At 43.0% G+C, this 144,179-nt stretch overlaps 2 protein-coding genes, 1 long non-coding RNA gene and 2 pseudogenes across 7 annotated transcripts; 2 read left to right on the top strand and 3 right to left on the bottom strand.

The window, feature by feature from the left end:
- Positions 1 to 8,577: 8,577 nt before the first annotated feature.
- Positions 8,578 to 8,694, bottom strand: LOC136647068 (5S ribosomal RNA; annotated as a pseudogene).
- Positions 8,695 to 12,059: 3,365 nt separating this feature from the next.
- Positions 12,060 to 69,220, bottom strand: CAB39 (calcium binding protein 39). Its single transcript, XM_066622142.1, has 9 exons — positions 68,928 to 69,220; positions 42,809 to 42,967; positions 28,274 to 28,438; positions 24,262 to 24,380; positions 22,318 to 22,486; positions 21,112 to 21,171; positions 20,451 to 20,516; positions 17,803 to 17,946; positions 12,060 to 14,650 (listed from the first exon to the last, which is right to left on the bottom strand). Exons 2-9 carry the CDS (start codon positions 42,920 to 42,922, stop codon positions 14,462 to 14,464), a joined length of 1,026 nt encoding a protein of 341 aa, XP_066478239.1. The 5' UTR covers positions 42,923 to 42,967; positions 68,928 to 69,220; the 3' UTR covers positions 12,060 to 14,461.
- LOC136645748 (uncharacterized) lies at positions 68,910 to 76,647 on the top strand. 5 transcript variants are annotated; one of them, XR_010794158.1, is made up of 4 exons: positions 68,910 to 69,032; positions 72,412 to 72,504; positions 73,851 to 73,950; positions 76,313 to 76,647. It is a non-coding gene; the product is annotated as an uncharacterized lncRNA (long non-coding RNA). The 5 variants fall into 5 exon arrangements; XR_010794157.1 differs by lacking the exon at positions 68,910 to 69,032 and adding an exon at positions 69,134 to 69,372; XR_010794159.1 differs by lacking the exon at positions 68,910 to 69,032 and adding an exon at positions 69,134 to 69,343.
- Positions 76,648 to 105,803: 29,156 nt separating this feature from the next.
- Positions 105,804 to 110,225, top strand: LOC136646037 (transcription cofactor HES-6-like). The gene is made up of 4 exons (XM_066622586.1): positions 105,804 to 105,866; positions 106,957 to 107,052; positions 107,188 to 107,266; positions 109,813 to 110,225. Exons 1-4 carry the CDS (start codon positions 105,804 to 105,806, stop codon positions 110,223 to 110,225), a joined length of 651 nt encoding a protein of 216 aa, XP_066478683.1.
- Positions 110,226 to 118,756: 8,531 nt separating this feature from the next.
- On the bottom strand, positions 118,757 to 118,875 carry LOC136646549 (5S ribosomal RNA; annotated as a pseudogene).
- Positions 118,876 to 144,179: the final 25,304 nt, after the last annotated feature.

Raw genomic sequence — 144,179 nt, forward strand, 5'->3', positions numbered from 1 at the left:
GACGGCAGAGGATCAGAGAGGAAAGGCTGCTGTAGCCAATATGATATAATATTTTTCTGGCAGGTCACAAGTGCACTAATGTAACGTTTGTTTTTATAAATGAAAACTATTTCCTATACATGCTCTTCTTGATTCTGCTTTATAGAATTTGATGCACTAAATCTCTTGCTAAATGCAAGCATTTATGTTGCAGAAGGAGCCCCTGTTATGACATCCTTGGCAAGTTCCTTTTAAAAAGCCAAATGACCTATTTGAATTTATCAGTTGACCTACATCAAGAGGAGTGAGGGAAACATGTAACAAGCAGGCCAGGGCACTTCAGCATTTTGATGCCATGGTGTCATTCTAAACCGTAATTTCAGCAGCTTTCTGAAGCCACAGGATTTTAATAGCCAAGGTCAGCGTGTTCTGCTCGGCTTTTGACTGCCTTTTAATGACCATAACTGAATTTTAAATAGCAAATGCAATTAAAATCTGTCATTTTGTTAGGTGAAACATTCAATAACAAAGGCATCAGGCAAGTTGTACTTGGTGCAAGGACATCATGCTCAGCTCTTTCTCAGCACTTGCAGCTACATCCATTGTTTGGGGTCCTTCCTTCCTACAAGGAAATGAAGTCAAACAAGAATTACTATAGCTAAAAATTATCATCACACTTCCAGAATCTAAAATATTTCTTCAGTTATTTAATATAATAGTTCTTTCTTGGCCTTCAAATAAATTTACTGTGTTTTATGGCGATTGTTCTAAAATTGGACTGGAGAGCCATTGTGTCCAACTGTTTCTGGTTTCCCAAGGCCACTAACATCATAGCCATATTATCCAACTGGAATCTGGACATGATTTACATTAGGTTGTGTTGTTTGCGTTAAACTTTTCAATGGGATAATACCAGGACCACCCCAATTTTATTATTAACAACAAAGGAATGATGGATTGAGCTATGCTTCATGCAATGGTGATTAGCTTTGCCGGAGGGGGAAGGAATAACCATGTTACAGCAGAGACCACCAAGCTGTCCCCACTACATGTGATTAGTGATGTGGGCACACATTTCTTGCTTCGCTTCACAGCAGAATGTTCCATTATTCGTATTAACATAAGAACATAAGAAGAGCCCTGCTGGATCAGGCCATAGGCCCATCTAGTCCAGCTTCCAGTATCTCAGAGTGGCCCACCAAATACTTCAGGGAACACACTAGAGACCTGCATCCTGGTGCCTATGTGGGGAAGGGTCTTCCAAATAGCCATCTCACACATAATTTAATATTATTTCAGTGCAGTATTACTGCCCCTGAACTACTCCCACCCACATGAACATGGAAAGTGGAACAGTGAGGGAAGAGGGGAAACAGGCGATGTGTGCTCAGTCTCCTAAGTGTGTATAACTGGGACCAGTTCAGATGTATTGTCTAAATAGGTCCATGGCATTCAGAATTTCCCTTTCCTTCCTGCCCCCCACCCTTAAAAATGATCAGCAGTACTAGTAGGCAGAAGAAACAGTTTGAAATTAGAAATGTTTCACAAAATAGAAGGGGAAAGCTGTAGGAGATGGGGGTTAATAGGTACTTTCTTTGCCTCATTCTGAGAAGCTACACAAGCACTTCTACAGGAATGGCACCAGGGCCTAGGAGAGGGGGGTAAAGGGGATAATTTGTACCCAGGCGGAGGGTCAAAAAGGGGGTCCAGGAGCCAAAGGAGGGGGCCCAGAAATTTCTTGGGATCTTACATTTTCCAGTCTGCACAAGACTTTTGCCTGCACAGGATGTTGGGGATACTACCACAAGTATGCAGCTGCAGCTATTGACAACCCATATATGCTAGACCAGGGGTCTCCAAACTTTTTGGCCAGAGAGCCACATCAAACATCTGGTGTGGTGTGGAGGGTCAGAAAAAAATTTAAATATAAAATTTAAATAAATAAGAGATGGAACTTAGATGAATGAATAAATGAATTCACTCAGCCTCTCTGGCCCTCAGAACACCCTCCAGCTGCAATCAGAGCACAGCTCTGGTCATGTACAGTTGAGTGTGTCACAGGCTTTCAGGGAACAAGAGGCTAGTTGAGGGCCGGATAGAGGCTTGTCGGGGGCCACATCTGGCCCCTGGGCCGGAGTTTGGAGACCCCTGTGCTAGACCAAGGAATGCATGCATGTCAAATCTGGGAGGAAACTGGCCTGCTAGAGTACCTCTTTGGTTTGTGCATCTGCTTGCCATGAAGGAGTGTAGGAGTTCAGCGACACAGCTGCAGAGCTACAGCTGCTGCAGAAGCAATTTTTGGTACACACAGGACACTTTCCATTCTAGTGTGAGTCTAAATATGACGATGCTAATTTTCTGCATGATTTTCTAGATTTAAAAGATTTTAGAGAGACTTAGGAATGTGTTTGGTTTTCTGTATTACTGTATCTAGCTGCCAATGCCACAAGGGTGGGTAGACCTGGGCTCCAGAGACTTTTCCAGCTCTCTCCACCCTCCCTCCCACCTGTTTTGCCCCTCTCTGCCCCCTCACTGTTTCACCTGCTAAAATTCTTCTCGGAGGCCCTGAATGGCACAATGGGACCTTCAGGATGCTGCTGCTGCCTCCCTACCCAGACCCTGACCGCCCCCCCTGGTTGGGTGACTCTCCTCCACCTGGGCCCGGAGGGAGGGATGCAAGACCTCCCCTCTCTCCCCCAGTCCCCCACCCCCCAAATGGAACAAAGCAGTAGCACAGTGGAAAAACAACGCATAAAATCAGATTGCAGTGGAGTACGATGCCTTCCAAAATAAGATCATAACCATTTAATTATCTGATGACAATAAGAAAAGGAGACCTTGAACCGCCCCCCCTCCCAAAGGAGTTCCACTGATAGCATTTTTAGGATGCTGAGAGCGGGGGCAAAGGAGCATCTCCCCTCCTGTGTGCCTACGATGAAGGGCTGAACCGAGGCGCTGGGCAGTGCAGAAATGGGACTCTCCCATGCAAATGCTAGTAAACTGGTAAAAACACTAAACTGGTAAACTAGTAAAGACAGCAAGGGCTGTCTGAGTAAGCTGGCATGTTCCTGGGGTGTACTTGATGTATGTTGCATCAGCTGTGAAATGGGGAGGCATGCAAAATCCACATGCACTGTGGTTTTGGAATTACTTGCCTCTTTGAAACATGGCCCAGACCTTACCTGATTGTTGCTTGTGAATGTTTTTGAAAGGAACCGGTGCTGAAAAACACAGCCATTCCATTCCAGCAGGTGTGGCTGCAGCACAGCTTAAACCAGTGCCTCAACCCAAGCGCTCCAGGAGGTAGCTTCTTAAGTTAATGTAAGATCCAGTTCCCATTTCAAAGCCAGACATGTGAGGCAGGAGATTTGAGATTGGATGTTATGGTGCCCTTTTCCTGGAAGTAGATTGAAGAGCAGCCCAATTTGGATTTCAGCCATAGTGCAGGGAAGGGTTTAGCCCGTGCTGATTTTCCCAAAGCAAGTCCCTTCTCCATGTTATTATTTGTGAAGTCAAAAACATATGTTGCCCTCCACAATGGCTGTTCTGAAACAGAGAAACTGACCCAGAGGAGAAGTTTACCGCCCCCCCCCTTTCCCCCAACTCACAAGAGTCCAAATAGGGCTGTGACTTCAGGGCACATTTGAGAAAAATATTGGGAGATCCCGTCACCGATTTTCTGTGCCACATGAAGTTGGCTCTTATATGATCCTGCTTCTTTGTAAAAGACAGTTTGGTTAAACACTATTTCATACCTGTAAGTTCTTTATTTAGATATGCAGAGTTCGGGCTGATGCTTGTGATACTATTTATTCAAGTGTACCTCATTTTTCAGTTGCCAGGTCCTACACATAGGTAGGAGCACTGTTTGAAATGCTGGTGGCAAGGTCACATTACTTGACTGAGCTTGCCACTGAAGTGAAATTGTCACAAACTTTTGCTCTCAGTGGAGACCCAGAGAGAAGTTCTTCACCTGTAGTGGTATATATCCCAAAAACTTGCAGGTTAGTTGAACCTCAGAAGCAGTGCTGTAGCTGAGGCAGCTGTTGCTTGGGGGGGGGGCGATCACAAAAAATTTGGCACCCCCCACACAATGAAATCAAAATTAACATATCATTAATTCAACTATATTATTAAGAAGCAGTAATACATTATCAATCCCTTGCTATGAAATTCAGCATGCTCTAACCTCATAATTTAGACAATTGAGGTGGGTCCCAGCTCTTAACAGGTTTGAAGACTACTACTGTAGAGTTAATTTCCACCAGTGTAAAAAAGGAATGTGTGTGTATATATTTGTATACACAAACAATGGTGGGAACTCTGCTAAAAGCAAAATGAACTTATAGTCACAGTTCTTTTATCATACAAGCATAAACTTACTCTTTTATTTGCAAGCTGTTTTCTCATCATAAAAATGCAAAGGAAGAATATATGATGGTTAGGATTGTGTACTTGGAAGGAAATATATTCAACTCTGAACACAAACGGCAGGTGCAAACAAACTATGCAGTGCAAGCAATGACAAAGCTAATGATAGTGTAGCCTGGTACCAAGCTCAAAATGATGCTCCAGAAGTAATGTCACAACCAGAAGTGACAACACATCTGGGCTTTTTAAAAAGTGAAAGTTGGGGGAAAACCTGACTCCTCTCCCTCAGCAGCTTGCCACCCATTTGCTCTGCTACCTCCTCCCAGCCAGTGGCACATCTAAGGCATCTATCTGCTACCTGGGGTCAAAGAAGATTTTTTAGTTTCCCCCCACCACAAAACCAAATTTACTGCAGACGCTCGCCTTTAAGTCGATCCCACAGACAAGTCGAGGGCAGGTTTTGAACCAACAATCATGGAATTTTCTATGACCCTCGGATAAGTCGGGGTTAAACTTAGGGAGGTGTCTGACTATAGTTTTGTCTGATTTTACTCGAGGCCAGATCCTGAAAAATAACCCACCACTAATTGTTACCTAACAACTGTAGTCTCTAATTTATTAAAAACATAGTAAAAGATCATAAGATACATTTTTATGCTTTTTAAATTCTGGTCTTCATCACCTTTTTGTAAGCACTATCAGAATAAATGCACTGTAAACATACCAGTAAAACAGTGGTTCCCAACCTGGTATTCATGTACTCCCAGGGACACTCAACAGGACCTTTAGGGATACTTGAAGAAGACTGGAATAATGGTAGAAAAAGGCAGGTCATGCTCCAGAATGCCTTGCAAGACAGGAATACCTTGCAAGGAACAGCAAGGCAGGAAGGAAGTAGGTACTTGGCTGTGAAAGCCCCACCAATAGCTAGTTTTTGGTCATCAATTCATCTGTGAACCAGTGATTGAAAACCAGCACAGTAAAAAAGCTGAAACATAATATGGAAAGTGATCAATCACCCAGAATTTCTCAGCACACTTCTGGTGCAAAACAGTGCAAAGGCAGAGTCTTCTGTTCTTCAAACAGATAAAAAGAGAAAACACTGTGATAAATACATGAAGTCTGTATAACAGTGCAAAGGCAGAGTCTTCTGTTCTTCAAACAGATAAAAAGAGAAAACACTGTGATAAATACATGAAGTCTGGTTTTCATAGAGAGGACATGAGGGCTTGTATTATTAATTACAAACGTTTTGCATAAAGGGTACAATTTAAGGAAATGGGCTGCAAAGGGATATGCAAGTGAAAAGGTTGGGAACCACTGCAGGAAAACTATGAATCAAATCCACCTTTAAGGTGTCTGGTGTGTTAAGCCAGAAACTCTATGAACAACATACAACCCATAACACATAACCGGGAGTGTGCAATTCAATTCACAGCAGAGAGATGCAGCTGCATATATTTGCAACTCTTTTTACTCAGAAGTAGACCCACTGCTTTCCATGGGTGTTATCCTTAAGTAAAGGTGCATTGAATTGTAGCCTGCTTCAGATGGAAAGGAGGATTCCCATCCTGGTGCTTCAAAAAAACAGACCTGCTTTGCAAGCATTTGCAAGCATTTGCAAAGCAGGACCAGGCTGCAGCAGGAGAATAAAAGGTTAACAAATTGCTTCTAAGGAGCTGTGCCTGCCTATCTGCTGCTTGAGAAACTTGGTGCCTGTCTGCCACTTGAGAAAGGAAACTGTTCAGAGTTGAAAGGCTTTGCCCTCTGATTGACCCGGAGATAAGGCGAAGTGAGAATTGGAGCTTGATTACTTGGCTAAAATTTCACTAGGCAAGTATCTACGGTAATTAATAAAAAGTATGGTTGGTATCTAACCAATAACCCCTTATTGGTTAGAGACACTGTGCTGGGGTGAAGAGGAACAGTTAGTCTCCCTCTCGCTAATTATAAGAGGACCACTTGAAAAAGCACTTCTTTACCCAGTTAGCAGGGCTAACTGTATTATGATATATAGAAATGAGAGCCAAATCATATTAACACCTTATTGGTTCCATGCTATAATATAACATCTCATTGGCTCTCAGAACAATGTTTCATAGGTCAGTTTTGAGTCAAGGAAATCCACTATTTATTCCATAAGGCAGTTTTTTTTCATTTTCTGCTTAATTGGCAATAACTTTTGATATAATACATATATTCCAATGTGATTTAATGCATTGCATCCCGCATTAGATTACCTTTCCAATGATATATAACATGCTAGTATTATTCGTACATACCAAGGTTTTCACAATTATGGCTACTAGTGTCAATCTCAGGTTGTTGCCCACCTAAAGCTTGTTGCCTGGAGCAATTGCTACCCCCTGCACCCCATTAAGCTACAACGCTGAGTAGAAGCAACAATTTTAAATGTTGCCATACTCCTATCAATACTGTATGATAGGACTGCATGGCATCTTTTTCAGTGGTTGTTGCAGATGTTTCTTCTGCATCTCTTTTTATATTGAGTCCTTTGGGGACAGGGAACAATTTATTGGATTGCTTTGTAAACATTTTTTTGCTTGAAAAGTTGTACAGGAATATTCTTAATATGGAGCCCTTGGTCAGACAAGTGAACAATTCAAATCTCCTTTTCATTACCTCTGAAAGTTAGCCAAGTATAGAGAGTAGCAGTTTTATGGGCCAGAGGAGCTAGACATATTGCATCAGATTCTTGGATATATTTTACTCAGTTGTTTCTGGTTTTCATAACTTCTGTCAGTCAACAACTGGGTCCCAGTTCTTCAGCTACACAAAGCTGGTTCACTGTTGAGCTTAAAAAATTCAATGAACTGCTCTAAAGACTTAGAAGTTGAGCTCAAGAAATTTGAAAGAGCCGCACTGATTAGTGATGTAAATAATTGGTGAAATTCAGGGAGCCATAAGGGAAGCAATGATGCACTTACATAGCAAAAAGGAGTAAAGGCCAAAGACACATGCTTGACAGACGAATGCACGCAAAGCATTGCACTCAAGTAGATCCAGACACTCACATCTGCATTTGTTTGGATTACGGTACCCACAACTAGGCAATCAGCTAGAGGCAGCAATAATTTATGTGACCATAGCAGATGAATAAAGTATTAGCATGATCAAGGAAATTGGGGCCATACAGTATATGGGATCACCCAGATCATGCATTACCCAAGTGTGCCTATCTCCAATGGGGTCAATTGCAAGCAGATAAGAACGTAAGAACAGCCCCACTGGATCAGGCCACAGGCCCATCTAGTCCAGCTTCCTGTATCTCACCAAATGCAGCCCACCAAATGCCCCAGGGAGCACACCAGATAACAAGAGACCTACATCCTGGTGCCCTCCCTTGCATCTGGCATTCTGACATAGCCCATTTCTAAAATCAGGAGGTTGCACATAGACATCATGGCTTGTAACCCATAATGGATTTTTCCTCCAGAAAACTTGTCCAATCCCCTTTTAAAGGCATCCAGGCCAGATGCCATCACCACATCCTGCGGCAAGGAGTTCCACAGACCGGGAACAGATGCAAGTATCTGGTATGAAACAGCTGCTACATGGAAGTACTTACATTCATCCTTTTCTCTTTGAATGTGTCAGAAGCAACACACTTTACCAAGTTAAAAGAAACAGATGTTGTTATAAGTATGTGAGCAGAAATCTGTGCACACCAAAACACCCTTTTGCACCACTGCAGAGCTGGTAAATTTTCAAGGAAATAACTTGATTCCCTTTTGACCAAATGGGCACATTTATTTACTATGTCAATACTTCTTCCCTGCTATGTTATCTCACAATCATCACTACCATCTATTGAGAGTATAAATTGATGATTTTATATATGTGTAAAGGGATGTTGGTTTTAATTTTGTGTATTTTGTTGTGTTGTTTTGTGACTAGCTGGTCGGATGACCGTTAATAAAGTATCTATCTATCTACCATCTACCCCCCCCCCCAACTCTAGCTCTAAAGGATCTTGTTATTGTACGAACAATGACACCTGCTGTATGAATTGAAAGCATGGACATCAAAAAGTCAGGCTCCTTTCTAACTTAGGTGGTCTTAATGGTATTTTGAATATAAGCAGCTCTTCAGAATTTAATGGTAACTTTATCTCATAATGAAGATGTTATTTGTTTTAAGGATCCTCTTGCTCCATAGAATATGGCTAATGGTTGGCAACCTTCAGTCTCGAAAGACTATGGTATAAGCCTACAGCACCCGGTATTCCCAGGCGGTCTCCCATCCAAGTACTAACCAGGCTTGACCTTGCTTAGCTTCCAAGATCAGACGAGATTGGGCATGTGCAGGGTAACAGTTGCTGCCCCATAGAATATAATAGCTTGGGTTTATATCTAAGATAATTTAATCATAATTTACATCTCTGTACAAAAGAGCAGCTCAGCTTCTTAACACTTGTATAGATTTATCTAGATTTGCAGTTGAGCTCCAAAGGACACCCAACTTTTCTGCCAGTCACACGTTTTCCTTGGATACTGCTGAAGAGTTAGCAATGGTAAAAAAGACTACTAGATCAAGAATCCAGCAGACAATAGCGTCTAACCATGAGATTTCCAAGTGCAGTTTTTATTTCTGCAAATATGAAGATGTGGCACTCTTTTGCAGCACAATCCTATGTAAGAAGTAAGGCCCATTGTGTGGAGTGAAACATTCCCAGGAAAGTGTGTATAGGATTGTAGCTTAAGATATGTAAAATTGCGTATTCTACGATTTGAATAATGCCCCCCAAACACAAATCAAATTTGGAAGAGAGATAGCATAGATGATTTCAAAATATCTTTGCCTAAAATGCCAGCGAAAAGCGGATGCTTTTCTTAGTTTTTACATTCTAAACATTTTTTAAACATTTTAAAAATAGCACATCTTTGTGCGTGCCCCACTGCATAGTGGAAATCCCATGAAAACGAAAACAAAGCATTCTTGTGTGTCTGTGTAGCTATCCTAGATCAAAGGTAGTTCCATGAATGTAAGCATAGCCACTTGGGATGTAGCACAGTATCTGAGTTGTGATACTTTATGGACACATCCACACTAAGGATTTAAAATGGTTTATGCCATACTGTTTCCAGGGACCTATAGTTGAGTGACTAGAGTTAAGATGCTGAACAAAATTCTCAATGCTCCCACTGAAGCACAATTCCCAGGATTTTTTAGGGGAAGCCATGACAATTTAACACATATAATGCCACAGTATGTTTGTAGTGCTGTCTGTCCTAAAAGTTTTCATCATTTCCTCTTCCAAGCTTACCTGACGGTTTCTATTTGTAGAATCAGTATTCAACATATGACAGTAAAGAAATAAGAACATAAGAACAGCCCCACTGGATCAGGCCATCGGCCCATCTAGTCCAGCTTCCCGTATCTCACAGCGGCCCACCAAATGCCCCAGGGAGCACACCAGATAACAAGAGACCTCATCCTGGTGCCCTCCCTTGCATCTGGCATTCTGACATAACCCATTTCTAAAATCAGGAGGTTGCGCATACACATCATGGCTTGTACCCCATAATGGATTTTTCCTCCAGAAACTTGTCCAATCCCCTTTTAAAGGCGTCCAGGCTAGATGCCATCACCACATCCTGTGGCAAGGAGTTCCACAGACCAACCACACGCTGAGTAAAGAAATATTTTCTTTTGTCTGTCCTAACCCGCCCAACACTCAATTTTAGTGGATGTCCCCTGGTTCTGGTGTTATGTGAGAGTGTAAAGAGCATCTCCCTATCCACTCTGTCCATCCCCTGCATAATTTTGTATGTCTCAATCACGTCCCCCCTCAGGCATCTCTTTTCTAGGCTGAAGAGGCCCAAACGCCGTAGCCTTTCCTCATAAGGAAGGTGCCCCAGCCCCGTAATCATCTTAGTCGCTCTCTTTTGCACCTTTTCCATTTCCACTATGTCTTTTTTGAGATGCGGCGACCAGAACTGGACACAATAATCCAGGTGTGGCCTTACCATCGATTTGTACAACGGCATTATAATATTAGCCATTTTGTTCTCAATACCCTTCCTAATGATCCCAAGCATAGAATTGGCCTTCTTCACTGCTGCCGCACAATGGGTCAACACTTTCATCGACCTGTCCACCACTACCCCCAGATCTCTCTCCTGATCTGTCACAGACAGCTCAGAACCCATCAGCCTATATCTAAAGTTTTGATTTTTTGACCCAATGTGCATGACTTTACACTTACTGACAATGAAGCGCATCTGCCATTTTGCTGCCTATTCAGCCAGTCTGGAGAGATCCTTCTGGAGCTCCTCACAATCACTTCTGGTCTTCACCACTCAGAAAAGTTTGGTGTCGTCCGCAAACTTAGCCACTTCACTGCTCACCCCTGTCTCCAGGTCATTTATGAAGAGGTTGAAAAGCACCGGTCCCAGGACAGATCCTTGGGGTACACCGCTTTTCACCTCTCTCCATTGTGAAAATTGCCCATTGACACCCACTCTCTGCTTCCTGGCCTCCAACCAGTTCTCAATCCATGAGAGGACCTGTCCTCTAATTCCCTGACTGTGGAGTTTTTTCAGTAGCCTTTGGTGAGGGACCGTGTCAAACGCCTTCTGAAAGTCCAGATATATAATGTCCACGGGTTCTCCCGCATCCACATGCCTGTTGACCTTTTCAAAGAATTCTATAAGGTTCGTGAGGCAAGACTTACCCTTACAGAAGCCATGCTGATTCTCCCTCAGCAAGGCCTGTTCGTCTGTGTGTTTTGAGATCCTATCTTTGATGAGGCATTCCACCATCTTACCCGGTATAGATGTTAGGCTGACCGGCCTATAGTTTCCCGGGTCCCCCCTCTTTCCCTTTTTAAAGATAGGCGTGACATTTGCTATCCTCCAATTGTCTGGCACCGTGGCCATTTTGAGGGACAAGGTGCATACCTTAGTCAAGAGATCTGCAACTTCATTCTTCAATTCCTTAATAACTCTTGGGTGGATGCCATCAGGGCCCGGTGACTTATTGATCTTTAATTTATCAATGAGGTCTGAAACATCTTCTCTTTTAACCTCTATCTGACTTAACTCCTCAGTTAGGAGGGGCCGTTCGGGCAGCGGTATCTGCCCGAGGTCTTCTGCCGAGAAGACAGATGCAAAGAACTCATTTAATTTCTCTGCCATCTCTAAGTCTCCTTTTATCTCCCCTTTCCCTCCCTCTCCATCCAGAGGGCCAACCGCTTCTCTGGCGGGTTTCCTGCTTCTAACATATTTGAAGAAGCTTTTATTATTCCCCTTAATGTTGCTGGCCATGCGTTCCTCATAGACTCGCTTGGCCTCCCATATCACCTTCTTACATTTCTTTTGCCACAATTTATGTTCCTTTTTATTCTCCTCATTAGGGCAAGACTTCCATTTACGGAAGGAAGCTTCCTTGCCCTTCACAGCCTCTCTAACTTGGCTCGTTAGCCATGCGGGCACCCTCCTGGATTTAGTGGAACCCTTCTTTCTTTGTGGTGTACACCTCTGCTGGGCCTCTATTACTGTTGTTATACAAATACAAATACAACATTTATCTATGAGGAGGCAAGAACAGTTTCCCCCCCATCAATCTTTTAAACACAGGGTCAAAGTTTTATGGTTCACAAGAAATGCAGGATGCATACTTAAGAGAAACACTCAGATTCAGGTGAACCTCTTTTTTTCCCCCAATACATATTATAAAACACACAATTGTGTTTCTTCAAAATTTTATTTCAATTTAAATTATGGGGCCAGCCAGATCTTCTAAGAAATGCATTCATCTGAAGAATGAAATGCTTTCATGGAAGTAGAGTTACAATTGTATACATTTAAAAAAAAGAAAAAGAACTCACATTAAATAACTTTTAGTAATATCTTTAAGCCTTCACGCAGATAAGAAACCACTTCCAGTACAATAGTTTTTAATATGAATAGCACATCAAATGGTCTTAAATACAACTTCTTTTGAATGCTAACACTCCAAGGTTTAATGTTTAAAAAAAGTTAAAGCCACTTTCTCCCATGCCAAATAGTAGAGAACAAAACCAATATCCAATTCATCTTTTAACTTCTTTATATATACACATACATAACTTTTTGCATTTCTACATTTTTTTTTCTAAAGTGGAAGCCTTATGCATAATGGAGAATAACTTGCCAAGTAATATTTTCCTCCTCTCAACTACAATAAACCAAAATATAAAAAGGACAGTTAGTACTGAACTATTATACCATCTCGTGGCCAGTTTTGCCTGTCTATATATAAATGATTTAATAGAGGCTTATGATTACTTTTTTCTTTTTTCAGTAGACATTATGAATCACTTTGCAAAGGACAGATTATGATTTCTAAAGGAAGCATGACAAAGTTGAGACATTCAAGATTGCCAGAATCCTATTTGCTGGAGCTATTTTCTCACTTCCTTCATGAAGGCTTTAAAAATTAGCTAACATGTCAATCCAGAAATTAGTTCAATCAATTGTGAAATAATTTAATCAGAAAGAGGCTAGAAAGCAATAAATAATTTTATAGCATTCTCAGTCAGGTTCAATCATGCAGAATTTGAACTTTCATACTGCTAATCCCAAAAGTTGGCTGGTTGTGATCTTAGCACTACTATTAAGATGAATAGATACCATTTTGATAACATAGTTTAGATATATTTAGCAGATTTTTTTTTTGTTATGATCACAGTAACAAAAAGTGTGGTGCAAAACCAGTCTTTTAAAAAAATAAATACTGACAGTTTGCAGCATTAAGGAACAAGACATTGACACTAGAACAGTAATGAAATTATGGTTGTTAGATTAAAGGGGAGTAAGTTATTTACTTTCACAACTAACATACTGAGTTAACTATATGAAAGGAATAGAGATTTTCTCTAGATACCCACAAGAAAAACAAATTGGTATTAATTTAGCATAATCTTTATAATTTGCAACTGGCTGAATACACCACTAATATAAATGGATAAGGCCAACATTGAAGAATACAGTTTAGTGGGTTCCAGCACTATATTTTAGTCTACCCTAATTGATGGCACCCCATTAGATCAGTGAATACAGAAAAAGTTAGGTTCTCTTCCTTTTAATGCTGCAGTATTTAAGAAATGTGAAATCAGCATTTCTATATGATCCAAAGTATTCATTACATGAGCTTTCACTTTGCAAAACTCAGTATCAGATAAAAGTTACAGACTAATACATTAACATTCCTCTGCTGTACAAATTAAATCATTTTTAAAAGAAATGAGCAGCCTAGGAGTTATATACAAAAGAAACCAACAAGCATGGTTGAAATGAAATGCAAAGTGTCACTGCTAAGCTCTACTGTCTGAAACACCTTCAAAGGTAAAATTAACAAAAACCCTTAGAACATTTTTCCAAGTCTACAACTCAATTCTCAGAAGAAAAAAAAATCACTCTCTCTTTCTCTCTCTCAAAAAACAAAACAAAACAAAAAACACACCCTATAAAGCAGTGGAAGGCATATTTACATTTTCCTTATGAACTCTTGAGATTTCACTCTGCAGAAGTTGCTATGTTTCAGTATCAGTTTTATTTGCAAGACAACTGTTCATCCCAGTAAGCTCACATCTTAGATACATTTCCCCTTTGATTACAAATAAAGCACTGCACATTTTTATTTTTAAATCAAGGCATACAATCTCATACTATGGTGCCAAGTATGCACAGATCACATTGTGCTCGCATCTCATACAAGGTTAAGTGCAAACAGACGGATTGAATCAGATTTGCAAGCATGCGCCCCATCACTTAAAACTACTCTAATACCTTCTCTCCTATCCCACACTATCTTCTCTATGTTTGCTTTCGTGAACCAATCATCTCCCCCCCCCCCCCCGGACTTCTAAAAACAAGCAGTGTGCTTGAATTCAGACACAAAATACCAAGAAAGTCCACATTGTGCAAGAAAGCAGCAGCTAGGTTTGTCAACTTGGACTAAAAAAAGAAAAAGAGAAAAACAAACACTGTTCACTGAACAGCAGATTAGCAGTAATGTTCCTCATGAATTGATAAGAGTGCCTGATGCTGAATATCTAACAGCAAATGCTGAATTTGGATTTAATATTTTAGGGGTTTATAGGAGATTAAGCTTCTTGCTGTGCTGGTCTTTTCAAATCCCTGATCTGTTTAACTAAATAGGTCTTCTCATCATTAAATTGTTCATCCTCGGTCCTGTCATTCTGAAACTTGCTGAGGAACTCAATAAGTTTGGTCTGGTTCTTTAGGAGGATATCTAATATAGGCTGTGTCTTGTTAGGGTTGGCTACAAACACCTGCAACAAAAGACAATGATCAGTACAGAAAATAGATGGGTTAACGTACAGGAAAAGAATAACCAAGACCACAACATAGATTTTCACTTAATGTAAGGCTAAGCTTACGCTAAGCAGGGAAAGCCCACAAACAAATATATGCTTAATTACTAACCTAGTGAGTAGGGCCAAAAATCACTTTGTAATGGAGCATTCCTTTACTGGAATTTAATCATTTAATTTATTAATGAAATAAGTGTTCACCAAGGGTGTAATTTTCAAATCATTTAGTTAAGCGTTTCTCAAACTGTGGGTTGAGATGCACTACGTGGGTCGCAAGCCAATTTCAGGTGGGACGCATAGCACCTAGTTCAGCTACCACTGAAAATACAGAGCTGAAAATACAGGATACAGAGCTTCTGGGCAGAGCAGGCTGCCAGTGGGAGAGGGTCCTGGTGCTCTGCCCTGAATAGGTGGGAAGATGGGTTGCTGGAAAGGAGGCAGGGCTGTGTGGCTGGAGAAGCATCTGAGTCTGCATTCTGCTTTGACTTCTGAGCTGCAATGTTGGAATTCTGAGCTACACAAAATAACAGCATGTGCGTGCTGTGTAAAGGGACCTTTGTCTGACTGCAGCCTAGGCTTGAAGCCTAAATTTACGATGTCACTTCCAGCCATGACATCCAGGTTAATGACATCACTTCCAGTGGGTCCAGATAGATTGTCATTCTAAAAAGTGGGTCCTGGTGCTAAAAGGTTTGAGAATCACAAATTTAGTTCTTTCTTAGTTAGGAAGTGGGTTGCAATGGTTATTTTGACTGTCTCCGCATGTTGGGGAGCAGTAGTGGACCTAGAGGGCGGCAAGTGGGGCAAATGACCCGAGTGGCGACCCTCTGAGGGCGCCTCCACCAGCCTTGCCCCCCACCATGTTTGTCTTTAAAAAAAAAAAAAAGGAAGCCAGCAGTTCTGTCAACTTCTTTCGCTTTTAAAAATCCTTTTTAAAAAATCCTCCCCCCAATGGAGGAGGGGGTGGACCAGAATTGCTGCCAGTGTGCTGCCTCTCTAGGCCACCCTCTCCTCCTATAACGGGGGGGGGGCCTGGCAACAGCGTGCCGGGAGCAGTGCCGCTTTGAGAGCTGCTCCCCTCCCCTTCAAGGGGGAAGACAAGGGCAGCACTCAGAGCAGCGAGAGGACCACGCTGAGAGCAGCTGTGCTCCTGCAGCTGCTCTCAGCACAGTTTCCAGCCACATTCTTCCCCTTTAAGGAAAGGGGAGGGGAGGGTGCGCCCTTCAGAGTGGCGCAGAAGCAGTGTGCGCCTTCTCTGATTTCAGAGGAGACGGGTGCCACTTTGCAGGCACCAACGAAGCTTTCCATGCAGCTTGCAAGCAGCGCGAAGGGCTCCACTGGAGCGTTTTGGGGCTGCTAGAAGCAGCGCCCAGGAGGAGAGTGCTGCATGCCACTTGGAAGCAGTGCTTACCTATCATGGGCATCTTTTCAGTGGCCCCAAAAAGCTTTGATGGAGCCCGTCATGGCATGGACTTGGCTCCATCATGGAAGGCTCCATCGGGGCCTGGGCTGCCTCCTCCGTTCCCCTTTCTTTCCAAAGGGGGAATGGAGGAGGCAGCTGCACAGAATTGTGGTTATGATGACATCAATGCAATTACTTCCAGGTCAGGGGTGGGGGCGGAGGCAAAGGCAGAGGTGGCCCCAGGCGCAAAAAGTCTGGGTCTGCCTCTGTTGGGTTGCCCTGCAGAGGCTGGTGCCGGGCTCTCTGTACCCCCAGAGCCTGCTGGGGGCGCTGGTAGGTTTAAGCTAGCCCCTGCACCCCTTGACAGCAATGCAGTTCCGATGATCGTGTCATTGCCTCCCCCCAAGAACTTTCAGCAGGGCTCAAACTCCTTGAGAGTTTGAGAACCGCTGATCTTAAGAGTTTTATTTAATCTCTTCTAACTGGGCTCTCTTATAGCTGTGAGGGGGGGAAGAGTACTTTTCTATTCATCCGAGCGTAGTGACTTTTCCAATGACTATTGCTGGAGCCTCCTTTGTGTTTCTTCTTAGACTGTGAGCCTTTTAGGGAAATGGAGTTTTATTTCTTTGCTATGTAAACCACTTATAATCATTTTTGAAAAACTGGTATATAAATATCATAATTTTCCATTTATAATAGAGTTGCTTTGTACAACAGGATCCTTTAACCCAGGGGTGTCAAACATAAGGCCTGGGGGCCGGATACGGCCCATGGAAGCTTTTTATCTGGCCCTCAGGCTCTCATCTGCTGAGCAATACTGAGGTGTTACTTCTGAAAGGGCAGTCCATATGAAAATTGGGCTCTCCCATATCTTGAAATATGATCAAGATTTGCATATTTGCTCTTCTGTCATTTGCAGCTAATGAGTTCCTAAGTGAGAAAAAGTGTTTATTTTTTATGACCTGTTTAATGACATCATTTCCTGCCTAATGACATCACTTCCGGCCCTCAGCAGGCATCATGAATGCTATTCAGCCTTCAAAATGAGTTTGACACCCCTGCTCTAACCCTTCCGCACCCCCCCAACCCTGTTATCCAATCTTATTTTAGTAATACTGTAGTACTAACCCCAATGTAGTATTAGGTTAGCAAAACCCTTTAGAGCAGTGATTTTCAACCTTTTTCATCTCATGGCACACCGACAAGGCACTAAAATGGTCAAGGCACACCAGCAGGTTTTTGACAATTGACAAGGCACACCATGCTGTCAGTGGGGGCTCACATCTCCCATTGGCCCTATTAACAAATGACCTTCCCCCAAATTCCTGTGGCACACCTGTGGACCACTTGCGGCACACCAGTGTGCCACAGCACAGTGGTTGAAAATGGTTGCTTTAGAGGATCCTGGTATCTGTGAGGGATCCATTCCAGGACATCCCACAGATAACAAATACTGCAGATAATGAAATATGTGGCTGGAGGGCCTCAAAACACACCCAGAAGTCACTGGCATGAAACAGAAGGGACTTCTGGGTAACTTCCGGTCATGTCCAGGAGATCCTCTGAGGCCCACCAGCCACAGGCTTGGCATCTGCAGATACAGAAATCTGTGGATGCCGAGCCTGTGGCTAAGGAGGGCCCACTGTATTTTTTTAAATGGATGCCCTTGGGATCTGTTTGAGAGCAAGTTTTTAAAAAGCTACTTTACCTTAAAGACATGAAAGGCTTCAAACTGAATGTTGCGACTCTTGTCTCGTAGAAGGTTCATCATTAGTTTGAGATTTTCAGGTTTACTGATGTATTTTGTCATAATTGTGAAGTTATGCCTATCCAATAGCAATTCACCAAGCAGCTAAGGAGACAAAACACAATTAGAGAGGGATTTTTTTGGCTGACAGTGTGTAACAAGTTAAGGGATGGGGCAAGAGTTGCATTCAAAACATTGTTCTTGGTCCACAGCAACTTTTACAATATTCAGAAAGTATTGTCTCTCTGGCATCTAAACCAATACAGGGGGACCCCAAATCCATATCCACTAATTTACTTATCCGAGAATGCAGGAGGGCTGCCAGTGCCCCCTATACCCACTGGAGGTAGGGAAGCTGCACTCCCCTTACCTCTGGAGGCCATGCTCATCCACACATGGCCTCTGTAGGGCTCAGAATGGCTGTTAGAGCAAAAAGAAAGTCACTTCCAGGTTTGTTTTTTTGCAAAACCAGAAGTGACATTTTTATGCCTTTGAAAGGCCAGGGAAGCTCTCTGGAGTTTCCTCAGCCCTCGCAATGCCTTTTAAAGGCATAAAAACGCCATTACTGGTTTTGCCAAAAAAACCAGAAGTGACTTTTTTTTGCTGTTGCAGCCATTCTGAGGCCTGCAGGGTCTGCAGATAGACACACATGGCCTGTGGTGTTCAGAAGAGCCTCTGGAGGGGGCATCCCCAGTAACTGCAGGGGGTTCTGGAGCACACTTGCATACTTAACAAACTATCTTATTTGGACAATTTTCAGGAATTGGGGGGCCTAACCCAATCTTTATGGGGCAAGTGGCTTGAGTAAATAAATAAATATTGTGCCCTTCCCATCAGACTTTGGAGGAAAGAGGCAGGTAGTCAAAGCCCTTTTGAGGCCTCCTGTACTTACTATGTCAGGGACAAAAGGAGCCAATTGAACTAGCATGCTCAGCTGTACAGGCTCAGCCACTCTAAGGCTTAGGATAATAATAATATAATATACAGTATTTATATACCGCCTTTCTTGGTCTTTATTCAAGACTTTATTCAAGGCGGTTTACACAGGCAGGCTTATTAAATCCACGCAGGGATTTTTACAAATTGAAAGAAGGTTCTCTCTTTCAAGAACCACCACATTCAAGATGTTACACTCCGATCTGGTTTAACATTCTGGCCTCCATCCTCCCACGCTCCGAGCAGATGGAACAGCTCAGCTGCAGCTTGCCAGCTGCTTCAAGGTTGCACGGTGCCGCTGGCCTCGAACTGGCGACCTTGTGGATGTTAATCTTCAGGCAAATGGAGGCTCTACCCTCTAGACCAGACCTCCTGCCTTAGGATATGGTTGCTAAGGTGTTCTTCATTGTTTTTATTATTTGTCATTATATGATTATTGAAAATTTAAGGTTTCGGTTGCAAGCCACTCTCGTTTCTTATTTATACATAAAAATAATTTTCTGCCTTTTTCAGTAACGTACACTTTTGCTTTAAATACAGGTATAACCTAATTATCAGCAGATTTTTTCAACTGCCCTTTACCTCAACGCGGATGAGGTGGGCCTTTTAAAATTAAAAGAAGAATTGTAACAAGGCAGGCAGGCAATCAATCTCTCCCTCTCTGGGGCTTAGGACAGCTTAGTTTCAGTTTGTTCTAATCCCCTGGAAAGGGAAAGAGAGAGACTGATTGATTGCCTGCCTGCTGCATTACAATGGTAAGCAAGGCTATTTTAAAGCCACTGCCTAAGGGAGGTGTTTGTTTGTTTTTAAACTGATTTTATTTAACACAATTTTTTGCATCTGTGGGGGTTCCAAGAACAGGACGCTCGCAAATGCTGAGACACAACCTGTACAAGCCAAAACGCTGAGTGACATGCACAGCAACGTAACAGCCCTGCTGAATCAGATCAAAGTCCTATCTAGTTCAGCTTCCTGTATCTCTCAGTGGTCCACCAGATGCCTCAGATGATGATGCCTCAGGGAATGATACTTGCATACTTGCATCTTGTTGCCACTCCCTTGCATCTGGCATTCAGAGATAGCCTACTTTTCATGGCTTGTAATCTACTTATGGACTTTTAGTGGACGTCTCCTGGTTCTAGTGCTGTGCAAGAGGCAAAAGAACATCCTTCTATCCATCCTATGCATAATTTTATATGTCTCAGTCACAATCCTGTGGAAGTCTCTTCCACGGTCATAAAGTTCTCCCTTCAACAGTCAATCCAGAATAGGATTGGGCTGTCAGATATTTAAGGCACTCCTGAAACATTTCACCAAATTGTACAATAATCAATAATGGTAGAAACTTGCAAAGACTTGTTTTGGAACTTGCACCAATAAGGCTGCAATCCTAACCACCCTTTCCTGAGAGTAAGCTCCATTGAACAAAATAGGACTTACTTCTTAGTAGGCCTGGTTAGGATTGTGTCCTGTGTTAACTAGGATTTGACATATTGATTTCCTTGAGTATGAAATCCCAGAAGATACTCTTCAAAATTTTACAGACAGGTTGGGAGGAAAACTAGAACAAGCAACTAGCTCAAGCCTACTGACCATCAATTAAAAAAAAACACAATTCTTCAGAAATTGCACTAAGGTTAGGCCAAAACAAGCAAGAAGATAAGATCTCTTACCTTAAGTGACTGTCGTTTTGTCACATAGTTTTCTGAATGGAGTAGCTTCTCATATTCACTGAAGAACTGAATGAGGAAAGGAAAGAAAAATCAGGACCGTTCCAAATATCATAAGCACTGTGACCCAAACTAGATGCACAAACAAAACAAAGAATCCAAATGAGACAACATTTCAAACGCTTTGCTTTTAAAATGTGGCAACCACTTCTGTGGCACACTGGAGGGATCCCTAAACAGGCATTCTACAACTGGATGAAGGAAATCTTTGGGCAATTAAAGGTCAGAAAATAGAGGCAGGTTTAAATTTGTTATTACCAGAGATGGCCAGTAGATGGAGCAAAACTGTCACACATGCCATGATTAGCTACAAACATAACCAAGAATGGAAAAACACAACAAGGAAGTGCTCCTTTTGGCTGAAAGACATCTAAATGTCTGGTTCTCAGCATTTGTAATATTGTGCAAGTGCAACAATTAGTTGTCAAATACTGAAAAAAATTTGAACAGAACTTGCATTACCGTAATGAATAAAAGGATTTATAGCAATTAAAACAAAAGTATCAAGATTTTAAAAGTAGGCTGTGGGTTCATTAGCTTTCTCTGTCAGCAACAGTTCCTTAGTAACTATCAGAAGAATAATCATGGAACTAAAATTACATACCCTATCATAATGCTGTTCCAAGAACTCTGCACTCAACAATTTGTGCCTTGTAAGTAAATCCTGAAAAGAGATAATACATTTGTTATTTTAAATATATTCCCCTTCGTAACCCATAGCTTTGGGGTGGATTAAGCAGCTCCCTCATTGCCATAGCTAATATCTGTCATACCCCTCTCTAGTTCTCTTACAATATTCCATCAACAAAGGTCAGTATTCAAAAGTTAACTCTTGTCAGGCAGACAGCTTTTGATTATACTCTTGGAAAGATCAAAAACTTTTCCAGACACTTCCCCTTCCCAATTCACTTCATCATACCCAAGATCTCTCCTATCAACATTTTCATTTTATTTTAGGAAAAAACAAAACACACGCTGCTGATCAAATTGTTGTACAGAACAGCAGGTGAATTCAACTTTTAAATATACATTCTGCATGTTTTTGAAAAGCTTTAATCTACTTTTTTAACAGCATTCTAATATTCTATGAAAATTGATGCCAGAATTTATAAATTAACTCCAAGTGGAGCAAATAGTACTCTCAGGATCTCCCCTACACACACACACACACACACAAATATGGTCAATGTGGACTGACATATTCAGCTATAGTTCATTCCTACTCTACCCCAAGTGTTAAGGGTGAGTTACATTTGATCTGAGACCCTGATGAGAAAAGCCAACTTCAAGGCCACCATCCTGGTTCAATCCTGACCTCTACTTCCAAACCAGGGCAAAGCCAAAAGGGGAAGCTGGATTTTATACATTCTCACTCTTCTGGCACAACTGAAAAACACTCAAGCCTTTCAAATTTTTTTTTTAATGATAGCATTGAAAGATGTTAGAAATGTTTGCCTATTCAAGAAGTGTTACCCTCATTCTGAATTGGCTTCATTTGCCTTCAGCAAAAGGATCAGAGTCATAACATGATTCTTGATTAGTCATGCGAGTGATCTCAGGATGGATAATGCAGTAACAAGGAGAAAAAAAAACTACGACTCTCTGATAGGAGAAACAACAACAAAAAATAGGATTGTTTTCACAGTTTGGGTGGAGGGGAAGCAACATTTCCACTGTCCAAAAATACCGCAGCTGTGAAAAAGAGGATGAGAGGATCCGACTCGTTCAAATCTGTATGTACTTTGATACATTTCTTCTTTGTAGTTTTTCTGAAATTCATGGAGAAGGCATAATATATCAAACATAATACCTTGAATGTGGCAAATGCATCTGAAGCTATGTCAAATGTTGACATTTCAACGTATCTGAAGAAGTCATAAAATTGCTCTGACCACAAGATTATTTTTGCAAGTGGTTCATGTCTGATGCATTCTCTTAACATGATTCCACAATTCAGAGCAATTTCTGGAGATTCATATCTGGCAAAGCAAAAAAGTCAACATGAATATTTCATAAGGAGAAATACAATCAAAGCGTATACTAAACTAAATGTATTCTTAAGTACCTGCTCAGAAACAGCTTAAAACAATTAAGCAATTAAGCTTAAAGCAATTAAGCAGTATTCATTAGTATAATAAACTCTACATCATCAGTGAAATGGTTGATAGGCTAAACAATTTATTTTGGCACAGGTTTTGTGGATTGCAGTCCATCTCATCCCGTTCTATGAACTTGACTGTAGTTCATGACAGCTTACGCTAAAATAAACTGGTTAATCTTTAAGGTGCTACAAGAGACCTGGTTGTTTTTGCTGTGATGGAGCATCACAGCTAGCCCTCTGGAAGTCATTCTTAAAAGATGCAATGCAGATAAAAGCAGAAAGCATGAAATTATACTTCAATGCTTGTCCCAGTGCTATATGTTCCAAAATGACAACAAACAGCTGGAGAAAGAAAAAGGAGGTGGTGTTTTGAAAACATGGCCAAATGGAACACCAAACATAGCTGATACAATTATAGAAAATAATCAAGGAAAAAGTACTGCTTTTCAGTGTGTGAAAGACTTCCAAAAGTGATATTAAGTTGACAACCTCTCGTATATTACTTCATGTCATTTAAGTGTCTTTACAGATTTTAAAGGAAGGGATTTCATTTCCTGGAAGTGTAAAGCACAACAGTCTCAAATATCCTTCTGTACCCAACAGCACCAGCACTGAACACTACACATTAACTTGAGTAAGGCTTTGCGTTTTCCCTCCACTGAGATTTGACTCTGAACAAAAATCAAGCATGATGTTCTGATGAAACAATGCAGATAATGTAAGGAGAGGAAGCAACAATCTGGCACTGAATGCACGCAATGAATTTGTCTTTGTTTGGGCAAGCTTGAGCCAATGGTGTATCATAGCTACACGGATATGAATCATGCATCAGATGCCACATGGTGAATCGCGGAGGACGTCTTCAGGGAGCAGAATCTGAACTGAACAAAGAGGCAACTAGGTCAGCAACTAAGGGCTGATTCACAGTCGGAGTCACTGCATAGAAGCAATTGTGACACCACGATCCCTCTGACAAACATTAGTGTTAACAAGCCTGTATACAAAGACAGACAACCAGTCACTTCCATAATCATGGTTGCATCTTCTCCAACCACCACCTACAATCTACCATACTGACAGATGCAGATATCTCCGCCTATGGCCTGTTTGACACTAGCAGCCCCTCACAGCAAAGTGCATTATTAAGGAAGGGTCACAGCTGTTCAAATGAGGAGATAACAGACTATGGTCACATTCAGAGGTAACAACAAACCATGGGTTGCGCTTAGGATAGCATATTGTGGCAACCTTCTGGGTCTCCAAGTCAGGGGTCTCCAAACCTTTTGGCCAGAGGGCCACGTCAAATATCTGGCACGGTGCAGAGGGCCAGAAAAAAATTTAAATATAAAATTTGTATAAATAAATTATGAGATGGAAGTTAGATGAGTCAATAAATGAATGAATGGGCTCGTTCATTCAACCTCTCTGGCCCTTAGAACATCCTCCAGATGCAACCAGAGCACAGCTCCAAACATGTTTGGCCAAGTGGGCCAGAGGCTTTCAGGGGACAAGAGGCAACATCTGGTCCCCGGGCCGGGGTTTAGACCCCCCTGGTCTAAGTCTTGCTGAGGTGCATTCTTGTCAGATCCCATGGTTTGTCACTACATCCAAATGTATCCAGCATGAACCAGCCTTACATTTACTGATACATACCCTTTTAACAGCATGAAGAGTATATTTTGTTGAGTGCAGATGTATTCAACTGTGGGGGTTCTGGTACCAATCTGTCTTCTCAGAATGTTGTTGAATATCTGAGCCACATCCTTTTTACCCTGTCAAAAAAACCACAACCATCGTAGAGCACAGAAAGTGAGTGATACGTATAAAAAGGGATAACAGGCAGTACAAGGAGTCATTATGGTGAACAAGAGGTCTGTCTGTGCTTGTGCTCATCCATGTCTCAAGTCAGGCTTCCCTTCTTGCCTCATCAGCAAGAGGAGTGCTTTCCAGGGCAGAACAGTAAGTGGGTCATTGTTCCCTAGTGAAACTCGAACTTTAAGCTGCAAAGGTAGTTGGGAACTGAGTTTCAGTTGCAAAGTGATCCCATAGTTTCAACTATGTATCTAGAGCAGTGGTTCTCAAACTTTTCAGAGGCCCAAGAGGCTGCTGCCTCATTTATAAATGCCATGGGGTATTACTATAAAGGTAACTGGACAGCAGTTCTCTCCCCCCCCCCAAGTAGCAGCTTGTTTCACCCTTGATGCACATAGCCTCATCTGCCCTGTTAGTTTCATGACCCAACAAAAATTGGGTCACAACCCACTGGTGGCTCCTGAACCCACAGTTTGGGAATTGCTGACCTAGAGAGAGGAGGAAGGTTGGGGTTGGTTTGGGTTCAGAAGTACTGTGAACCCCTTGTTGATGCAGGGCTGATTCAGTAAGCCCCCAGCACTCTTTGCATCTCTGGAAAGGTGAATCCAATCCACTACACCCATGCATAGAGTCCCAGAGGCTCATAACAGCCATTTCCATTCCGTTGCACAGGCGCACATACTATGAGGAGCCATTATGGTGAATGAGCAGTCTGTATGTACTGTTCGGAATTTCCACCCAACCCTCCCACGACTCAATGAGTTAATCAGGTTTCTTTAGTAGTCTTTTCCCTAGATTTTTCCAACAAAATATGCTTGACATGTGTTGATTTTACTACAAGTGACTTCAATGCCCCAAAGAAAAAGTATAATCTGTAAACTGCGCGGAGTCACAGAATACCACAGGATATAAATATATTACACAAACAAATGTTCATGGCTTTTCCAAGAGTCTTTTAAATGTTGCCCTAGCTGTATGGCAACCATTTGAGTTGGCATACAGTGCAATCTAAGTCCGATTTTGTTCAATGGGGCTTACTCCCAGGAAAGTGGGTACAGGATTGCAGTCATAGTGTTGGACTTAAACCAGAGACACCAGGGTTCAGTTCCCCACTTAGCCATGTAACTCACTGGGTGACCACCTCTTAGCCTAACCTACTCCACAGGGGATTCGTGAGAATAAAATGCAGGGAGGGAGAAGACAGAGGACACAACACACACCATATATACACATATGCCACTTTGAGATCTTTAAAGGAATAAAAACTGTAAAAAATAACTATAAGTGAGGGATACCTGTACAGGTCCCAACCATGGAATCAAATTCCACCTGGAATACAGCTGATAATTCCATGGAAAGACCTATGCAATCATCCCCACCCCAATTAAATGTCATTTAAAGATTAGCCAAGCTAGAGTATATGGGAAATACTCACAGAAACATGTTTATGGGATCCTAGTAAATGGATGCTGAATTGTGGTCAGAATACAAATGAAAAGACAAATTGTTTTCTAAATTCTAATTTTATTGTAGGCCAAACCAAAGCAGCACCAGAGCTCTTCAGGCTGCGAAGAGCAGGGTAGCCTGACTAGGATCTGTCTCCCCACAGTCAAGTGTCATTCGGCAGGTCAGCCAATTTTACTCAAAGTTCAGTTATCCTTTCTGGACTTTCCATTAGGAAATGCATTTCCTCGTTATTTACATAACAATCTTGGTGAGGCTACACAGTACGATACAATTACTTTATTATTTGAACTGTTTAAATGCAGCAGAAACAGCAAATTATTTTTTTCAGAAGAACCCAACCAGATTACGTACTCTAATAGTTAAGAGTGTTGCCAATGGGCACTGGTTTTAAATAGAAGTTGAAAACACTGCACTACATACTATGCCTCTAAGACTGTGCCAATGTATTAATGAAATGCAAAGTGTTTTTGTCTGCCCACAAACCACTGAACATCCGCTCAAATCTAAAGTGGCCATAATCCACTGCCATCATCCCTCTGATAAGTAAACCATTACAGCTCTAGAAATAAAAATCACACTATACAGTCTGCAAGCAACCCAGAAATACCTGTCTCAAAATAAGATCAATAAAATCTGAATTCTAGAAGACAAGCCAGGATCCAAAGAACTGCTTTATGGGAATCTGGAAGGCGAAAACACAGATACCCCTCACAAAGGGACATGAGATTCTATCCTAGTGTTTCTCAACAGTGAGCTCTCTGCCCACCTAAAGGCCTCAGCACATGCCTGATCAAGCCATTTGCCAATACTGATCACCTGTGTGGTCTAAGGCAGCAGCTCCCACACTTTGGGTCCATGGCCCACAAGTGGGTCACAACCCAATTTTGGGTGGGTCATGAAACTGACAAGACAGATTATTAGACTGTGCATCAAGGCTTAAACAACCTGCTACTTGGAGGGAGTACTGCTGCCCAATTAATCACCATTATAGCCACAGAGGCATGAGTGGCTGGTAAAACTTTTTGTTAGATGAGTCCCGATGCTAAAAATTTTGGGAACCACTGTTCTAAGGTGCACTTAGTTCACACAGGGAAGCCAAACACTTAGGTTGCATGAGACCTGTGTAAGCCCTAGAATGCCCCACAAGCCACACAGCATTCATGGCAGACACGCAGGTGTTTCTCAAAAGGCTGCAGCAGAAATAAAAGAGCCTCCCTCAAAGCCGAGAACCACAGGGATGTACAATACCTGTGTTTGGAAAAGCTACTTCTGTAAAGAAAAAAGGGGGTTTAACATGACTGTGTTTACTCAAGCTTGTTACAATGTAACTTCTACTCAACACCCAAAAACACAAGGACCTGGTTTTATAAGACACCAGAATACCCATCACACGTGCAGTTTTGTTGACTTCCTGATTAATCTAGCCTGGAATGCATCTCGGGGGGAAGGGGGGGAATTCATAACGATATCAGGTATGAAAGCAAACAGAAAAGAGAGATTTGACATTTCAAAGTAAATGCAAGCATACCAGGATCCAGTTAAAGGACAAATTGCTCTCTGGTTTGCTTTTAAAATAGAAGGGGAAAAAATGTGACTGGAAATATCAGATCATAACCAGATTAAAAAAAACTAGCCTGCTTGCAACACCTCCAGTTTAATTGCAGTGAAAGGAGAAATTCTAGTCCCATTTAAAAAAACAGTAAAACACCAAACAAAATGTGTGCATACAGTTGCTCCCTCTATGGAAGGCACAGGATCCCTGGTCTACAGGTTATGCTCTCCACAATGATCTGCATTCCTGTGGTAAGCCACAAATCCTCCCAACTCTTCACCACATCATTTAGTAGGACTTGGGCCATGGATTTTACTCATAACGCATCCAGGCCTCACAAATACTGATGCAGGTCAATGGCAAACCGTGGTGGGATTATGAGATGGGCAGGATTCACATGGGTAATTCCAATAAAATGACAAGTGGAGAAGAGACACTCTACACGAGGGTGCCAACCATTGCAACATGCATTAGCCTCTCAAAGTTTACTTTCTATAAGCTCCTGGGGAATTTGTGCATTTGATCTTTTCAGCACCAGGTGTCAAACTGCAAGCCCAGGTTTTTGCTTTTGCCTTAAAGCTTGCTTCAAATTGTTGTTAGCCATCTTGATGGAGCCTTGGGAAATAGAAACTGCTGGATGGGCATATTTTAAACAATAAATAGTGTGCGTGTTAAGATCCAGCAAATAAGTTACATTAACAGAGAAGTGACAGTTGTGCCAGCATTTGTAATAAATATCTTTTCTTAAGCCTTGTGACTTTGTCACGTGCAGCTGAAATCCCTGAAAAAGCCAACAGTTGAAAGCTGAAAAAGTCAATGCTTGTGCTTTCTTACCTCAAAATCAATGAGTTGTAAGTCAGCTACTAGGGTACTAAGAAGACCACTGTTGTACAGCTCTTGAGCAAGCTGGGCCACAGCCTCCGTCTGGGGCTCCTTTTCATTCGTGCCATATAAAATCTCTTTCATGGCAACTAGATTTTTTGAAACTTCTTCAGTAGCCTGAATAGGGAAGAACAAAACAGAAGCTATTTCCAAAGCTAAAACCCTTCTGCCAGTCAAAACACATTTTACATATATTGCTAATGGCTACATGCCAGAGATACTGGACTGAGTAATCTGAAACTTAAGGTGAAGGAACAGTTCCTGCCTTCTGCCCACCCCAATTATAAACAAAGAGAAATATTATGTAAGTCAGAGCCACTTTTGTCGTGTTAACCCCATAATGGGCTGGATTGTACAAGTACAGATATTTTAAAATATATAAAGTGGGTCTTTATCTGTGGGTTCATTATCCGTGGATTTGCCCCACTGTGGGTTCTGAACCTGGGGCGGGAGGTCCCACAGAGGATCTCCCAGACACAACCTCTTGTCGTGTGTGGGAGGTCCTCTGTGGGTTGGGCTGTGGATTTATTATCCACGGTTTTCAGCATCTGCAGGAGTTCAGGGAATGGACCGTGCGTGTACAAGGACCAACGTGTACAAAATTTTCACCAGCATGCCAGAGCCAGTTCACTGAACTCCAGATAAGTGTTGAGATTTTAGCCAAAGTCTTCCAACCAGGCAAAGTTACTAGGCTACACAGAAGAGCTGGAGCGCCAATGACCGCCATAATCTATGGAATACAATGGGAGTGTTCAATGATGCAGGAATTTTATTTTCCTCTTTTAAGGAGGAGAAATAAAGTCAGTTGTTCTCCAAGTACGTTCTGGAAGAAGGACGAAGAATGTCAAACCTTTGCTAGAAACATTGGGACGTTGATACAAGGTCAGAGAAGGAGGAAATAGAATGGCAGCAAAGCCTTTTCTATGACTAAGTAAATATTTACAGCAACCAGAGCAGTTACATATACCACAAACCAAACACTGGCAGCATAAAAATAAATGCAGAGGTAAACCAAATGATGGGAATAGATCAACATACATGACAAAAGAAGCCCAGAGCTACCCTAACACAAACTGTCAGTTGAAGAAAAAAAAAAAAAGAGAAGAGAAAATTTCTAAATATTACTTCCTACTCTCACTAGCCTAAATGCAGAGGTGTAAAGGCAGGGCTGGACATTAAAGAAGAGTGCATATCCAAAAAGGAGCAGGTGGAGACTTCCACCCCTTGTTTCTTTTCATTCCTAGCTCAGACTGCAGCTTTCAACAACTGGGGAGATTAAGACTATGCTCTTCGAATAAGAAGCAATTAACATTAGGGTTTTTTTTTTCTGTGCAATATACAGCCTGTTTTATCCATTCTTGTTTTATGTCTTAAGAATAGTTGTTGCTTAGTTGCTTCTTCAACTTGCAAAAGCAGCTGCTTAGAACTATTTTATCTCTTGAATTTGTGGTATAAATTTAATTGTCAAAACTATATTCCTGTCAACTTATGGCAAGCAGATGTTTACTCCTTAGCGGAGGGCTTTACACTCTTGGGGCACAATCCTAAGCACATTTATTCAGAAATAAGCCTCCTTGAATTCAGTGTGACTTGCTCCAAGGTAAGTGTGCACAGAATTGCAGCCTTAGTTTCCCTGAGTAGCTTAAGGCTAATTAAAATACTGAAGGTCTGATTGCCTTCTCTTATCTTTAGGAGGCAAACATGTGGTTGTCTAAATTGATGCTGGAAACAAAACTGAAAGTGGTGGCAAGAGAGAACTTGCTAACTGATCATGACGCTCTGAGCATGATCAGAAAACATAGGATTTGTAGCTATCTCTGCTTCCCAAACTGAACTAGAGATAGAGGAAACATCCAATGCTTTCCAGTCGTAATGGTCCTACTATGTTATAGTAATACCAATTCTAGCTGCAGGCCAGAAAGGTCTACTCAGTCACTAATTAGTCCTTCTTGTTACCAGTTGCCTTCTCCCTCTTCTCAAAAAGAATAAAAGTTTTTTGGCTTGGGAAGGAAAGCTTAGCTAGCGGCAGAAACAGAACTCATTCTGATTCAACTTCAGTCCTGGTCCAAGTCAAAATAGGATTAACCTTCTCAAACTGCAAATTTGAGTTCAACTGCAAATTTGCCCCATCACTACTTTCAGATAGAGTAATCCTCATCTTTTCTAGCAGCACAAGGCCCACTCATTTAGCATTACTTCAAGACAAAGCCTTGTGTTCACAGCACACAAGTGATCAAGTGATCCTTGAGCCTTGTGATCAAGCTGCTCATTCTGCTCAAAAAGTAGTTGATCTGGCCAACAGAATTTCTGTCATCAGAACAGAGCAAAAAGGCAAACAAGAGGAAGTTACAGTTCCCTTTTCCAAAAAAGGCTAGCGCTCAATTAACCAATCTGAGGCCGAATGCATATTTGAGAAGGATGAAGGACTAATGATCTGAAATTTCTCTCCGTTTCAACATATCCTTTGACACAACATGAAAAGCAGATGTATAACCAAGGAAAAAATAGGCCACTTAATAGTCCAATCCATAGCAAACCCACAACTTGAAGCACTCTTGTGAGGGAGAGGTAGAAGGTCTGTAATCCCAGGGGCTCTTGAATGCACATATTATAACCCTCAACCTACAAGTTACTGCCTCCCTCTTTAGCACTGAATTGCAGTTTTTGTATCTGATTGCCAAACCTTTAAGAGTATTCCTCTGTTCCTGACACCAAATCTTAAATATTGTAAGGTTAATCTGCTGGTTGCCTGTCTTTAACCAGCTGCTAGTCACAAAAAAGACCTTCATTTCTTACTCCACTAATTCGTAAACAGCTTCAATGCTACTAATTCAGTTATCATTACAGTATAACCTCTTTAAGTTGACCACCCAAGGGACTGGAGGAAATTGGTCAACATACGGAAAAAAGGCATTTAAATATTATCATGTTTAGCTTCCAGGACAACAAATGCAAGGCCAAGTTATTATTTAGATTGGATTTTTTAAAAGTTTTATTGCAAATATCAATGAGAATTGATCCTCTTGTGATGCTTACTATTTATATCATCCATATCTATAACAAGAGACAGAATAAACAGCCCACAATCAGTGTTTAAAAAAAACCCTGAAAATTCATAAGCTTAAAAAAAATTGTGAGTCACTTGGTTTCATAGCAGACAGGCAGACCAATGCTATCCCCTGCTAAAAAAACCCACTTTTTTTTACTTAGGCTGCCTGGCCTCTACTGGGTCTCCTCAGATTCACTAAATGCCAGAAGGCATTTGATACGGTCCCTCACTAAAGGCTGCTGAGAAAACTCCACAGTCAGGGAATAAGAGGACAGGTCCTCTCATGGATTGGGAACTGGTTGAGGACCAGGAAACAGAGAGTGGGTGTTAGTGGGCAATTGACAAAAATGTGGAGAGAGGTGGAAAGTGGAGTGCCTCCAGGATCTGTCCTGGGACTGGTGCTTTTCAACATCTTCATAAATGACCTGGAAACAGGGATAAGCAGGGAGGTGGACAAGTTTGTGGGTGACACTAAACTTTTCTGAGTGGTGAAGACCAGAAGGGATTGTGAAGTGCTCCAGAAGGCTCTCTCCAAACCAGGAGGATAGGCAGCAAAATAGCAGTTGCGTTACAATATAAGTGTAAAGTAATGCACTAGTGATGGGAACCAAAGTGAAAGGACAGTGGCTTCACTATGCACAAGCAACCTCATGTCCCTCACAACTTGATACATGTCCAGGTACAATCGGCAGTTGGTTATGTGCAGTGTGCCAACCTATAAAAACCCTTTCGTGCAGGCGCTAGCAGGCATAGGGGAGGGATTGTCGTGTGATTTCTTGCTTTTCCAAGATGGGGCAAACCAGACAAAACACAGGTCCACAGTATCGCATTCAGTGGGCAACTTATGGAGGGTAAATTAATACTCTGTGCAATGGTCAAAGTGATCAAGATACAACTTACGGAGGTGGTCAATATAGAGAGGCTGGTCTCCCATAGTGTATATGCAGTGTCTGTCCATACTGTGAAAATTAGGTCAACTTAAGGAGGTGGTCAATCTAGTGAGGTGGTCAACTCTGGAGGTTCTACTGTATATTTACAGTTGTGTTGTTAGAGACTGGTCATGTTCACAATAGTAAACATTTGTTAACACTGCAAACATATCTAGTCACTTCAAAGTATATACTGTTTTGTCCGATGTTTGCAAGAGGTTAAACCACAACCGGTCAGCCCCAAAACTCACACCCAACCCTAAAGTGATATTGCTAGCAAATCACATTGAAGGTGATCATATTTAGAGGTCAACCATAGCAACTTCAGCCTTATTCTCCAGTGTAGTAATGATACTGATCAGGTAAGTGCCCACCTATTTCCTGCCTTCTTGATCTTTGTGTACATTGTCATGGATAAAAAAGCTCCATGCCCATATTAAATAAAAAAGGCTGTAATTTACATTCATAGGGTTTTTCCTTGTTTTTCATATAAATGAAGTTTTTGCGCCACTTGTATTAGCTGGGAGAAGCTCAAGTCCTTCCAGTAAACAGCTGGCTGGAACTTGGACAAAGAAGTGGGAGAACCTGAGATACCAAGGCTGCATAATGCACAATTATACAGAACTTCAAACCCTCTGACTTCAGACTGAAGCACCACAGGGTTCTTGCAATAAATACACTATATAAGCACTGAGGTCAGTAGACAAGTCAATGTGCAGAGTCTCCAGGACCTTGATTGAAAAAGCATCAACAGGAATAGTTACAGATATACATTCATCACTATGCATCTAATTAAAACATTCACTTGGAGGGGACAGACGAATACACCACCTGTTATAAACTGTATGTTTGAAGTCTCAACTCTGAGGTCAAAGGAGACACATGCAACATTTCATTAAGAGTTCCTTGTATCATAAGCAAAGTCACAATTTTTATCCCATGCATGATTACTATGTCTACTTCCCCTGTATCCAGCTACACCAGAATTAGCTGAGACATTTTTCTATTGAAATGAATAATGAAATCTTCAGATACGTATGGATGACAAATTTTCTGCATTCAGTCAAAGACCACAATGTGAAAAGAATGCCTTTCATTTAAAATATGAAAGCAAACTTAAGACTGTTCCGTTAGCATTTCACGTAGAACAGCAAGTTAGAACACAAAATTATGTAGCCATGTAAAGCAATTACCATAGATACTCGTCTATAAGGCAAAAAATTCATGCCTTGAAATCCAAGACGAATTGCCTCTTCGTTTTATCTCCAGGTCACTACCCAGTTTAAGGGTGTCGCAGCAGCTATCAGAAGCCCAGAGGAGTTTCCCTCTGGCTTGCAGCGCCCCCCTGTTTGCTGCTGTGCTTCTTTGGCTGCTACAGACTGCAGCCCGTACTTGCGGGCATGACGGGAGCAAGTCATGGAGTCTGCAGCTCTCTCTTTTGTTCTGCAAAAGAAACAGGCTGCAGCCCCAGCATGGACGCAAGCTGCAAAGCCTAGCTTTGCAAGACTTTGCAGGAGTGCGGAAGCGTGGGACTGCGAGCACCACGTGGACAGGCTTGCCTAAGGAGAAAGTGAGGAGCTACACATGGTAGCAGCAGTGGCTGCATTAGAAATATCTCCAATTTGTGCTTTCAGCTTGGAAGGTAGGGTATGGCAATCCCTTTTCCTTCCACTCAGTGTTCCTCCCTTGTGCTTTTGTTCTGGTTATTTGCACTGTAAAGATAAGATAAAGTCTATCTGCATTTTAAAGCGGTACATACCTACACTTTCCTGGGAATAAGCCCCATTGACTATAATGGGACTTACTTCTGAGTAGACATGCATAGGATTAGGCTCCAAGGGCTTTTGCACTGGTGTTGCTGTGGTGGCTATATAGAGATCTTCCCTCCCTCACACCTTCTCCGTTTTTGCACTGGTTTGTATTATTATTAATTCATCATTCATTGGCATCCTTCAGTCTTGGACGACTATGGTATCGCGCTCTGAATTGTGGTTCTGGAACAGAATGCCCTCTCCAGAGTGCAAAGCCTGGGTAAAGTAGATATGGAGGATAGACTGTTTTTCATGCAGCAAATCCCCCCCTCTCCACGTCGCTGGAATGGTCCAATGGAAAGGCAGAAGCCAATACGGTTGGTTCCAGCGGCGTCGCACGAGTTGCCAGAGTGTGACTGTGTTCAGCCATGAACTGCCTCAGGGATTCTGGCTCTGGATTTTGCCTCAAGGTTGACTCCTGAAGCCTTTTCCATAATTGGATGTAGCCACAAGGCAGTGGAGGTTTGGGGTCAGAGTTTTCCTTCTCTCAGATGAGCTGCCTTCCCAGGCTATCGAGTCCCATCTACCCGGTGGTTGTTCAGTCACCTCTTACGACAAGTACAGCCAAACTGAGGGCCTAATCTTATCCCCCAGCCCCCAGGGGTGACATTGGGATGTCAAGACTTGCGCATGAATTGGATTAAAGTGAGGGAGAGGTGCGCATAGTCAGCCTCACTCTCTCTTCCCAGATTCCATCTTGCTCCAATGGCAGGACAAAAGTCGAGACGGTTGGAGATGGGTTGGGCACAGTGCTTGACCAGGGTGTCTTCATGTCTTGCCGTGCTCTTAGTGTACAACGTTGCTTGCAGAAACCGCCTTCATGACCGTTGGTCCTATTCTAGTAGGTCTCATCCGCTCAATCCGGCAAAGTCTGTCTTCACATGCTCAGGATAGACAAGTCCCAATCTTGCCAAAGGTCAATGACCCAACGGCTACCTTCAACCTGGTTTGGCCAGCCTGTTGAAGCTGTTGCTACTGTTAATAATGTTAAATTATTAACAGTATTTATATACCGCTTTTCAATGGAAAGTTCACAAAGTGGTTTACAGAGAAAATCAAACAAACAACTAATGGCTCCCTGTCCCAAAAGGGCTCACAATCTAAAAGAATGCAAAAGAACACCAGCAGCCACTAGAAAAGACAGTGCTGGGGTGAGGAGGGTGAGTTACTTCCGCCCCCCCATTAAATAAAAGAAGAGCACCCACTTAAAAAGTGCCTCTTACCCAGTTAGCAGGGGTAAGGATCTCTGTATGGAGATCTCCCTACCCCCACTTCCATCTGTTGGTTCTGAGTGTGCAAGAGCTTTTGCCCTGGTGTTGCTATGATGTCTATATAGAGATCTTCCCTCCCCCACACCTTCTCCCTGTTTTTGCACTGGTCTGTATAGAGATCTGCCCCCCCCCCACTTCCTGTACACAAATATGATCTTTTACTTTATTTTTAATAAATTAGATGGTACAGTTCTTAGCTAACAATTACTGGGACATTTTTCAGGATCTGGCCTCGGGTAAAATCAGACAAAATTATAGTCAGACACTTCCCTAAGTTAAACCCCCAACTTATCCAAGGGTCATAGCAAATTCCATGATTTCAAAACCTGCCCTCATCTTATCTGTGAGATCGACGTATAGGCAAGTATCAGCGGTTCTTATTTCTAACAGTTTCTTTGTTTTTAGGCAATTTTCTTAACATGATAAATTTCTTCCATGGGGTGTACTGATTCACCACTGTTTGGATCTCTTCAAGTACTGGAATTTTCCAATTACACATAATTTATTTTTTTAAAAAAATTAATTGGAAAGATATTCTACTTCCAGTGTAACTGCCAGCTGGGGGAGAAAAAGGAAGAGATTTCTATTGAATACAGCAATGCCCTCACATTAGAAACTGCATTTAGCTTTGGGCTTTTCGTCAGCAGGTTACCAGCCGCCAAAAAGCAAAGTTCAGAATTCTTCCTACTGTGATAAATTAAAGGTCCAGGAAGAATGATAAACTGATCCTAATGTGAACTAGTGTAAACAACCTAAGCACTAATCTCTTGCCTGAACTGAATGTCTTATTCCCACAGTGATTTTCGCTCTGGTTATAGGACCAGGTGATTTCAACTTCAAGATCATTTAATTTGCCCTCCACAAGGGATACATAATTTGCAGTCATGAGGGTAATAACTCAGAAAATGTTTCACAAGGAAGGGGAGAGAATGAGAGAGTAGGCATTTACATATTACCTGTCATTATTCTTGGAGGTACAACGCGCAAAACATTGGCACCAGCAACAAATCAGAGCACCAGATAGCACATCACACTGTGTGAAAAAGGTCATTCATAGCCATATTCATGCAAAAGTAAACATCAGTGTGTGCCCCAAATACAACCTTTGTTACTCTGATTTTGATGGGGTAAAGTAGGCAATTATTCTTTCCGCAGGCCACCTCAATTTCTTTCTACAACCAGATATATATTCTGTGGCCAACGTAATTCTACACACCGGCATCCCCCATACCTGCAGATCCGGTATCCACTGATTCAGTTATCCACAGATCCCCTTCCCGGCGCAATTAACATTTAGAGGCTTTCCAGCAAAATGTGTCTTCTTTTTACAGTTCACTATAAGAATGCAATCTTATAGTGCGTAAATCAGATTGCATGCAGCCTGAATCCTTCAACAGACTATATCAAATACTTGTCTCTCTGCTCCCTGTTAGCATTCAATTTAGTCTTTTCAAGCATTTGGCCTGCCTGTATGCATTATAAGCTTGCAAGCTTATAGAGAGCAGTAAAAAGAAAAAAAACATTTCGCTGCAGTAAGCTCTAAACAGGGTCTAGGAAAGGGGGGTAAAGGGGGTAATTTGTAACCGAGCCCAGGGCAAAAAGGGGGTCCTAGAAGCCAAAGAAGGGGGCCCAGAAATTTCCTGGGATCTGACATTTTCCTATCTACTCAGATTTGTTGCCCATATGGGATGCTGGGGACATTACCATGACTAGGAATGCTGGGGACACTACTGATGCCACATGTGTGGGTAGACCTGGGCTCCAAAGTCTTTTCCAGCTGTCTCTACCCTCCCCTCATCCTGTTCTGCTTTGCCCCTCCCTGCCCCTATTCTGCTCACCTGTCATCACCCTCTCCTGCTCTGTTTCACATACACCCCCTTTGCAAAGGGGCCCAAAAGAAATTTTGTACCTCCTGGTAAAATTCTTCTCAGAGGCCCTGGCTCTAAACAACATTAATGGGCACAAGGGGGCCACAGAGATAGGGTTCCCCCATATCTGCAGTTTCTGTATCCACTGAGGGGAGGGTTGGAACAAATTCCCTGTGGATACAGGAGGGGGCATGCCTGTATTCTGCTGTGCACACTCAAACCACATTTCCCTGAAGGCTCAGATGCACAGGTGAAATCACCATAGTGGAATGCAGATAATGTTTTATTCTTATAAGCTGGGTGACAAATTGTTAAATTAGCCACACACACACACACACACACACACACACACACACACACACACACACACACACCAGTGTGAATATTTTCTTTTAACATCCTCGAAAACAGCTATGTAACTGACTGGAGCACATTTAAATTCATTTTTTAAGCAAACAATTTAGAATAATACAGGTTGAGTCTCATTATTCATGAGGGTTCCTATCCCAGAACTCATGTGAATGGCAAAAATCTGATTAAACCAAATCCATTTAAAAATCCATTTAAAAAACGATGTCCTTTTGCTCAGTGATTTAAAAACAGCCTTTGTAATGCATCAAGCAGACAATCAATCTCTCTCCAGGTGCTTAGAAAGGCTTCACGCCAAGGCAGCAATCCCTCCCTTCACCAGGAGGGACAGGAAGAGGTGATAATCACTGCCATTTTGCATTCTTTCATGTGCTCAGGGGGAAGGAAGGGGTCGCTTGCCTTGGAGTGAACTTGTTCTAAGTGCCTGGAGAGAGAATGATTGATGGATTGTCAGCTGGCTGCTCTCTCTCGTATTGTTAAGCAACTTTTTTCCTTGAAAGAGCCCTTTTCGTCATGTTGAGATAAAACTGCAGGTGAAAAATCCGTAGATAATTAGGTTATACCTGTACTAATAGTTAAGCCCATAATTACGTAAAAGGTCTGCACTATTGGCTTGCAGTTGCTGAAAGGCCTTCCTCTGATATGCCTTTTTCAATCCTGATTTTCAAAAAGTGATTTTTCAAGTTCATCTTACACGATTGTTCGTAAGCTCTTTTAAGTTTGCTTTGATTTACAGGAACAAAGGCAAGTATGCAAATCAAGATATAGTGGCTTTGTACTTCCAGCTCTGAAGTGTGTACTGTATATACAAAGTAATCAGAGATAATTCTGAAAATGTAATGACAAATCAGGAGAGGACTAGAAATAAGACAATCCAATATCTAAAATTACAAGACATTTGTTTATGGGTGTTATATCCCTTTTTACTCTTTCTTTAAGACGCTGAGTCAAGATTTTTCACATTAGTTAGAATTATTTTATCTAGTTTTGAGTGGGCAAGAGTGAGATCAGAAAAAACAAGCTCTTTAAGCTAATAAATGAAACCAATCCACTTTAAGACTTTATTTTCTCTTTTACCCGAGTTGTTACATAACAAAAAACCATTACAAACTTATAATTATAACTAATGTGACTCAACATTGTCTTCCTCCTTTTTTTTTCTTGTTTGGTTGCTTTAAAGTTCATTGTTTAGAAACCTCTCTGTCTTAGGCTTTTATTTATTAGTTCAGTTCATAAGAAATCAATTTATCAGTTCAAGCTTAAAGTATTAATACATTCAGTTGTAAGTGAATTTAAGTTTCTTGGATACAAAGTTGTATCAAAGTTGCATGTTCATATTTTTTTGTTAAATAAGGATATTCTGTTAGATTTATTTATTTAAAGGATTTTTATACTACTTTTCTAAAACTCAAAGCAGAATTTTAGATGGACAGAGTTTATACTGTTTTGGGGGAATGAAGCTATGAAAGGAATGAATGAGACAGATGAGCCCAGTATGTCTGTTGGAGTACCTCTGCTAAGATAACGTATGACGCAATTATGATAGATTGAAGATTTATTGGATGATTTTTTTTGCACTGGCATGAAATTTAAAGAAAAGAAAAAATTAATTTGTATATATCTGTGAGGAACCATTTCTGAATACAAAGCAGAACTTGCTCAAACTTCAGTATAAGACAAGCCATTACCACTAAAATATGCAAATCAAGCTACAGACTTTGATCCTCACTGGTGAGCCTGAAAAGGAGTTGAATATACTTCTAGAGCAGGGGTGCCCAAACCCCAGCCTGGGGACCACTTGCAGCCCTTGGGGGCTCCCAATCTGGCCTGCGGGGAGCCCCCAGTATCCAATGAACCTTTGGCCCTCTGGAGACTTGCTGGAGCCCATCCTGGCCCGACGCAACTGCTCTCAGTCTGAGGACGAGTGTTCTACTTCCCACCTGAGCTGTGGGACGAAGGCTCCCTCCACTACTTGCTGTTTCACATCTGTGACACATCAGTGGCAGTGAAGGAAAAGCTGGCCTTGCTTTGTGCAAGGTCTTTTATAGGCCTTGAGCTACTGCATGACCTTCATTCATTCACATAAGTTCCAGCTCTAATAAATTCATTTATGCAAATTTATTCAAATTTTAAATGTAAATTAATTCTTTTTTCCCTGGCCCCAGACACAGTGTCAGAGAGATGATGTAGCCCTCCTGCCAAAATGTTTGGACACCCGTTCTAGAGGAAAACAAAGTTACTTGCAGATAGCGCAAACTCCACAAAAAATTATGACTGAACTGGTCTCTTTGCTGTCATCTTTTCTCTAAATTTTTTACATACACACTCTCCCTCAGCCCCCAACTTGTATTTCAATCTTCCCTTTATGCTTGTTAGTCTCTATACTTCTACTGCTAAAACAGGCTTTAGATGGGTATATCTGTCTGGTTCCTACATCTCCTGTGCTGCTTTCCCCACAAACCACCGTCACCATGCTATTGCCCCAACTGTTCCATTCCTGTAACTTTTTCCAGTACGATTTGCAGAATCTATTTAGATTCCATCACTACTGATAGTATCTCAAGCTCAATCACAGTGAGCAAGTAGCGAGGATCTTTACTCTCTTCTTAAAGGAGGTGAAGGACTCTTCACTCACAACAGGAGAGGAAACTGAATGCTTTCCACATGCGCTGCCTCCGACGTATTCTCGGCATCACCTGGCAGGACAAAGTTCCAAACAACACAGTCCTGGAACGTGCTGGAATCCCTAGCATGTACGCACTACTGAAACAGAGACGCCTGCGTTGGCTCGGTCATGTCGTGAGAATGGATGATGGCCGGATCCCAAAGGATCTCCTCTATGGAGAACTCGTGCAAGGAAAGCGCCCTACAGGTAGACCACAGCTGCGATACAAGGACATCTGCAAGAGGGATCTGAAGGCCTTAGGAGTGGACCTCAACAAGTGGGAAACCCTGGCCTCTGAGCGGCCTGCTTGGAGGCAGGCTGTGCAACATGGCCTTTCCCAGTTTGAAGAGACACTTGGCCAACAGTCTGAGGCTAAGAGGCAAAGAAGGAAGGCCCATAGCCAGGGAGACAGGCCAGGGACAGACTGCACTTGCTCCCAGTGTGGAAGGGATTGTCACTCCCGAATCGGCCTTTTCAGCCACACTAGACGCTGTTCCAGAACCACCTTTCAGAGCGCGATACCATAGTCTTTCGAGACTGAAGGTTGCCAACTATACTAAAGGAGAAATGCTACATTTGATGGAACCATAGTTCAGCGGTAGGGCATCTGCTTTGCATGCCTGAGGCTTCATAATCAAATACTGGCAGCTCCAGATATGACTGAGAAAGAGTCCTATCTGAAATCCTGACATCACTGTCAGTAAGTGGGAGGATGGTGAGCTAGGCAGACCAACAGTCTAGTTCAGGGGTGTCCAAAGTTTTTGGCAGGAGGGCCACATTGTCTCTCAGACAATGGCCAGGGGGGGGAAGAATTAATTTAAATTTAAAATTTGAATAAATTTACATAAGTTTCCATAATTGAATATATTAAAGATGAACTTATATGAATGAATGAAAGTCTTGCAATAGCTCAAGGCCTATAAAAGGCCTTGCACAAAGCAAGGTTGGCCTGTCCTTTGCTGCCACTACTGCATCACAGATGTGAAACAACAAGCAGTGGAGGGAACCCTCATCCCACAGCTCACGCGAGAGGTCAAACAACTTGAGGTCCCTCAAGCTGACAGCAGTTGCATCAGGCCAGTGTGGGCTCCAACAAATCTCTGGAGGGCCAGAGGCTCATTGGAGTCTGAGAGCTCCCTGAGGGCCGCATTGAGAGGCCTCGAGGGCCGCAAGTGGCCCCAGGGCCAGGGTTTGGGCACCCTTGGTCTAGTTCAACTGAAGGCAACTTCAAACATATTCATTTGAAAAATCCAAAGTCAGCTGGACTCAATTTTATGAAGTTTTCCATCAAGCGCTTTATGAGATAGGGGAATGGACCTCAGACCATGCATTCTGTATATTCTCTGTGACCCCCAAGTTTCAAGTTTAAATACTACTTGATTATGGAACAGCAGATGGTTCAAAATTCAGGCAAGCGAAGAGTCTCATAAGGTTAACTTACTCAACTTCACCAGACTAAGCTTTGAGGACTTAAATTTTTGTAAACAGAAAGAGGAAAAAAGGCAGTGCTTTCCAAGGGTATCTCCTCCCTGGACTGACCTTCAGCCTATAAAAGTGTCTAAGTTGTGAGCCATTATTTTCCAAGAGGTGTAGGCATACAGAAATCCTTCAGCAGCCAAGTATACACAACTGCAGATCAGTTGTTAAGGGCTTTGCTTCTGTTTCATACCTTTAACGCTTTGCATTTTCAGATGACTTTTAATATTTCAACTGGATATGGGCTACTGCATTTAAAACAAAACAGTGATGAAATAACAGTTGCACTGAACAACTGCCAGAACTGGGATGTTGTGACTAGAGAGAGAATGCAGTGACTACATCCAAAGTGAGTTTGTCATTTCTCATCTCATCTCAAAAAAATCCCAGGTCTACCAAGTTGCAAATGACAATTTTAATTAATTTTCAACAACTAAACAGGAGTTACTATTCCATGAGAGTACAGAAAAAACATTTCTGTAGTCCTAGGATTACTGCTGGCAATTAGTTCAATACAAACAACATGCATTAGTTCTACAGTTGTGAAGTCTCTGCACCTAACATGTGTTAAACAAGAGCTCTGAGAGGCTACTCCAGTTAAAGAATTGGTCTGAGTTAGAAAAGAATTAGGTGACAATGGAGGGGCAAGCAAAGTAGGGCTAAGAAGGGCTTGGGAAAGGTTTTAGGGAAGAGACGACTGCATTGAATAAGTGGGAAGTGGCTTGACTAACTGGGGGCATTTGAACTATTCATGACAGCATGGTAGGAAGGCATGAAGTTGACAGCAAATCAGTCAGCATGGGCTGAAAATAGCATCAGCATTGGGGAGTTTTCCCATGCCCAGATGGGCTGTTTGCAATGATGCTACTAAATTTAAAACGAGATAGCTTGATAGAAGAGTTAATTTTAAGAACAAGAAGAGATAATGTGTTCCCATAATTTATATAATCCAGTAATTTCACATATTGTTCTCTCCTCTCACCCCTGCAGTATCAATATTTTATGAAAACAGAACCCACCACGCAAAAAAAACCAAAAACAAAATGTACCTTTTCTACCTTCTTGTCAGAAATATCTTGCTTTTCTAGAACTGCCATACTCTCCTTCAGATTCTTCACTATGTCTGCAGGAGACTTGTGTGATTTGCCGAAGGGAAATGGCATGGTTGCAAATAACTCGTGCCTTTTCTTCTAGAATTCCTCTTTCACCTGTAAATAACAAACAATGAATCTGTTAGCTGCAGCAAGAACAAAGTTTGATATCTCCAAGCAAGAATAAGTGAATTTTTTCAGAGCCAAACCTGAGAGACTCAAATATCAAAGTTGGTACCAAAACTTGGTGAAAATATCTTCTTTCACAGCAAGAAATTTTGCAAATTTTATTGAGTCCAGGTGCTTTACAAAACCTCTACTGATCAAAGATATTTGCAAAGATCAAACGTAAATCAATATTTGCTAGAGAACTGAAGGATTGGGCTGCTTCTGCCTGTTACAAAAACTGAGTTTCCAATTAAATTGACTACACTGAATGAAGCATTTTTGTTAAGATAATAGCTATCCACAGAAACTAAGAGTTGTACTTGATGAAAGATACCGAAGGCCTGAGTCATTAGTTGCATAATTACAATGAGCACAAATGGTCCGCCCTCTAAAAGAAGGGGGGAAAAAAACAACCTTTGACAATGATATGCAGAAGAAATATTCACCTTTCTGTTGACCCGAACAATGAAGCAAACAAGGAAACCTCTGCTTATTGGATTTTAGAACATAAAGATCCACAGAGATTTGGATCAGGCTATTTTACACTGCATTCTTCTAACAGTTTTATGATTTGTACTCTGTGGTTTGAAAAGAGGATCCAACTTTTATGAGTATTTTGGACAGCAAACTCTAGCATGAGTAACAAAAGCCACCTGCAGATCAAATGCCTGAAAAAAAATAAATCAGGAGGTATTTCAGACATGAGACATATTCTGTGTCACTGCAAAATGTTCTGGACAATATTTACAGTTTGCTTATTCTAGTATATAAAAAATAACATAATACATGCTTGAAAGCCAAGCTGATAGCTATTAAATGGGTATACGCTAATTAATGAATATTTTCTTAAATTACTTAATGGCTGGACTTCTAGAGCTCTCCATCAGATATAAGGGAACAGAAAAGCCCATACTTTAAAAGTGCTGATGGGTTGCTATAGCCAGCAAACAAAAGACAGTTGAAGCTGACAAGGCAGAGGTCACAATGTCAACAAAGAATGGCTGTTCCCACCTGACACAAATGAAAACAACCGGCAGACTGAGTCAGGAAGCAAATCACTACTGCCCAGTTTACAATAAATGTAAATAAAAACTTTCACTGAAACAATGGGAGGGCAGACAATGAAACAATTACCCAACTCTGTGGGCTCACAATTTCGAGTCTGAATATTTTCAATCAGGCCATTCACAGACTTCAAACATTCTAAGGTCATTATTTGCAAATTGCGAGCAATAATGATAAAGCTTTAGAATTGTACTGAATAGTTCTAGTTAAGAACATCCCCACAAGTTCTCTGTTCAGCTTTTTTCAAATAATAATGTCTTTTAAATGAAAGTCCCATCTCCATTGTCCACAAGCCTTTGACACTGACTCCCACATTTCAACAGGGCTTGTGTACAGCATGGTGTACATTATGTGGGCTTGTGTACAGTGTGGTGTACATTACGACATTACAGCAAGTTGTGAAAAGCAGAAAGTCACCCACACCTTCACTTTGCTGTTTTATGTTGTGGGAACATGCACATTTTGCTTGGGGAAGAAGCGCCTTCTAGATGTTACTTCAACAGAATGCCCTCCCCCATGGTTCTTTGAACAGAAGACCACCATGCTATGATCATAACCTACTTTTGAAACTTATTACAGTTTCAAAACTTCCCTAATAGTTTAGAGAATCCTGCTCAAAAACAGCAACTCCAAAGCAGTTTTGGACTGAAGAACTAGTTTTACAGTTCTTTGGAGTCTATTCATTGCTCAGAATAAACCCAGGTTTCTCTAATACATTTTATATTACGTATTCTATATATTTATGTATGCATATATTCTATGTATCTATATAGATAATTTAAAAATCCTGAAGTACCCATTAAATTGGGAAACCAAGACAAGGAATTAGCAGGTCAAATTCCATAATTAAATTACAGCTTTCAAAATGTCCTTAGTTCTATTGTTGGCAATTTAAGATATCATAAATAGCACTTTAATATTTAATCACAATACAATAAGTCTGAGTGCACACCCATGCACAGAGGCAAAAAAAGTCAAGTAAAAACAAACTGTTTATACAACGCTATCATAAATATGCTTGAACAACCAAACTATACTAAACTGCTTAATTACAGTAGAGTAGCACAACTATGTTTAAATCCAAGATTCCCATGTACTTCAGTGCCCCAAATGTACTGTATATACTGTACCTATAATGGATAGTCATCTACAGCAGACAGAACTAGCAAATATTTGTCATAAGTGACAAATAAGAGATGAACAGTACAGGAGGTGTGGACTATAGTTAAGGTTAAGCGATTACTGCCCAACATTGCATATACGCACAGGGATCAAATGTGTACACCTGTGGGCTTGGCTGAAATGGGTTAAGCACTATCCTCTGAACTGCACAATACTTACTGTCCTAATTACTTCTTTCTAGAGCTGGAAAGTGCGCTATATTGGGATGAGTTTGCAAGGAGGCTTGCATTTCACTACTATATTATTGAATAGATTTCAACTGCCAAAGTCAGATTACTTCTCTGTATGCTGGTATCATGAATGGCAGGGTGGATACCCATTGAGGAGATCAGACATTTCTTTTGGCAGAAAAACAGATCTTTTGGCAGAAAGCGCCAAATCATGATCTCAACAGATATAATGACAGCACATGAGTAGAGGTAGAAAAATGCAACCTTCCGAGTCTGTTTTACAGAAAGAGGAATTCAGTGACAGGAAGTGCCATTTGATATTAACCTGAAAATAGACAAGCAAACCATGTCCAATGTTTTACTAGAGTCAGCAAAGGGCTCTCTCAAATCCTTAAGACTGAAGAGCATAAAGGACAACAGATATTTTTTAAACCACTGTGGTCCTTCTCAGTAACACACTTCTCAGTTTGATATAGGCATGCATGCCTCAGGAACATTAATGGCAGAAGTTCTTAACTAAAAAGCACAGAGAAGACTGAACCATGGGGCAGAGGACCTTGTTCTAATCCAGGGGTGCCCAAACCCTGGCCAGGGGGCTACTTGTGGCCCTTGGGGGCTCCCAATCTGGCCCGTGGGGAGCCCCCAGAATCCAATGAACCTCTGGCCCTCCGAAGAATTGCTGAAGCCCATCCTGGCCCGACACAACTGCTCTCAGCGTGAGGACGAGTGTTCTACCTCCCACCTGAGCTGTGGGACGAGGGCTCCCTCCACTACTTGCTGTTTCACATCTGTGATGCATCAGTGGCAGTGAAGGAAAGGCTGGCCTTGCTCTGTGCAAGGTCTTTTATAGGCCTTGAGCTACTGCATGACCTTCATTCATTCACATTAGTTTCATCTCTAATAAATTCATTCAAATTTTAAATGTAAATTAATTATTTTTTCCCCTGGCCCCAATACAGTGTCAGAGAGATGATGTGGCCCTCCTGCCAAAATGTTTGGACACCCCTGCTCTAATCAATACAAAAACGAGCATCTAAACTCCAGTCACCTTGAAGAAGATAATGTACTCTGGCAACTTTTCAGGGCTCAATGTTTTTCTTTTCTTTTCAAGTGCAAGGAGATCTCTCATTCACTCACAGGGCACAAAGAGAAGACAGATTCTTCCTTCCACAGCAGTTCTTTAAATGGTATCCTGTCACAACTTCTCCTGAGCACATTTACTCAAGCATAACACCTTTTGAATTCTTCAAGTGAAACATGACAGTAAGGGAATGAGCAGCAGTCTGTTTTTAACCCCTGCCAACTCACCAGCACAGCAGCATTCAGGTGGCACCCACTGCTGCTCCACTCAAGTGCAATTACTTGACAGGAGGCAAAGCAACAGACACACCTGAAAGACTCAGAATGAATCCCCCAAAATAAATGTGCTCAAAAGTAGTTAACAGCATACAGTTTTACTGCATCTGGGATTCAATTATTGCAGCCATTTTCAACTGGTGTGCCTTAGATGGTCTGCAGGTGTGCCTTGGGACTTCAGGGAGGGTCACTCATTAGGAGGGCAATTGGGGAATTTGAACCCCCTACGAGCAGAATGGTGTGCCTTGTCAATAGTCAAAATACTGACAGTGTGCCTTGACAATTTTAGTTCCTTGTCAGTGTGCCATGAAATGAAAGGTTGAAAATCGCTGAATTATTGCACGGCAGAGAAGGAGCAGCACAGTTAACCAATTGCTGTGCTCTGCCCTCATTCCTCATGTAAGCTAGAAGAAAAAAAGGGTAGGGCAGTCAATTGGGATGAAATGAAGCCACTGTCCCTTTTCAATCATGAAATTCAAGTCAGGTTATAGGGTCAAAAATTATAAAACTACTCATTAGTGAAACAATGTGCTTTGAGTTCTAGCAATTTTAGCCCAAAACTGGCTTAGTGTGCATTCACACGAGAAGTGACCCACAAATGCAGTCACCAGCTGCCAAGTGAGATTCATGTGTTACGAAGCTTATAGCCCAGTTAGGCTCACTTAAGCCCTCAAAGGATGAAGCTTTTAGGGCAGCAACAGCAGAGTTGGGCGGATGCTTGAGTCACTTAAACCAGAACTGCCAGAAAGAGGGAGATTTCAAAATGCTGCACAGGATGCACAAGTGAGATAGGAATGGAGACTCTGAAAAAGACACGATTCCCTTCACAATGGCACCCCACGGAGTTGTGGATCATTGCAGAAACTCGCACCAGGGACCCACTTCCCCAGGAAATTGGGGCGCAGGGTCTTCTGGGGCAATGTGCAGTAGAAACAGCTCCCCTGTAAAAGTTTCTGTAATGGTCCAATGCAATGAACAGTAGCTGCAGAGTGGAAAAGTAAAGCCTCGCCACTTTACTAAGGTCATCGATAATCCTGGTGTTCTCCAGGTCAGAGTTTGAAGGCCATTGATTTATACAATCACATGGTCCTATGAACTGCCATAATTGCACAGACAACAGCAGCTACCAACTCTCATGCAAAGATGCTTGTTCATACAGATGATATCTCCAGGTGAGTGCCTTCAAACCAGAAGACCAGCAAATATACTCTCCAAGTGCCAAAGACTCCCCATTCGCCATTCAAAAGAGATCATAGGACAAGGTGCATTATCCAACTCCCAAACACATGAAATGGAAATTTGTTGCATGTAAATAGGATGAACATATCAAATATCTACTAATAATTAGTTACTTGCAGATTAAATACACTGTTCACTTTTAATAAAGCATAAATTGCACCTCAGATTACTCTCAATAAAATATTTTTTTATAAGTCAAATTTTCTATGCTCCCCTCTTGTTTAAAAAACCTCTAGGGTAGAGCTTCACATTTTCAACAACTCATATCAAGATAAAAATTCCTCAACTGCACCACAGGGAAATGGAATACTGTCTGGAAGAGGATTCTATTTATCCTCTTAATCCCTGGCTTAGTAAACCAAGCTTCAACCACTTCCTGTGTCTCTCTTCTTATGTCACCATCCCCTGCACATAATGTTACCTCTGCCCCAGGGCCTCTGTACAGTAAACCAAGGCTCTTATGCAGGAGAAGCACATACTTTTGAAATAATTTAGGGAACAGTGACACAAGTCACGGACCCACTAAAGAAAAGGGATTAAAGTTACATCATATAAACATCAAATCTACGGCTGAGGATTAAACTTCCCTGCATAAAATCACGTTGGGAAATGGGCCTATCCCTCAAACATATTCTGTTGTTTCTCTTGAACAAACAGCATCTTATTTACGCCATGCTATTGATTTGGGCATGACTTAATAGTGGAAGAGAGCCAGTAGTGACTGACCATCCTGTGCATGCTGAAAGCTAGACGTCTTTAGCGTAAAAAGAAAAATAAATTTTCAGATATCACAACAAGGGTTTGAGTCTTTAGAGAGTTACACCGATGAAGTGATATCAGTGATACTGGAAGCTTATTAATAATAATATTTACTATCAAGAATAAGTTTGAACAGCATTAAAACTTGAGCTGTGTTTTAATCACACAATCACCAATAATTTCTGACAGATGCAAAACATACTCTACTAACTCCAGGCAACAGGTTAACACAATTTTTAAAAGCCTAAAGTACTTCTGAAAATAACCAACCTGCTTCAAGAGCCTTTTAACTTCTTCCTTTATTTTAGTGTCATTTATGAAACAAAGTCCGGGTATTGCCATTTTGCAAAAACTAAGAAAACAACTTTATCAAGCATCACAACTTTCACGTCCTAGCAAAACTAAAATTGGACTTTAATACTATTAATTTTCTACAGACAGCTAAACAGCTAGGCAAGATTAGCCAAAGCTTCAAAAGATCAAACCTCTATCAGTTTGTGTCAAAGCATGTATCACTATAGCAGTTTGCCCCTACCTAATTCACACATGGTCTAGTACAGGGAGTTTTTTTTTTTTTTTTTACTTACCTCATTTTCTACTTCAACCCCTGCCTACAGAAACTCTGTTAGTATTACAGCATAAAGCAGACCAAGTTTAGCATAAAGCATAAATCAGACCATAAAGCAAGTTTTATGGAAAGAATTTGTGAAGTTAGGGGGGAAAATGCTATCCACACTATACTAACGTCCCTAGGGAAGTCGGTTACGTAAATTTTGGTACAAAATTACATAAGGCAAACAGACAATAGCATAAAGCTTCTCCCTGGGCCATTCTGGGATAAGGGTGGAATAGACTTACAATGTTAAACAAATGGCAAAGTTCTGCTACTTGCAAAGTAACATTTAAAGGGTTGGGGCTAGTTTTCAATTCAAATGCCCTCTGTACTATTTTCTCAATTGTAACTCAGTCCCAAGTTATCAGTGTACTTTGTACACTTCAAAAATTGCACCACAATTCAAATGCAAAGAATCAACATGATCTTTATGTCACTATGCCCTAAACGAACAAACAGCAAATTTGGGGTAAAGTGCCTCAGGCCAATTTAGCATGCAATTTTTACAAAACTGCGGGTGCTACTCCTGAGTTACATGGGGAGAGGAGGTGCCTGAATGGTTGACATTCAAAGAAAATCACCACACCGATACTCAACTCCACAACCACTGTATAAAAAACCGCCAATTTTCATATCTCCATTTAACTACCACCATATTAACTTAGGAAGACAAAAATGGCAGTATTAACAAAATGGTACAGCTTAAAAAAGTTAATATGACTGATGGCATCGGCTTTTGCGTTTATCCTATCACTAATGAGGTGCTTTCTCTCTCATTTGATTCCCCATTTAGACAGCAACTTTTACATTATGTCTGTGGATAGAAATGCAAAGGTAAACAAGTGCTGAGATACAGAAAATTAAGTGTTTCAACAGCCAACTTTAGTGCTTAGCACAGATTAGTCAGGAACAGGACTCATGCAGCTGTTTCTCTCATGCCGCTAGAATTTTACACACTAGTATATTTTTATCTACTGACCCATTTTCATTATCCCTCAAATAATCAGACATGGTTTTCCTATGATGGAAACACATTTCCCAACACAAGGTCAGGCAAAAATTTGCTTCTTCCTCTTATGGGATAGGCAGGGTCCTGACAAGCAAAAGATTTTATTTGGCTATTAAGACCATCCACAATGTATAGACATTGTGGATTTTCAATGTCAAAAATCATAGGTTGAGAGCAAAAGAGCTAGCTTATGTAAATCCAAGGGCTTGCACACAATTCTGACTTCTTTTCCTTGGACAGAAGGACTTAGTGCCATATCCTTAACTGTTTCAAGCTCCCTCCAGTTTCAAAGGCAGGTGACATGAGGACTGTTGTGAAGCAGAAATTCAAAACTCCTTCATGAGCATACTAGCTGTGCAGTAATTTGAGTCTATTTGAGGCTATGCTTAAGATACTATGGGGCCTTCTTCAACCTTTAAAATAAATTTATACCAGAGCAATATGCTCAGGATTGCCAGCAATCCCAGTAGTCTCAGTAGGAATTCAGTACTTTTTTCAGGAATGACTCATTGCGCAATTCAAGCCAGAGGAGCTAGTATGATTACAACTAAGCATGTGATTAAGCCTTTGCCGATCATGGCTTTAACTGCAATACATGAAAGTGACTCAGTTACACTGAAACTTAACATGACTAGTGTGAGAAAGAAATGTTACAACAACACATTGAAAAGCAGCCCTTAAGTACTATGAAAACTCAGAGCATTTAAAACAAAAACTCCAAGCAGCAAGACACTTGGGAACTACTACTGACTACTGTACGTTTATGGGATTACAGTGTCTGTTCAAAAGAACAAGAAGTGTACCTCATGAGCCAATACACTTTGCAATCCATGCACTCTAAACAAACTACCAGCAACAAATATGTTTACAAAACACAAAAAACCTGTTATCACTAGTTTTGAGGTTTTCATTTTTAAGCAGATTTATATCTGAGCACACTGGGTTGTACCTGAGTAGTAGCATGCACAGAATAAAACTTCTACCTGGGAACTTCTGCCTCTTAATCCCCTAGGGACCCTCTGGAGAAACATGGCAAACAGAATGGAGGGCTGCTGAAGAAGGGAGGAAAGAAAACTCCCCTACCCCTTGTGCACACCCCTTTGTGACTTCTGTTCACAAACTGAGGTTAGGGTACAACCTACTGAATGGAAATTTATATCAATATTAAAATCAGTGTTGCCACTTTTTTTGCGGGTTAAACAATGTCAAATCTAAGTGTACTTGAAATCAAGGACCTTTCTTTTGCACATCAGTTCCATAAAATACAAATGACAGTATACTAAAAATTCCAGAGAATTTACTAGTATAGCTCCCATTTTCTCTTGATGGCCGCTATTTTTTGCGCTATTCCTGCAATAGTATGGGCCCTTCCAATACCTGTCAACACATATTATGATTAGTTTTCTGTTGACATTGCTGCTCACTAGGATATCACTAGGATATATTAATTTAGTTATCATGTTGTATATCAACACTAACCAATCCCATTCTTCTGATACACCCTATTATGCACATAATATTTATTATGAAATCAACTAATAAATCAGGGTTTCTCAAACTGTGGGTCGAGACCCACTAGCCAATTTCAGGTGAAACCTCATTCATTCCAATATTTTATTTTTAATGTATCAGGCTTGATACTACCATGGTATGTGACTGCATTTGGGGAAATGTTACAGATCCGTACTTTAACAGGTTACTAGGTATATGCTTTTAACAATGATAGTAAATGAGACTTACTCCTGGGTAAGTGTGGGTAGGATTGCAGCCTAGGATTGTTAAAAAGTTTCCTGCTTGATGTCACTTCCAGTCATGACATCGCTTCCAGTGGGTCCTCACAGATTCTCATTCTAAAAAATGGATCCCGGCACTAAAGTTTGAGAACCACTATAGTAAGTGATTACAAGACTGTACTGTATTTTACTATGAAAATCTGTACTGCAATGTTTGGCTACATCATCAAACCTGGAAGACAAGATGCGGTTGTTGACATCTGTTGAAAGCCAGGAACATGTAAAGGGGACATAGCTATTGAGATTAAAATGGATTATGGAAACTGAGGTGTAGATATGTATATCACGTCTATAGAATTCAAAAGACTGTTGCCTTCAAGGGACATGATGATGTGTATGACAACCATTTCAGTGAAGAAAAATACATGGTGTTACACCTATTTGGATAAAAGCCTCAAATCAAAATGGATATCAAGAAGTGTAAAGGTAAATTGCACCAGACGTTCTTGTGGGCATGCTGCCATTTTTAATTTAGTTGCAACAGGAGCAAAACATTTAGTTATAATTCCAGCACATGATTCAGCACCAGACTCAACTCTATTCACAGCTGATCACCTTGAATGTCCTGTCAGATCAGATGCTTGTGCCCAGCTCTGTGATCTCACAGAAAATTACAAATGTAAAATTCTATTACTGACTTGATTTCCAAAATAAGCCAATTTCTTGCAGATGACAACATTCCAATTTGCACAGAATTTTAGCTGTTGGAATCTCTGGACTTTTTCTATCAATATCGGTCTCCTTTTCCTTTCTACCAATATCGGTCTCCTCCATTTCCTTTTCTGCAATGCCTTCTTAGCATTATTATGATTTGTTCTTTCATACTTAATCTTATTTCAATTATTTAATTTTACTACTTTTATCTTTGAAGTATTTTATATATAATATATTCTAGTATTTTATCTCACTATGATTACTTTATGATTAATTTAAACTGATCAGCACAAAATTACTATAGGCATAATATGATTGCTGCAACCTTACCATGCACAAGAATCATCAAGAAATTCCAAGATGCAAAATCGTGGTAGTGGGAATAGAAAAGCAGCAACACGATTGAATAACTGTCATGACAATCGGACTGTAGCTGTAGCCATCAAAAGGTAAACGTTGAAATTTGAGCATTAACATCATTGAACAAGCAGAAAATCAGCTACTCACCCAGCTTTAAAAGTTAAGCTGGCAGGTGGCAATACGGACACAATGATAGTATTCAGCACCCTTGAGACCACTGGTCATGGTCATCATGTGGACACTGTTGGCAAGGATACAGACTTACTTGCATTGTTTTGCATGCAGTAATGCATGCAGATCCAAAACAAGGAACTTTACTATTGAAGCCTGAAACATGCCAGGCCACATCTATGCCTTGTAAGTGCTACAACAGATATAGGGGAAACATTTTCCCACATTTGAATCACACCAAAACACAGCATCAGCATTATTTAATCAAGGCAAGAAAATATTCAAATTTTGCAGAAAGACTAACTACGTAATAAGTCTATGTAATAAAGTTGCTGTATTCAGTGACATGCATGCCAAATAAGAAGCCAGAGCAACTGCAGAGGATTCCTTTATGTTTGCTATGTGCTGTGCACACAATGATAATGCTTTGAATGAAACCAGCTACTGGCTGACAAGCAGCTGCTATCTCATACGCAAAGTAACAGCTATGTTTGACATAAGAATCCTACTAACCATTTCTACACTCACACATGATCAGGGTTTGTCTTCTAATTCAGTTAGGTGTGGGGTGAATCTACAGATGGAAGCTCACCACTGGACAGTTAGCATACAACCTCTTTAACCATTAAAGCACCTTGCTCTGCAGATGTTTCTAAACCTAGTTAGCTGCAACTGTAACTCTACATGACCTCTAAGCTAAAGTTTCTCAAACTATGGGGTTGGCACCCACTAGTGGGTGGGTGGGTCACAGGGCAATTTAAGGTGGGTCCCATTCATTCCATTGTGTATTTTATTTTTAATATATTAAAATTGATACTACTATGGTTTGTGATTGCATTTGGGAAATGTTACAAATCTGTTAAGAGGCTACTATGTATATGCTTTTAACAATGATAGTCAATGGGGCTTACTCTTGGGTAAGTGTGGATTGCAGCCTCTGGGAGGAATATTTTTTTAAAACAGATCTGCACCTGCTTGAGAGGGTTAGGATGGTGGTTTTTTATTTTAATTTTTAAATGTATACTTATTGTAAACTTTTAATTTTTTTAGTTTATTAATTTTATTTGATTTTGCCACATCAGGGGTGTTAAAAATTTTCCTGTTTGATGTCACTTCTGGCCATGACATCAATTCCAAGTTAATGACATCACTTCCAGTAGGTCCCAACAGACTGTCATTCTAAAACGTGGGTCCCAGTGCTAAAACGTCTGAGAACCACTGCTCTAGGCTGCAAAGCAGAACTGAACACGTCAACCATGGGTGTGAACAGAATGGTGAACATGGGTGTGAACCATGGGACAGAATATTCTGTCAGAGGAACACAAGTGACGCAGAAACAGATGAACAAAGATGACTGTTTGATCAACTAATGAACTGGTCTCCAAACTAGGTGATGACAATGATCCAATCTGACTAAAGTCAGAACTTTCTACATATGATGCCTGAACCCTTACTTGATGTCATTGCATTTGTGCAATATTCACAACACCTAACTGGCAATTTATAGAGTTGAACAAAAACTACTACTAGACTTCTGGATCTATGTCCCATCTATTCTGGAAATGCATTCAGTGCCTGCAAATAAAAAGAACTGTTGGCTGTAGATCCTTCACCAAGGAATTTTACTTGTCTCAATCTCTTTTTGCATTTTGAAGACAAGTAAAACATATACAGGCATTTGTCACTAATTAGCAGAGAACTTAGATGCTCTTATCTTGATTTGTTAGTGTAAAAGAAGAGGGGAAAATCAGAATCAAACTATGTTTGCATTTTTATTATGTCAAAATAAAACACATTTTTGAACTTTGTTAGCTGCCTGAGTAAAATTTTTAGAAAGCCAAAAAGTAAGTTTCAATATAAGCAGATATCATAAACTTTGACTTAAGACCTACCTGTATGATACTTTAATAGGTACAGCAGCTAAATCCTACAACTGAATTGCAGAATAAGTTCTAATTAGTCTTGCAATCACAGCCAAAGCACTGAAGTTTTCCTATAGCCAGTTTCTTTCCAAAGGAGAGAGGTAAGCCCATTCTTTTTCCAGTATCCTGGCTGGGTAGCATTCCTAAGGATACATCCCCTTCAAACTGGAGACAAAGTTCAAGACAGTCTCTGACATTCAGTTTTTGCCCAGGTCTCCTGTTCTCAAAATAAGTCGGCTGGAAAAAATCTAACAGAGTAATGCAGCTGCTCCTTATTCTCATCAGATATGAGCTAGAAAACATTTAAGGACATGAGAACCAATTCAGAATCTTACTTGCACGCTTCCCGTTGCTTGCATCACCCAGAACAGAACTCTCTCTCATCCTGCCCCATAATTAATCTGCATGGCTCTTTGCTTTGGGAGTTTTCATCATACCACTGGGGAAAATGCATAAGTTCTATTTTGGACAAAACAGAAAAAGCACTAACACAAAATCACTCAGAACTGTAGGACTTCAGGGTAACTGAATCAAAATGTACCTAAAAGATGCACAATTCTCATGGGATTTGGATTTTATCATTTTAGGCTTCTAGTGAAACTTATTTTGCTTACACGTGAAGAAACTATGTTTTTCCATCCCACCTGTCCTTCTTACACAGAAATTCTAAACATTAAATTGTTCTTAGGAAAGAGAGAGCAGAATCAGTTGAAGTTATGCCTATATGCTGTAAAATAAGCACAGACCACTCCTGAGTAGTTACTATCAAGAAAAACTCACTATGAATAATAAAAGGCTATTCAACGAGACCTGTCTTTGGTTAACCCTATGCTAATAGATGGATTCTGAACCAGTGTGTCAGTCACCTGACAACTAAACAAAGATGAACAAAATTATGACAAGATGAAGCAGAAAACATCTTGGTGGAGGAAGTATTCTCAGGGAGATGGACAAATCCGAAAGGAAAAGTACAGGGGGGCCTCGTATCTGTGGATTCACTTAACCGCGGATCAGGTCCACAGGGGCTCCCACATGCACCCCCTCCAAAGGTGAAAGGAGCTCTGCTCTTCTTGCCTCTGGAGGGTTCTCTGAGCCCAGCAGAGGCCGCAGATGAATGTCTGCGGCCCTTGCCGATTTCAGACTGAGCCTAGGAAGACAAAAAACACGACTTCTGGTTTTTTTGTGAAACTGGAAGTGACTTCCTTATACGGGAGGGCTTTCTTAGGCCTCCTAATGCCTTAATAAGGCATTTTAAACTTCACTTCCAGTTTCATGGAGAAACCAGATGTCGTGTTTTTTGCCTTCTCAGGCTCAGTCTGAGCCTGGGAACAATCCAGGCACTGTCAACTGAAGTTCAGATAACTACTATGGTCAATGCATGAGCATGTAGCTTTTATAAACTAGTTGTGAGGCTGCAGTGAATATGTCTTGCAATACCTTCATTGGCTTCTTGTTTGGTTCCAGGCACAGATGATATGTGGTTGTTTTTAACCATTCACAAGGCATGGATCTAAGTTCCTCCTTCAGCAGGATCAGCCAGAGGGATTCTGAATACAATTTCTACTGTTCTAGAAGGTCAGGCAGGGGACATATGGCCACTTTTGTGGTGTCTAATCATTTCTATGAGCCATGGTAAGGGAAATAAAATCTTCAGAAGAGACATTTTTGGCTGTTAGCCAAGACTTAATTCTGCCAGAACTTTGGAAGCTATTCCCCATTAACCATTCTCTCAGAAATATTACCACACCAAAATTGATGCCTTTAATACTATGTTAATGATAAGCAATGTAATTAAAACAATCATTGCCCTGCTACACAGAACATCTAAGGGCTGTTCAGAAAAACCAATTTCACTTTCAGAGCCTCTTCTCCAAATTTCCTCACAAAGCAAGACTGCCACCTTAGAAAATGAATCCTAAAAAAAAACACCCCAAAATAAATCTACCACCAGATATGCAGGCTGTAATCCTATGCATGCTTACCTAGGTCCTATTCAACTTCCCCAGAGTAGATATACATGTAGGATTGCACTGTTACAAGTCACGTATCCAAAGAATAATGAATATTAGCACTTCAGGATATAAGGAAGCTTGACATACTAGTCTCAAAACACAAACTAAGATTGCAAAGAAAGCTAAATTACTTGAGCTACTTAGGCAACTTTAACATGTAATTGTTGTTCATGTGGAAGAGAACACACATTTATAATGTGAATGAGCACACTGGTCAATATAAGTTTTACATTCACAACAGAAATTGAAGCAAGAGACACATTAAACCTCATGTGTGAAAATGCTCTTGCTTTTAGATGTACCCTTTTCTCTTGGCTGGAAAAAATCTAACATGGATCTCTAAAAATGTGAAATATTTTTCCAGCTCTGAATAGTTTAACATTCTTACAGTCCTGTTTATTCAGAGAAGAGGCCATGTTTCCCACAGACAAGCCTGATACTAGAAAGATTACAGAAAGGAAACTGAACATACAGTTGCACAATAATCTGTGTGGCTATTGCGTAAGAACCAAAGAAAGTGAAACAAGGCAAAACAAAAAAATGTGCTTTTGCCCCTCTCCAACACCGCTTTCAGGATCTGTTTGTGCCACAAACAACTAACCAAGTTATATCTTTCAGGGGTCATGATGGCCCAGTTGTGTGTAGCAGCTAAGTCAGAGAGTCCTGCTACCTAGGTAAGTGCAAGCGGCATCCTCATAGTCTGTGTTTAGGGAGAACAAGGGTCTCGTCAAGTCTTTGGTGCCACAGAGGATGCCACAGATTCCACATTGTTTCCAGTATTTGTTATTTTTAAAAATATATGAGTCAAAATTAGGTAGGTTGCTTCAAAGCATCCTGTAACTGTATTACACAGTGCAGCTTTCTAGTTTTGGACATGAAGGCAGAATTTCAAAGCTTCCTAGACATCCTGGAGCCAAGTATTTAAATCACAAATCGTGCTAGTTTCAAAGCAAAAACATGCACACTGCCCCCCCAAATCATACCACCATTTTTATAACACTTCCCCATAAACAGTGTACACTGAAAACACACGCACTCTGAAGACAAAATGGCATAGCAGAACAGGAAAATTTTACAACCTTTTATTGGTTGCATTTTACAGCTGACAATGGTGTTCATGTCATCCTAAACCTTTCTGGAGAAGGGCTTAAGAGCTGGGAGCTACTGTTGAAAAAGCCCAAACTCTGGCCACCGCCATCTGAACCTGTTGCAGGGAATGAACAGATAGCAAAGCCCACCCACCAAACCTCAAATGGAGAGTGTACTCGTATGGGGAGAAATGGTCCCAGAGATATACTGTGCAAAACATTAAAGGTTAAAACGAGCATTCCAAATCTGGGCTGAAAGCACACTGGCAACTAGAGCTGCTGAAGCAAAAAAAAAAGGTTGAACACTTGCCTCCCAGCACCCATTAGGAGGCTGTGGCAGCATTCTGCATTAGCTGAACATTAGTCAGCCCCATGTACATTCCATTGTAATAATCACACTTGGAAGTTACACAAGTTTGAATCCATTCTTCACCCTTTCTGGTAGTCTGTGCAGGAGCACTCATTTGGCGAGATGCTTCCCCATGGATAATCAGAGAGGGTGGAGAATGGATGCCCCCGTAGCTGGCATTTCCAGTGTCTTGCCAAGCACTCCCAGACAGACTACCAAGTTGAACTGTATTTTTTTGTGTGATGGGTATGGAAGGGCTTGCATGTTGTCCGTGACAATTCCAATGTTTGCCTCAGTGGTCCGTGGGCTCTGAAAGGTTGGGAACCACTTCCTAGAGGGAACCTGACCTCTTCACACTGCTTAATTGAATAACATCTAACAGAATCATAAAGTATAAGTTACCCACTACCTAATCAGGGCCAACTCACATACGAGGCAAACTCCATGTGGCCAACCTCAGGATTTGTTACAAATACATGAGCAATTTGAGTCAAGTAAAATGATCTCTGTCACTGCATTTACAACAGGGGTGTCAAACTTGTTTCATACCGAGGGCTGAATGGCATTCATGATGCCTGTTGTGGGCCAGAAGTGATGTCATTAGGCAGAAAGTGATGTCATTAAACAACTCATAACCAAAAATAAGCACCTTTTCTCACTTAGGAATTCATTAACTACAAATGACAGAAAAGAAAACATGCAAATTTTTATCATATTTCAAGATATGGGAGAGCCCAATTTTCATGTGGGCTGTCCTTATAGCAGTAACACCTTAGCACCACTCAGCAGCTAAGAGCCTGAGGGTCTGATATAAAGCTTCCCTGGGCCGCATCCGACCCCGGGCCTTATGTTTGACACCCCTGATTTACAATATAGGCCTATTTCACTGACAATGCATACAGAAGCAGAAATGCTAATCTTAAACTCTTGATATAAGGACAACGGGGAGGCAAGTGGGAGGAGGGGCCAAAGTTGCTTAGAAGGTGCTGTGCTATGAAGCAATTCTGTAAAGCTTAGCATGGCTCAATCCTATAAAGATTTCAATTGCTTCTCTGTCTCCCCCCCCCCCCCACTTCCCATTCTGAGGAAAGATTTTTCCATACTACCAACAAACTAGAGGTTGTTTCAGTCCACATCTGCAACCAGTTTCTAAAAATACCTAAATTAGAGGCATGAAAGCAGCTTGTTCTGTTAATTGTCACTAATATAAGCTGATATAACAGCAGCAATTTCACTTGAACGCATAAAAAAATGGATAATCAACCTGTGGAACAAGAACCACAAGTGACACAGGCAGGACAAGTTTATGGCACCAACAGGAAGGGGAGCCAGGAACTGGCTACAGCATAGTCAGAGTGGCTTTTGGAACTTTTCCATCCACCAGTGTGCTGCTGCCTGTTCTACTGCTCAGTAAACTATAGAGAACCAAAACCTCTTGTGACCAGAAAGGTCACCAGGCCTTTTAATTGCATTAGTTCAGAACGAGTCTTAACTGGTAATGTCTGGAAGCAATGTGAATCCAGTCTTATTTCTCGCCGATATTCTGAACACTCCAAATGTTTTTTAAAAAAGGATTCTGCATAAATGCCTTTTAAGCTAAGTCTGTTTTTATGTGCAACCAGCATTATGAGTCAATTCAGGACTCTCCAGGGGGAAACATACAAAGTTTTACCATGAGAGGCCTGCAACAATACTCAAAACAAGTGATCCATTTCCAAATTAAGGGGAGGAAAAATAATCTATCACAGTGTTTCTCAACCAGTGGTACTTGCACTGGTGTACTTGAGGTGGTACCTGGTGGTACTTGTGGGATCCCAAGACCCTCGCCTCCTGGCAGTGAGACCAGCAATGCAACACAACAAGTAGCAGTAGGAGGCTTGGCTCAGCAGGCAGAGCTCCAGCGTGCACTTTTCACATTCTCGAACAAGCCTTCTCGTCAACTCTGAGCCTCTTGCCGGTGTTTGTCTCACTGTGACTGACCTCCCAATCTGGAAGTAACTGGCGATGACATCATCACCAGTTACTTCTGGTGGTACTTCCAATAGGTGAACTGTGAGAAGTGGTATGGCAAGGGACAAAAGTTGAGAAACGCTGATCTAGCACTATACGGGATTGCCCTACATGTGATGTAATGCACAAACAACTCTTATACTTGAAACTTGACATATGGCACACTTGTCAGAAAAGGCTGACTACTACTGATAGGAAGAATTTATGAAGACTTGAAGCCATGTGAGCTGGTAGAAAAGTGCACTAATCTTCCTGTAACGTGCACAGAAGCTCCCCCACTTAAGAACATTCAATGTAAGAACTTCCAAGATGCAAAGACTTTTTTTTTATTTTATTCACATTTTTATACTGCCCTTCCTCAAAGGAGTGCAGGATGGAATACATAATTTCATCCCTTCTTTTGTCCTTACAACCCTGTGAGATAGGCGAGGCTGAAAGAGAGTGACTGGCCCAAGGTCACCCAGGAAGCTTCACAGCTGAGGAGGGATCTGAACCTGGATCTTCCAAGTCTAAATCCAACGCCCAAACCACTACACCATCCTGGCTCAAACATGCCTGACATATGCCCACAGGCAGCATTAGAGACCATTGCCAGCATCCCCAAACGTTCCCTATCCAGTTAGGCCCAATAAGCCTTGTGAGCCCGCTTTTCAATGTAACAGAATACTGTACTGTAAATACATCTTGTTTCATACCTCACAACACATTCACTACTGATAATACTGATGTTGGACTTAAGAACAAAACAACTTATGAACAGACCCCTGAAACATAACCTGTTCTTAAGTGGGGGATCTTTTGTACTGCAAGCCTATTATTATAATCTAAATTCTGATAATTGGCTTTATACTATAGAGAATAACAGCTTACATTTCAGTGAACTAATAGCAAAATTTTTTATCTACGCTTCTAAGAGAAGATGTTTTTAGTTAGTTATCCTTCCTAAGAAAAGTTATGTATAGAAGTAGGGGTGCTGTTCTGAACATTCTGATAAATAGGTAAGCATTTTCTTTAAGTGTGTGTTTCTTTCCAATTTAAGAAAGCAAGTCAACTAAAGATCATTACAAAGCTTCAAAACATGGTTGATATTTATCATGTATGTTCAAAGGATAAAATTCACTTGTATTTGTTTTCAATATTAACCACCAATGAAAACAGACTTTTTGGGAAACAGGAAGTTAAATGATAATATATTGTAGTATTGAAAGGAGTATTTACTCTTTGACTGCAGTATTTATTATAGGCTTAAGTACTTTCAGACTTTGTACCTCTTTAGTGATAACTTACATGGAAAAAAAACCCTCAGAGAAATACTCTATTTAGCTTGCAATTCAAGAACTTATAGTATTACATATTTATAGCTGAAACCACACACTATGTTAGTTACAAAGCACATTCAGCTGTCTCAGTTTTTAAAGCAGAAACAGGGTGGGTAAAGCCATGAGAGAAAGCTACATATTGGTGCCCCCAAAATAGATCACATGTGTTTGAGGAACTGCAATAGTTATTTCTGTATGAACTGGGTAACTGCTACCCTTTTGGCTGAATTCTAAACCTTTCATTTGTACAACATGAGGGGATTGATTTAAACCAGCATTATATATCAATATTTAAATCACCAAGTAGAAAACCTCAATTTAAAGTGATGATGTTGACCCAATTTTCCATTTATACTTCAGGTACAATAAAAGACATTGATTTACAAGTTAAATAGGCTGTCTAAACTATATTTTATATATATTTACTACTAGGAGAGTTAGCAACTCTCTCTCTCTCTCTATATATATATATATACATGGACAGTATTTCACTGATAGCACATTTTGGCTCATTACCAACCACTACCCTCCCTGAACTCTTCATGGCTAGGAATTACATCAATACAAGCATGAACCGTGGCTAATGCTAACCAGGTTCTCTTCTAGCAAGAATTTGCTAACCATCTTCGATCTTTCAAATGCTTGTCAATATTAAACTTTAGTAAACATTAACTATAAAACATGCACTTTACAATCTATATTTTTAATGCATTTTATAGTTTATACATATATTTTCAATGTCTTTTATAAGCTGCCTTGGGTGTCCTTCAAGGAGAAAACCAAGACAGAAATCAAACAAAAAACTGCTCTGGAGGAGGACGGACAAAGGGGGGCGAAGAGAACATTTACATCCAATATCTGTGGTTAAGAAATTCCCAACCAACCCTATGCAAGAGACAATCCATAGGGTTTGCTTCCAATATAAGCAGGTTCAGTATTTAAAAACCCACACTGCAGTTGAGTATTAATGGCTGCATGCAGGAGTGGAAAACATTTCCATTTGCACAAGGGGGGGCAGAGTGGACACTCACCAATTTCCATGATTCCTCCCTCTACCTTCAGTCCTGTATATCACATACCATGCTATTCACCAGGCTGCCCCAACTCCCAGCAGCACTTCTTCAGGGGAGGGGTAAAACGTAGAATAGTCCAATTCTTCAAGTTGAGATTCAGTCATGGTTCCTAGAATCAAGCCCACTATTCTTAAATCTTTGTCCACTAATTTCACTTTTTTATTCTGCAGAGATGCCAGCTTATTTCCTGCTTTAGGGAAATGTCCTTCCATTAACAAAAATTGCATAAGCTGAACATATATCAACGTAGCCACAGCCCTTTCCATTTAAAGTTAACACAGCAAGTTGGTAACTTTAATGAGAAAGGAACTTTTCAAAACAGTTCTGTTCAAGGAGAACATGCCCCAAGGAATTCAGAGGCAATTTTAAACTTTGCATGCACATCTGCGTCTTACAGATATAAACCAGAGAGCAACAATGGCATATAGCATAGCATGCCTTGCATCAGCCAGCTCTATGCCATCAAGTCAAGAGATTCTACTCCCAAAGGCTCCTTAAAGGAGACCCATGTCTTCAGTGTCTGTTGGAACCAACAGCACAATCCTAAGAAGTGCTTGAGCTTGTATGGCCCTCCCCGCGCCAGCTCACAGTGTTGCAAAAGTGCCATAAGGCATGTCCGTGGCTACTCAGTAGCTGGCTGGGCTGGTGTGAAGGCCTCTGCTGACCCAGCAGTGCTGCATCTGAACTCTGCACTGGCTGGCACAGGTAAGTTTGTGTCAAGTGGCACAGGGACTGGGAGAGGGTGTCAGGAGGGTGCCTATTATTAGAGGGGAGACCATAATAAGCCTGCCTTAAAATAGTAATTTGAAATTGCTTTTTTTAAAAAAAGCAAACAAAACCTAGAGACATATGCACCAGTATGAAAACCTCATAGATTAATAGTTGCTCACACTAGTGCAGCAATTGCTATATTGTACTGAAGAGTTTTATTTATGGATGCAGTAAACACCCCCTGATTTGAAGCAACAGCTTACTCTCCTAGGTAGTTGTTTAAAAAAAAGTTATGAGTGAATTCATTACAAGCCCACACACACACACACACAAAATTCAGCAATTAGTTCTTACATGGCTTTCAAAATTAGTTCTAAATGCTATGTTTGCCTTGATACTATTTTAAAAGCTGCATTTCTTTCAAAAATTAAATTATTAAAGATTCACTGCCCAGCAATTGGTTTTTCTGGGTCTTCTACATTTTTTAATCCCCTTATGATGTTAATAGGAAGGACAGCAAAAAAAAAACCTAGAGTCCACAGTATGCACATCTCAGTACCACCATTTTTTAGGGCTAAATTGCTGCAAACAAAGTAATACTGCTATCCCCAAGAAATACAACAGAGCAGTGGTTCCCAAACTGTGACTCCTCAGGGAGTCACAGAAACCAGCCAGGGGAGCCACTGGAATCCTCTCAAAAAATCCTCCATCCTATAGGATTGTAGCCCTAATAGGAAGCAGCAGCCAATGGCCCAGTAAGTCAAGGGAGCCACCAGTCAAAAATATTTGGGAACCACTGCATGAGAGACTCAAGTGGCACCTTATAAGCTAGCAGGTTTTTGCAGTACATAAGCTTTTGAGGGCTAGAGTCCGTGACATCAGATCTGATCAACTTTAGTCCATGAAAACTTATACTACAGTAAGTTTGCTGGTCTTTCAACTGCTACTAGGTTATTTCTTCTTGGCAACCATACAACCACGGCCACACAGGTGTGTCACCTTCAGCAACAGAAAATGGCATCCGGCACCTACATTTCTAGGGTGTAGTCACAAACAATCATTAATAAGGCCCCCAACTGGAACAGGCACAATCTGGCTCATAGAAACCAATAAAATTTAGCTTCATTGTTATTTGAAGTCAGTGTGAGATTACTCACAGGACCTCCATCTTCCAAAGATAACTTGGGCAACTTTATGGAACCTAAATTCTACAAAACTGAATTTGACTATTTTTTTTAAATCAGGAATTTATTTTATTCTATAGATTCTAGCTCTTCAAACAACATGAATAAAAAACAAACTCATAGGATGACACCAGCGTTCTTAAAGAACGGTACAACACAACTGACATTACATAGTGCATTGCAAGGTAAAGCAAGCTTTGTATTAGCACAGTTTGAATGAGGGTCTACATTAAAAATGCTAACAATTTCAGAGTGTGAAAATAGAAGCCCTTCCCCTCCCAAGCAAACATTTTATATTAGGAATCTAGACATTTTAGGGAGGTGGGACATTCTTGACATAACTTCACAGAAGCAGGCAAAGTTCTGTGTCTGTAAGTGATAGTAATAAAAATTCTCACAAGAAACTATATTTTCATACAACACTAGAATCGCCAATGGGCACATAGTTTTAACTCCTATTGTACAAAGTCTACAGCATAGTCTTTAACCAATGCCTGCTTTCAAACTCATGGGTTTTAACATGCAATTAATACTTAAACAGTAAAAAGGAAAAAGATCCAAAAGACCACAGAAACTTTTCAGCCACCCCTTTCTGCAGAAATCTACACCTCCCTCCCAAAGCTCCTGCCACCTCCAAAGCTCCTGGGACTCTATGGAGTAGCATTCTATGAGATGACAAAGGCCTTTCTGGATCCTGTTAAAGGAATACAGAAGAATACAAAAACCCCAACATATTAACAAGTGAGATAATTTTGTAAACACTCCTTTTCAGGCACTGCATAACTTCTAACCTGATATTCAAAGTTTATATCAGTGATAAGGATGTTTTAAAACTAATTAATATTTCAGGACAATCTGATTTGCTTTGTGACCAAATAAACTACACATGGCCTGAGGGCACCTGATACAGTGCTCTTGCTGAAGGTAAACGCATCAGTGTCTAACTGGAAATCCTATGTATGCTATTTCTATGTTGGAAGTAGGATATAAAAGTAATAAATAAAATATTGAACATTTTACAATCCAATATGCAAATATTAAGTCACCAAATAAGTGGGTTAGTCATTTTGTGCCATAAGACCAATTCTTATGTAAAAAGAATTCTCTAGTAAACAAAAATAATCCAAAAAGTTATAGTATTTTAGCTGAAAACTAGTGGTTACTTCATATAGAGGTCGCATTGCTTACAGTTGTTAAATTGCTTAACTTCTGGAGAGTTAAACACAAAGTTTTTTCAACTCTACTACGAAAGAGTACACCAGGATATTAATCCTATAATCAATGGGATTCTCCAAGCAGTCTCATATGTATGTTTGATTTGTAGGCTCTTAACATTTTAAACAAGGCAGAGAATGCTTTCACCTACACCCATATAATTATGTTATATGCCTAACAGGAAATGTTAGTTGCAACTCTACAATTTCTCTCTGCACTGACCTTCAAGCACTGGAAATCCTTGTTATCAGTCTCTTCCATTACTACATCATTCACTTGTTTGTTTAGGAACATCTCACCAAGAATCTCAGTAAATATCGAAGTAGCCTTGCTTCCTGAGCCTTAAAGTTGCAGCTTCCTTCATATTCCCTAGTTCTAGTTCTAGAACTTCCAAACATGCTGATGTTCTTAAGGGTATTCATACACTTCAAGATTAAAGGGGAGGATATTCCCCAACCCCCACTTGCCATAACGATTCTAATTTGGAAGTTACTCAAAATTCATTAGATGTTGTTTTACTGTACAGAAGAGTTGATTATATTCTAATTCTAATATAGAACCCAATTCTATAAAACAAAAATCAGTTTAATCTAACCACTTTAACCCAGTTTAGCTGCCAGAATACCAGCCTAAAGCACCTCATATCATTCACTTCTCTTCCAATTATTTTGTGTGCCTATTTTGTGTTAAAGTGTGCGTGTCATTCTAGAAGCAAATCCTGTGGTGTTTTATACTTATATTATTCAAACATTAGTTTATTATTTAGCATTTTCAGAAACTGCTGAAAATCATCAATAAATTGAACTTTACTCAACCTACTTTGTGCAACATCCATGCATTCAAAATAAAAATCCGATGTATACATGGATATAAGAGCACACTTTTTAGAGCAGAGATTTTGTCAATTTACCTAGATGTTATAGCTGGGTCTCCTAGAATATATCAGATCAGTTCACTGGAGAGGAATGAACAAGCATTCAATACAAGGGATCTTGTGAATCATTCCCAACCTCATTAGTTACAACTGTAATACTCAGAGCTTTAGAAAAACAGGCATAAACCTATTCATCTGCTCTGTATTAAAACACCCTAGCAACAAGAAATGCAAGATTGATTTAAGCAGTTACCTTAACCCAAGCTGGGCCTCTCTGAATGTGATGCAGTTTTGCAAGTGAAAAGCAAATAAAAACTTCCATTTTTGCAGGACCAAGAAACCAGTTTAATTAACAAGGCAAGCGACTCTCTGCTGTTCAAGTTGTAAAGGCCACAGTTAATGCATACAGAAAAGCATTTCCGGATTCAAGGCGATCCCTCCCTTCCTAGATACTGACAGACAGGTTTGTGATAGATAGCTAAGAGCCCTTGAAGCAAGAAAGTTTCATGGAACCCCACTTAAGGAGGTCAATTTCTCGACACCAACCAAGAATGCTCAAAGCAAAGGCGCAAATCTGCTCACCCCAAAGTATCCCCACTTAGAGCCCAATCTCATGCCTGTTTACTCAGAAGTAAATCCCATTATAATCAAGGGAGCTTACTCCCAGGAAAGTGTGGATAGGATTGCAGCCTTAGACTCCACATTAAGGAATTCATAAATGAATTAAACCACCTGCTCCTAGAGCCTTAAGGCCCAATCCTATCCACACTTACTTGGAAGTAAGCCCCATTGACTGTAATGGGACTTACTTCTGAGTACACATACACAGAATTGGGCTCTTGGTGGTCTTAAGAAATAAAACCCTGCACTTGATCCCATGCACTTCTAAGGCAAAAGGGGAGGGAATGATAGGGGAAAAGGCCACCTTCCTCACCCCATCCACCTACCCAACCTTGAACCCACAGAGGAGCATCAAAGGGACTGCTCATCTGCCTTGACACATCCTAAGGAAGCACCCACAGGAGGTCCAGCACCCCAGCAATGCTCACCCCCTTCCCTGCATGGGGGGGCACTAAGACCACAATCTTACCCACACTTACCTAAGCCATTGCCATAAATGGGAGTTACTTCAGAGTAGACAAGCATAGGATTGGGCTCAAAAGCTGCAAATCAAAGGATTGGGCTCTAAGACTACAACCCTATCCACACTTACCTGGGAGTAAGCACCATTGAGTATAATGCAGCTTACTTTTGAGTAGACAGGCAAAGGATTGAGCTCTAAGGCTACAACCCTATCCACACTTTCCTGGGAGTAAGCCGCATTAACTCTAATGGGGCTTTCTTCTCAGTAGACACACATAGGACTGGGCTCTCAGGATATAACCCTATCCACACTTACCTGGGAGTAAACCCCATTAACTCTAATGGGGCTTACTTCTGAGTAGACACGCGTAGGATTAGCTCAAAGGCTGCAATCCTATCCAGTTTCCCAGGAGTAAGAGCGACTGACCATAAAGGGTCTTACTTCTGAGAAGACACGCGCAGGATGGGCTCAAAGGCTGCCCACACTTTCCTGGGAGTAAGCGCCACCTCCTCTAACGGGGCTTACTTCCGAGGAGACTCGCGTAGGATCGGGCTCTCAGCCGCCTGCACGGCCCTGCCGCCCCCAGCCAGCGAGAGGGCAGGAGCCCGAAGGACCCCCGAGGGCCCCGCAGGCGCCGCCCCCCGCGCCAGGCCTGCCGGGCTGCGGCCCGCAAGGCCCGGCAGCCCAAGGTGGGTACCTTCGCTCCGCTGCGAGGAGACGGCGGGCCGGCCGGGCGGCGCCTACTGCCTGGTCGTCGCGCTGGTCCTGCGGGGGTGTCGCCTGGGCCGCGCTCCTCTGCCAGGTGAGCTCGGCTCGGCTCCGCTCGGCCTGCTGGCCCCTCCCCCGCCCGCGGTCCTGGCTGCGCAGCGCCCCTTCCCTGCTCCTCTTCCGCTCCGCTCCTCCCTTCGCAGCCCGGCGGCGGATACCAGGCAGGCCGACGAGCGGCGGCGGAGCAAGAGGAGGCCGCGCCCGCGCCGCTTCTGCTGCCCCTGGCGGCCCGGCGGCTCTCGCAGTCTCCCTGGAACGCGCGGCGCGAAGGACGACTGCGAGGGACGCCTGGCGCAGGCTGAGCGCCACTCCCCACCAGAGTCCTTGGAGAAGCACCGCCGCTGTGTGAGGCACCCAGGCACCCACAACCCGTGGTGGGTGGGGAGGCAGGGGAGGCACAGCCTCCCCACCAGACTCCTTGGAGAAGCACCGCCACTGTGTGAAGCACCCAGGCACCCACAACCCGTGGTGGGTGGGGAGGCAGGGGAGGCCCAGCCTCCCCACCAGAGTCCTTGGAGAAGCACCGCCACTGTGTGAAGCACCCAGGCACCCACAACCCGTGGTGGGTGGGGAGGCAGGGGAGGCACAGCCTCCCCACCAGAGTCCTTGGAGAAGCACCGCCACTGTGTGAAGCACCCAGGCACCCACAACCCGTGGTGGGTGGGGAGGCAGGGGAGGCACTGCCTCCCCACCAGAGTCCTAGGAGAAGCACCGCCGCTGTGTGAGGCACCCACAACCCATGGTGGGTGAGGAGGCAGGGGAGGCACCACCTCCCCACCGGAGTCCTTGGAGAAGCACCGCCACTGTGTGAAGCACCCAGGCACCCACAACCCGTGGTGGGTGGGGAGGCAGGGGAGGCACTGCCTCCCCACCAGAGTCCTTGGAGAAGCACCGCCGCTGTGTGAGGCACCCACAACCCATGGTGGGTGAGGAGGCAGGGGAGGCACCACCTCCCCACCGGAGTCCTTGGAGAAGCACCCAGGCACCCACAATCCATGGTGGGTGGGGAGGCACAGACTCCCCACCGGAATCCTTGGTGAAGCACCGTCAGCACCCACACCCCCATGCGCAGCCGTGTGAGGCACCCCAGCACCCACAACCCACGCGCAGCCGTGTGAGGCACCCCAGCACCCACAACCCACGCACTGCCGTGTGTGTTATGGGTGCTTGTGTGCCTCACACGGCAGCTGCACTTTTTGAAGGACTCCAGTGGCGAGGCCCTGCCTCACCTGCCTGCCCACCCACCACACGACCCTGCTCCTTGCCCCCTCAAAAGTTGGGACTAAGGAGAGATATCTGGTCAAAATGTGTGTGTCCTAGAACAACATGCCTCACAAAACTTTTAGGACCTTCTCAAACTGGGTTACAAGCCCATTTCTGTTAGGTCCCCAATCATTTCAGCATTTATTTTATTTTTAATGTACAGGTGTGCACTGTTTAACGGCAGGGATACATTCTCAGATCCTTGTTGTTATGTGATTTGGTTGTTAAGCAAACATTCAGCCAATCTAGTGTCCCTGTTGTTTAAACACACATTCCCTGCCAGACATGCAAAGTTGCATAGGCTACTGGAGACAGATTGCGTCTTCGTTGCATTAAGAGTCTCTTAGTTCTGTAAACAGACACTCTGCTGCAGGCTATGGAAGACGATTACCTCATTAAGAGCCTCTTTTGTTGTGCTTTGCCTAATGTCTATATGCTGCCCATCATTAAGCAGAAGGTTGTTAAGTGGCACATGCCTGTACTATACTTGATGCTACCATGGTATGTAACTGCATTTGGGGAAATGTTATACATCTGTACATTTAACAGGCTACTATGTATATGCTTTTAACAATGATTGTCAGTGGGGCTTACTTCTGCGTAAGTGTGGATAGGATTGCAAACTTTGAGAATTTGTTTTGAACAGATCATCAACTGCTTGGAGGGTTAGGAGGGTTCTTTATTTTAAATAAATTTTTAAACATATACTTATTTGTAAACTTTTAATTTACTTACTTAATTTGATTTGGTCATATGGGGGTGTTAAAAATTTTCCTGCTTGATGATGACGCTTCCGGCTATGACATCACTTCCAGGTTAATGACATCAGTTCCAATGGGTCCTGAGAGATTGTCGTTCTGTAAAGTGGGTCCCAGTGCTAAAAGGTTTGGGAACCACTGTTTTACAATTCTTTGTGAAGGTCAACAAGCATGTGGGTGTGAGAGAACCCATGAATATTCTAAATCTGGAAGGCATGTGACATAGTCCTTCACCAAAAGCTCCTGAGAAAACTCCACAGTCAGGGAATAAGAGGACAGGTCCCCACATGGATCAGAAACTGGTTGAGGATGAGGAAACCAGGATGGGTATATGCAGCCTCCTTGTTTTAGAAATAGGCTACCTCAGAATGCCAGGTGCAACGGAGTGACAACAAGGTCCAGGTGTCTCAATGTCGAGTGCTCCCTGAGGCATCTGGTGGGCCACTGTGAGATATAGGAAATGACTAGATGGACCTTTGGTCTGATCCCGTAGGGCTTTTATATTCTTAAATCATAAAAATCTTACTGGGTCATCAAGGCCCATCTAGTCATCAAGATGGCCCTTCCACATCAAGGCCCATTTACTGTAGCTGAGGGATTAGGAAACAGTAAGTACTGCGGGTGCCACAATGCACCATGTAAGCAGCCGCTCCTGCTCCCTGTTGGAGCCATTCTAGGTAGTGACTGCAACAGGCAGGAGACACAATTTGGTTTCAGTGAGCGCCTGTGCATTGCCATTGCTGCTGAGTATACTCCAACAGCGAGTGGAGGGTTCGCTTACACGGTGCATGTGGCACTGCAGTACTTACTGTTTCCCCCCTAGCTACACTACTGCATCTAGTCCAACATCCTGTGTCCCACAGAGGCCCACCAGCAGGATAGAAGCTCACAAGCAGGAGAGAAAAACTTACCTCTCTCCCACCATTGTTCCCTTGCAACTGGGATTGCTGATGCTAAACCCAGAGGGTAGTGCATAGCTCTCATGACTAGTAGCCTTTGATAGTCTTGTTCATCATCTGTTAATGTTCCCCTGATCAAATCTGCTTAGACTATGAGGGAGACATTTTCCAACATAACTCATTTCTTTTATCTGCTGAAATCAACTAGTGCTAAATCTGGATGTCTGTTGGCATCCACCCTTGTGAATTTGTGACAGTTCCAATCCTGTATTAAGGCAGCATCCAAACATTTTCAAGCTACCTTACTGTTCCCACATACCTGGGAGTAAGCCCCATTGTGCACAGTGGGACTTACTTCTGAGTAAACGTATTTAGGCTTGTGCCAGATATCCTACTGATTTAAACAGAAAGTTTTAAGCGTATGCTTTCTACTGAATAATACGGAATTTGCAGTGCCCAACTTTAATTGGATTGTGTCCATCATTTTTTACAGAATCTTCTGCTTGAGGACCAGGCAGCTGGATGGTTCTCTTTCTGTGGCTCCCTAATGAACACATTAACCCTCTAGGATGGTATTGTTATGCAGGTGTGTTTCAGCCTCCTGGGTTTCAGCCTCAGGCCTTTAATCTAAGCCTGTTTTTTAATCTAAGAATTTGCTCACTATATTTGTGAAATGTCACCACATACTTTCAGAGCCAATGTGGAAGGGTGTGTGTGCATGATTTACAATGTCAGTAGCTTGTAATTATGTAAACACTTTCAAGTTTAAACAGATAATTTACTTGGAATCAGATAGGAAGAAGAGAGGCAAGAAGACACCACCATTGTTCCCTGTAATAGCAAACTCAGATGAATGAGTGCCTATCAGCTTGGCTAAAACAGGCCTGCCCCAGAATAAGGTAGAGGTTCTTCATTATTGAGGGATTCTATAGAGATGCAGAATTAGATATGTTTGTAAATTTAAAGACATTTAAGAGATTTAAAAACTATCAAAACAGCCTTTTGATCTTTTAGAATCTATGTGTGGTTTGGGGATCTTTGGGGATTTTGTGGGCATGTGGGAATAAAAATGCAAAGCTCATTTCATTATCTGGAGAGGGGATAGGCTAACTTTTTCAGCTACCTTCTATCCAGGGAAGGGGGCCTGCTGCTGCTGACACCACCCAATCGCGGCTATGCTAAAATTTTAGGTTTCTTTGTTTCTATTGGCCACCATAGTTCCTGCTCAAGGGAGAAAATGTAAAAGGCTTTAAAAGAAACCAGAAGTCAGACTGGCAGTGTGGATCTATCAATTACAGCAATGGCTAGGGGCAATTGGAATTCAATATTTGGGCCTTGGTTGAAAAAGTCACAGCAAATGGAGGTCATGGGGGTGGAATTTTCAAGCCCTAGGTTTTTATAATAAACATCCTAGTTGGAGTTGCGGGATGGGGAGGAATGCATGCTGCGAGGTTAAGATGCTCTACTTTCTGCTCTGCACAGGGTTGTTTAAGGAGAGAAACTGCATTGCAAAACTGGCTGAAAAAAGTATTCTCCTCTAAGGGCTTGAATATAGACTGCAGCATTAACACAACAGTAAATCATAGAATGTTGCAGGTCCCTCTGATAGCAAACTCACATGTTCGAATGCCTATCCATTTGTCCAAGAAATGGAAGCAAAAAGAAAGTAGTGGTTTCTGCATACTCATGTGACTCCCTAGCTATGCTGAAGTATACACAAGTCCTGGGGCTTTAGGAGACCTCAAAGGTATGTTGAAGACACTGAGATAATAAAATAGAAGTGTGACTCATCTATTTATTTTGAAAGGAGACTTAGGTTCACATTCAAAGAAAGAAACTCCTACTTTTTGGTGGTGGTGTTAGGGAGAGAGACTTGCTGCTGTCCATTTATAGCTATGTCCAAATAATGAATTTCTCCATTGTTTTTCCTAGGGTCAGCTCTCACTTTCACCCCAGAGAGCAAAGGGGGGGAAAAGAGTCTGAAGGAACCAGAAGTCAGGCATGTTGTGGATGAGTCTGCTTGTAAAGAAAGGTATCCTCTGCAATTCCCAAACACTGTTACAGAATTCCAGATGGCTGAAATCCAGGAATAGATCTATTAGGGGCTGAGGGCACAGTGCAGCGTATGTGATGGTTTATTTTCAGGAGCCTGTCTTTCCAATGTATAGCTAGTCTTTTTGTTGTTGTTCAAGTTCTTCCATTCAGTCAAATTCATAGGGTTTCTTTCTTTCTCTCTTTCTTCAGCATGGGTACCAGTCTCACCAAACTTCTTGGCCTTTTGTAAAAGAAAGCAGCAACCAAAGGGTCCTGACATACTTGATAATTTTCTCCTCCTCAGAAGCCTTATCAGTATATTTTGGCTAATAAGGGCCCAATCCTATCCAGTTTTTCAGCACTGGTGCAACTGCAATGCAGCCCCAAAGTAAGGGAACAAATGTTCCCATACCTTGAGGAGGCCTCTGTAACTGTCTCTCCAACACAGGAAGCAGTGCATACCCCATTGGCACAGCAGCACTAGCACTGGAAAATTGAATAGGAATTCATTAATGCTTTGGCAACAGTTTATTAATTTGTGTATATTTATGCTAGGTGACCACCATCCTTCACGTGGACTCTGATGTCAACTTTGTTAACTTTGTTCCTTACCCAAAAATAAAATTGACTTCTGGGTTTTCACTTTTCCAAATGCCTTCCATTCACTCTGTGGCTGGTAGCAGTTTTATTTCTTTCAAAAACCTGTGTGCTTTGGAAAGTCCCAAAGCCAGAGTAGCCCCTTCCATTAATGAGAGATGCTCTAAAATCCAACTTCCAGCTGTCCTTATACAAATTATAGATACAACTGCAGAAGAGCATGAGTCAAAGTTCAGATACCCGATGGGCTTGTCTAGTGAAGACCCATTGCCTCCACCCCCACCGCGTGTAAACTAAATGGAAGATGACTGAGAGCTTCCTATCTGCTAAGCTTCAAGAACTGAGACACCAAAGTAATAGGTCCTCCAGTAATAGGTCCTCCAGTAATAGGTCCTCCAGCATGGGCTCCAGCAAGTCTCTGGAGGGCCAGAGGCTCATTGGAGACTGGGGTCTCCCTGAGGGCCAGATTGGGAGCCCCCGAGGGTTGCAAGTGGCTCCAGGGCCGGGGTTTGGGCACCCCTGGTCTATGTCATCAAATGTATGGCAAGACTGTAGACAACAAAAGCTTATGATGAAATAACGTGGTTAGTCTTTAAGGTACAAGACTGCTTGCTGTTCTTTACTGAGGCAAACAAGTGACTACCCCTCTGCAGTCACTCTACATATAACTCATGGATAGGATTGAGCTGCAAGTTTAAGCATTTATGAAGAAGTTTAGTGCTGTGCAATACTGAAGTCAAAGCCACAGTCTTCATGGCTGAAGGCTTACATTCAAAAACCCTGGCATATACTAGGAAGGATAAAGGGATGTGGCAAGGAAGAAAGAGATTGGTCTTGGAAAAGAAAGAAGCCCCTTCTTACTGGGCATCCTCTGAGACACACGCAGCATGTGCACAAGGGTAATTGAACACATGTGCAGGGATCTAGATACAATGGCTTATGACACACCTCAGTGGATTGGCATTGATTAAGTATGGCAAAGACAAAGATACAGTTGTAACTGGGTTGCCAACCTGCAGATTGACTTGGAGTTTCCAGGAATCAGCTTCAATCTATAGGATACTACTGAAAGCAATTCTTGGAAATTTTACCAAAGCCTCTAGGAATTTCCAACTTTATATCATGTTCTTCACAAATATCTCCAGGAATAGCTTCATTCAGAATTGGCAACCCTAAACAATTTTGAAATAGACAGATAGGTGCTGAAGCAACATCAAAATGGCTGTCATTGCTATACATTGAATATTGCTGCTAGTTTCCAAAATATCCCTGTAAACATCATTCCATTTCAACTGTGCAACCACACGGCCTCGCAACCTAAAACTGAGCAAAGCCAAGTGGAGCCCAGCTCCGTACAGCTTAGCTCCCATCATACCAGGAAGCCTGGCGATGACATAAGAAGTCACTGCCATACTTCCAGAAACACCACCAAGGTGCTGCTCTGCTGGTGAAGGGGTCTGAGCAGCAGCACAAACCACTTGTAAATAAACAAAGAAGCATTGTTTTCCTATATATGTGTCAGCAAGGCCCTGAATGAATGTAGAAATATTCAATGCAACCTATTTTAATGTTACCTGTTATTTATATTGCTGTTTTTTATATATTTTGTTTTTAGTTACAGTATTTTACAGTATTTACTAGTTACAGTATTTTAAATTATACTTTTCTAATGTTGTATACCACTTTGGAAAAGCAGCGTGCAAGTCTGTTAATTAATTAAATAAATCAGAATGGTTTTTCCTTTTCTTCTCTTCTTATTCCAGATTCTTGCAAAGATGGAGTCTTTGCCAACACTGCATCAGCTAAGGGATGGCTGCCATTGGTCATTCTATCCTTGTTGTACAAATTCTATCCTTGGTCATGCACTGTTTTTAATTAAAAAATATTTTACATAATATAATTAAATGTACTGTAATATAATATTTCCAGCTTAATATTGTATGTCAATTACTGTGATTCTGCGGCATTGAAACTGTTGCTTTTCTGACATGGTATGAATTATATGATGCGTAAGATTAGGTTTGAAGCCTAAATGAAGTCATGCTGAAATGTGATTGGCAACATGTGAAGCTTGTTTGGAGGAGAAAATGAGAAGTCCTTAGAATGACATATCATTACAGCTTCATTTGCTGTGCAGCAACAACAGTTTTTCATTTGGGGGGGAGGGTGAACAATGAGATTTTCCCACTTACGCCATGTAGCACCCTAGCCTGCCCTATGGGGTTACTTAGATCTGCACCAGCTATTTAGCTGGCGCAGATCTGAGAAGCCCATGTAGGGCTCCAAGGCCCAGGAATGGGGATTAGGATAAGGTATGTGCTGCCACCACCGTCTGCTGTTACTATGACTGAGGACAAGCTGAAATGTACCAAGTACCAATCAAAGGAAGGGTTTTCTTAAGGCTAGTTGATTAACAGCTCAGAGGTTTTCAGACATGTTTGCATACTTCAAAGTTAAGAAGGCTCATCATGAGTCTTCTTAACTTTGAATTACAGTACTAGGCCTTGACTGGACCTACACAGAAATTCTTTCTCTTAATGCTGACAAGAGGCTTGCTGTACTGGTTATTCAATAATGAGAGGACACTTTGCAAATACTCAGTCTTCATTATTTATCAGGTGTTGGAGAAACATGATCTCATCTCCAGGGTTCTAGTTACTTAGTGCAAGTGTGGTATAGTGATTGAACTAGAACCAGAGACAGGTCCATCCAAGCAGCCAACTGAGGGTCAAATCCTATCCAATTTTCCAGTGCTGGTGCAGCTATGACAATGGGGTATGCACTGCATCTTGTAGTGGGGAGGCAATCACAGAAGCCACCTCGAGATATGGGAACATTTGTTCCCTTACCTCAGGGCAGCATTGCAACAGCACCAGAGCTGGAAAGTTGGATAGGATTGGGCCCTGAGCTAGATATCTCAGGGATCAATCCTATCCAAATTTTGAGTGCCAATGCAGCTTCACTACAGCCCCAAAATAAGGAAACAAGTATTCTCTTACATTCAGAAGACCTCTGTGACTGCACCACCCCCACAAGATGCAACACGTGCCCCATTGGCACACCTGCATCAGTGTTGGAAAGCTGAATAGGATTGGGCCCTTAGACAACATTTTGGTAGGAGTGCCCATCTCCATCTGCACAATCACTTCCATCACTAGTCCTCATCCTTCTAGTCCCTGGATTTGAAAGGAAGGGGGGACACTGGAGGAGTTCTAGCCCCCAAGGTGTCACTAGGATTTGTGTCACCCAGAGCAAGAACCCTTTGCATCACCCCCATGATTGACCTCCTCCCATACCCAACCATACATACAGAATAAATTACAATATCATATGCACAACCTAAATGCAGTGGCATCACTAAGGTTGGTGTAATCCCCATTAAATTTATTTGTTTGTTTCAATATATAATAGTTCAGGTCACCCAACCAATCAGTAACCATCAAAAAAACAGTGGCCAACTTGATGACATTCACACAGCTGAATAAGAGTTCTAGTATGAGCTCTGATACATGGAAATGAGAGCTGACTCATACTAACATTTTATTGGTTCCCTGGTGTGTCATAATAACACCTCACTGGCTCTCAAAACAATCAGTCTCATTGGTCAGTTTGGAGTTAATTTTTATATAAGGCAATTAAGGTTTTTTTTTGTTACAGTATTTGGCTATACCCAGAGATTTTCAAGGGAGGCATTGCAACACCCCAGCCTGAGCAGCTCTGCCTCTGTTCCCTTAAGGGGCGGAGGAAGGGAAAGGCAGCAGCATGATCCCCAGGATCCTGCTGTTGCTGGGGTTGATTGGGGAGTGATTTTCACTTACCTGAGCCAGTTCCTTCCTTCTGGGAGTGTGGGGAGCCATGTAGAAGCCTCTGCAGGGCTCCCCAAACCTCTAAAAAAGTAAATTTAAAAAAAATCAGAACCCATTTCCTGTTTTCTGATCTACTTTTTACTTTTTTAGAGGCTTCAGTAGCCCTGCAGAAGCGTCTGCATGGCTCCCCACACTCCCAGGAGGCAGGAGCTGGCTCAGGCAAGTGAAAATCACCCCAGTCAGCCCTGGCAGTGGCACAATCCTAGGGATCATGCTATGGCCTTTGCTCCACCCCTGCACACACCTCAGTTTTCAAACTTGCAAGAAGTTTGAGAACCAAGGGGCTGTAATGTTTGATAGAATATAGATATTTCAGTGCGGTTTGTTTCATTGCATTCTGCATGAAACTACCCATCAAATGATATGTAACATTATGGTATTATTTGAAAATACAAAAATTTTCACTATTTTGGCCACTAGTGGTGTCACCCTCCTGAGTGTGTCACTTAGTGTGGTCTGTACCCCCCCCCCAATGTCTGGCCTACGATTCTCCTCTCCTTCACACTTTCTCTTCCACTCTGTTCCATGCTTCCTTTTCCAATCCAGGCAGTGGAAGCAGCAGAGACTGGTAATGAATAGGTAGAGGAAGTCAGCATTTGGCACATTTCCTCAAGTGCTAGGAAGTCTTGGGTTATTCCTGATGAGAGGAAACCCAGTTCAAATCCCCAGAGGCCCATAAAGCCCAGGAGGTCCCTACATTTCAGCCTTGCCTACCTCACACAGTTGTAAGAACAATGAGGAGGAATTTTGCATACCACCCTGTGCTTCTTGGAGGAAGGGTAGAATAAAAATGTAATAATAACAAAATACTATTACTGCATCGTCAGTCCAAAATCTTGGCAGGCCTTGCTAAAACGATCCATGAGCTGCTGGAGATCTTTGGCAGAGTGGGTAGTGACAGCTGCATCGTCGGCAAAGAGGAAGTCACAAAGACATTTCAGCTGGACTTTGGACTTTGCTCTCAGTCTGGAGAGGTTGAAGAGCTTTCCGTCTGATCTGGTCCGGTGATAGATGCCTTCTGTTGCAGTTCCAAAGGACTGCTTCAGCAGGACAGCGAAGAAAATCCCAAACAAGGTTGGTGCAAGAACACAGCCCTACTTCACACCACTTCGGATGTCAAAGGGGTCTGATGTGGAGCCATCGAAGACAACAGTGCCCTTCATGTCCTTGTGGAAGGACTGTTGGCTCAACGATCTCCTTCTCTTGACACTCTTTCGATACTGAGCTAAACAAACGCATCGGTAAAGCAGCTACCACGTTTTCCAGACTCACAAAGAGTGTCTGGTCCAACAAGAAGCTGACAGAACATACCAAGATCCAGGTCTACAGAGCTTGTGTCCTGAGTACACTTCTGTACTGCAGCGAGTCATGGACTCTCCGCTCACAACAGGAGAGGAAACTGAACGCTTTCCACATGCGCTGCCTCCGACGCATTCTCGGCATCACCTGGCAGGACAAAGTTCCTAACAACACAGTCCTGGAACGTGCTGGAATCCCTAGCATGTATGCACTGCTGAAACAGAGACGCCTGCATTGGCTCGGTCATGTCGTGAGAATGGATGATGGCCGGATCCCAAAGGATCTCCTCTATGGAGAACTCGTGCAAGGAAAGCGCCCTACAGGTAGACCACAGCTGCGATACCAGGACATCTGCAAGAGGGATCTGAAGGCCTTAGGGATGGCCCTCAACAAGTGGGAAACCCTGGCCTCTGAGCAGTCCGCTTGGAGGCAGGCTGTACAGCATGGCCTTTCCCAGTTTGAAGAGACACTTTGCCAGCAGTCTGAGGCAAAGAGGCAAAGAAGGAAGGCTCATAGCCAGGGAGACAGACCAGGGACAGACTGCACTTGCTCCCGGTGTGGAAGGGATTGTCACTCCCGGATTGGCCCTTTCAGCCACACTAGAGCTGTGCCAGAACCACTTTTCAGAGCGCGATACCATAGTCTTTCGAGACTGAAGGCTGCCAATACAATACTATTACTGCATCCCCAAGTAATAAAGTGCAGTGGCTTAGAGTGGCTTAATCTATTTTGAATCCCTCCATTTTGAAAATGGATGTGGGGATTTTTTTTTGGGGGGGGGCTACTATTTTCAGTACATCAAGAAGGAAATCATTTCATTTTCCAGACCAATTTGAGGCTTGCTAAATGTCTGAACTTCCCACCCTCCATCCCTCAAGCATCCTCCCTGCTGATCCGTACCCCTTTCCAACACTTGCTTCTTTACTTACCCAGGAGTGGGATAGGCAGCAGCAACAGCATGGGAGAGGCAAAGTTTTTCTCCTCTCAACCCTCTATGTTTCCCAGGTGTACCTTATCTGAAGAAGGCACGTTAGTGATGTGTGGTTGGGAGGGTTTTCTTTTCCTCCACCACCCTGTCATGTTGGAACTCCACCTCTAAGTGCCAGGGATAAAGGATGGAAATTGGGACTTGAAATCTTTCTGAGTGACACTGATCACAACTCCCAAAGGGTACTTCCTTCCTTTATTCCTGGCACTAAGAAGGAGGGCATAAAGAATATTGGGGGGGGGGGGGGGGGAGAGAGAGGAAAAAAGTAAACCCTTCCAGCCTTTGCATCACCACATGGCTATTTCTACCATGGGGGAAGAGAAGACCCCCCTCTCATTGCTGCCACTGAAGCCTGTTATATTGCTACCTCTAGAGACCAAGGAAGTAAAGTGGGCTTTTCAAACCACTGACATTCCTCTTTGAACTTAGTGACTTTTTAAATGGTTGCATTTGTTTTGATTGTACATTGTTTTATACTTTTGTGCTTTTACACTAAAAGGTGGGGTGGCAATGAATGAGTCAATACAATAAACTTTGGATTCAAAATCAGCAGTCTACCAGCTGCTGCAGACCAACAGCTGGAGAGAGGTCCTTCCATCCAGCTGATAAATTTTCTGGAGCCTTTTGGTCAGCCAGTGTAGGAGGCAGGATGCTGGACTAGATGGGTCTTTGGCTGATCCAGCAGGGCTCTTCTTACATTCTTATGGACACAAGCAGGATACTGACTATATGAGTCAGACCAGAAGGCTTGCTTTGCTTGGATGATGTAGTGCAGTGACCTTCAACCTTTTTCATGCCACAGTCCTAATAAATAAAGTATGAGACTGGGGACCTATTGAGTGCTGCCCACTCCCTGCCCCCATTACACCCTCCCAGCACTGTTTTCTGTTCTCTTAGCACAATTGCTAAGAACCTGAGCAGGACTCTGACACAATCTCCTGGTACCTGAAGGGGTACACCAGATGCCTCCCCCTTTACTGGTTGTGCACTAGTCCAGGGATATACAACCTATTTCACTCTTGTAAGTTGCTGTGACCCCGCAGCTGAGGCTTCGCAACCCCATTGGTGTAGTGGCTCTGGAGTTGGACTTGGATCTGGAAAATCCAGATTCAAATCCCTGCTCAGCCATGAAGCTTGCTAGGTGATCTTGGGCCAGTCACTATCTCTCAGCCTTGCCTACCTCACAGGGTTGTTGTGAGGACAAAAAGAGGGAAGGAACCATGTGCACCACCCTGAGCTCCTTGGAGGAAGGGTGATATAAAAAATGTGAAAAACTAAAATAAATAAAAAGTTGGTGAGCCTGCATTAATTAGTACTGCAATGGTAAAGCAGTAATAAATTGACCCAGACATTGTGTTTACACTGAAGTAGCAGACAATATCACGAGACAATTGAGTCATCTGAAGGCATCCAGTCTCATGAGGAAAGGCTGTGAAATGTTCATGAATGTCCCAAGAAAATATGCGCATCTGATGTGCCATTTAAACCTCATCTGTGTATGCACTCTGTGATTTGTTGCAGACCTCAGATTCATTGTTCTTGGTATTGTTTATGGGTGAGTTTATTGCAGCAGTGCTTAGCAACCAGCTGAAGTGGTGGAGTACTATTATGCTCACCACTCCAGGGAAATGGGGAACAAGACAATCCTAACCCCAATCTACATGGAAAAAGAGAGGCGCAAAAGGCAGACTAGTGGGGTAATGCAATGCAAATGCATGCTAATTCCTCAGCAGGGTTGAGGGAAGAAGAAAGGGAGGCTTTTGTGAGATTTTGTCCTTTTATGGATTTTATAGGAATTGGTGAGCTAGACAGAAAACTGGAGATGAGGGAGAGCATGTAAAGCAAGAGTGGAGAGAAACAGAGCAGGAAAGAGGATTCCAGAGCAACACTGAATTGTGCAATCTGTTTTTAAAAGAAATTCAGAGTGTCTCGTGTGTGTGTGTGTGTGTGTGTGTGTGTGTGTGTGTGTGTGTGTGTGAGATGTCAGAGGGCTTCTTGCAGAAGCATGTAGGTCATGCTCCCATCTTAAGTTTTGTTTTACTCCTCAGGCTCCGCAGTAATCAGAACCCATGACTTTTCCCACATATCACTTGCTATTCCATTATTTTTAATGGCACAGTTAAAGATAATGGAATATCTTTATGTGTGTGCCCTGTGTATGTGTATGTATCTTTATGTGTACTCTGTGTATGCCCAGGTTTCCCCTGATGCATTGTTGATCCCAGGGGAAACCTGGGCATACACAGAGTAATTCCACCTCCACCCACCCACCCCCAGCCATGGTGGCTAGGAGTGAAAGGGAAAAGTTTTCCCCCACAATCTTAATCCTTGACCCTTAAATTAATGAGGCAGAATGTGGATTGAAGTCATGGAGACTGCGTGGGGTAATGGTAAGTCATTGTTTCTGATTAGGGAATAAGTAGGATTGCTGCCAAAGCCTGGGAAGGAATGAAATATGGAATATGTGAAGAAGTCCTTAGTAATCAAGAGATACACGTTTAAAAAAAAAAAAAAAAAAGCCCACGCCAGCCTCTTGCATAGCTTCAGCTGTTTTTGTTGACCAAGGACGCTCTCTGTTTTCTGGTACCTGTCCATAAATACAATTCTCATTTTGCCATTGGTAAAGGATGTGGGGCTTTATCAAAATGTAGAGACTATAAGAATTAGAGTAATATTTCTCACTATAAGGTATTTAGTTATGGACATAGTGAAAAACAGGAAAGAGTCCACAAGAAAGAAGGCTGCTTGTATATTATTTATTACAACCATATCCTGCCTTTCTTCCATGGAGTTCAGGGGAGGGGTTCCCCACCCAGTCAGGAACCGACCAGACCTAGCCTTCTTTAGCTTTAGCATGAGCGCTGTATCATGGGATGCTCAGAACATATCCTGAGACCCCCCCCATGCTCTGCCTGTATGCTACGTGCAATCCACCCTTCCTCTAAATGGCAGCACTTAGGGGGATGCACTGCATGTTGTTGCTTTCTAGGAAAGGAAATGTAAAGAACCAAATTCATTCATGATCTCGCCCCATTGAAACTGAGGGTCATCAAGAAGCAATGCGGTGAATTCTGAGCAGTCAAATGAATTCGCTGTTGTGGTAAAAATTAGTAACTGTTCAAACTTTAAAAAGCCCTGCAAATAAGATTCATTTCTAAATGTATGATGTTCTTGATCCTTTTCCTTGCTGCTGCTGAATCACGCATGGAGAACTCATGATGTTCCTGTGAATGGAGCCCCAAAGTAGCTTTGTTCATTGTTGAGTGGAAATTTTATGGTGGCCTATGAAAGGAGCCTGCTAGCGATACATGTCATTTAGCTTTGGAGACCAAAATGTGGGATTGGCACACACATTGCTGGCCCGTTCTCAAGCCAGCATGTTGAAGGAAGTTGCACCATGACCACAGAAAATATATATTTGTCTCAGGCAGTGTGAAATTTACACAATGACTTATTCATCCAATAGATGAGCTCATGCTCTATTATCAAAACCGGTTTTCCAGGAACTTAAGAAACCTAAATGAAGTGCATCAGCCCTTGGAAATGTAAGTTATGTACACGCGGAGAATGTCTGCATGGTATTTGTCTGCTCTTCTATCAGGGTGTTGTAGTCCTTGCTTGTTAGTAAATTAATTCAAGAGGATTTCTATATCTTGCCTTTCCTGGCAGTGGAACTTCAAGGCACCTCAGAGACTTACAGCCCAATCCCAACAGGGCCTTACACAGCCAAAGCTAGGATTTTGACAAAGTCTTTTATGGCTGTTGCAAAATGCAGGGATGGGAAAGTCTAGCACAGCTTGACTTGAGTCAAGTCTAGAGTCACAGACCCCGATGACTCGACCTGAAAATGAGTCATAACAGGGGCACTTTCTGAGTCACCAAGTCACCTTTTCATTTCACTAAAGGACTCGAGTTCAGTTGCCCCCTTTAAAAACTCAGTCGTGGAAAAAATGGGGCTGCTGCCAGAGGTGTGTGTGTGTGTTGGAGCTTTTCTTTAATACTCCCCTGATGAGTACTTTAATACTTTACCCCTGCGGTTTTCAAACTTTCAGGGAGTTTGAATCCTGCAGTAAGTCTTTGCGGGGGCGGGGGGAGGCAGCGGCGCGATCCCCAGGATCGCGCTGCTCAGGGGGACTGCAGGGGCTTGGTGCACTTGCCCAAGCTCCTGCAGCCCCCCAGGGGTGCGGGAGCCCTGCGCAACCTTCGGCAGGGCTCCCTGGGTCAGGGAAGGTGACAGCGGAGCGATCGCGCAAAATGGGAAGCAGAGCGCGATCGCCCCACTCTCACTTTCCCTGACCCAAAGAGGCTGCAGGCACTCGCGCCCGGCTCCCCACAGCCAGGGACGGCTGCTGCAGGGGCTGGAGGGTGCACCCCAGTCCCTGAAGCCCGGTCAAAAGGGAACGTGGAGCGATTACACACCGCTTCTGGTTTAGCGGAGCAGGGCGCGATCACTCCGCTGTCACCTTCCCTGACCCAGGGAGCCCTGCTGAAGGTCGCGCAGGGCTCCATGCACCCCCGGGGGGCTGCAGGGGGCTTGGGCAAGTGTACCAAGCCCCTGCAGCCCCCCTGAGCGGGATTGCACTGCTGCCTCCTCCTGCCTCCTGGCTGCCCCCACCCCTTAAGCAGAAAGGGACCAGGACCCTCAGGCTGGGGTGTCGTGACACCCCAGTTTGAATACCACTGCTTTACCCTGATGAATACTTTAATACTCCTGTCCCATCTGTAAACAAGGTAGGAGGGGGTGGGAGCAGGGAAGGAAGTGGCAAGAGGGAAGTGGATCATGCACAGCAGCTGCAAGGATTACTAGGATGACCCAATCCTTGGCAGCTGTACTCAGAGGCAGTCCCACTGTAGCCAGTCATTCAATGAGGGTTCTTTCCCCCAATTAACGACAGAGCAATGCCATGCAGTGTAAAGCATGATCACTATGAACTGCCCCCCCACTTCCCTGCCTTCTCCCCCTCCCTGGGCTTCTCCAGCCAACTGTAAAGCAAGAACCCCCTTGGACTCCTCCTCCTGCCCTACCTCAGCCAAATAAAATATCAAATCTCCCACCCTGCATCCAATAATAATTGGTTCCTTTCTTCCTATCAGAGATGGGGAAAAGTGCTCACTCCTGCCTCCCCTCCTGCACCATGCAAAAGGAAAATATTAACCCTTCCCTGCCTCCTGGCTGAAACTTTCCTGCGACTTGCCCAGTCTGAATGATAACTCCATGAGGTTTTTCACGCAGCAAAAACAGTAAGCAAGCACACCCAGACACAGGCAGAGTCGAGTCTGCATGCATGGAGATGAGTGCTGAGGCAGGAGGCCCATGACGCTAGTGTTTTTTGGAGTCTTCCATGTGCACGATTCACGAGTCAGCGAAAAACGTGCATTTTGCAACAAGTTCGAGTCATCCAAGTCGAGTTCCCAATCCTGGCAAAATGTGACATGCCATACAACATGACCTGGCCTCCACCACAAGTGGAGAGTGGCTGGGACCACCTGCCAGCAGTCTCCAATAATTGGCATAAGGAAGTCGAAAAAGGTGAAATCAATCCCTTCCCCTTGTGAAATGCACTAACACATTTCTCAAACTGTGTTTGAGACCCACTTTGTGGGTCGTGACCCAATTTCTGGTGGGTCCCACAGAGCCTCCAATGAAAACATGGGTGATGGAAAGATCAGATAACTAATTGTCTCAAGCCTTGAGGCTATTCAAAAATCAGATAGCTGTTAATTACCCTGTAAATAGCTGAGCTCCTGTAGTTTGCAAGTTTGTGTAAGTATAGTAAGATAAGTGAGTATTTTGGGGGGGGGGGTGCCTTGGGCTGTTTGCAAGTGCAAGTTCTGTTTGCACCTCCTCAAGAGTTGCCTGGGCCATTGCAGGGACATGCACCAGCCCATGGAGACTGAATCCAGCCTGCGTGCCGACTCTTGACGGGGAAGATTGCCTCAGCCAATCAGCTGACGGGTTGGTGGAGAACGGGAGATGGGGCTGGGTCCAGGCAGATGTTGGATTCCTATTCCATCCCCTGAGCACTGCAAGCTGCTCCACTCTCCTTGGACTTATGCCACCTCCTGAGGTGGCGCAAGTCTGAGGAGACCCATTGGGGCTGCGGTGGGTTACCCAGGAGTAAGGGGAAGCGTTTCCCCTTGCCTTTGGCTGAACCACTTTAGACCTCTATATTGCGCTGGATATGGCACAGGCTTCCTGGCCTGCCTGTTCCAGCGCAAGATAGGATTGTGCTGCATACCTCTCAAGCCTTGAGGCCATTCATTAGGGCTGGCTCATTACAGGAAATGGATCATTTTTGGATAAATAAATAATTAATTAAACATTATTTCTTTTTAGATCACCTTTTTTAAAGTTACGTAAAGCTAGGTGGGTCTCAATAGAGTATCATTTTAAAAAGTTGATCCCAGTGCTAAAAAGTTTGAGAACCACTACACTAATGTTATTCCCTTAAGAAAGCTGGTAAAAGAAAAGTAGGTTTTATTATCAGATTTGAAATCTAGCTATACAAGCAAAAAACAAAAAGAGCATGTTTTCAATTAAACATAATAATAATAATTTTTATGGAATGTGATCTTGGGATGTGTACAGTATTTGAAACTCAAGTTGAGGCGTTTTGTAATACATTTTTAGAGTTGAATGGAAGCCTTTTCTAACCAGGAAACAAATCAAACAAAAAATATAAGAAGCAAACATATTATGTTTCTAGTGGGATCTTTCTTTGTTTCATGACTGTCTGCAAGTGTATCTGCACAACATACGTAAGTTTAAATAGTTCCTGTTCCCAAGGGAGTTGTGAACTATGATCCTTTGAAGGGGAAGTGACTGGAGATGTCTAGCAGAGCATTCTCAATATCCTCATCAGACTAGTCTCCTGATTCTTTGGCTGAAACCCTGACAATCTAATTGGTATCAAAGTGCTATACATGTGAAACATAGACATGTCTTCAGTGTTTTGTCTCCTATTTGTAACCTGTAAGTATCACTGTGTGCCCTGCTGTTCCCCTTGTGTTTGGCACATTTGTGCCTCCTCTAGAGTCAGCTGGGCTGGCTCAGGGATGTGGGCTGGCCCACGGAGGCTGGATCCAACCTCCACGCTAACTCTGACAGCGAGCCTTTTGTCGGCCGAGCTTGACAGACGCAAGGGTCTGGGATGGGTGGGGAAGAGGTGGGGAGAAGGCGGGAAGGAGGCGTTCCAGGGTGGGGGAGGGCGTGGGAGGTGGGGCTGGGACCCAGCAGATAAAGGACCCAACCACTCTCCTCTCCTCTGACTTATGCCACCTCCAGAGATGGCGCAAGTCTGACAAGACCCATTGGGACTGCCGTGGCTTACCCGGGGGTAAGGGGAAGAGTTTTCCCTTACCTCTGGCTAAGCCACTTTGGGCCCCATCTTGCGCTGGATACAGCGCAGGCCTCTTGGCCTGCCTGTTCCAGCACAGGATAGGATTGTGCTATCAGTTGCTCTCATGGATGAATCAGTCCTGATTAGCACTGGGGAAATTCAAATCCCCACCCAGCTAGCAAACTCATTGAGTGATCTTGGGCCAATTGGTCTCTCTCAACTGATCCTACCTCACAGAGGTGAAAGGGGAATGGGTGAGTGTCTGTCATGAATTAAGGAATTCTATTCCTTTGCTGAATTATGGCCTAATACTAGCAGGGCATTATGCCATGGAATGAACACTCCAGTGGCATAAGTTGCTGTCCAGCTGTCACAAAATGTGACATGCCAGCGCCCATGGCTTGGCTACCACCACAAGTGGCAAGCAGCTGGCTTTGTGTGTCAGTGAACAACAGATGCTGGGCAGCACCAGTAAGTTTGCACAGAGGGTGGGAGAGAGGCAGGAGTGGGCAGAATAGGGCATTGATGAGGGTGGAGGGTGGAGGGTGGGTTGAGAGTGGGAAGGGGCAATTTCAGAGACATTGGCACACGACAAAACCTAACCTCCTTCCCGGCCACAATCCCCATACCTTGTTGGATTGGACTGTTAGTAGCGTGGAGTCTTTCCAATGTGATGATCATGAACTTCTGTTATTCTCCAAAGTGCTGCTGGTTTCCTGTTCACTGTCTTGGAAATTTGGGTCTCTCATTCTTTTAACATCTGCATGATCTTTTTTCTTTCCCTTGTCTCTGAGACTGACGAATATGACAGTGTTGAGGCAGAGGTTTCTCATGAGTGTCAATTTAGCTGTGCCCAGTTCCTCAAGGAAGGATGATCCAAAGAGCTTCCTTTGATCTGCCTTTCAGTTTAACTGGCCCTGAAGGCTTTGATGTTGCAACCACCATACTCCTGACAAAGGATCAGGGGAGGGGACTTCCTGATAGGTAACTTGTAAGGCAGGTTGTCATTGAGCAATCTCAGCTGCAGCACCTCACTTACATTGCAAGGCAGAGTGGGTATGTGTGTGGTTCACAGGTGTCTGCCTGCGTCATGAGAAAGGCCTTGTGATTGGCAAAACTGCAAGTGGTGGTGCAATTCTAATGCTGCAAAGGCAGCCAGCTGAAGGGGACCCCCCCCACACACACACACACACTGTGCCTGCAGCAGTGTGGTACAAACCTCATTTAGCTAAGCATGCTTCCATCCACTCCAGCCTCAGCAGTGTGCTTTCTCCACTGCTCATTTCCCCTGCAATGGTTGCTGTTCCCCCTTTCTAGCTGCACAGTGGCAATCATCACTGTGCCAGATTATGACGCACTGCCAAGTCAGGGAGGATGCCAGCCAGAGGCCAGCAAGCAGGTTGCTGGGCAGGGGAGAGAAAGGATGGCAGGGAGAGAGAAGAGGTGAACCTTGGCAGGATGGGGGGAATATGGAGGAGTGATGGTGGCAGGCAAGTAGTAGCACAGGGTGTGGCAGGGCAGGGTCATCTGTGCCCCCCACAGCCGCTTGAGGCAAGCGTTCCTTCCCTCCTCATCACACTGTGTCCTCACACAGGGTTGAAAGTTTGAAGGGACATGTGAGGAGGGAGGGTTGATACCCCTTCCCTCATTTTAGCTCTGCACAGGTTTAAAAGGGAACACAGGCCTTTAAACGTTCAGTGCCACTCAAATATGAAGCAAGGGGAGGGAGTAGCAAAGTGCTCCTTCCTTGTGCCGGGGTAAAGTGTTCCAGGGTAAAGCACAGAGAGGGAAGTGGAGGATCCAATCTCACTCACTTCTACTGAATGGGAAGCAGACCATTGCGGCTCACTTCTGCAGTGGGCTGCAGGGAGGCAGTGACAGGCTTGGATTTCAAGGGCATCCCCTCTCCACATCTCCCAGTGAGATGTGGAGTGAGAGGAGTGGCAGCTCAGGGACAAACCTTCTCCGCAGTGGTGCCACAACTATGGAATTCACCTATTTCTTCTGTCATTTGGCTGCTGAGTGCATATTTACCCTCTATGCCTCTGATATACTGCTGTGACATGACTGCCTTCCTGGTCTTACTTGTTACCTATTGACCCAATGTTGTGATAGTTTTTGCTCTATTTTGATTAAATTCCACTATGCAATGTTAAAATCAATGTTTTTAATGCCTTATTTGATGTTTTACCTGTTGCAATCTTTTGTACATGATTATAAAGCTTTGTTAACTGCCTTGGGCATTTGCTTTGGCATGGGAAAGATGGGCTATAATTCTCTTAGATTAGACAGACAGACAGACAGACAGACAGACCATTGCTGCCATAAGCATAAAAACATAGGAAGGTGCTTTCCCCCCGACTCAGACCATTGGTCCATCTACCGCAGTATCATCTATGTTGGTTGGCTCCAGCATTTTGAGTACGGGTCTTTCCCAGCTGTAGCTAGCTGGAAATACAACTGGTGAAGCAACTGGCAACATAGACAGGTAAAGGAAGTTGTTTTTAAAAGTTGACATAATTATACTTTCCCACTAGAGGGCAAACTCTGCACATTTTGTGTTAAGGAGAAATGAATGACAAGCTTCCCTTTGCAACAGAAAATCTGCCCTAAGAAAGTGAGGTTCTGTACACTCGTATATCGTCTCTTGAAATTATTCTCCACCTGGATAACTGGCTACTGTTTGATCACAACTGGCCACAGGATGTGATGGTTGCACCTGAAGGCCTAGATGCCTTTAAAAGGGGATTGGATAGATTTATGGGGGAAAAGTCCGTCACAAGTTACAAGCCATGATGACTCCATGTATATGCAATCTCCAGGTTTTAGAGGTAGTCTATCTTTGAATGCCAGATGCAAGGGAGTGGCAACTGGATATAGGTATCTTGAGACCTCCTGGAGCATCTGGTGGGCCACATACAGGAAGCTGGATTAGATCGACCCTTGGCTTGATCCAACAGGGCTCTTCTTTTGTTCTTATGTTCCACCTATCTCCACAAGAGAAACAAAATACTGTAAAAATCTGGAGAAATAGGGTCACTTTGGGTAAACTGGCAGCTCTACACATATTCCTACATGGAAGATACTCCTGTGTATGCATTGTTTCATGTATGAATGGCTTTGTTACAATACTACCTTCCAGCCTCAGTTTTCCATCTGTAAAATGGGAATACACGTGGGGCCTCTGTATCCATGGAGATCTGTTCTCAGACTCCCCACCCCACACACAGATATTGAAAACTGTGGAAAAGGAAATCTGCAGTATTGGCCCCTTTAAGTCCACTAGAGGCAACTGGAAGGCTCTCCCAAGGGAAGCCTTCTGGAGGGATACTGGAAGTAGCATTTTTTTTAGTGCTACAGGGCCATTTTGAAGCCCACAGAGGCTGCAGGTGGACATGTGCAGTCTCTGTGGGCTTTAGAAAGCTCTCCAGAGGCAACTGGAGTACAGCTTTGGTCACCTTCAGAGTGTTCAGGTTGGGTGAAGTTTGGCTCCACACAGGGCCGGGGAACCCGTGTTGAGCATGATATGCAGATATAGAATCTGTGGATAAGTAGGCTCAACCTATAAAAATAACCTGCCTAAATAGGCTTACCATGAGGTTGACTAAGAAAATGTCATCGTCATTACCTGTCCCAAACCTTATGAATAAGGTGAGTGGCCATAGCTCAATGATTAAGCACACTCTTGGCATGCTGAAAGACCTCGCATCAGTCCCTGCCATCTCCTGCTACAGTGATCCTCATGGGCAGAGAGATCTTCAGTGACAAAGACAGCACTTCTCTAGGTGGAAAGACCCAGCCCCATGTCACTCCAAATACTGTAAAATAAACAAATAAAATGAGCTGATCCTACTGAACATGTATTCAGCATCAACGTGATACACCTAAAACCACACATTGCTTAAGAAAAGTACCTGCGTTATTTGAGAGAGTTTGGTTCTGGTTTTGACCAGATGTTATGGGACCCCCCTGAAAAAGCACTCCCTCCCTTGCTTCCTTGTTTTCCCTTCAACCTCTTCATCAGTGCTCCAAAGAGCCCCTTCGTCTTTGTGTAAACAAGCTGCCCGCAGATCCGCCTAGACGGGTTGTGTGCCGGGCTCCATTTAAGGTCCTGATTTACGGGTGTGTTTACAGCTCCAACAGATTTTATGCATTCAGACAGAACTAGCCTTGTGCTGGCAGATGCAGGCCTACCACCTGCCTCTAGCCCCAGCCAGCCTCTACAGTTTAACCCTCTCATTGCCTGGCAGCAAGGCCTGGTAGTCTGAGCCAGTGGATGAGCTCATCCTGGAACGATGAAAAAAGGCAAAAAGAGGCTTGCTGTGAATGCTATTTATCTGACAGGACAAAATAAAAGATAGCCCTATATTCCACGGCACAGATCCTATCTGACAGTGCTGCACTCTAATACAGCCATCCCGTCAGATCTGTGCATCTGTTCTGTGTAATAACATTTCCTTTCACAGAAGGTCTTGGCTAAATGAAACACTTCAATACCGATTGCTCATTCCATTGGCCATGTCAGCCAGGAACCACTGATTAAAGGTCTACTCTACTGTACAAATGTGGCATAAATGAAATATTTTTGCATCTATTTTTCCCCCTGTGCAAATGCCAGGGAAATCTGACATCTGATAAGATCAGGCAGGTGGGTCATGGTGCCATTCAGGTGCATGGCTTATGCTCTTGGGCCAATGTACTTGTAGTAGCCACTTTATTTTATTTATACGGCACAGATTCTCCACTTAAAGGCTATCAAAGCAGCTTACAAAATTCAACACCAAATGACAACAAAACAAATTAGGTCAGTAAAAATCATAAGGCAGAAATCAAAAGAGAGAGGAGAGTAAAAACAGCTATTATCAATCTGAGGCATTAAAGCCTTGGAGGACAAAAAGGGTTTTTTTTTTTTAACCTCATGGTTATTTCAGTGACAACAGCCAATCCTAACTCTGGAAAGTGTTTCATAAATGGTGGCACACCACTAACTTCTGAAGGTCCACCTGGAGGAGGACCTCTGACATAGATCTTATATTATGGGTGAGTTCAGGTGGGAAAAGATGGTCCTTCAAGCAAGTATCTACCTGTGTAGAGGGGGGGAATGAAGTCTACAATCCCATGTATGCTTCCCTGGGATCTTCCAGTGAACCCAGTAGGACTTAATTCTGAGAAAACGTACATAGCCTTGCTCTGTTAGGCTGCAATCCTATACACATTTACCGGGGACTAAGTTCCACTGAACTCAATGGGGCTTACTTCTGAGTAGAAAAATAGCAGTGCATCATTATTAACAAAACAAGCGAATCTGTAGTACTTTCCCAGCAAACCTCCCCCCACTTTTCCCTTGCATGGCACACCTATATATAATGCATGGCTCTCATGTGGTGTAGGGACAGTTCTTTTGTGCTGCAATACTTAATACCTGCAATGGTGCTTTCTGAATGTATAAAGCACTTCAAATATATTTAACCTGATGCTGGCTTTAAAGCAACCCTGAAACACTGGTAAGTATTATTGTAGCATGCCTACTGCCACTGAATGAGTTCATGGCAAAGGCAAGATATGACTTGGGGAAGTCCTGATTCACAGTGCAATGCCTTAGCCACTATGCCTGTGGTTCTCAAACTGGTGGGTCGCAACCCACCAGCCTGAGGAACCCTTACTTTTCTCTTTAAGGAGCAGGGGCAGAGTGAAAGTAGCACAATCCCCAGGATTGCACAGCTGTGGGGGAAGAGGGGACTTTTTTAACCTCACTTACCTGCTGGGGGGAACGCCACACAGCTCTCTACAGGGCTCCCTGTAGCTCCTAGAAAGTGCAAAAAGTAGGATGGAGTCATCTGGTTGACCATGGTGGAGAAAAGAATGCTGGACTAGACAAGCCCTTGGACTGATCCTGCAGTGCTCCTGCCACAACGAACCTGGCTAAAAGTGGAAATGTGATAGACCCTTACCTTGGAGTAAGTCCCATTCAACTCAGTGAGGCTTACTTCTGAGTAGGATTTGAAGAGTAGTGGCAAAACATGGGTATGAGCCACTAAAAGAGAGGCTAGGAAGGAAGGAAGGAAAGAATCTTGGACTTGCCACATAAGTTTCTCCTACTTCATTTGGGTAGATTAGGAACATTTTAAGATCTCTCTCTGGGGCCCTCCTCAGAGTACCTTCACCTTCTTAAGTAATGAGGAAAAGGGTCTCCTCTGTTATGGAACCTTACCTATGAAACACAACAGGCTCCTTCAGGCTCTCTTTTGATGACTGTTACAAAAAGAGGCTGTCTTTAACAGGATTTGATGCCACTGTTTAATCTGACTCTAATCTGATTATTTTTCCTGCTCACTGTCCTGTTCATTGAAGTTTTAGTGTGATTGTTATTCTTACTTTAAATGCTGTGAGTCACCTGGAGAATCTTTTTGGGGTGTGTGCATATGTTTAATAAATGTTTGGGGTGCATGTTGTTTCATAAATAAATCTTTCCTGAAAAACAGATGTGCCAGCCTGGATGCTTCTAGAATGTAGCCACTGGAATTGGAGCTCTCAGCGATTTAATTTTCATCACAGTCTTAGCATAATCTATCTATACCAGCTGTTTTCACAAGCACTGCTTTAGTGCTTTCCCATCAGTGGTACTTCACCCTATGGCAGGTAGTACAAGACCCCACTGCCATAGCACTATCTTGCCTGATCAAACTCCACAGGAAATGTAGAAAGCTGGCAGCTCAACCCTAAACTACCAATCCTAAACCCACAGGAGCAGTGGTGCCAAAATGGCTACCGCAGCATCCTATGGGCACTGTAGCAGCCACCGGAGTCGCCTTGGGGGAAGGGGACATTCATCTGCTTTTTGCATCATATTTGCACTACTCCTTCTTACCCTGGGAAAAACCACCCCTTCACGTACCTCTTGCACTCCTCTAAAGTTCAGGAGTGGGGAGGGAAGAAGAGGCATGTGTGGAGTGCTGGCCGATACATTCTGCAGTGATTGATTTGGTCAGTGGGTTGCAGCAGTAAGACCCCACTTCACTCAATTCTTGGGAAACATCCTTGCAAGAACTCAGGGTTGGGAAATACATCCTATCAAGAAGTGTTTCCTGTTTGGGGAATCCTGCTTCCTTGATTGAAAACCAGAGGTGCAGAACTTGGGGAAGAATTCTTCCATGAAAGTTCAAGTGGGGAATCATATGATATGGACACACCAGTTAGTTTCCTGTCCTCCGAGGGGCAAAGCAAAAGCTCCTGCACTGTTCACTGTGAGGGCTCTTGGGATTCCTACAGAATCAGAAAGTCTTCCAGAGGTTGACTGGCAGGACAGGAAAAGGGACTAGTATGGCCTCCACTATGACAAAAGCCCTGGATTGCAGAGAGTGTTGTTGTCTTGTTCACTTCCTTGCCTTTTGTCCGGGGCTCCCTAGCTGAAAATGTGCTGGGTCTTCCACAACTGAGGAAAGATGTGCAGTGGTGTGACCAGGGTCAATGCTATCATTAGAAGATATAGGAAGTGATGTCAGGGCTGATGACACCACAGCATGGACCAAAACATGGCAGACATAATACTTCCATGATGTCATATCCCCCCCACCTACAAGGAAAGTTGAGATTGATCCTGCAGGGAGACCCCTGAGTCAGACCAGGACTCAGCCTTCTCCCACACTGAGGCTTTTCCTTCACCCAAGAGTGGTAAACCATCCTGAAACTCTAGATGGGGAAGAGAAAGAAACAAAAGCTGCTCCAATCCTGCAATAAAATCACAGCAAGTTATGTCCATCACGAACACAAACATGATGCTGCCTTGTGACCAAAGACTAAGTGCTGCTCTGGACCAGACCTAGACTCTCATTGGAAAAATACCACAAAGAGTCTAGCCCTGATTGGCTCAGGGGACTTTTGTGATGAAAACATAGCAAACTGCAATTAGGAAGAAGCATCACGCCATAGCTATCATCTCCACCATCTTGAGGAGGTTGCGTCACTCCACCATATCAGTGGTCTGGCAGAACTGGGGATATCCCTCTGGGAAGCTTACAAGCAGGATAGCTCCCTTCAAGGGGAAAAGGAACAGGGATGCGAAGCTGCCAGGGACCTCTTCCTCCATTTATGGTGCAAGGCAGTCACTTCCAGATAATCCCTGAAGGAGGGGTGCTTGATGCAGTGACTTTGCACCAGGAAAACCAATGGGGGTGCAAAGCCACCAGCACGTCCTCTGTAACCAGGGCGAAGCCTGAGGGGCTGTCATGTGCCTCTCCTTGGCATCATGGCCAGGGTAGGTGCCTCTCAATCTCCACTCTAGTCATGCCTCTGGTCCCCTGCCTGTAAGTGTGCAGGCTTGTTGATTGTATGTTCATGATTTCTTTATCTGCCTTGTGTGTGTGTGGGTAAGTAGTTAGCTTTGTGTAGGGCACAAAATAGCCTAGCACTGGCCCTGGATGCACCTCAATGATGCCTGGAGGCTGGACAAATGGCAGATCTGCTCTTCCCAGGAGCATTGGCATCACTAGAATTCGCGTCACCTGGTGCGGGAGGCCTGCGTCTCATCCCATGCAGTGGGCAGGGCAACACCCCAGGTGATGGGTGTGGTGATGTACCATCACCCTGCCCCCACTGTTTTTTTGTCTGTACCTTTTGATAGAACACAGATATTTCAATGTGGTTTGTTTAATTGCATTCTGCATGAAATTCCGCATTGATCGATATATGACATGATGGTATTGTTCCTCCAAACTCTGATTTTGAAAACTTGTAGTCTCTTTCTCACACACACCCCATGTCAACTTACTGACACCTTATTGCAGCAGTTCTCAAACTTTTAGCACCGGGACCCACTTTTTAGAATGACAGTCTGTCCAGGACCTATTGGAAGTGATGACATGGCCAGAAGTGACATCATCAAGCAAATTAAAATAAATAATTATAAATAATTAAATTAAAATAAAAAATAATTAAATAAGGGGGAGCCATTCCTGTTCCATCAAGTGAATTTTCTCTGTAGTCTGCCTGCAACAACACCCCCCCCCCAAAGAATTAGTGAGATTTCCAGCCCTCCCCAGTGCCCAGTTTAAAGTTCTTCTATTTCAAACATATCAAAGTAAAGACCCAACTGGCTTTACAAGTGCAAAATAGAAAACATTCCCCTTACCAGTTGAAGCCTCTTTTTTGGTCCTTTTTAGGGAGGGAGGAGGCTGCCTTCTGAAGCATTTGTTGCACTCCAGCTCCATCGGATCGGGACTATTCTGGTGTCCTCACATTCCCCTTTGCCTGGCCTGATCACAAGCCAAGGCGTGTCTGCCTACTTGTGAGTAAACGCAGCCGTGAGGCTGTTTCGCTGTCCATAGGGCTCAATACACTCGCAGCTGGGAGGGAGGAACCAACTTCATGAGTGTTTTGGGGGGCTGCATTCATTGGATCAGGACCATTCTGACGTTGTTGGATTCCTCTCAGCCTGCCCTTTCCAACAGACTAAGGCAAGTTCACCTACTCGCAAGTAAATGCGCCATACAGCTCAGTTTCACTTTCCATAGGGCTCCATGCATTTTTTCCTTCTGGTTTTTTGGCCATAACTTTTGAAGGAAAGGAGGTATTTCACTCTGTTTTTTTGCATTGCATTCCACTGGAAATTCTGTGTCCAATGGTGTATGGCATGATGGGGTTGCTCCTCAAACCGCGATTTTAGCGTATCATTCCCCCAGTGCGCGTCACTCCCCTTGCGCGTCACCCAGTGCGGCCCACACCCCCCGCACCTTCCTAGTGACACCACTGCCCGGGAGATTGATGCGGGGGTTGGGCACTCCCACAAGTCTGAGAAATGTTTGTTCCTAATTTTAAATTTGACGATGTGGTGGGACGTGACTTCATTGAAAAATCTTCTTTCGCAGCCACCACTGGCTCTGAATGCGAGGGGGAGCGGCTGCTTTACATTGGTGTTCGGGAATCTGCACAACTTTGTGTTTTGTCGTCCATCCCCCTCCCCCCCGGAACCCCAGTTCTCTTTGGAAGATAAAAAGGGTTGGCAACCTGCTGCAATTAGATTAAGCTTAATTTCATACTGTGCATATTTAGCCCTCCCTTATTCACGCAAACATTCTGAAAGCTCAGTGCTTCCATCCCGCGGTCCTTCAACTAGCAGTCATCTATCCTTCTCAGATCCAGCTCTAGCTCACTTATCTTCACGATTCACCACTTGCCTTCCAGTTTCATCAATCCGGTTTTATCATTTGCCCACTCGTCTTCCAATACTGAAAACTATCCAGACCCCCATATGACTCTCTTCTTCAGAGTATAACTGCCTGAAAAAATGCACATTGGAATAGAGATAGGCAAGTGGCATCTGTAAGTCCAAGTGCTTCTATTCGTGCACACGCAGGCTCCCCCTCCCCCGCCCACTAATTTACGCAAAGGGACATTTTGCTTATAACACAGGTCAACACACATTTTGTTGTCTTAAAAGTTACACCTATTCCTGGGTATATCTGAGGTACTGATTCCACAAATGGCACAAGTTTTGCCCTATCATGTCTAGTTTTGGAGATATGGTATAGCATTTCCTTCTTTTGGGTCCAGGTTGAATCACTTCCTGGTGTCCCTAGGCCACCAGTTCTAGACCCACTACAGGCTTGAGTCCTGACATATAGTCACAGAAAACACTCATTTTGTGAAAGTGAGTTTTTAGCTCTGATAGATTCCTGACAAAGTCCTGCATGAACCTGAAACTGTGGGCATTGCTCAGGAAGTTGACATGTCTATAACTAAGCCAGAAAGGCATAAACTCTACTCCCAGAAACAACTTTGGCTGAATGGGGGTAACTTCAAGTGTCCATAAATGTTAGGTGCGAGATCTTTTTCCTATCCTGATCATGTACAGGAAATGCAAGAAGGGTTAATTTTTTCCTCTTGCCTCCCTTGTGGGCTTGCTGTCCATTTTCCTGCTGATTATTAGATTCTTCATGGCTATTAGGTTTGTTTGAATAAGCTCTTTGTGCAAGAGAGCTTTCCCACGTCCTTTCCCTTGCTAGGCAGTCGCGTGTCCGAAGTCAGAGATGAGCCACAACCATGAATTCTTAAAGGACTTGTGGTTTTCTTTTCTTTTTTCTCCCCCCCCCTTTTTTCAGAGGTAGACATCTGCCTTGGAGGGGATCTTGCTAACATCTGCCATACTTTTTGCTGTTTTCAAGACTCTTTTTTTCCTTCTTAAAAAGTGCAAGAACAGATGTTTAATGTTGTTTTCTTTTTTGAATGGTTTGAAATGTAGACAAATACTGAACATTTGAGGAGTGGGGGCGAATAAAAGCATCAAGACTGATCCTGCTGCTTTGGGAAACCCCCAAAAGAAAAGTATGGCTTTGTCTTGCAAAGGGAATTCACTACTTTTCACCAAAATCTGGCACCGGCCAATGTAAAAATGAGAAAAGCAAATCACAAAGTCCGTCCCTGAATGATGCACGGACACATTTGCATTTGTGTGCATATTTTCTATTCAGTCCTGAGCGCAGATGCCATACTTTGCCTGAATGGGAAGTTATTCTGCAGTCCCCAAAGTTCTACAGTATCCTTCAATGTAGGCTCCTAAAAGGGAATTGTCACTAGCTAAAGCCACCAGTCACTGCAGTTGTGCTTGATGCTCATGTATCAATAAACCTTTGCATGAATGAAACACAGGATACGGAGGTCAGATCTATGAAAGCCCTTGCACATTTGACAGATGCAAATATCATATTTGAGTAGAACAAAAAAAGGATAGAGGTGTCAAGAAGCTGGAGTGAGGTCATGGCTGAGGGTCAAACTAAATGTGATATGGGAGTTCCATGACTGAATCAGTGCAAAAAGCAGTCACAGAGCCCCAATTTGGTATGGGAATGTAATGCTGTGGGATTACTTTTTGAACCCTTTCCCCCATGCTATTTCTTTGAAATGCCTCAGCCAAAGCTGTGAAGTGGAAAAAAAAAATACACGTGCAATATGGATACCCAGTTGTTTAACTCCATGGCTAATAGTACAGTGGTTCTCACACATTTAGCATCGGGACCCACTTTTTAGAATGAGAATCTGTCAGGACCCACCAGAAGTGGTCATGATTGGAAGTGATGTCATCAAGCAGGACAATTTTTACAAGCAATCCTAGGCTACAATCCTACCTACACTTACCCAGGAGTAAGTTCCATTGTCAATCATTGTTAAAAGAATATACATAGTAGACTGTTAAAAGTACAGATCTGTAACATTTCCCCTAAAGCAGTCACATACCATGGTAGCATCAAGTCTAATATATTAAAAATAAAATATTGAAATGAATGAGGACCCATCCGAAATTGACTTGCGACTCACCTAGTGGGTCCCAACTCACAGTTTGAGAAACACTGTAAGCTTTGGGGAGGGAGGAGATTTAAATTGGGAAAACAGCACTGGGAAAATAGGTTAACTTCCTTCCCCTATAACTTCGAACTTCATCCAAATCCGCTCCTCACAGTGCCACTACTTTTAATAAAAGAAAAATGCATTGGGAGATATCCAATCCATAGATTAGCCACGTTGCATCTAGTCTAGTCCTCAGGATCAAAACAGATTAGATGCTCAACATCATCATCATCATCATTCATCACATCATTTCTGATTCATTTTCTTCTTAACTAAAATAGCAGACATGAGAAGGCCTGATCAGGATTACATTGCAACAATAATGACTCAGTCAAGTTCCTATAAGCTCCAGGAAGGGAAGTTTTCACTGGTGTCAACATAAGCTTCCCTCTTGGAACTCACAGCAGTCTGGAGGGGGGTGCTTTTGTTGGGGACATGGTGCAAAGGGAAGCGACTACGTACATGCCTCACCCACATGCCTCTATTCCCCCTGCAGCTTCTTATTTTTCTTATCTAAAACAGAGCAGAAATGACACAGAGATCTTGCCTCTGTGCGTGTCAGAAGTCCTCAGATCATGTCTTGCCTCGTGGTGGGTGTCGGAAGTCCTCAGATCAAGTTTCACCTCAGTCATCAACCATACTTGCTCAGTCTCAGTCTCCCATCCTCATCACTTCCAACTAGCAGAAGTGGGCTCACTCTGTGGGTCTGTAATGGCCCAATCTTATCGTGGGTCCATGGTGACAGATCTTACCAGGTGCTTCTGTATGTCCACCTGCTAACTGAGCGAAAGGCACACCACCATCGGGCCCTGTGGAGCTGCTGGCACAAATGGCTGGAGGTTCCATGTGCCCGCCAACAGTCTACCCAGGCTGCACCAGAACAGGTAAAGTGAAAGCAGGGGCAATTCAGGGGAGGATTGGGCATGGTCCAGGGGTAGAAGGAGGGAAGATCTTAGCGGCAGCAATATGTGCTGACTCCTATCCTCCTTTCTCGGTCCAGACCTGGCCCCTGACTCTCCTCAGACTTATGCTGCAAAAAGAGCTGGCATGGGTTTGAGGAGACACATTGACAGCCATGCAGCCTATGGAGAGGTAAGTATAAAATATTTTTACTTACCTCTACTAGGGCGTCTTGTCGCACACACCCCATACGATGCAGCGCATACTCTGTCAGCAGTGTGGCATGCTATGGACTGGAGGGATTGGGCTGTAAGAAAGATGACTGAGATATTGTATGCAGAATGGCTTGAGCGTCAATTATTTTTAAATTATACCTTCGGGGAGCACTCCCATTCATCTGCAACAAGCCTCATGTGGGAGAGCATTTAGCGGATTAACTCTAGAATATGAACTAATTTACAACATAATGCAACACTGAATACATTTAAAAAAAAACATATGATAATAAAGCAGCAGCATTTCAGTCAATAGCAGCAAATAAAATAATCAGAGCACTAAAGCCATTTTAAAGGCAATACCTCAACACGTACCTAAAAGCTTATGCATTTGATGGTAGGCAATCAGAAAAGGGGATTTAGCTGAAAAATAGATATCCTGCCTTTCCCACGTTGAAGTAAATGCCCAAGGCAGCTTAGACAGTTCCATAATAAAATGTACAATTTATAAAACAATATCCCACCCATGTTTTGCAGGAGGCAGCATATCCCCACCCCATCTGATAATATACACTCAAGATTAGGCTGTAATGATTTCACAGCGAGGTCAACAGAATATACCCCACAGTGCAGAAATCAAGGAGTATGTCATCTGAGGAGGAATCTACTGGCAGAACCTTCTCATAGGCAAGATCCTTCATCATTTCGTGGATTTGACCTCAAGCCTAGAAAATGTCACAGGATCTGTGGGAATTCTCTGCCCATTCTGCATGAGAGTTCTTGGCCTCTGCCCTGCCTCCGACCTTTCATTTGTCAGCCTCATGATGTGGAAAAGAGGGGTAAGCGATTAGAGAAGATGTAAAGGTAAGAGCAGAGAATTGCTGAAAGGCAGCCTTGGGGATTGACACCAAGTTGGCCATTTAAAGCTCATTCATGTTTATGAGAAATAATATGGGGAACAGATATAAGTGTGCAAGGAAGGTCAGTCCAAAGGGCTGTGTCTTGTGCTCTGCCCCCAAAATTAACATTGTAGTGGGCATGAATGGAGCATGCTCAGCACTGCTTGATGCTTTCTGGGGATGTGCATTTAAAGGAGCCACAAGAAGAAAGGCTGCACTCTCATGCACACTTGAACTGGGAGTAGGACCCATTGAGCTCAATGGAACTTACTTTTGAGTAGACATGCCTAGGACTGGGCTATTAGTGAGTCACTTTGCTGAAATGCAGTGAAAACAGATGATAGCATTGAGTGGAAATACACACTTAGGAAGAGGGATCCTCAGAAATAATACTTTGGAATGAGCGCCACGGTATAAAAAATAATCTTTTATACCACTTCATTACAGGTTTTTTTTTTTTTAAGTTTTTTAACAATAATCCTACCTCATCTGTAATCAGAAAGAGAATATTACAGGCCTAATTGTTTTTGCATTTAATTGTGGGAGGCAGGGTTATCACCTGGGTCTACAAGTGTAGATTTCATCCTTTTTTTATGTTGAATGGGTAACCATCTCCTGGAAAAACTAGTAGCTTTTAGGTTTCAGACACACCAGAAATTGCAGGGAGAACTGAATTGTAGCATTTTGTAGTTTTCAAATGGTTTTTAACTTCTTTTATTATAAATTGGCTCAGGAGTTTTGTATGGAAAAAGGGTATCAGTGAGGTCCCCAAGATACATACTAGTTCTGTTTCAGAGGTTTGTCCAGAAGTCAGAATGTAGTGTGTCAAAATAGCTGGCTCTTTGGCCCAGCACGATTGCACCTATTCCCGAGCACCACAACAGATGGACAGTACCTGCATGAAAGCACCGATGCAGCCCTCGTTAACTCAGCAGGCCATAACTCAGGGACCCAGGGTCTAAATAAATAGCTGTGGACTAGTGTCCTTGAAGAGGAATTTCTGTCAATGCTTTGGGATGGCTTTGCATTGTTAATTGTGCATCTCAGGTTTGCCTGAAAAATGTGCCTATCAGTAGGCAGATTTCTCCAAATGCCATAATGGCTGTAGCCATGATTTATTATCCATGATTATGCTTGTTCACATAGAAAGCAGGAGTGGGGTTCTAATGTTTACATCAAAAATAGCCCATGGGAAGGGATGATAGTTGAGCCCTCCCAATCTGATACTTCTCTCTCCAACCAGTTCCAGTCCTAGAACTGATACAGGCCATGGAGGATGGGGTGGGGAGGCTGGCTGAAGATGGTGCATGGGAAGGAAAAGCAAGTGTTCAGCAGTTCCAGCGTTGTACGCAAGTGCTCAATGCATAAGGTTGGACTGAACATTCACATACCATGCCCTTTCTCTCTCCCCTCTCCCAACAATGCTTCTCATTCCATTGGAGTGATGACATCACTATGCCTTAAGCATCGCAGTAGGGCACATGTTTCATTGAGAAATAATCTGGCAGTAATTAACAATGTTATTGTTGCATTTCTGGGTTAGGAAGGGAGCGGTTTGTGACTTTTGTCAAATAGAAGCAAAGCGTTTGTAAAAATAATCAAAGCATAATGAATGTTAATGTTTGGAAGTTGTGATTATGTACAATGAAACCTATATTTGGTTCAACCCTGTAATAAAGTTATACATATATTACCCCATTTGAAAAATATTGCAGTGAATGATCAATGTGTGTGATAGATAAATACTGTTAATAATAATAATAATAATAATAATAATAATAATAATAATAATAATAATAATAATAATACTGGCAGGTATTTTGCTGTATTAGATGCACCTCAAAATTCTTTCTTCTTCTAAGTCATGTGCCCAATATCAGCATTATAGCTACTTTTTTTGCAAGGGGGGCAGGGGGGGTGCGATCAAGCCATAGACCTTCTGTACAATGTATACTTCCTTCACAAGGCTTTCCATACTTCTTCTCAAGCACTCCTTTATTTGTTCCTTAGTACATATAATAATGCTACAGATCTAAGTAGAAGGTCTGTAAATTTCACATGATTCACTGTTAATCAAAGTAAAGATTCTACGTCTTGCACACCATTATGATGACCTGTTGTGATGCAAGTGAGCATAGAGAGGGGTCACAGCTCAGTGGCCAAGCAGATGCTTTGCATGGAGAAGGTCCCAGGTATCAATCTAGGCATGTCCAAGTAGGGCTGGGAAATACCTGTTGAAACTACAGAACAGCTGCCTGTATAGGTAACACTGAAATAACTGAACTATTGGCCTGACTCAGCATGGCAGCTATGTGAAAGGTGCTGGTAACATGGAATTGATGCACTGCGTACGTCTTGAAAACAACCTGGCTAAAAGTTATGACCTGTCAAAGTACCAAAACTTACCATTCATAGTATTGAAGTGAGGTTTGTGGTTATAAATCACAGAGGGTGCAATCTTATTACCTGGGAGTAAGTTCGTTAAGCATAGTGGGGTTTAGCACATATAGGACTGTGCTGAAAGAATTGTGGTCAATGTTTCCTACTCTGAAGACATTATAAAGTAAAGACAGTAAAGCATTATGGCATTATGTAAGCTCAGAGTAATATCAGAGCATGAGGTTAGTTACAGTATAGTCCTTAACATACAGCAGTGATTTTCAACCTTTTTCATCTTGTGGCACACTGGCAAGGCACTAAAATGGTCAAGGCACACCATCAGCTTTTTGACAATGGACGAGGCACATTGTGCTGTCAATGGGGGCTCACATCCCCCAATGGTCCTATTGATAAATGACCCTCTCCCAAATTCCCACGGCACACCTGGGGACCATTCGCGGCACACCAGTGTGCCACGGCACAGTGGTTGAAAATGGCTGACAGAGTCTTTTTGGAGGGAAAGGCTGCAGAGTGAGAGATGTAGGCTTTGCAGGGCAAAATAGAACAAAACCACTAATCCTAATAGTCCAGGTGTATGGACAGTGATTCCAGCCAATTGTTTTGGTCCTGGGAATCTGTGCCAGTTGAACAAGGAGCCCTGCAATCTCCAGCAAGTGCTCTCGTTTTCTGTCTCCTCCTTAACAAAAGAGTTCTGCCAAGCAAAGCTTTGTAAAGGCTGGACATCTGTCCCTCTTTGGGAGCTGTGTGTGTATGTGTGATCTGGCCATTCAAAAGTGGTGGCCTGTCAGTCTTGATTGATGGCCACAAGCCTCTGGTCTCAACCCCTCCTGTGGGAAAGGAGAGCCAGCCAAGCAATGCCCTCATTCACATGCTAATACCAGGCTATAAATGCAAGCAGAGCACAGCCCTCCTGTAAGAGAAACTCCCAGAAGGCAAGGGGAGCAGCCAGCTGCCAAAGGGCTCCCCCCTTTTCTCCCCTAAGCCTTGGGGCAGGCGAGGTGGATTACAATGACTGCCACAACCATGGTCGGTGGTGTGCAGAATCTGTCCAACGCCAAAGAGGAAAGGAAGGTAGGTCACATTTTAGAACCGGCTCAGTGTAGCAGTGGGAAGTGTTTGCTAGCTGTGTGCCATTTCAGGGCTGAAGCCCATACTATGTGCTTGTAATTTGTGCATTCAGATGGCTGCTATCTGTTCTGGGTTTCACTAGAAGGCACCTCCTCCTAGAAGGTCATGGCCCTTAGAAGTGACTCACCTGTTAGGCACAGTTTGGAGTGAACTTGAAACTGCCTAGCAATTCAGGTAGCAGTTGGCACAGAAGCCAAGGTGCAAAATGGAATGGTGTGCAACAAGTCATCAGTGTGTATGGACAGTACATATGTGTGCACTTTAACAGAGTTGTATTTTTTTCCACTCTAAACAGAGACATTTGTAGCCCATTAGAATAATATGGCTACCTAATGTAGATTATAGTTATGGTACATTTACTAGAAAAAACGGGATTATTTTTGATTAATAGTAAGTGCATATTCTTTTACATGTGAAAAATCTGGGACTCTGGATAGTTTTCATGACCCACCTATCACAAATTCCATCATAAGACACAATCATGAAGAAAATGTGGCTGGAAGTCAACTCTTAGATAGAGTGCATGAAGTAGGTGGCTTGAGGAATGAAACTGGGCACAACAATCTATAATATGATGGAGAAATACACAGCATAAGAGCATAAAAATAGCTTTTAAGAAGAGTTTTGCGAAGTGTTTACACATAAATCATGCTCTAGGTAGCATTGTCTTTGCCATTGTTTTTTAGTGACTAGGTTGTTAGAGACTACTCAATTTGGCTTTTCTGAATTCACGCACCATTGAATGAGATAAGAGTCTGACACATTAATGCATTTGAGAGACTATTTTACACCTGCAACTTTTAAGCAGTGTCACAGTGGATGAGAACGATAGTGCCTTGAGCCATAGCACAAGAGAATTATTTGTGAATAAAATGCTGTCCTGTAGAAAATGGATCTCGTTTGAAGAACCACGTATTTTTTTCCAGGGAAGCACCATGCGCAGTTGAATATAGGAGTTCCGTTGTCGCAAAGTAAGATTAAAACCTTCAAGCAGAACAATGTTCTCCTAACATTCCCCCTTTAATCATTTCAGTTAAGAAAACCTTTGATTGAAAGAAAGCGAAGGGAAAGGATTAACAATTGCTTGGACCAGCTCAAGGAGACAGTCGTTGGGGCGTTTCAGCTTGATGTGAGTATAGGTTTCTAACATGCCTCTCTGCTTTCTCCCCCTTCCAATTTCCTGTGGGCTTTGTTTTTTCTTATCTGGCATCTTTAAGAATGGTTCATTGTTTTTGACCTGCTTTGCCGTTTCATTTCTCAACAGCAATCAAAACTTGAAAAAGCAGATATCCTCGAAATGACAGTAAAGCATCTCCAGAATATCCAAAACAGCAAAATGATGGGTGAGTAGATTTCTGTGCAATTCATTCCATGACAATTTCTTTGTGCCAAAAATCCATATTCAAGTCCTATACTGTTCAAGATGCTTGATGCCAAAATACAGAAAACAAATGATGATGAGACACATCTGTGCTGATGTAACATTTAAATCTCTGATACTGATAGGAGGTCTAAGTAGCAACAATGCTACTTCTGTGCTAAATTCAAGATAACAAGACTGCAATCCTATATACACTTACATGGGAGTAAATCCCATTGAATTCAATGGGGCTTACTGCTGCCTAGGATTGGGCTGTTAGGGACATTACAGACAGAGAAGTACTGGGAACATTTGTTGAAGGCTGCTCACATACTTTCACCCAAAATTGTGGACTACTGCATTTTCCAAGCATTCATAGTGCAATATTTTGTACTCCCCTAAAAGGGAATTGCCATGTGGAATGTGGTTAGGTGAGTGCCACTAGCATCTCCTGAATATCGCTTGTGGTGTGAATGGGGACAAGTGAGACAACTACCAATTCCCGTACAATCCGGCTCGTGCTCTTAGGTCATCAGAGAAGGCCTTTTTACAAGTGCCACCGCCTAGGGAGGTACGTGGGGCGGCTGCAAGAAATAGGGCCTTCTCAGTAGTGGCACCAACGCTATGGAACTCCCTTCCCCTTGACTTAAGAATGGCTCCCTCTCTTGAGACCTTTCGGCGAGGCCTGAAGACCCTTCTGTTTAAACAAGCCTTCTGAGTTCTCGGCCTTTTAACATCTTTTTAACATCTTTTAATATTTTTTACAGGCCTGATTCTTTTATGACTTGCTGCTGCTCTATGCTCTTTTTACCTATTTTTTACTCTGACTGCTGTTTTTTATGATTTGTTAATATGTTTTTATTTGTTTTTAAATTATGTTTTTAATATGTTGTAAGCCGCCTTGAGTCCCTTCGGGGAGAAAGGCGGGGTAAAAAATAAAGTTATTATTATTATTACCAACCCAAACCTACATTATGTTGTGGCTATTTTTAATGTTGACATTTCTAATAAATGCTCAACTTTACAGGCTGAGCATTCACATGCCCCATCACTCTTGTGCTGGAACATACAACTGTCCTAATTTTTAAAATAAGGTGAAGGGGATATATAGAGTCTGTCTCTGTTTTTTTAGCAAAGTGGTTCCCAAACTGATGTGTTGCAACTCACCAGCGGAACCAGAAGAGGGCCATTCCCCCTTAAGGGGAGTGATCCAGAAATGGGTGCCCCGATGGTGCTGCAGCTATTGTGGTGCCATCAAAAACAAGGGTTTTTAAAACTTACCTGGGGGGGGGGGGTTTGCACTGGTCTCTGGGAGGATCCAGGAGGCTCACAGACCTTTCTGTGGGTCTCCCACTGCTCCAAATAGCTCAGATTGATCAGAGCTAGTTGGAGTAATGGGGAAGCCTGCAGAGGGGGCTGTGAGCCTCCCCTTCAGTGCTATCAAGGCCTCCCACTCACCCTGCCCCCACAGTGGTCCCAAAGGCCATGTAGAACTTGGGGAACTGCTGTTGTACATGGTTTTAACATTCGATTGAACTGGAAAGAAGGAGGGTAGTGTGAGCTCCTAAAGGCATTGTCCAGTGTCTGAAAAAAGGTTCACGATAAGAAATCTGTAAATACGTGAATGACAAAATAGTGTCTATTAAAATATATAAGTTTTAGAATGATTTTTGAATTTTAACCCAATTACAAAACCCATAACGCTTGCTTGTAACACTTGCTACCAACCTCCCCCATACTCCAGTTGTAGATTATATTTTATAATATATCTGGTCAAAGGCAGATAGTAATGAGTTAAGCATACAACGGAACTTCTTGTGTTTACAATCTGCTGTACTGAAACAGATTATTGGGTGGGCCTGTTCATATAATTGACACTCAGCATGAGTGTGTGGCCTAATCTGAAGGGAGCCAAAGTCATATCCAAGGACATTCAGTGAATTCATGCTTCAGCAAGGATGCTTCATGCTTCACCGGCGGCAATGGCACAGCAGCAATTGTGGCACCACTGCAACCAATTGGTTTCATAACACACCTGGGGTGTAGTGCTGGCCATCCGGAGGGTGTGGGGAGCTCACAGCCCCTTCTGTATGCCTCCCCACTGCTCAGAAAGGTTCCTTGATCTGTTTGTGACCCATGTTGCAATTGGATCAAGATGCTTTTCTGAGCAGTGGAAAGGCTGTAGAAGGGGCTGTGAGCCCCCCACAACCTCCAGATGGCCAGAGCTACCCCCCAAGTACATTATGAAACCCCTTGGTCACGGCAGCACTGCAATCACTGTGGTGCTGTCGCCACCCCAAGTGTAGAAGTTTAGAAACCATTGATCTAAAAAATAAACCTAAGTTCCTGTGCATAGCTGCAGATCAATGTCCACTATAATTGGGAAAGAACCAATTAATAAAATAGTTGGATTTGAGGCTGATGACTGGGTGTCTTCCACCTTATGAGCATATTAATACATTTATAGATTAAACATGCTTGGTTGTGTTCCTTTGATGACAAACTAAATCTCCCATTCTTGTTCAGCAGATTCCAAAATGGGTCTGGAAGCTCAGCAAAAATACAGCACTGGATACATTCAGTGTATGCACGAGGTCCACAATCTTCTCTTGACGTGTGAATGGATGGATAAGACCCTTGGAGCACGTTTGCTGAACCACCTATTGAAATCCTTGCCTAGATCTAGTGAGGAAACATGCAAGGCAGATTTGAGCTCTACCACTCCTGGGCGTGGCCAGGGGAATACAACAGGGTCCACTCAATCTCAGGATCCGTTCTACCTTGCCGAAGAAGACAAACAGGGGGTGAAAAAGTCATTTCAGTCACAACCACCCTCACGCTGTAGTCAGCGCAAGTTGTCCCCTCCCAGTCAGATCCTGCAGCCTCATTTTGCACAGAATGGCACTAATATGGGGTTGATAGACATGTGGAGACCATGGTAAAAATGTCTTGGGGGAAAAAAAACCTTTACTTCTAATCTTAGACCCTCTTATATGTATCTTATAGATATGCCTCTTTAAAACACTTTTTGGAGCAAATCTGCTCCTGTAGGTGTACTAAAGACCAGGGTACTTCAAGCCGAAGTAAACCTTTATGTAGCCTGCATTGTAGAAGGCTGCTATTATATTGTATTTATTTAATGCATCTAAATTATTTTATAGAATCTTCTCTCGAGCTATTTAGTGAATGTGACTTATATAACGTTCTTTTTCACTTGTTATTAAAATAATTAACAACTGATTAATAAAAATAGAAACAAAATGTCTTTTTAGCTTTGGTTTCTGCAACTACTTTTTTGAACTTCCTCTTACACACCTACCATTTTTTCCCCCAATAGAAGGGCAGACAGTAGGAGAAACTCCTCTTTATCACTCCAAGACACCTGAATGAACAAGCAACTTATACCCTAGCATGTTGGTTTTCTATATGCAAGAAGTTTGTTATTTGCAATCTGAAATGATAAAGTCTTGCAAGTGTTTGCAGTATGCAATTTCGTGATTGTGTAGCTTGACTCTTGGACATAGCTCTGTAAAGGATTCATGCCCATTAAGCCCATTAGCAGCCTATTGTCTTCCTGATCTTTGGTAATCTCACCTGGGAAGACCAGCCCTCTTTCAATCCGAAAGGAGGGAGGGAGGAGGAGCCAGTTAGGGGTATAAAGCTAGCGCCCGCCACCGCTTGAGCCTCTCTGCAGAAGCGCACATGGCCTCTGGGAACCCAGTGCCTTGGGAACAAAGTGCCAGGAAAGGCACCACGAGTTTAGCCTCTGTGTGAGTTCAGCAGCAGGGCGAGGAAGCCAGGGCCCCAGACACTGCTCTTCACTTCCCTTGAGAAGAGGGCAGCAAACCAGTGTAGGGTTTTTAAGTACTCCTAAACAAACAAAAAACAACTATGTAGCCAGACAGCCAACAGCAGGGTGGGGGCTATCCAATGTTTTGCATTGAGTGCCACATGTATGACTATATGCCTTTGGGGCATAAGACATGGGTGTGTCCTCGGTGCAAGGAGCTCCAGGGACTCAGGGAACATGTCTGCTCCCTTGAGCCTTGGTGGCCAATCTGGAGAAGCAGAGGCAGGCAGAGAAGAACCATGGGGAAACTTAAATCAAAATTGAAAGTTAGCACCTAAGGGAGGTACATAGGGCTACTCTGAGCAGGAGCAGAGTCCTACTCCTGAGTAAGAGCCCAAGGGTCAGGCATTTAAATCAAAGTTGAAAGTTAGCTGCACCTAAGGTAGCACTTAATCGAAGGAAGGGAGGAGGATAAAGTGGAAAGCAGGTTTTTCTACTTGTTTAAATTAAACCTATACTTAACCCAGGTTAAACCTAATCTAAGTTAGAACATAACCTAAACAGGTCAGTAAATTGGGACACAGGATCTAGAGAGCAATAAATAAACAAACCCAAATAAAAACTAGCTTGAGGTTACAAAAACAGTCCAGCCTAAGAGAACAGAACTAGGAGGGAAAGGACCTAGGAAGGGCCAATTCCCAACCCATTAAGAGCCCCATTAGGCTAATCCAAGCAGTCCATTCAGGAGCCTGCAGAGTAGGTCACGCCCATCAGCAGCCATTTGCCTTCCTGAGCTTTTGTAAACTCACCTGGGAAGGCCAGCCCCCTTTCAATCAGGAAGGAAGGAGGGGGGAGGAGCCAGCCAGGAGTATAAAGCTAGGCAGGCCATCGCGTGAGGCTCTCTGCAGACGCGTGTGGCCTCTGGGAACCCAGTGCCTCGGGAACTAAGTGCCAGGTAAGGCACAAGAGTTCAGCAGCAGGGCGAGGAGGCCAGGGCCCCATACACTGCCCTTCCTCTTCCCTAGAGAAAAGGGCTGCTATCCAGTGTACGGTTTTTAAAAGGACCCCTAAATAAAACAACAACAACAACAACAAAAAAGCTATGCAGTCAGACAGCCAGCAGCAGGGTGGGGGCTATCCAGTGTTCTGCATTGAGTGCCACATGTATGATTATATGCCTCTGGGGCATAAGTCATGGGTGTGTCCTCGGTGCAAGGAGCTCCAGGCTCTCAGGGAACGCGTCCGCTCCCTTGAAGCCTTGGTGGCCAACCTGGAGAAGCGCAGGCAGCCAGAGGAGGACCGTGGGGAGACTTCTGGGGACGATCAGGCTTCATCCCAACCTCAGGCGTGCAGCTCCTCGGCTGCCCGGGTGGGAAGTCTCGGGACTGGAGGACGTCATCCTGGAGAGGAGGGAAACAATCCCCTAGGGGGGATCCCTTCTCCAGGGGATGGGCCCGTACCCGAGCGCACTCGGGATACTCCTCGGCGGGAGGGGGGTCGGGGGCTTCTTGTAGTGGGGGATTCGATTATTAGAAACATAGAGAGGGGGGTTTGCGACGGATGTGAGGACCGCATGGTGACTTGCCTGCCTGGTGCGAAGGTTGCGGACATCACTTCTCGTCTAGACAGGCTAGTAGACAGTGCTGGGGGAGAGGTAGCGGCTGTGGTGCATGTCGGCACCAACGACGTGGGCAAGTGTAGCTGGGAGGTCCTGGAGGCCAAATTTAGGCTTTTAGGCAGGAAGCTGAAAGCCAGGACCTCAAAGGTAGCGTTCTCTGAAGTGCTACCTGTTCCATGCGCAGGGCCAGCTAGGCAGGCGGAGATCAGGGGTCTCAATGCGTGGATGAGACGGTGGTATAGGGAGGAGGGGTTTAGATTCATTAGGCACTGGGGAACGTTTTGGGACAAGCGGGGCCTGTACAAGAGGGACGGGCTCCATTTGAACCAGAATGGAACCAGACTGCTGGCGCATAACATTAAAAAGGTGGCAGAGCAGCTTTTAAACTGATCCCTGGGGGAAGGCCGACAGGAGCCGAGGGGCATCCGGTTCGGGACTCCTCATCCCTATGGGATGAGGATGGGGAGGTTAGAGAACAACAAGACAAAGGCAGGGTAGGAGAAGAAATTGGGAAGGTAGGGTGATGGGATGTGATAGACGGTTTGGCACAATGAGAGGATGCAGGGACAAAGGAGCGAATAAGCAGCCCATCCTGGGGCATTCCGTGTATAAATGCTTTTATGCGAATGCCCGAAGTCTACGAGCAAAGGTGGGAGAACTGGAATGTCTGGTGACAAGGAAAAATATTGACATAGTGGGCATAACGGAAACCTGGTGGAATGCGGAGAATCAGTGGGATACCGCAATCCCGGGCTATAAACTCTACAGGAGGGACAGGCAGGGGCGTGTTGGAGGTGGGGTGGCCCTTTATGTTAAGGAAGGGATAGAATCCAGCAAAGTAGAGATTGAAGGTGGGTCTGACTCCACCGTAGAATCTCTGTGGGTTAAATTACCAGGCTTGTGCAGCGATGTAATACTGGGGGCGTGCTATCGTCCTCCAGACCAGAAATCTGATGGGGACCTTGAAATGAGGAAACAGATCAGGGAGGTGACAAGGAAGGACAGGGTTGTAATCATGGGGGACTTCAATTATCCTCATATTGACTGGGTCAATTTGTGTTCTGGTCACGATAAGGAAACCGGATTTCTTGACGTGCTAAATGACTGTGGCTTAGATCAGCTAGTCACGGAGCCCACCAGAGGACAGGTGACTCTGGATTTAATTTTGTGCGGTACGCAGGACCTGGTTAGAGATGTAAACGTTACTGAGCCATTGGGGAACAGTGATCATGCTGCGATCCATTTTGACGTGCATGTTGGGGGAAGAATACCAGGCAAATCTCTAACAAAAACCCTTGACTTCCGACGGGCGGACTTCTCTCAAATGAGGAGGCTGGTTAGAAGGAGGTTGAAAGGGAGGGTAAAAAGAGTCCAGTCTCTCCAGAGTGCATGGAGGCTGCTTAAAACAACAGTAATAGAGGCCCAGCAGAGGTGTATACCGCAAAGAAAGAAGGGTTCCACTAAATCCAGGAGAGTGCCCACATGGCTAACCAGCCAAGTTAGAGAGGCTGTGAAGGGCAAGGAAGCTTCCTTCTGTAAATGGAAGTCTTGCCCTAATGAGGAGAATAAAAAGGAACATAAACTGTGGCAAAAGAAATGTAAGAAGGTGATAGGGGAGGCCAAGCGAGACTATGAGGAACGCATGGCCAGCAACATTAAGGGGAATAATAAAAGCTTCTTCAAATATGTTAGAAGCAGGAAACCCACCAGAGAAGCGGTTGGCCCTCTGGATGGTGAGGGAGGGAAAGGGGAGATAAAAGGAGACTTAGAGATGGCAGATAAATTAAATGAGTTCTTTGCATCTGTCTTCACGGCAGAAGACCTCGGGCAGATACCGCTGCCCGAACGGCCCCTCCTGACCGAGGAGTTAAGTCAGATAGAGGTTAAAAGAGAAGATGTTTCAGACCTCATTGATAAATTAAAGATCAATAAGTCACCGGGCCCTGATGGCATACACCCAAGGGTTATTAAGGAATTGAAGAATGAAGTTGCAGATCTCTTGACTAAGGTATGCAACTTGTCCCTCAAAACGGCCACAGTGCCAGAAGATTGGAGGATAGCAAATGTCACGCCTATTTTTAAAAAGGGAAAGAGGGGGGACCCAGGAAACTATAGGCCGGTCAGCCTAACATCCATACCGGGTAAGATGGTGGAATGCCTCATCAAAGATAGGATCTCAAAACACATAGACGAACAGGCCTTGCTGAGGGAGAGTCAGCATGGCTTCTGTAAGGGTAAGTCTTGCCTCACAAACCTTATAGAATTCTTTGAAAAGGTCAACAGGCATGTGGATGCGGGAGAACCCATGGACATTATATATCTGGACTTTCAGAAGGCGTTTGACACGGTCCCTCACCAAAGGCTACTGAAAAAACTCCACAGTCAGGGAATTAGAGGACAGGTCCTCTCGTGGATTGAGAACTGGTTGGAGGCCAGGAAGCAGAGAGTGGGTGTCAATGGGCAATTTTCACAATGGAGAGAGGTGAAAAGCGGTGTGCCCCAAGGATCTGTCCTGGGACCGGTGCTTTTCAACCTCTTCATAAATGACCTGGAGACAGGGTTGAGCAGTGAAGTGGCTAAGTTTGCAGATGACACCAAACTTTTCCGAGTGGTAAAGACCAGAAGTGATTGTGAGGAGCTCCAGAAGGATCTCTCCAGACTGGCAGAATGGGCAGCAAAATGGCAGATGCCATTCAATGTCAGTAAGTGTAAAGTCATGCACATTGGGGCAAAAAATCAAAACTTTAGATATAGGCTGATGGGTTCTGAGCTGTCTGTGACAGATCAGGAGAGAGATCTTGGGGTGGTGGTGGACAGGTCGATGAAAGTGTCGACCCAATGTGTGGCAGCCGTGAAGAAGGCCAATTCTATGCTTGGGATCATTAGGAAGGGTATTGAGAACAAAACGGTTAGTATTATAATGCCGTTGTACAAATCGATGGTAAGGCCACACCTGGAGTATTGTGTCCAGTTCTGGTCGCCGCATCTCAAAAAAGACATAGTGGAAATGGAAAAGGTGCAAAAGAGAGCGACTAAGATGATTACGGGGCTGGGGCACCTTCCTTATGAGGAAAGGCTACGGCGTTTGGGCCTCTTCAGCCTAGAAAAGAGACGCTTGAGGGGGGACATGATTGAGACATACAAAATTATGCAGGGGATGGACAGAGTGGATAGGGAGATGCTCTTTACACTCTCACATAATACCAGAACCAGGGGACATCCACTAAAATTGAGTGTTGGGCAGTTAGGACAGACAAAAGAAAATATTTCTTTACTCAGCGCGTGGTCGGTCTGTGGAACTCCTTGCCACAGGATGTGGTGCTGGCGTCTAGCCTAGATGCCTTTAAAAGGGGATTGGACGAGTTTCTGGAGGAAAAATCCATTATGGGGTACAAGCCATGATGTGTATGTGCAACCTCCTGATTTTAGGAATGGGTTAAGTCAGAATGCCAGATGTAGGGGAGAGCACCAGGATGAGGTCTCTTGTTATCTGGTGTGCTCCCTGGGGCATTTGGTGGGCCGCTGTGAGATACAGGAAGCTGGACTAGATGGGCCTATGGCCTGATCCAGTGGGGCTGTTCTTATGTTCTTATGTTCTTATGTTCAGCACAAGCCTGAGTTTGTCTACTCAAATTAAGCTCTGCTGAGTTACATGGCACTTACTCCCATGTAAGTGTGTACATGGTTGCAGCCTTAGAGACTGAGAGCTATGAATCTGGACTTCTCTAATTGGAATCTCACATCTGTCATGAACTCAGTACTTAGCCTTAGGTAAGCAATTCTTAGTCTCAGCTCTCCAACTGCAACAGAGAGTTAATAGGGTTGTTGTAAGGATTCCATCAAGATAATATGTATAAAGCATTTTGCACACTCAACACAACACTGTGCAAATACATGTAATTATCAGTAACTACAGTAAGTATTTGTTCTTGTTGGATTACTCCATAGGTGCAAGCAATTTTTCATTTTGTTAGGTTTTTAGGGATGTGTGAGCTCCCTCTTCCAACTCAAGTATAACCAGATAATTGTCCAAAGGGGAAAAAAAGCCAGCCTGCCCTAAATTTTTTTAAATATACTACATCATGAGAGGTTGAGCTCTTGTATTAATTAATAGTGACTGTTTTCTAAGAAAATTCTCCCAACAACATTTCAGATGACGAACAACCCAGGTTCACAAAGCATGATCCTCTGAAAACTCTACCTTCAAGTGTAGTGAGAATTATCTACACTTGATAGTCAACATTTGGTTGCTATGGCTTTTCCATGCTGAAAGCAATTAGACATCCTTTTCACCTAAAAGAAAAGAGCAAGAGAAAGGATTTCTTACACTCTGCACGCTAATTAATGACACCCCCCCTTCCAGAGCTGGAGACTAATTATGTACACTGGTTTCTTCTATGAGGGTTTGGAACAGTGCATGTCATCATCCTGTGTTTTAGCACCTTCATTTGCAAAATTTTCTGCATTTTCTCCTCTCCTCTCTTTTTGAAAAGTGATTAGCAATTATAGCACACCAAGGGCCCAATCCCATCCAACTTTCCAGTACTACTGCAGCTGCAATGCAGCCCCGAGCCCCTTGAGGAGGCCTCTATGACTGCCACCCCACCACAGGATGCAGTGCACGCCCCATTGGCATGGCTGCACTGGCACTGGAAAATTGGATAGGACTGGGCCCCAAGATGGCAGGATTCCCAAAACATTTGGTGCAAAAGAGGATGGCTTCAGAGCATTATCCAGGTGTTCTGTAAAACATTGGATTGTGATAAGCTCAGCAGCAGTAAACAGCTTCCTTTGTAATGGCTACAAGCCCACCTGATGATATTGGAAGTGCTCTGCGGCATGGAGGCAGCATCCTTGGATAAGGCTCCATAGTCTTGGGAAGTTTAAAGGTGAGTATGCTTGTAGGGCTCAGATGAGAACCTGTGAAAGGCTTTAGAATGATGAAGCATCAGAAGCAGGGGTGGGGGAACCTGACTGAATACATGCAGATATGCATGGAAGAAGGTCTTGAATATATCAAGGAGATGCTTTGAAAAATAAGCTTGAGCCTCCAGTGGCATAACATGAAGTGTGAGAAGTGCACAGTTTTATGGAGTGCTTATTTGGTTGCTTGGCTGAGTACTGAGGTATGTGATTATTTAAATGTTTCTGCTGAATATAATGGGATGAGCACTCTCTATGGGGCTGCCACATTTCCTGGCAAGGTTTCTACATCTTTAAACAGTGTGACTACCAAGAATTCAACAGGTGGATTTTTTTTTTAACAGCACATTTAAAGTGCTGAAGTTCTCCACAAGAACCCTGGAAGAAAAAAAGTTGGTAGCCAGAATCAGGCCATTCTTTAGTATTTGCATAGTGTTTGACCCATTTTTGCCCAGCCCACAGGTGTACACATTTGGTCCCTGTTGCGTATATGCAACATTGGGCAGAAATGGCACAAGCCATTTTGCGTTCTACCCAATGTGTATAAACAACGTTGGAATCAAATGTGTACACCTGTGGCTGTGCAAAAATGGGTTAAGTAAATGCAATACAGAAAAGAGAGGCAGATAGAGAGGGCTGTGAGGTAGTATAAAACAAAACATGTCATCTTCAGAAGAGTGAACGAAACACTAAATTGATGGGAGTACAAACCAACAGATGGTTTTTCTTTTTAAAATAAGTCTGGCAGGAAGATTAGGGAAGTGATTAATGATTAGCATCTTTACCCACAAGGGTGATGTACTATTGACTATTTCAAATAGAAGACACATTTTTAGCAGAGATTACACCCCCTGTGTATTCCCTCAATGACTCATACTTTTGAAATATCAAAATCAGGGCTTTGACTTAGTTCTCCAAGCTGGGAGTTCTCCAAGTTCTCTAAGGAAGTTGGGAGACTTAGGGCCCAATTCTGAGGCCAGCACTGGCCTTAGTGTCGTAAACATGCTCTACTGCATGCCCACAACACCCTGTGTCAAGTCGGTGCTGGTGCCTGGGGGGAAGGGGGCAAAAGTCTCCTTCCCCCAAGGAGACCTCTGGCAGCTGCCGGTTGGCAACCTTCAGTCTCGAAAGACTATGGTACAAGCCTACAGCACCCAGTATTCCCAGGCAGTCTCCCATCCAAGTACTAACCAGGTCTGACCTTGCTTAGCTTCTGAGATCAGACGAGATCAAGCATGTGCAGGGTAACAGTGTCGCAAGAGGCAGCGGTAGCAGCTTTTGATTGCTGCACCCAGCAGCATCGTTGCCTTTAGGACTGGGCTGTTATTCACCCATTCATCCACAGGACATGATAAAGAATATATTCTTAATACACCCACATCCACAATTTTGAAAACCTTGCACACCAAATGCAGCAATACATGAACTTGGCAGTGAGTTCTGTAGGATGTGGCATACACTTATATGAACTTGTGCTCACAGTATATTACCTGGGTGGCTGCTTTCATCGGTTTTATCAGCATTCAGTTTTTTGCTTTGGAGGGATGAGAAGCCTGAATCCATATCCCCTTTTCCTCTGCTGCAAAACTAGAATTCCACCATAAACATCAAACAGATGTGCTTTGATGCTACATGCTAGGCAATGCTTCCCCATCCATTGTGAACTGTGAATGCAAACCTGGGAGCTACGTGCACAGTCCCCTTTTGCGTGTTCAGTCCTTATTGCAGCAAATAATCATCTTCAGTGAACTGTGGAAATCATGTGGTTATAAATCCTATTCAATTCAGTAGAAATTGTTTCCTAATAATTATGCTTATGATAGAACTTGCAGCCCAGTTCTATGCATAAATAATTACCCAGTGATTTCAGCACAATATATGTCCGTGTAAATTTATTGAGGACTTGCAGGTGAGGTTCAAATCTGTTTTGTGAGATCTCATAGGCGTGTGTGAGAGGCAGTCATACCTGTTGTACCTTCTTGGTCTGTCTAAATACCACACACAGTTGGGCAGGGCAGCTCTGTTGCTACTTGTAAAACACAATTATGGCAATGGTAATGTTAATACAGAAAGTTAATAGAACAAGGGAGAGGGTGGCTTGGAAACCAAGAAAACAGATTTGGAATATAGTGCAATGCTTATTTTCTTATTATGCCATTGTAAATCACAAGATCCCTAAGACTTAAGCATTTCCCTCAGTGTACATCTTTGCATGAATGTAGTATATTTATGTTCCAATACCAAATGGAGCAGCTTTCCTAGAAGGAACCTTTTCTAGAATGTACATAGAGCAAAAAAATATAGCGCTTGGTACTTGGTTTATAGGCCCCTTGCCAAAATACGCACATTTATTGTACCTAAAAGCTGTTCCGCATTACTTTAACATGGATTGGGAAGTATCAGTTGCAAGATTCCATATTACTATATCACTTAATTTGTATCTCAGTATAAGCAGCTGTTGTTTCAACTAACACTTATTTTCATCTGACAATTGTTGGAATATATGCAAGAATCAGCAAGCCAAGAGCAAATGAATGGAAGAGACCTGAAGCTCAGAGGATCCCAGTATTCCGTAGTGACATAACTTTTTGGTACCAGGAGAGGGAGTCATGGCACAGCTCCTGCACAAGTTTTTATTATTATATTTTTTCTTCCATGTTCAACATCCTGAAGGAAGGCAGATTTAGCAGCATGGATATTCTTTGCAATATATGGCTATTATCACTTTGAAGACCGAATAGTACGTAACACCCTCCATAGACATGCAGCCATTGTGCAATGTTTTTAAGAACTGCATTTACTATGTCTTGGAATTTATGGCATGAAGTGTTTGTTTTGGCTTGCGCCATCCTTTTCCCCAGGCATCAAAAAGCATGCCAGATTTCACTAACAATCCTAGCTGAGACACAGCTCCTGAGGTGTAGTAAAAAGGAACAGGGATTCTTTTTAAATGTGCTGTGTTATGGCCCACTGTACTGGTTCTCGTGGCCTTTGTAGACTACCACATTTCTTTTATGTTATGACCCCCGTATGGGAAACCACTTGAAAACCTTCCAAATGAATGCTCCATCTCCAGTGCAACCAAAGGAATGGCTGTGAGTGGTGAAGGTCAGGGTGCCAGAAGCATTGTTGAGTACTGGAGTGATACATTTGGCCTAGTTCTTAAAACCTATGTATGCACTGCAGAATGCAGATTTGGTATCACATGACTGAATGCTCTTACACACGCACAGAGTGCTCACAGAAAACTGGCATGTCAGGGAGAAAAGTAGACAAGAGCCCTCCTTTGTCTTACATCTGTGTAGGGAATGTTTTTATATGGAGGACCATTCAAACATTTGAGCATTCCGAAACTGTACAGCTTCCCCTCAAGGTTGACTCCTGAAGCCTTTTCCATAACTGGATATAGCCACAAGGCAGTGGAGGTTGGGGATCAAAGTTTTCCTTCTCTCAGATGAGCTGTCTTCCCAGGCTAACAAGTCCCTTCTACCCAGTGGCTGTTTAGTCGCCTCTTATAACAAGTACAACCAAACCAAGGGCCTATTCTTATCACCTAGCCCCCAGGAAACCTTGGCTTCTGGGCATCCTGCTTGAAGGCAGGCAGTGCAGCATGGCTCTCCCAGTTTGAAGAGACACTTGCCCAACAGACTGAGGCAAAGAGGCAAAGAAGAAAGGTCCATGGCCAGGGAGACAGACCAGGGACAGACTACATTTGCTCTCATTGTGGAAGGGATTGTCACTCCCGAATTGGCCTTTTCAGCCACACTAGATGCTGTTCCAGAACCACCATTCAGAGCGCGATACCATAGTCTTCCGAGACTGAAGGATGCCAAAGTAACAGCCTCCCCACAGGGTTGACCAGCTCTATGAAAACTAAGCCAATGTCAGAGCCCAGTCCTATGGGCTCTTACACTGACAGAACTAGCGTACGGCAGTTGTGAAAGCCTTTCCACGCATGCTGGAGCAGCCACCTGGTCTCACTGTTGCAGGTAAGGCAGGATGGGGGGGGAGAGTGGATCAGGGGCAGGGGACAGAATGAGGCAGTGACAGGGCAGAGGAAGGGTGGATCAAGTCCATGAAGGGGATGTGTTCAGCAGCTGCCAAATCCTAGCCTCCTTCCCAGACCCAATCCCACAGAGCAGGTCCACCTGAACTTGGGCCAGTGAGTGCACTAGTGAAGGTCTGAATAGACACCTCCATGCTGTGACATCTGGGTAACAAATATTCCCTTACCCAGAGAAGACCTCTGCAATTGCCCTCCCACCAGATGCAGCAGTAGCCTTTTTGCCACCACTGCATTCTCAACTGCAGGGCTCCAAGCTCTCATGGTACACTGCAGCTTTCTCATGGCATACCAATGTGCCACAGCGCACAGGTTGAAATTTGACACTGTCAATGGGCACTGAGATTATCCCACTTTCACAATCACCTTGACTTTTCTTTATCACCATTTCTAACTGAAGATGCAAAAGGACAAAGTCTTCCTTTTTTGGTATAGCTTATTGGACATCTAAAATTCAATTGAAACTGAATTTTGTGCATGTTCAATCCAAAACAGCCCCTTTGGAGTAGGATTTCTCATTTTTTCTCTTCTTCTCCTTTCATGACTAAAGTTCAACAGGGACAGATCTCTCCCTCCCTCTCCACCCCAAGGAAAATTCAGCAATGGGAAAAACTGCAGCTGCTGAATTCCTCTTAAAGGCACAGAGCCTCTCTCAGGTGTCACACCTGCTTTGGAATCTGCTTATCTGATTGGAAAATCCTATGTCTGCTCTGCCTCTCACTGGGCTTTCAGATAAGAATAGATTTCTGACCCTGTGGTAGACAGGGTGGCCAGCTTTTTTTTCCTGGCAGGGCTCTTGTGCTTTGAACTATCAAGTGGCAAATGGAGATCCCACCAGTTGAAGACACTTTTAGTGGCATGGAGATGCAGAGGTGGAATGGATATTGCATAGCCTTTTGCTCACCAGTAGATATGCCAGAGAAAAGTTGGCAATCCTACCCAAAGAGACTGTTCCATGTGGGGAGTGTGACTGCTTCTGTATGGTAAATCTCCATATAGTCAAGTTTAGCATGATCACCACCCATCTGCCCCTGAAAAACCCAGCCATGGGAACCCTATAGCTTTGTCACATCTATTTATTTATTTGTTTGTTTCCTGACTTTCTATCCCAGCAAAGGGCACTCAAGGCAACTCACAAATAAAATCATATTAAAAACATAAAATATATAAATACGTAAAAAATAAGAAAATTAAAAACAATAAAACACAACAAAACTTGGATCCTGAAATTAAAATATGTTAAAAAAAAAAAAAGCTAAGTCTTATCAGCTAAGTCTGGCTTATTGGGGACAGACCAATAGGTTCCCATCCTGTGCCACCCAAATAAGGGTGGGATAAACTGGGATTCATCCATTTCTGTTTCCTGTGGTTACTCATTGTTATTGCTTACAGAAGTAATGGCAGTAGCATGACCTGAATAACAGAGTCACGTTGATTCTCCAAAAGAGAGATACTGCAAGGAAGAGCATACCTGTGTAGGAGCTTAACCAAATAAAAATAATCATGCAATTGACAATTTCACTGCAGAAGCTTGTTCTAATCAGACTGATTAGGAATCCAGAGAGGTAAGAATGACATACACAGATGCTTATTAGTTTTGACACTCCATAGAGGTTGCTGAGGTCATAGCTAATGTGGGTTGTGATGTCACAGCCGTTCGAATTGCACGGCACCCAAAGGACAAGACTGGTGGTTGGAATCTTTGAAAGGATGCCCCTCACTGAGTGAAAGCTGGTGAATGAAGAGAGGAATGCAGCAGGAAAGGACTTTAGTGGAAGAAGTGAGCATGTGGGGAGCTCCCTGCCTGCTTGAAGAGTGGGGAGTTTGGATGCAAGGAAGTTGGTGGATAGGGAGGCAGCTTGGCTGAGGAGAGAGAGCGAGCAAGCTGTATCAGGAAGCCAAAAGATCACAATGGGAGGTAGACAGATGGTGGTGGGGGAGGGGGAGACAGATTGAAGGCTAGGGGAGGGGGGTCTAGTGAGGACAAGTCTAGGACCTGCTAAGTTCCTCCTGCTTCCTTTCCAGTAAGGGGAGAAAAGAAGTCCACAATGCACTACTATTTTAGGGTGAGACAGTTGTATGGTCAATGTAATGAAAGTATTACAGTGCACATCCCACTATTCAAGGATTATTCCTGTGGGGAAACTTGTTATGTCACAAATAGTCCTGATTTGTGTGATGATTGTGTGATGAAGGGGCCAGAAATGGTGCTGCTTCTGGGATGAAGCACAGACATAGTTTGACAACACAGATAAATTCTACAAAGCCATTTGCAGGGGAAAGTCAATACATGCTGAATATAATTGTAATGGAAAAAAGGAAGCCAAGGGAACACACATTATTCCCCGCCAACTGTGATTGAAATGTTGGCATTTTCTGCTCTGGTTGCATTCCTGCAGACTTTCCACAGTCTAATAAAGGTTTCTAATAAAAATGTGTATTTTGAGGTTTTTGTTTTGGTCTGTTTTAGTGACTTTAGTTATTTTACTTATTGTTGCGATACATGGTACATTTTATCATGGAGCTTTGTAAGCTGCCTTGGGAATTTGCTTCCGCATGGGAAAGGCGGGATAGAAATTTTTCAAATAAATAAGTAAATAAAATAAAATCATCTTCATTCTGCTCTTGGTACTTTCACTGCTTTGAAAACAGTCTGCAGTGGTGAGGTAGATGGAGAGGTTGTGGAGGCAATTTTTTTCAGAGGCAAAAAAAGAGCTTTTGTCTTTCTGGAGCACTGGCATAAATTAAGGGGGAGGGACATGGAAGGGACAAAGTGTCATTTCTGGGAATGGGGCAATCTTTGTCCCAGGTGCTAATGTCTGAAAGAAAAAGGATGTATTTTATATTACTGTATTGCTCCTATCCTAAACATAAATGGAAATGAATCCATGGGGAATTTGTCTTTATAAATATTAATGCTGTATATTTATCTAGATTGACTGATGACACAAAGAAAATCACTCTAGGTGAAAAGTGCCTTAACTTCAAGTGACCACAGTAATCCAGGGTTCCAATACAAGCTAAATATCTGGTCCTCTGGTGATGACCATACTGTCTAGCTGGGTAGGATACATACAGTTTTTTCCCCATTATACTACCTCCACTAGCAGATCTGTTGTTCAAGATTTTCAGAGTGCTCCACAAAGTCCTAACACAAACTTGTCAGAAGTGAGGACGTCCAAAATGAGGTGGGTCTGATTATGCTGCTGTTCTAGGCATTGCATGGACAATGCATGTGATATCGCTAGAGAGCAGCAACACATTTCAAAAGGCTTTTCCATTAAAAGTTTGGGAAAGGAGACAGAAGTGCACTTAGCCAGCTCTTTTAAGGGAAATAAAGTGCAAGCTACCTGTTCTAACAATGCCTGCCCATTTCAAGATTTGTCTCTTTCTTAGAACCCACCTACCCCAATGTCTTTGAAAAAATGTGTATGACCAAGTCTTCTGCACTGGAGGAGGAGGGGAAGAGATTTTCTCCTCTACAACAGCCAAGATATCCCCCTCATTCAATTCATGTGTACAGGAATCATAGTACTATTGGAGAAACTGGGCAAGTCCCATAAAAGCCTTGTGAGGGAAGCTATTCTAATTGTCCATCCTATTTAAAGATTATCCTGTGGCTATTATCTGCAGAACCACCATATGGATTTTACTAACTGATTTGGTGATTGTTGGTTATTTGAAAGCCAACATATAACACACAAGATGCTAGTTAATACTTGTCTTATTTATTAGAGGGCTAGGGAGAGACAACAGCTGCTGCATGATCAGGGCTTGAGATAGACCGAAAGGTAAATATTGAAAGTGCAGCAAACATGCAAGCGCTAAGCCTGCGAGAACGAAGTCTGATAACGTCCACCATGCTTTAAATAGACAATCTGAGTGTGCAACAAGGAGGTAGACGCGACCCTGAGCCCTTTCCTGAGGAGCCATCTCTGTCTTCTGACTTAAAACTTGCCTCTGTTATTCATTTCCACTTATATCTTTTGCCCACTTCTCTCTAAATTTATCTTTCCTAAAGGGAAAGGACAGCATGTAAAAATATTATGTAATCCAAAGGAAGATGCAGCAGTGGTATAAGAACATAAGAAGGGCCCATCTAGTTCAGCTTCCTGGATCTCACAGTGGCCAACCAGATACCTTATGGAGCACTCAACAAGAGACCAGTTGCCACTCCCTTGCATCAGGCATTAAGAAACAGACTGTTTCTAAAACCTAGAGGTTGCATATAGTAATCATGGCTTGTAACCTGTGATGGCCTTTTCCTCCATACATCTTTGCAATCCCCTTTTAAATGGAAAGGAGTAACAGGAAGTGAAGAGCAAACAGAAGGAGGTGTTGTGGTGTGTGAGGCAGGGGAAGGAGAGAATTGTATTGCCTGCAGTAGTTCTGTAACTGGCTACTTTAATAAAGCACACTATTTATTTAAAGTTGAGAATCTCTCTTCTGATGTCAGTATTGGGAGAAGGTGAACCAGAGCGGCAGCAGAATCTCTCTGAGGAAGTGAGCAGTGATAACAAAAACCATGTGCAACATAAGAGGGACTGGGACCTCTAAGATAGCTGAATTTCAAAGCAAAGAGTCTTTCATAGACATGGAAACAAGAATTCAATCTACATACAGAGCTGACATGGCTGATGAAGAGAAAAAACCTACCAGTACAACTTGAAACACAATGTCCTTCAGTCCACTTATACAGAATTTATTGCCTTTTCCAGTCATACACCCAATGAAAGAGGTTATTTACTTTCAAAAGCTCATCCCATAATTAACCATTTTGCCACAGCTTCCCATCTTCTCCCCCCCCCCCCGCAAAAATAAAAAATTGTGAAGGAAGTGACGTTATCCTTGTGTAGAAAATGCCATGTCTGAAGTAATCTGAAAACTTAAACCTTGTGCTCAGTTCTTGAGACCTGGCAACCTACCAATCAACCTTCGCACAATTTGAATGATGGCAAGAGTTCTTATTTTTAAAAGACAGCAAGACACAACCTGATTTCAGCCTAAAGGAAATTTTTTCCAGCAAGTTGGTAGTTGCATTATTAATGGGTGGTATCCCCTTGGAAAGAAATTTAATTATCAGAGTTAACGTCTTGCCTGTAGACACCTTTTTGTAATTAAAACATCATCTGTTCCATGAATGGCAGCGGGAATGCAGCTCTAGCCTGCATTTTAGTTCAGCGCCTCAAGATAGAAGGGCGAATTCCAAACTTGCTATGAGGCTCTGCTTGATGAAAGAAGAATGACTCTGTGCATGTGGGGAGTCTTCTCCCTTATTCTTGCCCCTCTAAACAACCACAACCAGATTTCATGCAGCTGGATATTGATAGGTGGGGGGAGGGGGTTTCAGGGGGAGGGCAGATTTCTAGATTAGTCTTCCAGGCAAGCTTTCATGGCTGCACCTGTCTCTTTTTTGAGAGAGAGAGAGAGAGAAAAAGAGAGAGAGAGAGAGAGAGCTGAACAAGACAAATCATTAAAGGCGTCATTGTCTATGCTTATTTTAAAGTAGTGACCATGGGAGATTTGGACTGGGACCACCGTAAGGGTGTGTTTAATCCCTTTACTTCTGTACTGTTTTTCTGTAGTTGCTATGGGCCACTATAGATGCCCTTGTAGCAAATGGTATCTTTAGGAACCCATAGAAGCTTCAGAGGACTATTCAGCAGGAAATGTAGCAATCTGAATCCAGACCAGGTCTCTGAATCCCCCCCCCCCATGGCATAGTTCCAATCAGTTTTGGCCCAAATGTGCATGGAGTATTCAGGCACTAACTCTTCAGAGCCCCTCCTTTAATGTGTTCACACATTAAATGCATAGATAATGCATTTATTACACAATAAACTTGTGTAATACTGACCACACTGACCATACTTGTGTAAACTGACCACAATGGGACTTACTTCTCAGTATTCATGCCTAGGATTCCACTGAAACTCATATAATATAAATCTTGCACTGAGCAAGGTCATAACAGCATAAGGCTTACATGGAACACTTTTCTAACATCAGCAAAGTGCTAGTCACGGTAAACCACACAGCCCAGGTGCGATGAATGCCCCACTTTTTCTCCCATTTGGTTCAATTCCCTTTCTTTTGTATTTTTAACAAATTGGTTACATTTTGATTTACCTAGTTCGTTATTATGGGTAATTCAGTGAGTTGTCATTTCTGATATCTCTTGCAGATGCTACTACTGTGGTTTTGATTTTTAATAGGAACCCCTGGGGTTCAGTGCTCTGCTGGAGTTCCCCCCCCCCCAGACAGCCTCCTGCCTAATCTCTGTAACTAGGCATGGGGGCAGCAGATATAAACTACTGGCTCCTCCTCCGCTCAGCAGCTGACCCAATAAAAGGGGAATGTGTGGAGAGCAGGAAGGGGCATGAAAGCACTAACCAACCCCTCCATCAGCCTGCTTGCTGCCACTATAATTCCTGACACCAGGCCTGACAGTTTACCTTAAAGAAATATGATGGGGTTTGAATGTTTTGCTGTTGGCATACTTTTAAAAGATGTAATCTGCAATCCAACAGCTTTGGAGTAGGATAAATATTCCCTTGCTAATATTAGCAAACATTTACCTTGATCAACAGTTATGAAATTCAAAAGCTTCTTTTGAATTAGAATATATTAAAATCCTAATTATGCATCACTGAAATGGTACTTGGATGATCATACTATCACAGTGATAACGATGCAAAAGAGAATACTGATTTTAGGTTTGTTCCCCCTATCCATCTAAAAAAAGACATATGACTCCTCACAGAGTAGACTCTGGGCAGGGGCCTGTATCAGTGGTTTCACTGTCCTTAAAGACAGTGAAAAAGTTAATGCCCTGTCTTGTTCAAGACAATTGATGCTACTGAATGTAAGCTATTAATCAACAAACATTTGCTTCTGGATCTGTTTCCCCCAACTTCCCAAAAGATGGCCATTGCTGTCAAAGCAGGCAGTGCCAACCATGTTGGACATGCATATCTGAGTTTTGCAATCCAGCAAAAGGAACAGTTGCGGGATAAGGGGATTCACCCCAGGGTTTCCGCACACATGGAGAACTCCCCAGCAAATGGGTCTCAGTCCAGTGGGGAGAAGAGAGGTTTACAGAGCTTCAGTCCTATACACACTTACTTGAGCGTAAATTGCATTGAACTAAAATGCATAAGATTGAACTGCTAATCTCACTTTCAGTTCCAATTAGTTGGATCTCAGCTTCATAGAATGTGTTGGTGGTGGTGGTGGTGGTGAATGTCTGAGCAGTTTCACTGTTAAAAAAGAACAAAAATGGCAGCTCTAAGTTTTCAGAAAGGTGGCTACAGTAATAACGAATCCCATGGCTTCAGGGATGAGGGCTGTTGCTTTAGAATTGCACTTGTTGCCTGAGAAGACTTTTTATTAATTTTATTAATGCATGAACTATGGCACATACCTAGTGTTCATACACGGTGGTGCTGTGTGCCTGCCAGGAGAACACAACCCAGTCCAGGAACCTTGATTTGAAGCAAAGCTGATGACAACAGGACTCAGAACCTGCAGGCCTAGCTAACTGTTCAACTGGTATTTTTGTAAGTACAGTATAGATATTGCTAAAACTCTGTATATCTCTAATGTACCCTTCCAAATAAAACCAATCCCTAGTTGCTATACAAGAACTTCTTGGGGAACGGATGAAACATGAAAACCACGTCTCCGCATTTCTATCTAGAATTATTTAAAAGAGGAACAAAATTCAAAGTATTTGAAGGGGGGGGGGGCAGAGATCTAAGAGTTTCCAAGGAAAGTGACTTGAATCACAAAAAACAAATCCTACCACTATAAAAATGAAATGCCTACCGAAAGAATGGTGCATTGCAAAGCCTCATTAAAACCAAAGGCAGTTCCTTTTGGGCAGAAACCTGCTTGGAGGAATGGAATGTTTAACTAGCAAATTAGCAGCTACTCACAAGATAATATTTGAATGAAGGCAAAGCAGTTCCAGACAGCCCTGCCATCTGTTCCCAACATTCCAAGGACAACATGGTGTATGGTGTCAAAAGCAGCAGACAGATCAAGGAGATCTGGAGATCTAAACCATAGCACCCCCATGAATCAGCCTGTTGCAAGAGCCGGACAGCTTCCCAAGGATTTCCTCTGTGCCAGACGGGAATTTATCAATTACATAACACGTGTGGCGGTGCATTTGAAGCTGTAATGCAAGGCACCTCTCTAGAATTATGGAAGAAAGCAAAACCCGATCGCCACTTGCCAATGGAAAACAATTTCTAAAAGAATGAGAGAGACCAAGGAGATGTAGCATTCAGCACTACTACTATGATCATTTGTGGCCATCCAATAAACAGTCCTTCTTTCATGTTCTCTTCCAGTTATCCTGCACATATGTGAACTAGGAGTGTAATGGCAATAGCTGGTCTGCACCCAACTCATCTTCAGCATTAAACTGAAAGCAAGAAAGTGCTCTAATGCAGTGGTTCTCGACCTGTGGATCAGACCCACTAGGTGGGTCATGAGTAAATTTCACATGGGTTCCCATTCATTTCAATGCATCTTTTATTTTTAATATATGTATTAGACCTGATGGTACCATGTTATGTGACTGCATTTGGGGAACTATTACAGATTTCTACTTTTAACAGGCTACTATGAACAGTATAAGCTTTAACAATAATAGTCATTGGGGCTTACTCTTGAGTAAGTGTAGATAGGACTGAAACCTTTGGGATGCCTGGGGAATTTTTTTTTTAAACAGATCGGCAACTGCTTGGGAGGGTTAGGAGGGTTCATTTTTAAAATTATACTTATTGTAAACTTTCAATTTACTTTCTTCATTTACTTTCTTCTCAGTTTGGCTGTACTTGTCGTAAGAGGCGACTAAACAGCCACCGGGTAGATGGGACTCGTCAGCCTGGGAAGGCAGCTCATCTGAGAGAAGAAAAACTCTGATCCCAAACCTCCACTGCCTTGTGGCTACATCCAGTTATGGAAAAGGCTTCAGGAGTCAACCTCGAGGCAAAATCCAGAGCCGGAGTCCCTGAGGCAGTTCATGGCTGAGGACAGCCACGTTCTGGCAACTCCTGCGACGCCGCTGGAACCAACCGTATTGGCCTCTGCCTTTCCATTGGACCATTTCAGCAACGTGGAGAGGGGGGATTTGCTGCATGGGTAACAGCCTATCCTCCATACCTATTTTACGCAGGCTTCGCACACTGTAGAGGAGCCTAAGTGGGCCTATTCCCCCTCCCCATAGTGAGGAGCAAAGAAAATAAGACAAGATCAGGACTATGATGCGACTATGAAGGATTTTTCCAGAGCCAGTGTTTTTTTCTAATACGCTTTGCTTCTACCCTGCTTTCTTTTGAACTCCAGGCATAAATGAGCATTGTATTGGATACATAGCAGTCACTGGCCACTCAAGTCAAAACTCACTGTTTTTCATACCATTGTCCTCCTGCTTTAGCTGGTATGTGACCAGTTAAGTAGATGGGATGTGCAGCTCAGATATAGTTTTAGACTATATCTGAGCTACATTAATTACATTAATCTGATCTAATTAACTAATCTGAGCTACATTAACTACATTAGCAAAGGCACTGTATTCATAGTGCAAGCCTATGTTGTTTTACTTAGGAAATCCCACTTTGTTCAATGGGTTTTACACCCAGGAAAGTGTGCATAGGATTTAAACCCAAGTTATTCAGACCAAGCAGCTATGGAGGCTATGAATGGATTCCCTGGTCAATAGGTGGATCACAGAATTGCCCACTGTAGCTATGTAGCACAGGTACACCTCTACTACTCCCATCCATTGTTGTATACTTAATATGAATGGAGCTCCATTTCTTAGAGAAGACCTCTTCCCTTGATGAGACGTTAACAAGAAATTAGGGTGTTCTTTCAAAGAGCACAGCCATGCGATGTTGGTCTGACCACTGGCTTATTTAACCTGACATCCTGCCCAGTGGTGTTTGATGGCTTAAGTATGTCCACTAGGTGGAGGTGGTCATCTCTGGAATGGCACTGCAAAATAGCAACCTGCTTCCAGATAGGGAGCCTGGGCATTTAAGCAGAACCTTCCTACCGTTAAGATCACAGATCGTTCAAAACCCTCTAGTTGCCCTACTTGAACTCTAAACAATAAGGGATATGTATCTTCATGCATTGCTTTCATGTGGGTCTTAACTTTTTTAAATGCTCCTTAAATTGCTAGCTGCCTTTCAATCCCAAGTGAGATTGAAAGGCAGGTGAAAAAATGCACAAATAAAATAACCAGTAAGACACAGGGTTCAACAGCCCTGATATTGCATTACAAAGCATTTTGCATCTAGCCTCCCCATGCCTTGCAAAATGAGTATGGGGGTTTTCACAGCATTCACCACTGAAAGGTTGAACATTTCAGTGTTGTTTCTCAATGCTCAAGGGGCACCTGCATGACAGTGCAGTTCTCCTATCTTTCCTTCTCAGGTGGTGACTAGGAGTACCTTTTCCTTGCTTCAGCTGGTACTACCATTACGCCTTTTCCTGGAAAAAGGGGGTGCTGCCACAGTCATTCATGCTTTGGATACCTCCAGACTTCTCTAAAATAGCTCTGGTCAGACCAGAGCTTTTCAAGGAGGACTTTGGGCTCAGTTGATTTGGCTTGTGTGAATACTGTCTCTGCTGTTTTCTGCTGGGACTGTTCTTCATCCTGCTAAAACAGTAGTTGGTAACCTTCAGTCTTGAAAGACTATAGTATTGCGCTCTGGATGGTGGTTCTGGCACAGTGTCTAGTGTGGCTGAAAAGGCCGATTTGGGAGTGACAATCCCTTCCACACCGGGAGCAAGTGCGGTCTGTCCCTGGTCTGTCTCCCTGGCTATGGGCCTTTCTTCTTTGCCTCTTTGCCTCAGACTGTTGGTCAAACTTGGTCAAACTTGTGTCTCTTCAAACTTGTGTCTCTTCAAACTTGGAAAGGCCATGCTGCACTGCCTGCCTCCAAGCAGGTCGCTCAGAGGCCAGGGTTTCCCACTTGTTGAGGTCCACTCCTAAGGCCTTCAGATCCCTCTTGCAGAAATCCTTGTATCACAGCTGTGGTCTACCTGTAGGGCGCTTTCCTTGCACGAGTTCTCCATAGAGGAGATCCTTTGGGATCCGGCCATCATCCATTCTCACAACATGACCGAGCCAACGCAGGTGTCTCTGTTTCAGCAGTGCATACATGCTAGGGATTCCAGCTCGTTCCAGGAATGTGTTGTTTGGAAATTTGTCCAGCCAGGTGATGCCGAGGATGCGTCGGAGGCAGCGCATGTGGAAAGCATTCAGTTTCCTCTCCTATTGTGAGCGGAGAGTCCATGACTTGCTGCAGTACAGAAGTGTACTCAGGACACAAGCTCTGTAGACCTGGATCTGGGTAATATACGAGGGTCGCCCAGAAAGTAATGCACCACATTTTTTTTCTTCAACAATTATTTATTGAACACAATGAAACTTACAAACAAGAAAGAATGATGTTTCTTCTACACTCCCTATTTTTCCACGTAATCTCCGTCCAGTTCTATGGCCTTCCTCCAGCGAGACACAAGGGCATGTATGCCCTGTTGGTACCACTCTTTGTTCTGGTCACGAAGCCATTTCTGCACTGTGCGAATCACCTCTTCGTCATCCTCAAAATGTCTTCTGCGAATGGCATCCTTTAATGGCCCAAACAAGTGGAAGTCTGAGGGAGCTAGGTCAGGGCTGTAGAGTGGATGGGGTAACACAGTCCAACCCTGTTTAGTGATGTGTTCCGAAGTCCTCAAACTTGTGTGAGGCCGAGTGTTATCATGTTGAATCAAACATTCACCTGGGTTGTTATGGCGCCGAAGTCGCTGGAAGCGCTTCTTGAGTTTGGTTAATGTCTTCACATAAGCTTCAGAATTAATGGTGCTGCCTCTTGGCATCACATCAATGAGTATGACGCCCTCACAGTCCCAAAACACAGTGATCATGACCTTACCAGCGGAAGCAGTTGCTTTGAATTTTTTCTTCTGTGGAGATTGAGGATGACGCCATTCCATCGACTGTCGTTTTGTTTCGGGCTCAAAATGGTGAACCCAGGTTTCATCACCTGTCACAATCCTGGACAAGAATGCTTCCCCCTCATCTTCAAAACGTTTCAGCAACTCAGAAGAAATGTTTTTTCTGAGAGATTTGTGGTCCACCGTAAGACAGCGCGGAACCCATCGTGCACACACTTTTGAGTAATCAAGAGCACGGATGATTGCATCCACACTTCCTTTGCTGATTGACAGCTTCAGCGCCAACTGCCTAGTCGTTATGCGTCGGTCCTCGCGAATGAGCACATCAGCAAGCTGCGTCTTGTCAGGTGTGACAGCCGTGGATGGCCGCCCCGAACGCTGCAAATTCTGGAGCTCTGCCGAACCGCCTTCTAATGGCCTCACATAAGAACATAAGAACAGCCCCACTGGATCAGGCCATAGGCCCATCTAGTCCAGCTTCCTGGACTAGCGGCCCACCAAATGCCCCAGGGAGCACACCAGATAACAAGAGACCTCATCCTGGTGCCCTCCCCTACATCTGGCATTCTGACTTAACCCATTTCCAAAATCAGGAGGTTGCGCATACACATCATGGCTTGTAACCCATAATGGATTTTTCCTCCAGAAACTTGTCCAATCCCCTTTTAAAGGCGTCTAGGCTAGACTAGACTCACCCTCTGTGCCCAGCGACTAACCGTACTTCTGTCGACTGCAGATTCTCCATAAACTGTACACAAACGTTTGTGAATGTTCCCAACAGTTTCTTTCTCCGCAGTGAGAAATTCAATGACAACACACTGCTTGTAACGTACATCACTTACAGATGCCATTTCGAAACACTGCTGCAGCTACGCTATCTGTCTGAAGAAACCAAAAATTTGTGTGCGCACTCCTGAAAATTCAAATAATGTATATCTAAAGTTTCGCATTCGTACCATTACTGTAGGCTGAGAAAAAAAATGTGGTGCATTACTTTCTGGGCAACCCTCGTATTTCTTCTAAAACAGGGGTCTTCAAATGCCAGCCCAGAGGCCAGATGCGGCCCATGGAGAGCCTCTATCTGACCTGCAGCCAGCCTCTGATCCCGAGAGCCTCTGGCCCAGTTGACCAAACACAACCAGAGTTATGCTTGTGGGGTGGGGGAATGGGGGTCCATTTAAGTGTGTGTGCTTTATTTCTTGAGCTGTGTTGGTGCTTAAAGAAATCCTGGGCATTTGAGCCCATTCATTTCAGTTCCATCTCTAATGTATGTATTTAAATTTTATATTTAATTTTTTTTTCTAGCCCTCGACACTGTACCAGATATTTGATGCGGCCTTTCAGCCGAAAAGTTTAGAGACCCCTGTAAAAAGATTTAGTAGTGCACATATATTTAAAAATACATTAATAAATGTGGGAGAGGGGCAAGTTGATGTTTGAATTTTCAACAGTAAACATCAACAATTTACATACCAAGCTTTATTGTTCTAGCTCAGATCTCAAGGAAGATATTAAATGCCCTGTTAAGATAATAAGATATCACATTATAGTACAGTATATTGTATTTGTTTCCAGGCAGTGGGTTAGAAATGAAAGTGGGGCTTTCAAACTTGAAACACAGAATTGTGTCTTGAATATGCACACAACTTCCACGCTCATATTTTGATCTCCCAGGCAGAGATCATATTAAGATATATTCTGTATTTTCTGTGCCCCTTTTTGAAACCATGTGTAGGGATTCAAGCTGATATTTTAACACAAAATAGATAATTTTTCCAGAATATGCATCAGCCCAATCCCATACTCCAAACACACCAGTGAATCCCTACTTATGCTGGCACAGTCTGCCCTGCCCACTTTCCTATGACAGAACATATGATACACAGGATACATTTGGCAGCCAATCACAGCACACCAACCCCAGTACTAAAGCTTTGGGAATGGGAACCATAGTGAAAGAGCATTCGGTGCACATAGAAAGCGCTTTACACAGACAGCTTCTTGTCCCTCACAAAATGTATTGCAAAGACACTTTGTCATCACCTGTCTTCTCAGAATTCTTATTCCAGGTATCCAGGTACTCAAGAGGACACCACAAACAAACATCAACTGGAACATCACCACTCCAACAGGGGAAGTAAGGCCAATGCACCTGTGATCATCTATTTTGTTTTCTATTACTACTGGCAGGTAGGGGGATATCCTCCTGCATTGGCTGCTTACTGGCCCTTCTTCCACCTCCTGCTCTATTCACCCTTGTGATGCTTCTCTGGCTGCAGTGATCAGCTCCTGGACTCATGCTGATGTCATAGTGATAATGCACCAATGCCAGGATTCCGCTCCGTGGAACACTAGCTCTGCCAGTGTTCCCATGGACACTGGGGCTGTTACTGTGAAGGCCTGCACCAGCATTGCTTTGCCAGGACCACTTGGCACATGGCTCTTATTGCACTTGCATCAATGCACTATCTGCATGGCATTGCCAGGACAGACTTTGGATATGATGGATGATGTGCCAGCATCCATGTGCTGGCAGTACAGCATCCAAGTAGTATTGGGCCATACATTTTATTTTGCTATCATAATGCACCTGTGCTACATGTGCTATCATAATGCACACGTGCTACTACAAAACAAATTCTGAACAAACATATAGTTAAATCAAAAGATTCACTTCACGCGGCCAATAAAGAAAAAGACCCAACCTGAAATCTGATCTATTGAATTCGATGTGTGAAAGTTTCCCCCTATATTTAACATATGGACAAAAACTAATTGCTCATGGAAATCAGGAAGGCATTGCTGACGGCAACCAGCCTTCTGCTCTAATACAGAGTGGTCCAGCTGCTTGCTCTTCTCTGGGTCCCGTTAGGGAGAAGGGCGGGATAAAAATAAAGTTTTATTATTATTATTATTATTGCATGCACTGCAGAGCCAACTTGCACATCAAATAAAGAGGCAGAGAAACACTGCAAGACCAGCCTGGGCAAAGCTGTACAGGTAGATTACCCCTTATCCAAGCATCGGAAATCTGGACATTTTTGTCCAAGGCTTGTCTGCTGTAGTGTGAACACTAGAAGGTCTTGTGCTCATTCCCACCGACAGTGCAGGTACAGGTTGTAAGTTCTATTCTCTGCTCTGTGTTGTGTACCTGTAGACATTATGGAAAAATGTCCCATGAAAAATGAAAAGGGACCAGCAGACACCTGTATGAGTAACTGTGAAAAAGAGGAAGCATTTCTCATTATATTTATGCAATTATGCTGAAATCTAGACAACTTCCTGTCCCAAGCTGTTCAGATAAGGTATCCACAACTTGTATCTGCAAAATATCTCAGTGCCCTAGATTTCAAGAAACCAACAACATCTTTAGATTGACCAATTGACTTTAGGTTTTGTTTGTATCTTTCATTGGTGGCAAAAGGTTTTCATGGATTCCAAGAATGTGACTTAAGCACTACAATGGGAAATCAATGGGACCTGGGTCTTATTCAAGGCTACCTTTTCCTGGATACAAGCCAGTGTGGGGTGGATTTGTTTGTAACAGTGAAAAAACCCCTCCAAAAGATATGTGGGGTTCTTCTGATCATTTGGTACATCACTACCAAATTATATGTGGCACATTTAGCATTCATGTTCCTTTGCTGGGAGGTATTCTATAAAACACAATGGTAGCACAAGCTAACCTTCAACAAAAGGCAAAAGACTGACAATGCTACTAAAATTCATTGTATGCATTTGTGTGTGTATGCATTTGTGTGTGTGTGTGTGTGTGTGTGTGTAAAATGGGCATGCTTGCGTTCCCGGTGTGACTGATGCTAGTGGTCTACAACATAAACATATGGTGAATCAGACCACAGATGCTGGCAAATCATATCTTTGTCTATACATTATGCAGTGCTTGCGCTTCTCTGTGATGTTTTCACACACAATAGAGAGATGTATTTCATTTTCTTGGCTAGTAAAAATATGACATACATTACTGGGTGGGGGGCATAAAGAGAAAAGGAAACAAAGAAAGCAGAATGAACACCTGTCGCTCTCCTTGGGGACAAGACCTAATGCTTTTATTTGATTCAGTCTGTTGAGAGGAGCGCAGCTGCCAACTGTCACCAGCATCAAGTTACATTCACAAAGCCCAAGTATTTCATTCTTTCGGTTGAGGAAAGAAGGCAGCAACAGAAATGAGTGAGGAAGGGAAGAAGTTTTTGACCATGTTCAGATGTGCTTTATGGCACAATTCAGCTTTTCTGTGTGGCCACAGAATATAAATGTGTACATTGTTTCAAGCAAGTTCTTAAAGACAAGTTAGCGTGAAATTAATAATGTAGTTAGCCAATTAATGTAGATTAGCTTCAATGCGATTGTGCTGTCTTGATGTGCTATAAATCATGGCGATTACTTATGGATAGGTGCAAAATGAATCTTACAAAAAAAGAAAGAGGAAAAGTAGCTAAAATAATAAATCTGCTTCTGACCAAAACGTGGAACAAGATAGTTATAGGCAGCTGTTCAATTTCTCTTAGCATTAAGCCAACTTCACACACACATACACAAAACATAGCCGAAATTGGTACCATTTGAGGGTGGCATCAACTGTCAGGAAGGGTGAACACTGGCCCATGTCCATCAGTGGGTCCACCCAGTTGGACCACCTTGAACCCTTTTAACCTGCGGCAGTGGTAGCTCCCTATGCACCATTGGGGAACTGGACAGGTATAGGACCCAAATGCAGAGCTTTGCCCTTGGGCACCCAGCACCATTGCTTTCGGTCAAGAAAGAATGTGCTGCTCAGAACAACAAGTAGTATGGGAAGGATACTGCAAATAGATCATGCTACTACAATTCCTCATATCTGCTTTGGTGTCTATTGCCCACCAGACCTAATGCTCTGCCACATTTTTAATGCTGTAATGAAGAATATACTGATGTGCAGAAAATGACTGTCAACCAGGAATACTGTGCATTTACACAGGACTGGATTCAAAGGGCCCTGAACAGAAGGAACACAGGGGCTCTTGCAGCTGTGCAAATGCTTTCACAAGAACTGACCATGTTCATGAGTCTTCTGTCACAAACGTGGAAAAGCATCTTTGAACTGAGTTTCCATTTTTCTTAAGGCAACATTCTAACTTTAAGGGGAAAGTGGCCCTTCTGTAAGCAGAAGACCTTCCATACTTGAAGGGAACCTTTGGATCCCAGAAGGAGCCATATGAAGTAACAAGGGGTTAAAAAATGAAGGTAGAGCTTTTATTGGCAACAGGAAGAAGGCAAACTCCCTGGGATTTGACTTTTCTACAGCATGCAGTGCTCCAGACACCAACATGAATGTTGGGGCTACCTATGATAAAAGTTTGCTTTCCTTATCTGAAAATAAAAATAAGGATACAGTATATGAAGGAAATTGAAAGCAAATTCATAGCAAAAAGTGGAGTATAGCAATACTTCCCGAGGATGCTGCTTTGCCCAAAAAAGGTATATAAATATTCTAATATTAATATTAATAATCCTTTCTTTGGGATGCTACCTTGTAGTGGTGGTGGGGCTTGCATGCTTCAGTGAAGCAGGGGACTAAGCTGGTCAGGGTCACCAAACCCAACAGGCGTCTGCAGAGAAGTCAGACTAAGGGTGCAATCCTAACCAACTTTCCAGCATCGAGGTAAGGGCAATGTTGTTCTGAGGTAAAGGAACAAACATTCCCTTATCTTGAGGAGGCCTTCGTGACTGCCACCCAACTGCAGGACTGCATATGCCCCACTGGCACAGCTGTGTCAGTGCTGGAAAGTTGGTTAGGATTTCAGCCTAAATGTGTCCCAAACCCATTCCTAGTATGGTGCAAAAACCAAAAAAATCCTATACTGGATAAGTTGTTGCCTGTGTCAACAAGGACAGTCAGGGAATTAGATGGAATTAGGTCCTCTGATGGAATAGGAACTGGCTGAGGACCAGGAAGCAGAGAGTGGGTGTCAATGAGCAATTTTCACCATGGAGAGAGGTGAAAAGCGGTGTGCCCCAAGGATCTGTCCTGGAACCGGTGTTTTCAACCTCTTCATAAATGACCTGGAGACAGGTTTGAGCAGTGAGGTTGCAAAGTTTGCAGACGACACCAAACTTTTCCAAGTGGTGAAGACCAGAAGTGATTGTGAAGAGCTCCAGAAGGATCTTTCCAAACTGGGAGACTGGGCAGCAAAATGGCAGATGCGCTTCAATGTCAGTAAGTGTAAGGTCATGCACATTGGGGCAAAGAATCAAAAATTTACATATAGGCTAATAGGTTCTGAGCTGTCTGTGACAGATTAGGAGAGAGATCTTGGGGTGCTGGTGGACAGCCTGATGAAAGTGTCAACCCAATGAGTGCTGCAGTGAAGAAGGCTAATTTCATGCTTCAGATCATTAGAAAAGGTATTGAGAATAAGGGCGCAATCCTAACCTCTTATGTCAGTGCTTTCCAGTACTGGCATAGCAGTACCAATGGGACATGTGCTGCATCCTGCAGTTGGGTGGCACTCACAGAGTAAGTGGCACTCCTCAAAATAAGGGAATGTTTGTTCCCTTACCCTGGAGCTTCATTGCCCTTGTGTCAGTGCTTATGTCAGGGGTTAGGATTGCACCCTAAGAAGGTTAATATTATAATGCCGTTGTACAAATCGATGGTAAGGCCACACCTGGAATATTGCATCCAGTTCTGGTCACCACATCTCAAAAAGGATATAGTGGAAATGGAAAAAATGCAGAAGAGAGCAACCAAAATGATTACTGGGCTGGGACACTTCCTTTATGAGGAAAGGCTACAGAGTTTGGGGCCCTTCAGTCTAGAAAAAACATAAAGGGGGACATGATTGAGACATACAAAATTATGCAGTGGATGGATAGAGAGATACCCTTTTCTTTCTCACATAACACCAGAACCAGGGGACATCTGTTAAAATTGAAAGCTGGGAGAGTTAGGACAATAGAAAATATTTCTTTACCCAGTGTGTTAGTCTGTGTAATTAGTCTGTGGAACTCCTTGCCACAAGAAGTAGTGATGGCATCTTGCCTAGATGCCTTTAAGAGGAAATAGGACAAATTTCTGGAGAAAAGTCCATCATGGGTTACAAGTCATGATAGGTATGTGCAAGCTCCTGGTTTTAGAGGTAGGCTACCTCAGATTGCCAGATGCAGGAGAGAGCACCAGTTTGCAGGTTGTGTCTTGTTGTCTTGTGTGCTCCCTGAAGTTTGGTGGGCCATTGTGAGATACAGGAAGCTGACCTAGATGGGCCTTTGGCCTGATACAGTGGGGCTCTTCTTATGTTGGGTTTTGGAGCTCCTGGACATCTGGTGACAAGTGAGTTACATTAAACAAGTGTAGCCCACCAAGTGGGCTACATCTGGTGACAAGTAGGCTATAGGACTCACGACCACTGGCTGAGCAACCAGGGCCAGAGGCTGTAGGGTTACTGGAAGAACCATATAATTGTCAAAAGTTACAAAAATTGGGAATAAAGAAATTACCATTAGTCAATTACAAAAGGATGCCTTATAGGAAAAGTGCATATACTACAATGATATTTCTATGCCACAACATAACAAAAAATAGCTGCCTATACTAGGTCCTTGGGAAGGACTCGATGGGTGGATATATACAAAATCCAGTGAAAAACAACACAAGTGTGCGAAAATAGATTATTATTATTATAACAACAGAGCCAGATGACTAGCCTGCTAACAAGCTTTTCTACACTCTGATGAGTAATGGTCTCCTATTTCCTATGTCATTAATGACAATGAACATACTATTGTCAAGAAACAATAGTGTGTCTCCATATAATGGACTGGAAAGTGCTTATTCTTATATAGAACAAATGGAAATTTATTCATTAGGTCTAGTAAAGTTATAAAAAAAACAAACACACCCCAAGGGATGTTTCCTCAGAGATAATAGTTTGTGCTGTTTTCAGCATGTTACACATTTAAATGAGCCTGTGGCATAAAGGACAGCAATTTAACTTGTCAGAGCTTGGGAGAGGGCAGTGTGAATTCTGGAAAGAGGTTGGCATTCATAGGACATCTTGAAGGACTTGCAGTGCATAACAAAATGATAACCATGCCCTGATGTAGACACACCCTCTTAGGCTGCAGTTCTGTACATGGGAGTAAACTGCATTGAACACTGTGGTATTTACTTACATTGTGGGTAAACACATGCAAGATCACACTTATGAGATTGTATACTAAACACTTGGAAATTCGGAATTTATTCTTTAACAAAGACAAATTCTGTCCCAAAAGATAGTAAACATGTGCCTACAGTAACTTTTTAGAGAGAATTTGGAATGTTCTTGTTCAGGTTAGTAGGCAAAATAACCCAGAGACATGAACAGAGACATGAATTTAGTACTTATTCAGCAAAGCAGTCATTTTCAACCTTTTTTATCTCATGGCACACTGACAAGGCACAAAAATTATCAAGGCACACTATCAGATTTTTGACAAATGACAAGGTACTCCATGCTGCCAGTGGAGGCTCACATTCTCTATTAGCCCTACTAATAAATGACTTACTCCCAAATTCCTGTGGCACACTTGTGGACCACTCACGGCACCCCAATGTGCTATAGCAGTGATTGAAAATGGTAGTAGTAGAGAATACAATTGCAAGAAAACCAAGACAGTCATCATGCATCCTGCGGCTAAGCCATCTCTCACTATCACACATTATTTTCTCAAAATTTCTCTTCTCATTATAACTGTTGCGAAGACTGCATGGTAGTATATAGAACAATGAAAGGAAAAATGCTGGTTTGTTTGTTCATATTCTTCATACAAGGAAACATAAACATGTCTGGCAGAAACCATGTGGTACCACCTTATACATCATCATGTATTTTCTTCCATCATGGAATTCAAGGCACCATACATGGATTGCCAAGTGGTCTCCCATCTGGACACTGACCAGAGCCAGAACTGCTTATCTTCAGCTAAGTGGCTGAATTAATTATATGCCATCCAACCAAACCACAAGCGCTGCTCTCTCAATGGCTCATTGTTTCAGGGTCAAATATGCCACAAGCATTTGCACATTACCTTTTCTAAAGACTGTGTCCAAATCAGTAAGCAATTTTTCATTTTGTCCCTTGTCATCCCACTTCTATTTTATGCATTTTCCATTTGTACATGCTTCCTTCTGAATTTGTACAAGTACAACAAGACATAATCCCACTACAGACAGGAAGAGAGGTGCGCTCCTTTGCATATTTACATAAGAACAGCCCCACTGAATCAGGCCATAGGCCCATCTAGTCCAACTTCCTGTATCTCAAAGTGGCCCACCAAATGCCCCAGGGAGCACACCAGATAACAAGAGACCTGCATCTTGGTGCCCTCCCCTGCATCTGACATAGCCCGTTTCTAAAATCAGGTTGTACATACATATTGTGTCTTGTAACCCGTAATGGACTTTTCCTCCAGAAAGTTCCTACTTCCAGTTTACTTGAAAGTGAACTCCACTGAACCGATTCTATAAACTGCCTTATATATTGGTCCATTCAACTCAGAGTAAGGGTGCAATCCTAATCAACTTCCCAGCACTGCCATAGAACTGCCAATGGGGCATGTGCTGCATCCTGCAGTTGGGGGGCAGTCACGGAAGCCTCCTCAAAGTATGGCAATGTCTGTTCCCTTACCTCAAAGTTGTATTACCCTTATGTTGGTGCTGGAAAGTGGGTTAGGATTGTGCCCTAAGTCTACAATGACTAGGAGAGGCTGTCTAGAGTTTCCATTCTTTTTACTCCTGCCTCATGAGAATTTGCGTCCAAGGGATATGCCCCACTAATGAGCTACAGCCCTTCCTGAAACTTTTTCTTGAATAAATGTGCATATGATTCATCTGGTAGTGTGCTAGGAAATCTGCTTCCCAATAGGGTACCTGGAAACAAGTGGCTGAGGTCAGGATCTGTTTACAGATGAAATGGATAAAATATCTAGGAGAATGAGTAGAAATGTTGTACTGGATATGCATAAGCAGTTAATGAAATGTGCATCCAGCAAGCACCAATGCATGTTTTTGGCAGTAAGTAGAAACACGCCCTGCCCAGTGTACTATTTTCCTAAGAAGGAGACTTCCATTGGTGTCAATGGGAGCTTCTCTCTGAATAAACAGTCCATTGGGTAGGCAAGCCAGACTGGGATTGTGGCAGGAGAGAAAGCTATAATTAATATTCAATAAAAGGTAAGCTGGTTCAGCTGTCTCTTTACTAAACTTGGTGGGCAGATAGGATACCGCCTCCATCACCAATTGTTACTCACCCTAAACATCTCCATATAATTCCCTCTCTACAAGGGTTCTCTCCACCCCCTACTACACCAAGGCATTGCTCATAAGGCAGAACCAACAGCTCAGTGTCTTCCCAACTGTCCCTTGTAGTTCATGTTGACATGACAACAAACCCAGCAATTGGCTCATATAGCATGGACAGGGGGAGACTGACCCTGAGGCTGGCAGTCATCTTAATTGACCACAGGTATGGCTGGCTGGAATG

Source organism: Tiliqua scincoides, chromosome 3 (assembly GCF_035046505.1).
Source record: "Tiliqua scincoides isolate rTilSci1 chromosome 3, rTilSci1.hap2, whole genome shotgun sequence".
In the NCBI taxonomy this organism is placed as follows: Eukaryota; Metazoa; Chordata; class Lepidosauria; order Squamata; family Scincidae; genus Tiliqua; species Tiliqua scincoides.

Excerpts from the sequence above, each read along its gene's own strand:
- CAB39 (XM_066622142.1), bottom strand. The coding sequence starts at position 42,922 with ATGCCATTTCCCTTCGGCAAATCACACAAGTCTCCTGCAGACATAGTG. Across the intron at positions 24,381-28,273 it reads TACAACTCATTGATTTTGAG|GGTAAAAAGGATGTGGCTCA; the intron begins GTAAGAAAGCAC and ends TTTTTTTGACAG. Across the intron at positions 22,487-24,261 it reads CTCTTCATGCTGTTAAAAGG|ATATGAATCTCCAGAAATTG; the intron begins GTATGTATCAGT and ends TTGCTTTGCCAG.
- LOC136646037 (XM_066622586.1), top strand. The coding sequence starts at position 105,804 with ATGACTGCCACAACCATGGTCGGTGGTGTGCAGAATCTGTCCAACGCC. Across the intron at positions 105,867-106,956 it reads ACGCCAAAGAGGAAAGGAAG|TTAAGAAAACCTTTGATTGA; the intron begins GTAGGTCACATT and ends TAATCATTTCAG. Across the intron at positions 107,267-109,812 it reads CCAAAACAGCAAAATGATGG|ATTCCAAAATGGGTCTGGAA; the intron begins GTGAGTAGATTT and ends CTTGTTCAGCAG.